The sequence below is a fragment of the Melospiza melodia genome, chromosome 1 (assembly GCF_035770615.1).
Source record: "Melospiza melodia melodia isolate bMelMel2 chromosome 1, bMelMel2.pri, whole genome shotgun sequence".
NCBI lineage: Eukaryota > Metazoa > Chordata > Aves > Passeriformes > Passerellidae > Melospiza > Melospiza melodia.
Window position 1 is genome coordinate 152816389 of NC_086194.1, and position 144179 is coordinate 152960567.

General features: G+C 40.2%; 4 protein-coding genes and 1 long non-coding RNA gene across 17 annotated transcripts; 1 reads left to right on the forward strand and 4 right to left on the reverse strand.

The window, feature by feature from the left end:
- Positions 1-24211: 24211 nt before the first annotated feature.
- On the reverse strand, positions 24212-31840 carry PDP1 (pyruvate dehydrogenase phosphatase catalytic subunit 1). 3 transcript variants are annotated; one of them, XM_063172457.1, is made up of 3 exons: positions 31687-31829; positions 31231-31265; positions 24212-28156 (listed from the first exon to the last, which is right to left on the reverse strand). In XM_063172457.1, exons 2-3 carry the CDS (start codon positions 31259-31261, stop codon positions 26505-26507), a joined length of 1683 nt encoding a protein of 560 aa, XP_063028527.1. In that variant the 5' UTR covers positions 31262-31265; positions 31687-31829; the 3' UTR covers positions 24212-26504. The 3 variants fall into 3 exon arrangements, with proteins under 3 accessions (XP_063028527.1, XP_063028535.1, XP_063028518.1); XM_063172465.1 differs by lacking the exon at positions 31231-31265 and having other exon boundaries at positions 31687-31840; XM_063172448.1 differs by lacking the exon at positions 31687-31829 and having other exon boundaries at positions 31231-31474.
- Positions 31841-35054: 3214 nt separating this feature from the next.
- On the reverse strand, positions 35055-37692 carry LOC134430571 (uncharacterized). Of its 2 annotated transcripts, XR_010030848.1 has the most exons (4): positions 37602-37692; positions 37284-37475; positions 35347-35522; positions 35055-35114 (listed from the first exon to the last, which is right to left on the reverse strand). It is a non-coding gene; the product is annotated as an uncharacterized LOC134430571 (long non-coding RNA). The 2 variants fall into 2 exon arrangements; XR_010030845.1 differs by lacking the exon at positions 35055-35114 and having other exon boundaries at positions 35126-35522.
- An 18967-nt stretch (positions 37693-56659) lies between these two features.
- TMEM67 (transmembrane protein 67) lies at positions 56660-87024 on the reverse strand. Of its 2 annotated transcripts, XM_063172478.1 has the most exons (28): positions 86835-87024; positions 84789-84877; positions 83272-83365; positions 81759-81858; positions 81237-81306; positions 81057-81131; positions 79798-79860; positions 77402-77556; positions 77173-77281; positions 75543-75629; positions 74020-74085; positions 70972-71128; positions 70483-70606; positions 69537-69642; positions 67657-67713; positions 67464-67562; positions 66873-66971; positions 66452-66538; positions 65621-65720; positions 65381-65520; positions 63811-63951; positions 63257-63337; positions 61991-62107; positions 60695-60811; positions 60508-60612; positions 60038-60140; positions 58885-59027; positions 56660-58440 (listed from the first exon to the last, which is right to left on the reverse strand). In XM_063172478.1, the coding sequence occupies exons 1-28, from the start codon at positions 87022-87024 to the stop codon at positions 58360-58362; spliced, it is 2955 nt and encodes a 984-aa protein (XP_063028548.1). In that variant the 3' UTR covers positions 56660-58359. The 2 variants fall into 2 exon arrangements, with proteins under 2 accessions (XP_063028548.1, XP_063028558.1); XM_063172488.1 differs by lacking the exon at positions 66452-66538.
- A 1619-nt stretch (positions 87025-88643) lies between these two features.
- On the forward strand, positions 88644-94951 carry RBM12B (RNA binding motif protein 12B). Of its 6 annotated transcripts, none has more exons than XM_063172520.1 (3): positions 88644-88719; positions 91584-91629; positions 92314-94951. In XM_063172520.1, exon 3 carries the CDS (start codon positions 92342-92344, stop codon positions 94439-94441), a length of 2100 nt encoding a protein of 699 aa, XP_063028590.1. In that variant the 5' UTR covers positions 88644-88719; positions 91584-91629; positions 92314-92341; the 3' UTR covers positions 94442-94951. The 6 variants fall into 6 exon arrangements, with proteins under 6 accessions (XP_063028590.1, XP_063028573.1, XP_063028611.1 ...); XM_063172503.1 differs by having other exon boundaries at positions 88649-88719; positions 89802-91629; XM_063172541.1 differs by having other exon boundaries at positions 88706-88723.
- CIBAR1 (CBY1 interacting BAR domain containing 1) lies at positions 94427-119059 on the reverse strand. Of its 4 annotated transcripts, none has more exons than XM_063172563.1 (9): positions 118820-118860; positions 116978-117212; positions 114467-114535; positions 109280-109381; positions 105584-105688; positions 104949-105062; positions 103266-103385; positions 99328-99429; positions 94427-95161 (listed from the first exon to the last, which is right to left on the reverse strand). In XM_063172563.1, exons 1-9 carry the CDS (start codon positions 118843-118845, stop codon positions 95150-95152), a joined length of 885 nt encoding a protein of 294 aa, XP_063028633.1. In that variant the 5' UTR covers positions 118846-118860; the 3' UTR covers positions 94427-95149. The 4 variants fall into 4 exon arrangements, with proteins under 4 accessions (XP_063028633.1, XP_063028642.1, XP_063028624.1 ...); XM_063172572.1 differs by lacking the exons at positions 94427-95161; positions 118820-118860 and adding exons at positions 98609-98743; positions 118981-119059; XM_063172554.1 differs by lacking the exon at positions 94427-95161 and adding an exon at positions 98609-98743.
- Positions 119060-144179: the final 25120 nt, after the last annotated feature.

Here is a 144179-nt window from a genome sequence, read left to right on the forward strand (position 1 = left end):
GCCCTTCCCAACAGCAATAAAAAAAGCTGGTTTTTACTTTGACTTCAGTTTATATTTTAAATGCTGTGATAAAATGATCTCCCAGCAGCAAGCAATGCAATGTGCCATTATGATGAACACAGCAGCCCCCAGAATGGGGTTGGCTACATTACAAACACTTGTGTATAATCTTCCCTTCAGAGAAACTACTCTGACAAACTGTAACGCTCTGGGTGTGCCCGGCTCACGTTCCCCTCTGCAAACTGCACATTCACAAATCAATCCCATGCTAAAGCAGGATAAGCAACAGCAATGAGTCCAAATTGGATGGAAACACGGTGAATTCTTTCCTTTATACCAACTGATTCTTCAAGAAGCAGAATTTGTTTCCAGAAGATCTTTCCCCCTCACTTACAAAGCTTTAAGATAGGAAATCCTGTCAGCAGGAGGCTTGACAAGCTATCTGTTTTCATATATTCACATTAATAACTCAATCCTTCTCAGACACTACTCATCTGTTGAAAACAAACTGCCCACATGCACAGGGAACTCATTGCAGGTACTGGCTCTGTCCTTTTACTCTGGCCTCTTGGGAATTCTGAATTTCTGTCCTCAGACCTGCATCAGGTGACTCAGCCTTTTGTGAGTTTCAGTTGGGAAAGGAATGGCCAGATACACTATTTTATGTCATTCCCTTTCTGTTGTCTGCTTTCCTTATCCCTTCAGCACCTTTCACTCCTTTGGGATATATAGGGCTGGAAACAGCTATCCTATAATCTCTTTTGCAGCTGGAAACCTACCTTAGACAGGGTCACCAGAGCAGTACTGGGTGGAGGGAGTGCTGAGCAGAGTACCAAAACTGAGAACACCATGTTTTCATTTTCATTATTATTGTTGTTATCCTCAAAGTGGGCTAAGAGACCGGTGATGTATAAACATGGAACAAAAAATGGTCACTACCCCCAGAAGCTTGCACTGCAAGTATAAATGTATAAAATATAAAAGCTATAAAAATTTAAATATCCAGCATAAATGGGGTCCAAACAGGGGTAAGTAGGGAAACAGTCTCTCATATGAGGAACAGTGAGTGAGGATCTAATTTATAATGGAAAAAAAAGCCAGCAGACTGCACAAGAGAGTGCTGCATGGTCATACAATAACTGCATTGTGGACAGGCAGGAGAGTGCATTTCCTGAAGGACAAAGAGATGATTTTGCAAGAAGGTTTCAGTGCTAGAAGCAAGAGAGTTGTAACCTTCATGATCCCAGCTGTGCTCTGGGGAAAAAAGACCCATTTACATTCTTTACAAATAAACAGGACTGCATCAAAGAAAATACCGGCCCTGCCTGCCACTACTTTTTTCTCCTCACCTCTAAGACCCCAGATTTTAGCTCAAAAGAGTGATTTAATTACTCCAAGCAATCCTAGAAGAAATGAAGTAAAAAATGGCTTTGTATCAAAACATGTCCTAGTAAATGATAAGAGCTGAAGACTGCTCAAGGCAAGCTGGGATTTATAAAATAGCTTCCCACAGGCACTGATCCAAGGCCTGTTAGAGTTAACAGGAGCCCTTCCTCTGACTTCAGTGGGATTAAGGGGAGGATTCCCACCCATCCCACTAAGGCTCTTAAACAACTGACAGCAAGTTTAAAGGATCCACCCTGCACAGATTATCAACTTGCACCACAGAGTGGGTGCACTCATCACCAGCTCTCTTCAAAGGCCTGCAGATAAGGGCTGATGTACTGGGTGTGTGGCATGTGTGTATGTAACACAGGGGTCACCTATTGAAATGTGAAGCTTCAGAAGAGTTGGTGTTTAGTGCATCTAACTGAATATTTCTAGCACTCTAAGAGTTAAGCATTTCTGCACATTTGCATGAAACACCCTTTGACTCCTTGACAAAGGGCTCATCCTTGCAGAAAAACCAGAAATTATAGAAGCTGCCACTTACTGCACTCTTTTCTGTATGCTGCACTGAAGACATTCACACTAATGAAAGGTGACTTCCCTCACGTCTCCTCCTCCTCCCTGCAGATATCCCTCAGCCACATGGAAATTTTTGCAGTGTCTTTGGCACTGTCTGCACTCTGGCAAGTCATGCTGGCAAAAAAAAAAAAATCCCAAAACAAAACCCAGGCAATATTAATGACAGGAGTTAGTTTACAAAACAGTACAGTGTGTCAGCAGCAACCAAGGAAGGAGAGCCACCCAGATAGTCCTGCACACAAGATTAATTGAGAAAAATAAAACTGATGTGCTGGTGAAGCAGTTTACAATGAAGAGTTTAACTTTTACCATGGTAATAGTCCAATTTGTAAATGAACTGGGAAAAGATACAACAGTCAGGGTGGCAAGGAATTATTCTGGAGACTTGCACTGATCAGTAAAGATCAAGAGCTCAAGGTAGAAGGATGCAGGACTGTGCTTTCTCTGAAACATCTTCTGATAGATGCTTAGGAAAAAGTGTAAATTCTCTTAAAGAAGATCAAGAACATTATTGCCTTAGGCTGGCAATAAAACATAAGGATTGAAGCAAAAGATCTGGCAGTTCACTCCACTGCACAGGTCAACAACAGTACCAGAGGAGATGGTGAAGGCAGTCTGTCCCTTCTAAAGAGTTTCAGCTCACACTGACACGGACTCTGTTTTGTCTGCACAGCATCAGTGTGTATGATGTGTGTGACTACTTCAGGAACTTGGGCAGACCAGGCTGGGCAATGGCTGCTGGCATTTCTCTGGGCAGACAGGCAAGGGGCACCAATGGAGATACCCCCAGAGCCAACTTGGGCTCATCACTTCCATTTCAGCAGCTGCAGGTGGGCAGTGCCAGTCTGCTGGAAGCACCAGTCTTCTAACAGGCACTTTCACAGCAGGGGAAGAGTCCTCCATGTCTTTTTTTTGTCCAAACCCCCATGTCACATCTGTGTAAGAGCTTGTAAAGAGAGACATATCAAATATTTCACTTCAGTTGCTCACTTTCTTACCTATTAGCTGGAAGATTGTCATGCCTGAATAGCAGTCAAGTGCTTATTTGTTTGTTTTAATAAGAAGCAAATACAAGTTTTATTTCTGAGGACTACATTTGTATATTGTTAATTATCTTTCCCATGAGCATGCCAGCTAAAATTTGCATGAAAAAAATCAGATGAAAGCATGTAATTAAAATGGGTCCTGAGAACGTTTCAAATGATTCACAGTGGTCTTGTCCTAATTAAAATTGAATGTGAAAACAAACATGCATGCAGTTTTCTAGGATGATTCTGTGTATTTATGAATTTTGTCAGTCTGGCCCATATGTGAAAAAATGAAGCACATGCAGTTGAAGTTAAGGATCCTAATCATGAAGAGTAAGCTGCTTGAATTGAATCAACTTTGTAGGGAATGATACAAGTATTTGATCTCACAAATCCTTACAGCACTGGTAAGTACTGTAGCTTGTTAAATCATTGGAAAGAAATTCTATCTGAGTTTCAAAATGTGTCCATTGCACATAGGATAAGCATCTGATAGGAATAGGAAAGGATCTAATGTGCAAAAACTTCAGCCCTGAGTAAGTCATAACAATACTTAAGGCCCCACTCCACCTGCTCTCAGAGCTAGCATACATATTTCCAAATTTATGCAAGGAAAAGGACGAAAGAGAAGTTTCTTTTAAATGCAATGCATTTTTTTCTGTCTATTTCAACATAAGGATGGACTAACTGGAGGGCACTAAAAAGCTGGACATAGGTGATGGGCCATCAGGTTGGCTAGAGAAAGTGAGTCATTGCCTTCCTGGTACAAACCCTTTGGCTTCACTTGGCTTAACACCATAAGATGTTCAGAACAGCTGTGGACTGGATCTAAAACCAACAAACAGTTTAAAATAGACAACTTGTGGAAAAAAAATTTAACACAAAGACCCATATCCCTGGGAAACCAGTAAGGCAACACTGAACTTGTTGAGTAGAGCACAGCATTCCCTGTTACACCCCATGGGATGGGGTCGGGCATCTCTGAGTGGGAACTTCTGACTATTTCTGACTATTTCTTTCAACATATATGACCCCATCCCATGAAGTGTACAGACATCTAACTTTTTTTAAATAAAAAACAAGGCGGAGGAAGGAAGCTGGAGCTCTGAGGATGTGAGGGGATTAATTCAGGACTGCAGGTGGGTGTTTGCACTCCTGCAGGAACCAAAGCCAGGACTCCTTCAGACTAAAGGTACCTACCTCACTTCTTTCAAGGAATGGAGCAAGATTAACTGTTTTCTTTCAAAGTGGCACCCACTTTTTGCCTCTTTGACTAGTGAGTACTCCTTAAGAAAGCAAGAGACCAGAGCTCAAAATACCAGCAATAACTGCTAAAGCAGGGGAGGGAAGAAGAGACAGGAACACAAGTCCTTCTGTAAAAACTGCATGCCATTTCAGGGTCTTTTGGGAGAGATACAGGACTGCAGAGGGACTGAGAAGACTTAGAGAAAGTGCACTGGTTTTGGATAAGGAGGACATTTGATGAAGATAAGGGAACACCATGGCTCCCTCTTGTGAGATTATGACTGTAGTTTATATTAAGAAGTCACAGATATGAGGCAGAAACAATTCTGCAGCAGTGAGAAGGTGGAAGCCCTGGCAGCACTTTTTGCTGTCATCTACTTTGCCAAAAAGATGTGTCCTCTGTGTCTTCTCAGGGAACTCTGCAGGCCTCTGGCTAATCTGACCTGACTGTGAGGGAAGCCCTGTACCTGCTGACCTGGACTGAGAACATCTCAGCAGGCAGCATAAGAGCTCAAGGGAAATACCTAGGAAAAGTAAAATTATTTCTGGACTAGAAACATCCAGCCTGTCTGAATTAATTTCTGAATACAGCCCTCAAGGACAAATCTTGTTCCAATTCTAAGGAATGACAAACCTTCCCTGCACTCCAGTGGGCTGTGGGAGGGATGGTATCTGTTGTACAACCCTGACTGAGGAATCAGCTGGGCAGTAATGGTACACTGCATTATGAGTCTCAGTGTGCTAACACAGGGAGGAGGACCAGTGGGCACAAGGCCATCATCTTAACAAACTGCCAGAGGGCACCAGCACTGTCCTGCTGCAGCCTAGCAGCCTGTCCCAGCTTCCTGGGAATCCCCTGCACCTCCTTCTGAAAGTCTCTGTGGTGCAACCCACACCCACACCACACCACACAAAGAAGGAGACTGCAGCTGACCCCTATTTGTTTTGGCACAGTGCAGACCATTCTGCAGGAGGCAATTGCTTTAAAGCTGCAAGCAGCAATCTGCCAAGTTTTGTGAAGCCTGGCACTCAGATGATAAAGGTGCATCCAAAGCCCCAGGGGCTGCTGGTGAGGGCTGGTGGAGAACCCACCTGGTGGGTTCAAGACTGGGTCTCCAACCAGTGCTTGGACGTGCCATGGTCTCTCTGCCAGTAAGATGCCTGTGTCTGCAATTTCGCATTTTGCATTTAACTCCACCCTGGTAAAAAGGCTGCAGAACACATATCCAGCACCTGTAACTCTCCAGTAAAGACAGCTGGGCTTTAGAGCTGAACCTGCCCAGTGTTAGAGAGTGCCATGTATCTCACAAACATTTCACTGCTCATGCAGTTTTCATTGGAATAAGATGAAAGAAAGAACAAACTACATATGACAGGCATTAATTGGTTTGCACAGGCTTAACTCCACAAAGGTTCCCAGGACTGATGACACTGACTGTTAGGTGCTCATTTTTACATCCTCATGGTCTAAAAAAGAGCTGACATTGTTCCCTTTTGTATTGTATCCTTTATAAGAGGCTCAGGGACTGATTTATTAATTTTGCAATTCATACTGTAATCCATGGCTTCCAGTGTTATCTGTGGAAGAAAATAACTGCATAAGTGTTCTGCAATTCAAATTGTCACCACAATCTGCGGCTTTTTGTGTCTCTACATAAACAAACCTATCACCAAGTAGAAAAGAGCCTATATATACACATATATAAGAAGTAACTCTTGGATTAGCAGTAAACTGGACTAGTTGTCACTTTTTGATCTGTTTCAGCCGAAATCAGCGCTCCAGATAAAACAAGATACTACAGAAATCCACAGTCAGATGTCCCATTTACTGTCCCCACCACTTTTCTCAGCACCCAGCTCTCCAGCCGCGAGTGCCACCGCAATGATGTAGCACAGGTTTCCTACCGCAGAACACTTTGACATCCCTATAAATAACTTCACCGGCGAGGCTGCCGCTGCTGTGATCCGCCGCTGTCACACAATCTGAGCAGCCCATCAGAGGGCTCAGAACTCCTCTCCGTGTTCCGGCCGAGGCTCGGGAGCGGAGCGGCCGCCGGGGGCCCTGGGCGATCGGATGCTGCCCCCTGCCTGGCTCCTCGCTTCCCGGCCCCGCTCCCTCCGGCCTAAGGACTCGCGCCTTCTCCACGCTCTCCTGGCCTGGAATCACAGAACCACGGAGGTTGGAAATGTCCTGTAAGGTGATCGAGTCCAGCCGTGAACTGCCAGGTGCAGCATCACACCATTTCTCTAAGCACCATGTCTGCACATGTTTTTGAATACTTGCAGGAGTGGTGATCCCATCACTTCCCCACAGCCTAACAACCCTTTCAGTGAAATTTTTTTTCCCCAATATCTAATCTAAACCTCCCCAGGTACAACTTAAGGCTGTTTGCCACTTGTTACTGGGAGAAGAGACCAACCTCGCCTGTCTAAACCTCTCTTCAGGTTTCTCCAGACTAAAAAACCCCAGTTCCCATGGCCAATGCATGATCACAACTCCATTCCAAATCAGCAGGTATGCTACAGGAGGAAGTCCAACAACAAGATAGTGGTGAAAGACAGAAAAAAAATAGTTATTCCCTGGGAAAATAATTTTTGTAGGCTCCAGAAGGTCACTTTGACTGAATAGTTGCTCAAATTGCTGAGCATCATTTAAAAGGGGAAGGGCTTAAATCTATGTCCTAAGACAGTGGTAGATTATCTCAGATCTTTTTGGGCTGATCTATAGTCACTTGATCACACTTTATTATTTTTTGGGTTTTTTGCATTTCCTTGTTTTGAATGACAACCAAGTCACTAGCATCCCATTATAACTGGAGTCTGCAGCTTGTTGGATAAATTGTACCTAAGTAGATAAGCTGCAATTAATTTCCTTCACTATTTTGCTCCTTCCAGCTGTAAAAATCAACACTGCAAATCCCACTGGTTTCCTTCCACAGTCTGCTTCCAGGGTCTGCTAAAATTCCAAAAGCAATGCAGTCTCTTTTTCCAAAAAACCCAGTTCAAAGTGAACCTTTAATGCTGTAGACAGACCTTGGGCAGTGCAGCAGCACAATCCCCCAGCCCTCTCATGCTCAAGCCATAACCACCAGTGGGAGTTGTGATGGCTGCATCCAGCTTGTCCTGGACTTGGGGGGACAGATGGCAACACAGGAGCCAAGGACTATCCATAAAGGTGACCTAGAAGCCTTGTTGCTGTGCAAATGTAAGGAATCATTGTACCTCATAAACAGTGGGCAGCCCTCTAATCATGTGTGTGACACTCGTGTGACCTGCTCCAACACTGCCACATCTTCCTTGTGCTGGACCCCAGAGCTGGATGCACACTCCAGCTGGGATCCCCCCAGCACAGAGAAGAGGGGCAGAAGGCAGAATCCCCTCCCTCACCCTGCTGCACACACCTTTGGATGCAGCCCAGGACACAGCTGGCTTTCTGAGCCACAAGCTCACATTGCCAGGTCATGTCCAGCTTTTCATTCACCAGCACCCTCAAGTTCTTCTCAGCAGGGCTGCTTGCAATCTCCTCTTCTCCAGATTATTGATGCTGAGCGTTGCTCCAACTCAGGTGCAGTACTTTGCACTTGGGCTTGTTGACCATTATGAGATTTCCATAGGCCTACTTCTTGAGCTTCTCTGAATTATATCCCATCCTTCAAGTGCCAGTTACACCACTCAGCTTGGTGTCAGTGGCAAACTTGCTGAGGGTGCACTGATCCCACTGTCTTTATCACTGATGAAGATATAAAACACACTGTTTCCAACGTGGACTCTTGAAGGACATCACTTGTCACTGATCTGTATTGGAACACTGAGCCATTGACCACCACCCTCTGGATGTGACCATACAATTAATCCCTCATCCACCTAACCAGTCTACCCATGGAATCCATCTCTCTCCAATTTAGAGAGAAGGATGTTGTGGGGGATCATGTCAAAGATCTTACACAAATCCAGACAGATGATATCCATAGCCCTTCCCTTATCCACTGATGTATTCAACCCATCATAGAAGGCCACTACTCTGGTCAAGCATGACTTAAACATGGAGAAGCTGTGCTGGTTGTCCCAAGTCACCTCCCTGTCCTCCATGTGCCTTAGCACAGCTTCTAGGAGGATCTGTTTCATGGTATTTCCAGGCACAGAAGTGACAGGTCCATAGTCTCCAGAGCCTTCCTTTCTCGTCTTTTTAAAAATGGGCGCAATATTTCCCTTTTTTCTGTCATGAAGGAATTCACCTGACTGCCATGACTTTTCAATGTCACTTATTGCCAAATAAGCATGGAGTATAATTTGCAATGGACAGGAGGAAGCCAACAAGCAGCTTTACACTGTTGATACTTGAACCCACGGTGCTGCCAGCTTTGGTCATCTTACATGCAGATTTGCATACCTGGGTACCTCTGCCAGAATGCAATTTCAGGTTCTGTGTGGGCAAAAGCCAAGGACTGCAGAAGGGAAATGGAGAGAAACATGAGTAGTTCAAAGGATTGGGGAGATTTTTGATCCATTTCTGGACCAGAGGAGGGTAATCAAGGGTCCAATAATTGGAGAGAAAATGAGGAACATCTAATCATACAGCCAAAAAGTTAAAAATGTGAAAGTACCAGAACAGACCCAGATTTCTGAGGAAATAGCTGCACCAAAGCATCATACTGTGGCTCGGAAGAGCTGATGTCATCTTGCCATGGCAGGGCAAGAATTCTCTCAAACTTATTTTTCCCATTGCACTGACAAAACAAGAAACATCTCAGAGGAACTCAGAGAACATGACTTCTCTGTATAATTATATAGACATATAAAGACATCTGAATAGTTTAAAAGCTGTAGGAAAATATTTTATTTAGAGACAGGGTTAAATTATGACACCATCAAAATGCCAGGCATTATGTCACTGCCTTCATCCATGAGTCAAGATTTTATCAGCTATCTTCAGTTGAAAATATATGATTATCTCAACTATGCTTAACCAATGAAAGCCTGCAAAAGAGTAACTTCATATTGGACCTATAATTTTTCCTTTTGATGATCAAAACACTTGTTCCAATTTGGCTTTAATGTTACTTAATTAATTTTTAAAATGAGTCTTTAAAAAAATCTAACTGAAAAGTTGAAGTAGGATATTTGAACAACTTCTAGGCATTTTAAAAGTGGTTTTAAATTTGTTGAAATTGTTATTTTTCAATACTGAGCTTGATAAATTAGCCTTTCCTAGTGAAAAATCATTATGCTGGTCAACTTCTGAGCACCTCTACCACTGTCACAGTGTGCCTCTCACTATGAGATGTTGCCAGTAGGACTTGGGGTTAACGGTTCTGCTGATGATTTTAGCCTGGTGAGATAATGAACCCAGGTAAAATCTCTGCTAAAATGAGTGGGTAGGCAGCTTTTTCCAAGATGCATTGGTGACTGGGCAGGACTCTTGCTCTACTGTGACAGGACACTCCCTGCTGCACCCCACTGCTCATGCACTGCTGACCCAGGCAGGCACAGTGACTGCCACGTGCACACCTGGACGTGCCCATTAAGTCCATCTGCAGATAAAGATGATAAAGATTTTTTTTTTCAGTGAGAATAATCATTTACTGAACTATGGTCCTGGGGTTGTGGTAGAGTGCCCATAACTGGAGGTTTTGAAGATGTGATTGAACAGTGTGGTCGTTAATCTCACCTACACTCCCTTTCCCATCAAAGGCTGGACTAGGCAATCTTCTGAGGTCCCTTCCATACTGGACTGTCCTATGACTCCATGATTTATATGCCCACATGCCCATATGAATATGGGATATGAATAATAAGTAGAAATTATTCTAGTAAATGTTGGGTCCCCTAATTTTTCGGCACTTTTCTATGAAAAGCTCTTCACTCAGGAATGAAGAGCACTGTTCTCCAAGACTCAGGAGATGAGGTGAGTCCCAGGAGAAATCTGGAAGTGAGAGTTTTACTGAGTGTGGCAGACAAGGGCTGTTCCTCTTGTCCTACCCAGCACAGCTTTCAGATTCTGTCAGGGGATGTGACAAGAGCACTGTGAAACTGATCTAAAGGCTAGAGTACTCCCAGGGTCACGGGGACTCCGCTCAGTACCCCTGTGTGGTGCTGAGAGCCTGTGGGGCAGCAGCTCTGTGAGAAAGGAGATGTGAGAAAGGATTCATTCTGACTCTTTAAAACAAGCCATTACAGATGATGTTAGGAGGATGGGCCCAATTCACTGAAATGTGAATGACTGTAAATTAATTAAATTCAGTACAATACAAGGCTTCAGAAAATGCCAACAAAACACAGTGTCAACACTCTGGAATAGGCCAATCCTGGAACAGGCCTTTTAACATGTTAATACTATTATCCTTAAACTTCTGGAAACAAATGATCATTGGAACAATAATAGGAAAATATTCCTGGTTATTAAATAACGAGGAAATCCTTGCTAACACCATCTGCAGACATCCACTTCAGTAACAATTCATAATGTTTAAGTGTCAAAATAATACCCAGGCTACACTGGTGAACTGACTTCTCTTACTCAGGGTTTGAGCCAAGTTGTGGCACACCAAGAAAGGCTAACAGTTTCAGATGTGACTCCAATATAACATCCATTCAAAATGTATAGTTAAAAACAGAAGATAAGAATTCTTGAGAGGACTCTTACCTGTATGAGTGATAATTTAAAATTATTAAGGCTATATTGGTGCCACACCAAAGGACTCTCAGGCATATTAGTGTACCAAGCAAATGGGGTTTTTTGAGGTATAAAAATGGCCTGTCTGAAACAAATTTTCTACTTCAAAGCTTGCAATTTTCATTTTGGCATGTCTTGCATCCTTCTTCTGCTTTTACTTTGTCTCAGAATATGTTATTCTTTTAATCTTTACTTTGTTTCACTGCATTTTTTGTCCCTTGGACCTGCTTTAACTACAGAGAAAGAAAACATCCTAGCTGCTATATTTATTAGGTCTCCCTACTATAAATGAAAAATTAATTTAGAATTTGTTTTGAACTTGTCATGTGGCAAGAAGGATGGAAGAACTAATCAGAACTATCAGATTTGTCAGCCCCTTGTGAAATCTGCTGCATATCTAAGCTGCTAGGAGGTGGAAAATGAGACTAAAATTAAGGCCCCGCCCATTAAAGGCACAAGCCTTGGTTCCTGTGTCTTTGCAAAATGGCCATATTTATATTCAACACTGAGTAACAAGGTTTCCAATAATTCCCTCTAAAATGATGCTTTTAAACATAACAAAGAGCTAATCTTTTAAAGATCATTCATTTAATTAATGAGAGCAAAGGCCAAATAATGGAAGGAGTGACTTGAGAAGGACATGGCTGCTCAACGCGCGCTGTGTGAGGAAAATCTCTGATCACAAAGTATTCTATTTGCTCTGTGAAATGGAAATATTTGAGAATTCCAGTTTAAACCAAGGAAAATGCCTGGAGACAAAACCTCAACTATTTTTGCACTCTTTGATGTCAGCTGAAAAGCAAAGGCCAAGCAATCTCAATCTGCAGAGCTGAGCTGAATCTGGAGAGAGGAATTCCTGACTCATGAGTCACTTGGTTTATGCCAGCCAGGGCACATCCACACTCAGGCCTGCAACAAGCATTGTGACAGATGCAGGAATTAACAAGCAGAATGATCTTCAGATGGTGCTTTCCAGCATGGAGTGACAGGGAGTAAATTCAAACATTGCAAACACTTTTCCAAAATTCAAAGCAGAATGTGAGTGCTCCGACTCCCCCCCTGACTTCAGTAGCTCAGCCCTTCCTTCCAGGAGCCAAGGACCTGGAGGGCAGCACACTGGGCATCATGCAAACATCCTGCAGCTTTGGTTTCAGCAAATGATGGGGGGTGGTTTTTGTTGCCATTGAGAGGCCAAGTTTAGGAATGTCCAGAAGGTTCACAGATACAACATAAAACAAAGTGCTTCTTACACTGCTGTACCTCTCAGGCCTTACATTTAGTCCCTATCAGTACATTAAACAAATTATTTGCTTTTCTAACATGTGAACCTGATTCCCATAAGGAAGGGAAGGACTGAGTTTTGCTAATCATATTTATCAACATAATAATTTCTAGATAGCTCAGGCCAGAAGTTCATTTAGTGCAAAACACTAGGATAATGTGATTTACCAGAGGATCTACCCAGTTATAATCATCTCAATAAATTCCCTTTCCAAAGTCAGTTTCTATCACAGGGGAATAGTATTTCTTTCTAGGCTGAGATCTGGGTTACAGAAGCTCAGACAAATTTTAGCACTAACAGTACTGTTACGTATAGGACAATGATAGAATTAATCTATCACAAATGTCAGGATCATATTCTCATAAAATATAGGACTAATCATAGGGACAAAACTTAAAGAAAGAAAACCACCTTGCCATGAAGTGGCTGCTCATCTTCTACAGGGTGAGATGGGCAGGCAGATCATAATTTCATGCATATCTACTCAAATACCAATTTCTCTCCTAAATCAATCCTGTCAGTTCAAGCATTTTTCAATTCTTAATCTTGTTAGTTCTTCTGAAACTGTTCAAGCTAATTTATTCTTCCTTTGAGGACCAATATGCATGCATATTGAATTTTAAAAAGTGTCTTTCTGCCAGTCTTTGGGGAAGATAAATTTCCATTAATTACAATACAGCAGCATTAGAGTCTTCAGGAAAGGCTTGTTTGGATTATTGACTGAACCAGGAATACAACTGCCAATAGATCCACACATCATATTTAGATATTTACTAAATCATTCTTCTCACATTCCATTATCCTCTGTCTTCTATACCATCTCCAAAGCCAACATAATAGTTTTTTGAGAAAGTTACAGGAAATCCATAGTTTGCAGTCAAAAATAACTTGTCACTAAAACAATGTACTTCCTAGGGTGCTTAAAATAGCTTTAACCTTTAAAAGTATGAAGCCATTCTAATTTCCAAATGTATTTATTAAATCCTACAAGTACTTCAGCTGTTTATGATATCATTATCTCTGTGATAATGACACAGACACAAACATAATAACAGATCAATTTCTTCTTGACAAGACTGTTGACAGGTTGATTGTAAGAAACCCTTTTTTTTATAGTTCTTACTTTTATTTCCTTACATGGCTGTTCAATAAACGCTTTCCATATTACAAAAAGCAAACAAATTGGCTTATTTCCATAATACCTGTACAGAAAAAGCTTCACCTATCTGTATAGGATTTTTTTCTGCACTCAGTAGCATGCATAGTAGATAATGATTCACTCAGATCCCTTAGATATGTTTTTTAATTATTACTTTCATAGTGTATTTCTACTGTTATAACTCTAATCAAAATGGAAAATCACAACAGCACTGTGGTCATCTTCATGTCCCAAGGACCTACACAGTTATATCCCATGAGAAATTTAAGTTACTGCTTTGGTGACTGCTCTGATTGCCCTGGTGGCACTTCAGGACTCAGCAGGGTGAAGCTACAGCCTGAGGAAAGGGACGGGAGAAGTCCCTGGACTATTTTCTGCTGCCCAGCAAGCTCACAGTGGCTGACAAACATACAGCAAAGCTGCAGTGTGTGGAGCTTCAGAGCCAGTGCTTGTGACTGCTCACGCTTCCAGGCACAGATGCACATCTGGTCACAGCTGTACTTTGAAAGACACAGACATGTCATTGCTTGTGTCTTGTCTAGAGTCAAAATCTGACCAAGAGCCAAGCAAAGGAGGACCGTGGAGGCTATTCCCTGTATTGGATCTTGTCTAATCACCTGCATATTGCTTTTGTAGAAGTTCTGTAACAAATCCCTGATGAACATGTTTGCTAGAGAATAAAGACAATGCATAGACATACAATTTTGCTTCCTCTTTTCCTTCTAGCTTAGAAGTGAAAAGACAACAGTATTAAAGTGAAGCTGAAGTTGAATGACTACTTTTTCCTCCCCTCTTTTCCAAGTGAGTGTGGATTTTGCACTTGCCATTTGCCAAATCTGAGAGCTACACAAACACCCCCCCAGGATCAGAATCATCCTTCACTGCTTTTCCTGCCCAGGTAATCTCAATGCTAAGCACAAAGAGAAGCAGTGCTTCCTAAAGACACCATTAAAAAAGCAGTTAATATAAAAGAAAGGGAGACTTTTTTCCTAATTTCTGTAAAGAATGTGTCAGTTTCCTTTTAAGAGTTTGCCTTTCACAAATAACCAATTTTAAAGTAATGAAAATTCAAAAATATTATATTGAGAAAATCTCTGTTTTTACTTCAGGTGGACCTAAAGTTATTTTGGCTTTTCATAATTAGATGGGGAACATGTTTTGTGATTGGAAATATATATAATATAGAACATCAGAGAAAAATTGCATTTAAGAGTTATCTATAAATTCTATTAAGGTAAAATTTGAATTTTTCAAACATGAGTGGACAATTTCAACTTTGACAGGATCCTTCATTTCCACATAATCTTCAGATATGATATTTTATTGTTGAAAATGCAGCACATTATTCCAGCTTTGCTAAGTGAATATTTGACTGAAAAATCACCACTAAATAAAACTGCAGGCAGATTGGGTCAGGGCCATTTTGCATTAATTCAGGATGAAGGGAAGTGTTTCCTCTCAGGGTTCTTGCCCTTGCCAAGCCTGATGCTGTTGGCAGCAGCAGCTCCAGTTAATGTAAAATTAATTTTACATTAGTTGAAGAGTAGTGGGTAAATTTGGTGGTATCAGCCATTGTGCCTGGCAGCACATAAGGTGCTGCTGTGAATAGAAGGCTGGCTGGGCTTCTCTGGAGAGCATCTCCTCTGCGCTGCCTTTGCCTGGCTCTGCAAAAACACCTCCAGAGCTGGTAACCATCCAGCGCCCCAGGGCTTGCACACGAACCCCGGTGTGAAGTGCTGGCATACCACTGAAAGGCTTTTGGGGTTAATCCTCAATGATTTGCTGTGCCCAAAGCCAGGCAGCTGCAGGACCCGCCTCCGCCCAGCCCTGTGCTATGAACATCACCCACAAGGAGGAGCCCCACTTCCAAATAATTCACTCAGAGAAAATACCAGAGTTCTGCCTTGGCTGTACCCAGGCTAAAGAGATTAGCGAAGAACCACTCATTGATAGAAGGAACAGTGGCGTTCTTTTCGCCTAAACTCCCATCAGAAACAAGATTCGCCAGATAGGGGATGTTTGCCTAATTACATTATCCCAACTTTTCCCAATTACAAGGAGAACAGATGTTTTGTGACTGGAAATGAACCCAAAGGGAAGGAACATCAAAGACCAACTGCCTACAACAAGAACCTACAAAATCAAATTTTTTTCCTTACACTCGATTAGTTATGATGCCAAGCACGTTTTCCCCAGGCAGGAAGGTGTGATTGAGTGAAACTGCTTCCCTGGGAACTACAGGATGAAGCCGAAAGAAACACAGTAAAAGTTAGTAGAAAGATTTATACAATGAAGTTACTGCATGAATATGCAACAGCAGTTTTCATTTTGAATTTACTGTGCTTATTTCAGAATAACCCACAAAGCTTAGTTTAACTGAGTACTGTCTATGTGAATAGCCCCATTACTATCTTACAGCTACATCAGTCTGGAGAAGAGTAAGAAGAGTAAGAAGAGCAAATGTGCAAACAGTTGTGCAGTTGTGACTTCCCTTGCTCGATTTTCAGGTGTACTGAGCCTTGTGAGAGCAGTTTGAAGCCAAAAGGGTGCATGTGCACTCAGCCTGCATGGGCACGGGCTTTTGAAACTCTAATCTAAAGCCCAAGGTTTGCAAATTAAGTGTCTGTGTTTCAAAACTTCATCTTGAGCAACTTGCCTACAGTTACCCAGTCATGCCTGGTAGGGTAAGGAACAAAATTCATACTGGTCAAAGATCAATAAAATGCTGCCAGATACCTCAAAAGCACAAGCAAGGATTTATCTTGATTTCACATGAGGAAGAATGTCACTCAAGATTTCTTTTAGGTGGGTTTTAGCTCAGTTTTCAGTTCACTCACTTTAAAAGTAGTGTGGTTCTTCCTGTTTGTACATTTATTTTACATACCCAGAAGTCACAGTAAGGTAAGCAGTTTCTCTCTTTTTTATCTGTCTGCTGCTATCTTGATTACTTTTCGATTTACGTTGTTGCCTACTTTGCAAAATAAAATCACCTGAGCTGTTAATAATATTTTTCCTGCATGATTCAGAAACAAGTACCTTCAACAGATTGTTTTCATAAAATTGATTAAATGCTGAACTTATGCATTCTAACAAAACCCTGCCCTGCTATGATACTGGCTGGAAGGTCAATCCAGAAATACCCAAGCAATCTGGGGGTTACTGGAGTGAGCAGTTGCTAACAAATATGATCACAGATCTAATGGAGGCAAAACATTCTGCTGGACCCCACACTTAAAACCAAGGAATACAACCAAGGAAGAACTCACCAGGGATGTGAAGGTAACAGGCAGCTTTTGCTGCAGTAGCCACGAAACGGTGGTGGATCCCACAAAAAGGAAACAAGGAAAATAGCAGGAATAACCCCTGGAGTTCAGGAGAGCAGGTTACGGCCTCTTAAGGTGTCTCCTTGGAGAAATCCTGTGTAATGCATCCATAGAGAGAAGAGGGGACCAGAACAGTCAGTTGAGTTTCAAATATTACCTCCTGCAGCTGCAGAATGATCCATCTGAACATGCAGGAAATCAATCAAAGGCAGGAGGCAGCTGCAAATATCAGCAAGGAGGCTCTGACAAAGCTCAAATAGAAAAAGGAAGTGGTAGAAGAGGTAGAAGCAAGGATGGATAAACTGCCAGGAATAAGGAATATAGAGACGCTGTCCAAGCACACAGGGGCAGGGTTAGAAAAGGCCAAACCCATCTGGAGTTGTGCCTGGTATGGAATTGTGGACACCAGCAAAGATATCTACAAGTACATCACCTGCAAAAGCAAGACAAGGGAGAATGTGGGCCTGCTGCTGAATTGGATGGGGGATCTGGTAAGAAGAAAGCTGAGGGACCTCTGTTTACTGGTACAGCCAGCCTTCAGGAACCTCATGCTCTCAAACCCGAGAGAAAGTCTGAAGCAAGAGGAAAAAGATAAAGTTAAGAAACATTTAACTAAAAACAAAGGCATATTAAATTCAAAGGGGCCTTATGGGATGTATCCATGACTTCTGATAGTGCTGGCTGATGTCATTGAGGCTACTCAATTATGAAAGAATATGGTGAACAGGAAGAGTTCCTCAACTGTAGAAAGGAGTGAAGGTCACTCCTGTCTTCAAGTAGGACAAAGGGAACTACAGGCTCATCACCCTCATCTCTGTCCTCTGGAAGGTGATGAAGCAAGCATTCCTGGAGAGCACCTCCAAATAATTGAAGGATAGGGTTATGGGGAGCAGCCAGCGTGGACTTCATAAGCACAGAGCCCTGTAATACAGTATAGGCATTGCTGGCAATGGGCCATAAGCTTTGTACTGAGTTTGCAAGGTCTCAGGATAGAGTCTTCCAACTTTATCCAAAATTCTTTTGGCCAGCCTGAACCTTTACTTAAACTGGTTAGCTGCAACAGCAATTTTGCTAACTGAGCAGGAAGTTGAACTAGATGATGCCCAGAGGTTTCTGGCAACCCCCACTATTCTGTGAAAACAGTCTAATGAAATTCACCTAGAATTTGCCTCCCGTTCAAGAAATGTACAGAGCATTTTTAAAATCCTTTGATTTAAGACAATTTCAAAACACAATTTCCTCCTTATTCTGACTCTCTCCTTTTTTGACTCTAGTGAAGGAATGCTAAGCAGAGCTGACACAACATGTTTGGGAGGAGTTTAGTGATACAGAATGTCTTAAGTTCTTAATTAAAAAAATAACTGTTTAGTTTAACTGAAATTTTAAGAAGATAACTAGCAAATAATGGATATTTAGTATTGCTCTTCAGTGCTTCTTTGACAAGTAATTTAGCAAATTATTTGTTTAAATCCTTGGTATTTAAGCATATGAAAGTTAATACACATTTTGACTCCAAGATGTCTTTTGCAGCCATTGTAACTTATGCTGCTTCTTAGTTTTTTCTTACAAATACATCTGCAAAGAACTGTTTCTTGAGTAGGTCTGTTGATTTTTTAAAATCAAGAGTAGATCACAACTGGTATTAATTTACTCAAACATTATCTCTGTCCTTATAATTAACCACCAGCTTTTTGGATTTTTACCTTTCTTTTACAAGAAAACCTGGAACTTACAATGGAAATTATTTGTTTGTTCTAGGCATGTTAGGCTTTTTGTTTTTTTTTTTTTTCAGCTGGAACAGGATATTTTACTTTATATTTTACAAAATTTCATCCAGACCAATAATGCTTTTATTGTCATGGTATATATAGGATTGCACTTACTTAAATGATTAAGCTTAAGATCTGAGTAAAGTTTTCTTTTTACTTTGGGTTTTGTTTTCCTGTAATGTTTTGCTGTCAGGTGTGGATGTATTACTGTTCCTGTTAGTCAAATGCTCCAGAATGCAATTTTTGCTTAGTTCAGTCAATAATTGATCAATTTCCTATTGCAAAGTCAAAATGTATGTTGCAGCTACATTCCTGGCAGGTCCTGCCCAAACAATCACACCATCACTACAGACATATTCACGGTTCTACTAAATTCTCACCAGTGGAATATTCTGGCAACTGAATTTTTCTCAGAGGAAGTTTCTGGAAGTGAAACACCCCTACAAGTCCTATTTTTATGCTATGATAAAAATTTTAGTTCTCTGCCTATGAAGCTGCCAGGCATCATGTGATGCTCCCAGTTTTGCAAACAATTCAGTCATCTGATGATTTACTCCCCCCTTGGTAGTAGAAGTTGACCCAGTTGTCTCTGGTGGACTGGCAGGATCTCCAAATGCCTTGAGGAAATGCTTTCCATTTAAGGAACTCACATGGACACCATTTGCATATTTGCAGCACTGTTCTGGGTGAGGGTGATTTAAGATAGACAAAATGAACTCTGTCTTCAGGATAGCAGCATTCACCTGAGGTACGGAGAACAAGAAAAACCTGTCGAACAAGGGAATGCCACAACCCTTAGCATTCATTTGGGCAGCAACTGATGGAATGCAGGAGAGCAAAACTTTCCCTTTGGCATTTTAACAACTGCGAAAATATCAGTATGTAGTTGCTTTTCACTACATTCTAAGCCAAACTTAACTTTTCATGGTCTACAAACATAGCCCCAGGATGTTTTCAAAAACATCTGAGAAAAACCACACAGATATCATTCAAATTAGAATGACTGAAAAAGCCTGACAGAAAAAGAAAATGAAGTGACAAGTTCTCCTCATCTCCGATTTTCTTTCCTTCACTTAGTTTTTTCTGACCTTTTTTCTTTCATCTTCACTCACAGCTTTCTGTCTCCTGTACTGAGGTGCCATTGCAATGTAAAATTCAGGAAAGTACTGTTTAGTAATGTGCACTGCCCTTGGATATTAAAATTCCCGGCACCCATGCATTTGACTTGTGTCTGTTCTCATATTTGCACAGAAACAGAAAACATTAAACATCAGAACAACAGCAGCTGATCTTTGTTCAGCTTTGGTTGCTTTGGTTTTTCTTTTTTTGTTTTTGTTTTTTTTTTTTTTTGATCGTCAGCTTAGACATTCAGTCATTTCTGATCTTTTCATCTGCTGTTTGCTTGTTTTCCTGAGCAGGACAATTTCACCAAGCATAACTGATGCAAGACCTTTCTCTTCATTCATAGCCATCTCTGATATTATTGTGGTTTACTTCTGCAGTTATTTTATGACACATACCTAAGTTTTCTTTCATGTGTGCAATTTCAGCTTTAAAGACACATTCTATAACAGTTTTTTTCTCCCTTGCATTTTCCTACTTTATCCTGAATTTTTTAGGATTCACACTCTTGTATTTGTGTACTTTTGAAACACTCCACATTTTGTTGCTTATCTGAATCTGTCTCCTAACTTCCTATTCCCATTTTGGTCACTGCTTCACAGCTTATGATGGGCTTTTTATGTCTCATCTCAGCTAGACAGACCTTGTGTCTCCTATTTTTTTTTGTTTTTCAAGAGTTAGCTGCTGCAGCCAGTGAGATTTTCCAAGCACTCTTCCTGCAGGTACCCTGTGAACACTTAATCCCATATCAAAGGGACTTTTATGATTCTCTGACTTCAGAACTGAGCTTTTAATATCACTACTGTGATAGGCTTCAAATGCTCCTTTAAGCTGCAGCATCGAGAAATAAGACCCATAACACTCCAATACCTCTATATTAATGCAGGTTAGCAAATACAGCAGACATCAGAATTGTCTTTTAGGAGTTTAGTCACAATATGACTGAATATCACGGTCTGAACCCTAGTCTTAGCTCAGACAATTTTAATTCCCAAAATTTTATATAATACAGTGGCTTTAAAATGCAGTACATCAGCTTAAATGCTTGTAATCTACAAACCTGGAGGGCCTATGTTATTTCTGGTCCCTAATCTTGTGTGACCTTCTCATTGCATTTTTCTGTCAGTTGGATTTTCTCAACAGCTCCTCACATGTTCTTCACTAAGTAGTAAGAGTAGAGAGGAGCCTTCCTCAGGTGTGACAAGTGTCTCATACACATTGATTCCATAGAAGATAGATTCTTTTCACCTGTTTGAACATGATTTGGCATAAAGTTATATAAACATGGCCCAAACGTCAAAAAACCCTAAATACTAAAAATACTGTCTGTTGAAAATATACATGAATTCTATGCTTAGCTGTCTTTCTGACAGTGAGCTAGACAGCCTCTCAGACTCCTTAGTGTCAGTGTTTGCTAAGCAGTGAATGGTACTTTAGTGTTCCAGATCAGCCTCAGAAGACAGACACAGGACTGCCTTGCATTGCCACACTACAGTGCTGCCAAGCCACCCGCCAGAAGACTCTTCTGCCTTCTGTACTATCAGCTTTAAGTTCAGGCTCTGTTCCTTCCTTAATTAATATTTCAGCCTTTTACAAGATGAACTATTTTGATAAAAAGATATTATCTCCTCAGTTTTGGAAATTTTACTTTTTTATATAAAGGAGGACTATGTAAAGACCTGGAGCTGGTCTTGAGATTGAGATTTGTAAAAGAATGAGTAGAAGAACATAGATTCCTCTGATCAGCTGTGCTGGAAGCTTTACAGATTCCTACTCATGCAAGCAAGAATGAGTGCTGAACACTGTTCCAAATGAGGCTTCAGAGGTTATGCCAAGGAAATTGTATGCTGCTGACTTAATTGTTAAACATTGGCAGGGCTCTGGAGCAGGGGAGATAAAGAGAGTCCTTGGTGTAACAGCAACACCTTGCAGTGCACAGCAGTGACATCCTACACACCATCTGTGTAGGGCAAAAATGACACTGGGGCTTGAGCTGCACTTCCACATACCTTAACAGTCAGAGCAAGAACAAGCCCTTAGAATAAGGCTAATTACAGGACTGTTAGGTACAAGACAATAATAAAAACTCTGAAGTAATTATGCAAAAGTGGCAGATGCAAAAACTTTAGGACTACCGTACCTATGAAGACCTGGGGAAAAATGTTTAAGATTTGCCTCCAGAAAACACCTAAATGGAGCTACCTATGGGTGGACAAGGTGACAAAGTTTCTGTTGTGCTCAGTGGAGTTGAATGTAGGCATGGCACGGGCTTAACAGCTACTGAGATCCCAGAGCATGTGCTGAACACCGCTCCACCACTTCTAAAAGGCAATTCAACACTCACAAGGCAGCACACACACAAGTACACAAGTCAGGTGTCTTAAGAAAAAGCTGGTAAGGAATGTGCCCATAAGCAACAGTACTTTTACATACACAGGAATACACCAACTTGTGCAGGGAAATTTGAGCTAGCTTCAGAGTAGCAGGGTGGCAGCATGCTGTACAAATGAATACACTTTGCTTTTTAGCAGGAGTACTAAATCCCTATTAAACACTGCTGTGCTATGGCTAGGTCTTCTGTACAGCAGCCAGGTTTTGTTAAGAGAAAGATTTACTTTTCCCCTGTAGAAGAGGCTGCAACCAGGGAAGCAACATTCGTTCCTCTCCCAGCTGCCTAAACCTGGGAACACTAACTATTATTAGCCATTTAAATCACCTTGCACAAAATGCTGGAAATTTTGCACTACCACAGTGGGCAAAGAAGTACTAGGGATGAGCAACAGGAAAGGTTACAGAATGAATGACTATAGGCTTATAGCAACTTTGACAGACTCATTTCATTAATACAGAGCTTCTGAATGAAACTACACTTAATGCATGGCTGTGTGTCAGCTCATGGGTGCTTTCCTGTTAACACCAATGACTTCCCTATTTATTGGGCATTTTCCCTGTCTTGCAGCATCATGTGACATGAACATGATAGGCTACCCTAAGTACACATTTTGGATATTAAAACAACCAGTTTGTTCATAATGCTATAAAATAGTTTGGTATTCACAAGTTTTATTAAAGAGGATTTTCTATCTAGGAAATCTAATAAAAAGTCTAATAAAGGAAGCACAATTTTTCTGTTCAGATTAAGATTTACCATGAGGACAGTGAACAGCCTGCTGCATAAAACATCCCCTAAAATCAGTAACTTACCCAGACTAGGAACCACAACTGAACAATCTTGTACTGGGTGGTCCTTATTTTTTAGCTGGAGAACTTTCAGTCTACTCCTTTTATTTGTTAAGTTCTCAAAAAACCCCAGAATCTAATTTCTTATTAATTATCACAAACAAAATAAAGTACCTGCTTATCATGTATATACTGAATGGTGCTTGTATTTTTTATGCTTAAATTTTATGTAATCCTGGAAAGCTTCATGACTGATTAGGTGGGTCATTTGCAAGAAAAGCAGTTTCAGAAGACCTGCACACTGATCAATACCTAAGATAAGTTGTTTGGCATTTTTTTACCCTCAGACCTGGCAGAACAGATAGGAACAGATCATTTATGCATCTCAAATTGCTTTTCATTTTGCCACACAATGCTCCTGCCAGCTTATACTTAATTTGTAATCCAGTTATGAAAGTCAGATTATCCTTTCTCTCTACCCAGAAATTTATTGTTAATACTCACAAGCAGGAAATAAAACAGCAGGTGTAACCAGCATTGTAACAATAGACTTATCTATTGCACTACAAATATAACCACCACCATGTCAGTGGTGTGAGCAATAAAGAAACTGGTCAAGGAAGCTTTTGAATACAGATCTACATAAGCTTCAATTAGAAACAACACCCTGACATGGGTTGTGCTTCAGTATTTGGATGGATGGGATTCAAATACAATGCACAAACCACTGAACACAAGGGAACAGAGTTAACAGAGCCTTAAGCTGGAAGTACAGATAACATATCTCCCACTCCTCTTATATAGTATTATTGTTGAACTGACACATTCATCGAGAACAGTTTTGAAGATTAAGGTAAATCTGATGTTGACTGTCAAGATTCAGCCATCCTCCATGGTTGAACCACATATCTGCACCTGTGAAATCCTTATTTGACAAAGTAATCCCAGCATCACCCTTATATGCACAATATCTGTACTTTCCACAATGCAACAATTCTGGCAGACAAGGCAAGTGTGTCCTCAGCCTGTGGCACAGGAGCTGTTTCTGTTTAGCTCACCACCAGCTCATTCTTGCCCCAATTTAATCTGCACATATTTTAGACTGTTTGTGAAATGCTGTATTGCTTTATACAGAGTACAGTACCCAGCTTTAAAATCCAAAATGCAGCTGCTTCCTCAGCAGCACTGCCCCTGAAGGTACTCATGAGGGGCTGGGAACGAGACACACAGCGATTCTGATGGAGGATCTGAGCTTTGCTGCCTGGGGGAGGCAGCAGCAGCATGCCTGAGGCAGGGTGGCACTGAGCCTCACAGCGACACTGAAGCACTCTGAACCTCAATTCTGTTTCCATTTATACTTCACTCTCCTTGGCCATCTGAGTATTCGTAACAGGGATCACACAAAAGAATAAAGTCCTAGCAGAACAGATACCACATTCTACATCAACTCAATACACATGGATTTCTGCATAATTGATCATTTTATTGGAATCTGTTAAAGGATGTTTGTTCAGATCACCTGTTCAGCAGGCAGTTATGCTGCTTCTGTTCACTGCATACATACTGAGCAAGTCTCCAAGCAATACATAAATATTGTCTGACCCCATACTTAAGTATCTTTACTACAAAAAGCAGCTTCTCCTCAACAAAAGTTGTATCCATGGGACCAATGTGCATTTCTTCTCGCTATAACTTGTACCAAATCTGTATCAACAATTGTAGGTTAAATACATCAATGCAGGTTAATAGAGCTTTAACAGTAAAAAAAGTAAGAAAGTTAAATACTGCAACAGCTGAGATACATACTGCATTTGAATGATAGAACATAGTCTATTGACCTAGTTAATGACACAGTCACCAAAACACAACATACAGAAGCAATGTCAACTGCCAGTACTTGTCTAAGCATTTTAGTTTCCCTTTTCCCTTCAAATAAAGAAGGGCTGTGTACATCTTGAATGTGAACTTAGGCATCGTTAACCTTACAGCAATACTGATGCTGATAGTTAAGGTTAGGTAGAGACATACTGAAGCTGCAGGCCACTGAGTACACACAGCATTTGTGAGTTTGAGGAGCCAATGTTTACTATAGCACAGCTTCATTGTTCAAACTAAGTGCACCCTATGGACAATAACATTAATTGGCAAGACATATTTAGTAAAAAATGCCACTTGAGAAACCTAGCATATTTCAGTTAAGTGTGGATTTAACTAGCTATGATGAGGGCTAGGGAGGTATTTTAACTGAAACACCTTGGTAAAGTGAAATAAGCTGGCATATCACTGTTTTCTAGAACCCAGGAATAAAGTTAAATGTGTTCACTCAGTCATCAAGGACTAGTATTTCAGCAGGCATTTCAGGTTTTAACCTAAGGGCAGGTTAAAATAAATCTGTACACAATGCAACATACCTCAAATAGATGCAATGATGACCAATTAGCTGTCAGTCTCTACTTTTACAATTACAAGCCCAACAATTTTGGCGCACAAGTACAGCCAATCTTCAAATTCAACCATTCCAAGCCAGAGCCATTTCAGAGACTGCTCTGCAATACTATTCTGGACTGTAGAAACATGCATACACCAGCTGCCCAGAAACACACAACGAAAAGAAGTTGCTAGAAATAGCCACTGAACATACACATGCATGCCAGTCAGCTTCCCAATTAAAATGCTATATACAAGCCATACTTCAATTTTTTAATTTGTAGTTTTTCACCCAACTTACACATATGAGTTCAAGTGAAGGGCAGTATTGTGACCTTTTGAAATACCCAAAATGAAAATGAGTGCAAGTTACAAAGCTACAAAGAGGTTAGCAATGATTTCCCGATCTTTTCAGGTGAAAAATTATTTAGTAGCTAAGCAATGCCAGGGAGAGGTGAAGACCATGAAGGACACGGCCTTTAGGAAAGCAAACACAGCCGTAACCAAGAATACTGACTTTCCACAAAGTCTGAAAGTTTCTTCATACTGAAAACTGAAGTCCTCCATGAAGTTATCTGCTACCTTGCTGCATGTTGTAATGTTATTGCCCTACAAGTTGTGCAGAAAACCACAGCCAAGTATTAAAGCACAAGAAATTTAGAAATTACCGTGCATAAGATATGATTAAACTGTAGCAGAATCTCAGGTATTGATTATGGCTTAGACCTGCCTTGAAAGTCAACACTTGGACAAATATCCTTATGTGAATGACACTGTCCATATGAAAGTGAGACAACTTTGTCACACTGAAGACTTACTTGGTTCAAGTGACCTTCTACCAGAAGAAACAATAGACAATATATTCACAGATAACCATTGCAAGAATTAGCCCTGTAAAAAAATTCAACAATACTTTTTACTTATTGTTTCCTTAAGTGTATATATTTGCAGATATTTTATAAGTAAGCTGTTTCTTGACCAGCCAGATCTTGGATAGTGAATTCTTTATCCTACTTCCTCCCTCATCCAAATTTGCCAAACTCAAGACATTGTTTTAGCAGCATTCATGAAATCAATAGTGCAAAGTTGTTATAAAAAACTATTTTCCCAGGCTAGGACATCCTCTTCAAGTTTTGTATTGGGTCAATAGCACTTCCCATGTTTTTAGACCTCTGGGGAAAGGCAGGAACAATAGATATACTGAATCTAACAAATGAAAATTGTTTGCCAAAGGCTTTTTTGAATTTTATTTTTGGATGGATTTTTTAAAATTTGCTGCTCATACTGGCCCTTGTTACAACTTTAGTAACTAGTTCACTGCATTAAATTCACAATTCCTCATTTTGATATGCGCCTATAACATGTGAATTGAACTGCACCACAATAATTGTAATGTCATCTCTATACATTCGAGCCAGCTCCTCTGGAAGACTCAGCATCTTGGACAGTCGCTCATGATCCACAGTTCCAAACTCATTGTTACCCACTGCATGACGTATCAGGTGAGTTGCTGCATTCTGATCTTCAAATACTGAAGAGATTCTTGCTCTCCTTTCTGTTAAGAGACCATGCATCTGTCCCAAAGTTACCTTATAGCCACCAACAGCTATTGGCTGTTGGTGGTGAACACCAGTGAGGTACTCCCCCACAATTCTAGCCACATCTTGCCTGTGCATTGTCTCCCACAGCCCATCCGTGGCCAAAACCAGGAATTTATCCTGTGGCCGTAACCTGTGATGTATGACTTCTGGTTCAGCTGTGAGGTATGGGGGAGTGTAATAGTTTGGAGGAATAAACTTTGTATATTCATTGTCATTCAGCTGATCTGGGCCTGATTCCACTACTCTCTTCTGCAGTTCAATACTCCATTTAAACTTCACATCACCAAAAGCTCTGAAAGGCATCAAGAGACCCAAGAGACGATCTTGTTTCACAAGACTTTTCTCTTCAGACTTTGGATGCTCCATTTTCACACGTTCCACTTCATGTTCATTCTGTGCATTGTGGTCATAGGACAAAGTAACTGCAGACCAAGATCCATCTTCCTCCTGAACGCCGAGCATCGCTCTGCTGTCACCTGTGTTAGCAACGTGCAAGTCGACACCATCCACGTGGGCTACACAGGCAGTAGAGCCAGAAAATGCTACTCGCAGTACTAGGTAGTTGAGAAAAGAATTTGGATCTCCTACTTGAGCTTCCAAAGAAATATCATTATCAAGCCTCTTAAAGGCATTAATTAAAGCTTCTCTCACATCAGTAGTCTCCCCACTGTTGAGATCAATCAGCTCCTGCCAGTAAGTTCTTAGACTGTTGAAGTAAAGCTTGGAAGCCTCTTTGCTAAAATAATCGTTGGGATGCTTGTGCCACTGTAAAATGGGCAACAGAGCTCTGCCACTCTCCACAGCATTTTCTATTTCAAGTAAAGTTTCATGAGGTAACAAAGAGACAGCAATGTAGTAAAACAGTCTTTCACTGACAGCTTGAGCACAAGCACAGCCTGCATGGCCATCAAACACACCCAGAAGCATCCCTCTTGTCTGTAAACAAGTGGCAGCACTCCTCCGGTCCTCTATCGGAGCATTAGCAGGCAACTGGTTGCTGTCGAAGCCAAGAATAGAACTTACATTTTTACCATCAAATTCTGGGACTTTGAAACTGTATTCATTTGCCTTCAGGATGCTGTTGACCTGTGGAGGGGTGAGGTAAAACCTCTGTGGCGTAGAAGCATAATCCCTTGCGTGAATAAAGTTATTAAAGTGCTCCTTTGGCCTGTAAAGTGCTGCAAATTTCTTCTGTGGTGCATATCTGAAGTGACTGTGAGCAAAATGAGATGACAAACAACACAGATGTTTATGGTGGCAGTAGCACGCAGTACTGCCTATTCTGCTAATCTCACAGTTACGAATCAATGGGAACAGATGAGCTGGTGCTGGCATGGCATCAGACAACAATGGCAGCCTGGAGCTTCGGACTGGAATTGCTGAAAGACAAGAGAACAACTATGCTTAGCAGGACAGCTAAGAGATCTTTCCTCCCCAGAATTCTGTGTTAAGATGTTTACAGCTCCTAACCAAGTTGCTTATTATATGGAGTTCATAGCTTCAAAGGACTTGACAAAGAAAGGCATTGCAAGGTGCTCATTTATAGACACTACATTGGGCTGTAACAAAAAAGCTAAACCATACTTCAGCACAGGTATTTTAGCTCTGATACCCACTCAGACAGCAGGCAGGAAGTGAAAGCATCACCCAGACAGTCAATGAACCCTCAAGCAACTTAGCAGAATAGTTAGCGTGGAGCACTCTACAAAATTGCCACAGGATTTTACAGCTATCTGCTTTCCTGGTGATTTCATAGCTGACAGAGACAGATGTGGCACACAAGGAAGGAACCTCTTCCTGTAACACTGAAGAAGAGAAAGCATCTAACAGGGAGACTTAAGAAACCACTCTGAGATGACATACAGCAAAGATTGCTTAGACAGCAGAAGCAAGAATTAGGTGATAGAACTGATATTCTTTATGCAATCAGAAGTCCGTAGAGGGTTTGGTTTCTTTCCCCCCTTAGACATGTAAAGCTTCAAACTTGTGTTACATATATAAAACAGCCACAGCAACCTATGCAGCAATTTTCTAGCTTAAGATGTTAAGTATGAGAGGTAAAAAAAGAAATACAGCTTTCCAACAGCTAATCCATCCCAGTACATTTTAAGATTATAAAACACCTTGAAAGGCTACTCAATTGAAGGCCTATATGCAAATTGTTTGCTTCCTTGACTAGAACAGAGCCTTGCACAGTACTCTAAAGCTAGTTGAGTGTTAAGATAAACCACTAGTATCTGAAAAATATTCTACTGCTACTTGCCACATCTAAAAGCTTTCCATATTTTTCACTTCCCTGCAGAGTATGCTGGCACACTCTTCCTTGTCTCCATTTACATACGAAATCACAACATTAGTGAGAGTGCCTCTCAAAAGCCTTATTCACTGTGCCTCATTATCAGGAACTCTTTTACAATGTAATACTTGAGAGACAACTCCAGAGTGGAGGTGGAGTTAAACCCTGCCTTGTGTGAAGTACACACGTTTAAGGCAAATGCAATTTTCTCTTTTATGATCAAGTTTCATCGCAGAAGCTTTTTCTCAGAAGAGGCCATTAGAAGGCTTACTGCAGTCATAAGCACTCATCTATCAGCACTGCTAGATGCCAAATTGTTTTACTCAAGAAATGGATATTGCTGTGTTATGCAAGGTGCATCAGTCAGTAAATGGACTTTTTTTTTAGCCAAGCAGGCATACCAGTATTTCAGAGGCAACTCAGCCCCAATAAAATATGCAACAAGCCCCAGTACTCAGTCTAAAGGATCATGCAATATAGGAGAAATTGCATTTTGTAGTTTCTATTAGCTTTCCACAGCTTCAGCTGTGATTCTGATCACCTGGGCAGGCTGAGAAGTGTCTGGAAACATACAACGCTTCATACCCCATTCTCCTTGCTTCAAGAAAGGGAAGTAAGCCATATTTTCCCTTCCTTGTTTGCTCTTTTTAAGTAAACCAGAGTAGAGCCCATTTCTGTGTTGCATGACATCTAAGTGCGGAAAGCAGAGTACAATTCATGTTCCTGTCACTCCACTGACTCCCCAGTACTAACGAGTGACTGCTGTACATTGATAAAAACTCTCCTGAGTCCCCCACTGACAGCTGAAGATTGAAGTTTTCTGTTGTGCAGGCACCAGGAAGAGCCTGGGCTGTAGTCCAGATGCCCAGGAGCAGTGAATTGGCTGAAGCTTCCAGATGCATACTGAATTTATGGTAGCCATTTGCTTCTCCAGTCCAGGCTCCACATGCACAAGCACGACAGCAGGAGACGGTAACTCCAAATATAGATTTTAAATTCTATTCAGTGCCTTCTAATTATATAGGAGCTATTTTGGTAACAGTTTTGTACATTTCTTCACATGACATTTAAAAGCAACAATTTTGTTTAAGGTTCTGTGGATGTGCCCAGCCCACAGCAGCACCTCAGCTTCAGCACTGGTCTCCCCTTAGACTCCACCTGGATCAAGCTGTCCTGACTGCTCAGCATTTATGTTCAGTGCTGACCCACAGTGGTGCCTCAACTGCTCAGACAGTTTTTTTGCTTCATGATGAAGCAAAAATACAAATGTATTGCTGCTGTAGCAGTTCTGCAATACCACCAGAGGATATCTTCATGACTTTTAATCATTAGCTTATCAAATGAAATCCACAAGGAAGCAGTAAGAAGTTGGCCTCACATCTTCCATGGCTCATATAATTTACAGTAGGTCTATGCCAGCTTACGAGATCAGTCTGTTTCACATACCAGCTCCAATAACTCCAAGTTGATTAAGTAAATGCCTAATTCCAAGTGTCCAAACATGAACTGAAATTAAAGTCTCTCCCACTTACCCCTACAACACAGCTGCCCATATATAACCAGACACTCCAGCTGCCCTTTGAATAATTAAGATCCAAAGATCATTATGGTTGATCAAAAGATGGCAGAGAAGAAAAAGAAGTAGAAATGGTATAGTTCAATCAAGATTTGTCAAGATATTAGAATCAATCCAGTGTCAATACCTCTCCAAGCCCAGAGCAGGGTACAAGCGCTATTTTTCAAGCTGTAAATACAATACGACCAATAATGGGTCAGATGGTAAACTTAAGGGGTTTTGTAGCATTACACTAAAAAAAAGAGGAAAATGTTCCACCTTTCTTTACTAAAGGCTCGTTATAGAAATACTGTTAGGGCTAACTGGCACTGCACAGACAGGTTCCTCCAAAACACTGTGCCAAAGACACCTACGGCTTCAGATAAAAACACTCAAGTGCCTCCTTTCCTACGCCTGACAGACCTGAACGAACCAGCTGGAGAAGACGGGAAGGTGGCGAGGAGGAATAAGAAGCATTCCACACAAGCAGCACCGTTAATCCTTCCCTCCGGCCTCAGCCCGCAGACACAGCCCAGCCTCGCAGCCCCTTGCCCGGCTCCCATCCGACCCCCGAGCCCGTCGCTCCACAAAGGGATACATACCGATCCGCCTGGGCCCAGGACATACACACATTCTCCTGTCACAACATGAAGCCGCCAACATCCACAAAGCAGAAGCCCGGGGGGCGGGGGGAGAAGCAAGGCAGAGAGTTTGTTAGAGAAGACGTAGAGCTCCGGCACGGAGGTGGGACGGCAGACAGGAGGAGACAAGCACACACAGCCGTTCTGCGGGAGCGCCGCTGCTGCCGCTCGCCCAGCGATGGGACCGAGCCAGCTCCGCAGGGACCGCCCGAACCCGCCGCCCGCGCGGGCACCGAGCCCCGCCGGCCCCGCTCTCCCTTCCGGCAGGGCGGCAGGCAGGGCCCGCTCTCGCTGCGCGCCGCCGCGGCGGACTCCGCTGCCGGCTCAGGCGCTGCGCGGCCCCGACATGGCCGCCCCTCCCCAGCCGCCCGCCCGCCTCCGGCACGACCACCTCCTCCTCCCGTCCCGGGCACAGACCTGGGCCTTTCCCGGGCGGATCAGGGAGACGGGCGGAAGGACCGTACGGCACGGGAAGGGAAGCGGGTGGAAGGACAGGACCGCACCGCCCGGACCGCACCCGCCACTGCCAAACCCCCCGACAGCCACCGCCTCACGCCCGCGCCCGCCGCGCCTTTATAAAGGGCCCTGCGGCGCGCGGCGCGCCGCCCATTGGCTGCAGAGGAGGGCAAGGCGGGCACGTGACGCGGAGGCTGAGGGAGCGCGCGAGGGGCGGAGGAGAAGGAGGGGGCGGTGCGTGCGCGCGCACCGCGCAGGAGCGGGAGGGCACGAAGGCGGTGGCGGCGGCGCGCGCGCGCTGTGTCCGGCCCCTCCCCCAGGGGTCCGTGAGGGCCCGGAGAGCCCGCGGGGCGCCTTTGGAGCGCTTTGGGCAATGGGGCCGGCGCTGCTTGCCCTGGAATGTTCCTGAAGTGCCTTTAACAGGCACGAGGCACGGTGACTCCGCCAGAGACCGCTGCAGCCTGTCCCCTAAGCCAGGGACCCCTCTGCCCTGAGCAAGTCCCCCACACTCCTTTGGTCGGGAGTCACTCACACAACTTCTGACTCTTATGGAGACCCAAAATGGGAAAATGTCTAAGTTTTGTAGAGTGTATTGCCATTTACTCTGAATTCCTTTAAAAGACTGGTGCTTTTTGAGGTTTTTTCCCCCTTGAAATGTTCGAGTTGACTTGCAGTCACAAAGCTTATTAACTTTATTAACTCTGCCAGAGACCACTGAAACTTGTACTGAAACATGGGGGGTTATGTTTGGTTTTGTGAGGGTTTTTTTTGTTTGTTTGTTTGGTTTTTTTGGGGTTTTTTTTTGGTTTGTTGGTTTTTTGGGTTTTTTTTTGTTTGTTTGTTTGTTTGTTTGTTTTTTTGCTTTTGTTGGTTCTTCATTTTATTTTGTGGTTTTTTTATTTGTTTGTTTTTTTAATTAATTTGCCCCTTGATGTTTTGTTTTCTCCAGAATCCCTGGGGGCAGAGCAGGCTGCTGTGCAATGAAGAAGACCAGGGCCCTTCCTGCCCTGACATCCCCACATTGCTGCCCTCACTGCCAGCAAGGAATGGTTTGAGGCCAATGGCCACGAAGAAGGAGCAGCCCTTCCCTAGAAGGGCTCCAAGTTCCTGCCAGTGCAGCAGCAGCAGTGGCCTCCCCTCCCTCCTTTCTCTCCCCTCTCTTAGTTACTGTCCTGTCCCTGTTCCACATCTCTAGGGCAACACTCAACTTTGCATGTTCTTCTGAGGTTCTCTGATCCAGACTTACTCTTCATGTACATTTCTGAATATGGAAAGTACATAAGTTCGACAGTATTTTGATTTCTTTGATCAAAATGCCTGTGCTGTCACACCTTACTATTTTTCAGGGTGTCTGGGATGCCCACTTTGCTCTATGTTTGTTAGCAGCAGATGTTAGCAAGCCTTGGGATGTTGCAATTAGCATTCCCTCAGCAGCTGTAGCAAAACATAGATTTTTGACTATACTTAAGTCTTTACTCAGTTGGTAGGATGTGTACAGCTGTGTACCAAAACCAGGAGAAGAAACAAATGAAAATCTGCACTTAGTGCCCAGAAAACTCAAGAGCTCTACTTGAAATGTGAGAGTATGGAAAGTACTGCCCTGTGACCCTCTGTGTGAAAATCAGCTAGAAAGATAAAATGAAGCCATCCTTAGAAATGCAAGTCTTTCATGGTAGTAGTTGAAAACACAGAGTATTAGAATTTTCATTTATTGGTGTTCTGGGTGACTTTTGAGACATTTATTTGTTTATCCAGAATTGTATGCCATTCTAGATAAACATTCTTCTCTTTGAGGCTTATTTTAGAAGTAAAAAAAAAAAAAGGTATCTGACAGACACCATTATACATTGAAAACTTCATTAAACAGCATGGAAAACAAATGATTTGCATTCCTTTTTACATTGTAGCATATGGTTAAAAATAGATTGCAAGCATGTGCTGAAATAATAAGCATTTACATAATTTTCTACTTGCAGCAAGAGTGACTGCAAGGCCCCCAAGTTTGGAAATCTTCTTGAAGACTGTGTAAAGGTGCACTATCAAGCCACCTTCTGAGCTTGTCAGAAGGAAGAAGGCTTTGGGAAGACAGACCTCTGCCTGGGTGAATTTGATTCATCTTTCTAGGAGCAGATACACAGAAATGGACTGGGATGAAGTCACCACTGATCACCTAACATTCCTCTAAGTGAGGAGTTTGTAGAGTGGCTTCATATATGACTTTCACAGAGAATGTTGTTGTTGCCTACCTAGAAAAAAAATTCCACAAAATAGTTAGCATTTAGCACTCTTGTCTTCAGGATATCTTGTGCCCATTAGTTCAATTCTCTGTAATTTGCTGTGAAATTGAAAGGTTAGTGATAAACAGCTCCCTGTTTATTGATTTAATTATCCTTTTATTCCTGACTTAAGGCCAGGAGAGGAGCTGCTTTTAGAGCTGGTCTTGGAATTTGTAGCTCCTCACAGCATCCTATTGATATATCTGAACATTAGACAAAATTTGAATTTTAAAGTACCGAGTGAGAAAAGATTGTGGTCGTAGCAGCCACATAGAAATCCCACCAATTAGAGACAAAATGCTAAAATTTGGCTGATATTTTGCTCCTTGAGCTTATTGAGTTTGCTGGTGTGCTGCCAGAAGTTGGATGTTGCAATTTAACTGGAGAGTTAGATTTTCCTTCTCTTCATCTTGCTGCTGCCAGACCTTTTTGTGCAGCTTTGAGCAACACTCTGTTTTTGCTGAATCTAAAGAATAAAAATATTCTAATGAATAAAAACATGTTGTTCCACATTTTAACATTTTACACCAGAGAGTGATGGAAAAGGAATTACTTGTAACTACTTCAAGGTATGCAAAGTCTCCCTGAGACATCAGTTCTTGTCTTATGTGCCTGTTGCCAGCAGTGGCTAATTCTGCACTGCAGAACCAACAGGCAGCTATGCATTGTCACTGCTGCCAAAGTGCTGCAGCACTTACCCTAACACACATTTCCAGAAAAACTATTAGAGATCATCAAAATCAATTTTCATTTGAAATCAAGTGTTTGCAATAACCTTCTAGTTTAAATGGGTTTTTGTGCCTGATGTATAAATATTTTATTGATTCATTTTTATTGACTCATTTTTACTGAAAGCTAGTTCAGGAGCACAGGATAATATTTCACCTGTTTTTATATCCCTTGACTCCTTAACATTCTTATGATATCTTTGCACACAATGTTACAGAAATGCCTGTTGCTCCTGTGCTCATTTAAAAGAGCAGTTGCTCATAAAACCTGTCTTAAAACTGAGTGCACAGATCAAACACTTCCACTTGGCAGGCTGCCATACTGACCTGGAGCAGGAAAAAAGGGCAGAGGAATCATAGAAGTTTTGAGAGCAGAAAGAAAAGCCTAAAAGTGGAGAAAATAATGGAGACAAAAAAGCCAGGTATGGGATAAACAGGAAGGATTGGACAGGACTAAACTGTGTTCTTTCCTTTCCTGAGAACATTACAGAAGCAATGACAGCAATCTAAGGATGCTGTTCCACAGAGCAGCGATTTATTTTTTATTTTTAGCGGTAATCAGGAGCATTATGTGGCAAAAATAAACGTGTTAGTATTGCTCAGAGCAGAGGGAGTACCTGCAAACAGCGGCGGCCTGTGCTCTTCAGTCTGTTTCAAAGGGAGAGTTGGGTTGCACATTCGCGTGTTCTGCTGCCCTCTCAGGGAGTGCTTGCTGTGGGTGGTGCATCTGTCCTGCCCCAGCACAGCTGGGCTCCTGGGTACAGTGAAGGTTTCTGAAGTTTTACAATGAGCCCTGCAAAAGGTGATTTTTAAAGAATGCTTGAGAGTATCAGCTTTAGAGTAAGCCAGCAGCACTGAGCCACATGATTCACCTCTCCTGCCCTTCCTAAAGGCAGGTCCAATGGCAAATCACAGACAATTGCTTTCAGTGGGTGTTTTGCTTTCACTGTGGGATTCACAGATATGTTAATTTATTTTGTCTCCCCTGGAGGCCCTTTGTATCTTCACTCATAATTCCTTTCTGAAATGAAGCAATGGGTCTGACTCATTCAGCAGTTCAGATCCAGCTTCCTAGACTCAGAGGGTAACTGAGGTGAGACAGGACCTGCAGAAAGCAGGGCCACCTTCAAAGCTAGGTCGGGTTGTTCAGGGACTTGGTCAGTCCTGTTTGGGACATCTTTGAGGACTGAGGTTCTCCAGTCTGCCTGGGCCCCAGTTCTAGTACTTCATCACTTACTTACATTTTGAAAATTTTTAATTTTTAGTTAATTAGAATCTTCCATGTTAAGCTTGTATCTGATGCCTCTTACCCCTCAAGACTTTGTACCGTCCTATATGTTGATTCCCATCTCATTAGCAGAGAATTAAATACATTTTTTTCATTTTGTAGTAGTTATGCACTAGTTTGCACTCTTCACCTGGGCTAGTTTTTCAGAGTCTGGTGTCCAATTTGGGGAGTACAGCATTCTGGCAGCTTGATGAAGTGAAGGGAATTCTGTAGAAAAATAGTTTTTTGGCCAGCTTCAAGAATGATACTTATAACACTATCAGTGTCTGACTATGAGGAAGTAGTTTCAGGATATCAGGAAGTTGGATCCAGCAATTACTTTGCTGCTGAAGGGTCTGATCTGTTTTCCATCTGTAGTTCATCATGTGCATTTTTCATATTTCTTTGTTACAGTCATTTTCAAAAGTAACTACATTTGCAGTTATAATGGCTGCCATGCAAAAGATTCAATAGACTTCAGGGGAAATAGTGGAGATTAAAATTGGGAGAGGAATCTGCTTGCATTTTTCCATGCAGAGAATAGCTTACACTTTTCAACAGATAAAATATTGTTTCCCTAATGCTGCTGGAACAATGATATCCTGGCTTCATTTTATCAGATATAATTCCCTGAAATAAAAGACTGCTCAGATGCTGGTAATTGAATACAGCCTTCTGTCTTTACTTGAGGTCACTGGAGTCAAGAGATGGAAGCCAATGTAGAAACAGCTGGCTTGAGCTGAGATCTTTCTATGCAAATGTGAATGTTAAAGACTAAAATTTCTCCGGCAATTAGGAAGAGCAACCAATGCCAACTACTAGAAGTACCTGTATTATTGTCTGAGCATGAGGGGTACTTTGAAGTTATGGAAGATACAATTAGAAATTTCAATTTAGAATCAAGAGTAGGCTCTGAACCAATCTCTTAGGTGTCTTGGGGCCCAGGAATAGATCAGGTCACATTTCCACTTGTAACAAGGAAATTTAGAAAGAATACCAAAGTGACCTTCTTCTCATTCCTCTTTGCTTTTCTCAGTTTAGCCTTACCTAAATGCTGGTAAAATAGGACCTTGTATCCTTTGGGATTTGTATTTGACCAAAAAAATAAGCATTTGTTTTTGGGTTTTTTTCTGTAGAAAAAAGATGAGTTAGGTTACTGGTTTCCTTAGTTGATAAATAGACTTATTATCTCAAGTGACCCCACCTACAAAAATATTTACCATTTGCTTTATACTATATGTTTCATTTATATTTTTAACAACAAACCAAACATGTATTTGTTCTAACCTCTTCCCTTCCCTGACTAGATCCAGTATTCTGTTCTTCCAGGCAGGTGTCTCAAGCAGAAGATTACCGAGTCTCATTTGCTGCCTCTGAGGCAGGGAGTGGTGGATTTCTCTGTGAGTGACCAGTCTTCACTGCATGGTGAAGCATTGCCCTCACCTCAGCTGACCTGCAGCCAGACAGTAACAGGACTCCCTGCAAAAAGAAGCAGTGTGGAATGAAGGTGACAATTATACCAGCCTTTTATAGTTAAAAGCTTTAGCCATTAGGCTGTTACATGGTAAGATAGGAACAAGCAGAAGGAGCAACACTGTGTCTTACAAGTGAATCTGGAGCTTTGTTTATGGTATTCAGGAACTGGAGGCAGCCAGCTCCCTCTGAGAGATCCCAGCAGAGCAAAGCTGTGTCCTGTGCCAGGCTTTTAATCAAAAGAGAAAGCCTGACAGTGATAATTTCCAGCAGGCCTGCTTTAGGGGTGCCTTTCTTCTCCTGGGGAATTTTTTATAAGGTCATTTAGAGATCCCCATTCTAATTTTGTCCTGCATTGGCACTGGGGTGCTTTCCTTAAATCTGGATTCCAGCCCAGGGCTGGATTTGGTTTGCAAGTCTGAATAACCTGCATATTCAGTTGCACAGGTCAATGATGTCCCCATGGCAGAGGTCGGGGAGGTGGTGCAAGATCACATGTTCCCACAGATGGGCTGTGCTTCTGAGGAACCTCCATGAAGATCTGGGGGCACTGGGAGGACCTTCAGTAAGCACAAGATGACTGCCACCCTGCTGCTTCTCAGGAGCTCAGGACCCATGTTTCCTGCAAACCTTTGGGGCTTACAAGTTAGCAGTGCAGGTGCCTTATTCCTTCCCCACAGTCATTTTACTCAGTGTTTCAAATGCCCTGGAGCAAGTCCAGATTGCAAGCTAAGTGTTTTAGAGTAGTATTTTAAGAAGAAGGATTCTTTTTTCTATTAGTGTTGACTTTAACACTGGAGCAAAACACACCAGCTACATCAGGCTGTTTCTTTGAAACTTCTTTGAACTTTGGATGCATCTCTGCAGCCTGCAGCCTTGTGTAACTGCAGAGGTTTGTTCAATTTGTCTGGATGTTATATAAGCTGTCTTTTATTTTCCTTTTGCTTGTGATCATGTTATGTAGGCTGCCTTCTTAAATTTCAGGAACCCTAAGGCAGCCTGAGTCATATGTATGAGGCTCTTTTTTGCACTGTTGTGTAAGGTAGTGAATTGCAAAGGTCATGGGAATGAGTTATTTAAAAACTGAAACATGCTGGGCTCTATCCAGCTCAGAATAGATGAGCTCAGAAAGGCATTTGCGTTTTAAATTACAGTTTGGGTTATCAAGGACTGATTCACCTAACTCACTATTTCAGTTTCCTTAGCAAACCGCTGTAGCACACAATATTTTTGTTTCTTTTAAATGTGTTGCTGATATAATCATGCGTTCCCATGAGATAATGAATAAAATATTTACTTTCAATACTAGAAAACAAATGCATTCACAAATATTGTCATCATAGGCACAATCTTCACACTCATTCATTTTTGGTGCTCACAGCAATTAATCTCCCTTACCATTTGATCCCAATGGAAGATTCATGTTCAAAGTGCACAGAGGGCTTTGATCTACCCAGTGAACAACTGGGTTGTGATGTGTCACTGAGCCCTTGTGTAAACTGGCTCAGTCACACTGATGCCATCAGGTTAAAGGTACAAGAACAAATAACCCTGGAGTCTCTAGGGCAGGTCCCTGTGTTTCTGTTCACTCTGTCTACTGTAGGTTTAAGCCATCCAACTGTACCCTCATTTATAGAAAGACCTTTCTTGCTTCCTCTGAGGCCCTCCAAGTCACCATCCATAAAAAAGCGTATCCAGCCATACTTTAATGTGAAACTCTCTGAAACTCGCCCTAAAGCACTTTTCACCTTGGATAATTTCACAGAGCAGTTCAGGACATGACTCCACCAACTGCTCAGCACACAGAGCAGGGCAAGCAGCAGTCTCTGGCAGCAGGGAAGGACATTGCCGTGGGCCAGGGGAGCAGGAGGGAATACAGACCCACGCCCTGGGAGTGATTTTTGTTATCTCCACCAGCCCGTAGAGCTATCCCAGCATCATTTTGGCCATTTGCAAAATTCATGTGTGCAATTGTAATTTACTTCCCTTTTCATGCACCAAAATATAATCAACTTGTGATCACATCAACTCTTGTTGAAAATAGTAAGAAAAAGCTATGTGATGAGAAAAAAATACATTAAACTGGTTTGGCATGAGGAAGCAGTTAAATTACTCTAATTACTGAAACCCAAACCAGTACAACCCACCTCCCCAAATATTGCACCAATATCACAAAATTAAGTAATAGCATGTCCCCATGTAGGCTTGCAATGCAGTGTACTGGTAAATGATACAGACAAAAAGTGGTTAACCCAGAAATTGTGGAGTCATACATGTGCATGTAAGAGAGGGGGGAAAAAACCCTATTTTTAAAAAAAGGCTAGAAATTCAAAGAGCACAGTTCAGGGACATGATACTGAAAGGAAGGAGAACACTGGGGCAAAGGACTTCCTGGAAAGGGCTTGAATGCAAACACAGGTGAGCTCTTGCTGTTTGCCTGCTTTTTGCTGTGTTCAGAAAAACAAGAACTTTTAAAATACAGGAATTGTACATGTGAGTCTATTGCATTATACCCAGCATCATGACTCAAGGTGATTGCTAGGAACAGCTAAAAGAAGAGCTGGAATAAGGGAGGACAGGGTCTATGAAGTGTCAGGGTTTAAAGAGGTTAGCCAAAAAAAAAAAAAAATCCAAGTTATTTTCACGTATGCAAGTAATTCTGGTTTGCATTTGCATATATCAGTGGGTAAAATATGAGTCAGAGGGTGGGGTTTTTTTCTTGCATGTTAGTAATGGACACCTTGCCCTGAGGCAAAAAGCAATGCCTTAGGTTAATCCAGGAAACACTTCTTGAATCTGCCATCATGTGAAAACTGGAAACAAGCTCACTTTCCCCAGAAAAGAGCTATAAAACCAAGCAAGAGAAATTGCAAACAGAAAGTCTGTTCACTTCTCTAGCACTGCTCTTAACCTCTTGGACTATCTTGGGTCGAGCAGCTGGAAGACAGCATGTTCTGTGGGCAGACAGCTCCTGGCAGGCAGTCAGTACAGCTGCGAACACCACACTCGGTGCCAAACATGAGTCTGTAATTTCTCTCCAATGGTCAGCTTTTTGAGGATAGCATTTAGTCATTTCCTGGGAAGACAAAGGGTGCCCATCAGAGCTAATGATACTTGCTCATGTGTTGCCATGTGGGAGGTGGCTATAAAGCACACTTGGAAAATGAGCACAACTGATTCAAAATTACAGCAACGGTGTTGATGCAGGAATTTGCTGCCAGGCAGTCCTCAGAGTCCCTGCACCCTTTGTCAGACAAGGAGGCATTTTCTTCTGACTTGCTTTTCTCAGCTGTCTGAATAGGAGAGCAAATGTGCCTCAGGAGAAATAAGAAGTGTGTTAGTTTTCATTAACTTTTAATTTGAAGTCTGCATAACTGAATGAAACCTCTGTAGTAATCTGGAAAGGGTATCTGAAAGCCCTGTTGAATCAGAGATAATTCCTCCCTTCTCTCTGAAAAGTACATATTTAAAAGGTGCTTTGTTCAGAGGCACAGTGTCCCTGCCAGTACTTGCAAAGAACTCAAACAGTGGGAGCAACTCTAGAAAGTCATTTCAGGCTACTGCAGCATTCCCAGGGCTGTAGTAAAGGTCAGTGTGTGTGTGTGTCCTTCAGCCATGTGGAGTTTTGATTAGCAAATCTGCGTCGTTGACAACTCTGGAATGTTTCCAGACAGCCAAAATCAGGGCTCCCATGTGCACAAGAAGTGCAGTCCCTGTGCCCAGCCTTGTGCTCAAAGCCATGGGACCTGCTGCACAGTGTTCAGCCTGTAACACACACTGCAGCCAGGCTCACAGCCAAACATTCCAATCATGTCAGTAAAGAAAAGTTTAAAAATGTTATTTTGCTGATAGGTCTTTCTTAAAAAATTTTTTTCAAAGAAAGCTTAAGGGGAAAGGGAGTAGCATAAGTGAGTCTCTTCCCACACTGTGCCATTTTCCATGGTTATTCCTTAAGGCCATCTTTACAGCACTCACAGCTCAGACCGTCATGTTTTCATGATTTCTTGCCTGCAGCAATTATAATTCTGCCAATGCTTGGTGTTGCTACCAAGGCCAAATCACCAGATGCAGTGTGATATTGGGAAGCCAGATGTCCCTGACCCTGTTGGGATTCAGTGATGACTCCTGCCAGAAACGTGCCCGTCCCTGTGAACTAGAAATGCCTTCTTTGTTGCATCCAAGCACCACTAAGCAAACTTGTGTGGCCATGGATTAGCTTAAGTGTTTGTCAAACACATGTATGGTGCAGTTTCTCTACATGATGCACTGGTATAGTGAAACTTAAAATAAATACAGCATCCAGAGCATTCTCTGGCTTCTCTTGGACATCAATAAATAGCAAGCAAAGAACTGTTCACTGGCTGTCTCAAACCAAACACTTCTATCAAGAAAGGTTTGTTTGAAAATTATTATTTTTCATCCTTTTGCTTTATCTTCTGTCAGTTAATTTCTGTACCAGAAGAATAGTGAAAAATGCTGCATGAAGCAGAAATGAACAACAGGTTTGTACCACATACCAGGGAGCAGCTGGTGAGTGAAGCACTCCCTGACAGCCCAAAACATCAGAGGAACTGGATGTGGAGAGGAAATGTGCTATATTGATCCATTTCTTCTGTTTTGTTTTGTTTTCTGTTAATTCCACACTAGTCCTTTATTTGAGCTTACGTATGGGGAGCACTGGGAACTGTGACAATGCAGCAAGCGGAGGCTGCTGACGCCAGCAGAGGTGGGAGGGGAAAACACACATATAAGTGAGAGAAGAATTTGGCCCAGTGTCCCCTTTTGACTTTATACAACCCAGGAAAAGTACAATACTGTTGCTGACAGTACCAGCTTTTGACAGTAATGGCACAGTAACAGGACATTGTATTAGAATTTATGTTAGTACCTAATTTTGTTGTGGGTTGTTTTGGTTTTTTTTTGGTTTTTTTTTTGCCTGTCCTCTTGAAATGTATCTCCCTTAATGCTTGGCTACTCTGAAAAGTGTTGACTACTTTGTAGTCAACATGAACAGGCAATGAAGATGTAATGTCAAATGATTCCTTCAAATACAAATTCCTTATACATTTTTTTTTGGTAAAAGTTAATGTCTTTGAAATGTTTGTAAGCCGGTGAGGTAGTGATTTATTCAAGCTTGCTAATTGCACTATTATTCTACAGCCTCAGTTAAATACTGTGAATGAAGATTGCCATAGTTACAGCTGAGTCCAGAAACTGGCACTATTGTATTGTAATTCTTACCTTGCCTCTCTTGCTCTGGTACAGTGACAGACACATTTCCATCTCTGTAATTAACTGTGGTGTGAAAGATCCTGCACATTCATTTAAAAATGCTTCAGAAATTGTGAGATGAGGGACATTTTCCATTGTCTTGTTTTCCCCAGAACCAGTGAGTGACATGGTACTTCCTGCATGCCTTTTGTGCTATCTTCAGCCTAGTCCTTGAAATTCAGTTTGGCATTGTAATTCATTGCAAAAATATACTCCGCCAAGTAAGCAGCAACACTGATGGTCTCCTTTTATATAGGATATATTCCATGTAAAGAATGTTTTTATGTCAGCATTTATTTTGACAAAAAACAGAGGTTCTGACATGACTGCAGCTGGCAGGTCTTAATACTGACTTCTGTGTGGTTTGGATAGGTCTCAGGAAGGGTGGTAAGGAGGAATTGTCAAGGATTTAATGTAATATCCTCTGAAAATCAAATGCCTTCTCCCCTAGCTGAGGAACAACAGGGTATGTCTTACTGTCAGAACAACTTGTCTCCATGAGCTGCTTTCCAACACATAGAAAATGACACATGAATAATTGGCAATGATTCAGGCATTTTGTCAGGCTCCTGAGTCACTCCAAAGCAGACTGGGAGCTGGGTCGTACCGCCCTGCAGGTGAGTACGCCACAGCTGGCACATCTGGGTCTGCCCAGCGCCCACCGGAGAAAGCGACGCCTCCCCTGCTCAGGGGCCCGAGCGGGGCAGCGGCTCCGCGCCTCAGCAGCGACACTGCATCCCCACCTGCAGCCCAGCCCCCTTCCTTGTGCCGGCTCTCATGTTCACAGACCCTCTGCCAGGGCAATACAACTTCCAAAGCTGGAAATGGATGATTGCTCTTTTTTTGTTTGTTTTTCTTTTTTTTTTTTTTTTTTTTTCCCTGCGTTGTATGCTGCTGGTTCAGTGAATTGCTTCTGTCCATAGAGGAAGGGGGTGGCGGGGCTGGGGCAGGGGGAGCCATTGACCTGGGTCGAAGCAAAGGGGAGCAAGGAAAGCAGGTCTGCTTGTCCTCTTGGCTCTTTTCCATCATCCAGCTCTGCCTTTTGAGCTTAAAGGTATGTGTTACCATAGAATTTGTTAAACAATCAGCATTTCCTCTTTAATACAGTCGTGAGAATAAATATGCTTTGTTCTCCTGAGATGGTGGGTGGGAGGGAACACTCACAGCACAAGATGGGGTAGGGCCAACTTTAGTCCGGTGCATATTTTCCTGTAATTTTTTCCCAGACAGGATTATGCATGTATGTGCCTTACAGTAGGGATCCCCTGGTCATTTGGGACAAACCACTACAAACTGACATGAACAAAGCTTTGGAATATTTGATACAATACTGGTAGAGCTTTAAGGAAAACAAGCATTCACCATGCTTTCCTATTGTTATTGAGCTCTCTGAAGTTATATACCCAGCTCATCTGCATAGTGGACATAATGAAATATGCATTTCATACCCATAGTGAAATAAATCTTCAGTTTGCTTGCTACCTGTGATTGTGATGCCATATGCTTGGCTGAGCATTGCTCCTGATGGATCACTGTGCAAGGATGCCTTACACTGGGGCTGAGCTTGGTGAGTCACTGCAGTAGAATGCACAGTGGAAAAGGCTCCTTTCCCCAGTTACTCAGAGGTAAAATATTTCTGGATTCATGCCTGGTTTGTGCTAGGAATATTAAGGATGGTTTTGTTTTTCTGATAAAGTTCCATTAAGAGAGCATATGATCATTGCTCCAGTTAGCACTGAATTCTCTCGGACTGCAGCTGAGTTTTCCTTTCCAAAACAGTTACGTAGCTGTGTCTGGAGCATGCCTTGAAACAGTATGGTTGGTTTCTGTGTTGAACACACAGGACTGCATTTACTCTTTCATCTTTGCTTTATCTTTAGTTCCCAGTGGCAAACTGGCATTGAGCCCTCATCTGAAACATGGACCACAGCAAATCTAAAATTTTTCAAGCTTTGATGCTGTAATTAGAAGATGAAAAATCATGTGGTTTTGTTTTTTTTTTTTTTTTTTTTTTTTAAGCTCTGTTAAAATTATCATAGTTCTTCAAAATTATGAGTAGAATTAAAGCTATGTTTCTAATCAAAATCAAAGCACTGGAAGAAGTGCCCACATTTTCCTGTGGTGGAAATCTGATGAGGCCCAGAGTGAAGTAGTGCTGGAGATGGAGGTCAGTCAGTAAAGGCATTTTCTGTGCACAGGTGTCTGTGCAAGGTGTTGATCGTCTCTCATGACAACTGGATGAGAGTGACTGAGTGCAGAACTTGCTCTGCCAGCAGCAAACACAGCAAAAGCAGACAACCAAAGAGAAAGTGGTGAAGGACTGAGCAGTCTTTTGTCTCTGAGTTCAGTAAACCTATGCCATCAGGATGGGAGAAAGACAGGCCAGTCCCCAAATCAAAGTGTTTGTCTGTGGGATCTCAGCACCTCAGGATGAGGGTGCAGAGCAACCAAGACCACCCTTGGGGGGCTCGGGAGTCCTGGAATGTTGCCAGAAGTGTCTGGTGGCTGGACTTTGATCCTACACAGGAGATAACATCTGTATGAGGACTGGGAGGATTTCACTGGGGTGAATGGTGAAGGGATAAGTTAGTTAGAGTATAATACACAGGGTTTAGGATTTCTGTACAGGGGGGTCTAGAGAAGTAAGATGGAGGAATTGGGGCGTGTCCTGTCCTTCTTCTTCTTCTTCTTGGCCTCCATCTTCTGTGGTGATGGTGGCACTTTGGGATTGGTCTTTACTAAAGGTGCACCGGTTAATAAGAATAGAAGGTATTGGGGAAAAATCATAAATATTGTACACGTAACTTCGGGTATAAAGATAAGTGACCGCCCCGGAGGCTGGGGAGTGTGCCCATGGCTGGCTGCTGTGCAGACCTCTGTCGGGCTGAAAGAAAATCTTTTAGATAAACAATTAATAAACACTGAGACCGAAACAAGATCAGAAGTCTCTCCTCGTCCTTTGAAGCGCGGGCTGTCCAAGGCCACTCTGGGCCTTTCCAGGTCTTTGAAACAACCGAGAAACCGAGCAAGTGGCATCCCTGAGCTATCTCCGAACATAAAACAGCCGGGAAGAGAAACCGACAACCAGCAAACATAAATCAACCATAAAACAGAGGAGAAAGAGAAAAATGGGATCCGACATTTGTCTCTCCATTTATTGAATCCTAACCTCTTCTTAACATTTATTTTTTGCATTTGTTCTGTTTCTAAGGGGGTGGCCACCTGGTTTCAGAGGGCAGCATTGTCATCTGAGCTGCCTGTGGTTCTGATGTTTTTTTGACCAAAAAAAGCACCATGCTGAGCATAGTGAGGATTTCTGCTTGTTTCTGCTGAAGACACAATACTACAACCTTGAGGCAGGTGCTTTTAATGTACAAGTTGATCTGGTAATCAAGTAATTGTAAGAAAAATAGGGTGATGCATGAGACCATGATTTATTTGACATCAGAATATTTGACTTCATTTCATAATCCCTGCTGTAGGCACAAAGCCTTGGTGGTGACAATGGGGAAACCTTTTCTCTCCCCATCATCTTTCCTCATGTTCTCTTCTCTTGTTGTTCCCTATGTCACTCGCTGCTTTTACTTCCCTCAAGCAAAAGAAACGGGATGTATTTAGTGCCTTTCCTTAAAACCTTTGGAACTATGGGATGCCTTCTCTGCTCTCAGCCTGGGTCTGACACCCTTCGCAGCTGGTGCTTCTTTATGCCCACCAGGACCATGTGAGGCTGAACCAGAGCTCTGGAGGAATGTGTGGATATCTGATATGGTTGTTAATGAGGAGTTCAAGCTGGTACTTATAACTAAGCAGAAGGTTAGGCACAGATACTAATCCAGAAACAGCAATGGAAGCACTTCCAAGTTGTGAGGGAGGTTATAAGTGTGTGCCTTGTGCGTCTGGGGTCTGGGAAGTGTGTCTGTCAGAGCTGGGCACCTGCTTGTGTACAAAATGCCCTGAATGTCACCTTTAGTGTGAGCCCTGGGGACCACTTTTCTCTGAGCCGAGGGCTGGAAAGGCATCCAAACAGCTCTGCATGGGTAAGACAGTGAGGGCTGTGGACTTGTCACCTTGCATGAAAAGCCCTTGGACTGCACAGAGTGGCCTTTGCTCCCTCCAGCAGCATTAAATGACCCACCCAATTGGACATCCTGTCTCACCCTGGTGGTGGAAGGAAACATTTATCCAGAAGAGACTATCATAGCCAGAGCAGTGCATCCCTTATTTGCCTTATCTCTGGAGCTCATACAGGCAATTTCACTCTGCCATACATAAAGGAAGCAACACCTGTTATTAAAACACCTTGGAAAGCATTAGCAAATAGCTGTTATAGACATCAAACACAGGAGAGATAAGCACTTGGATAAAACAACAAATTGTGTGCCCTCAATACCATGAAGGCAGCACTGAGGGAAATGAATTTTTCCATAAGCAATATTCAGGAAAACCTGCAGATACTGCAAGAAGTGAGAGGAAAGGATGGAGACTTAGCACAAGCATTCTCCTTTCTCAGGGGTGGGAGGACAGGTGGTGGGTCTGTTCTGCACAGACAACAAAGGAAATGTTCAATTCCAAAATGAAGTTCTGATAGTATGAAACCTGAATGGAGATCCTGGGGATTTAACTGGTTTAGAGTTTGGTGTTCCTATAAACTTCCTTCAGTCCAGGAATTTAATTCTGTGTTATCCAAGTTTTTGTCAATGTGTCCAGGCTCCTTGTTCCCTGGGCATTGGAACCTTTATGTTCTTGGTGTGATAGGATGTCCTCCAGGATGCCAGGCTCTGTCTTGTTCTGCAGGAACCTATAAGACCTATTTGTGCTAGGCCTTTCTAGGCATCTCATCCCTAGAAAATAAAAAGTCTGAAATACTAGCAGCCCTGTGGATGTGTGAGTCCTTGGCAACTATGCAGCTCAAGAAATCAGAAAAGAACGAGGCGGGTCCTGAAAATAATCTGTTTCTTTTTTTTTCAGAAGTTCGTTAGAAACTGCTCTGCTGGTTCAAAGCCTGCTGAATTTGATGAGCTGGCATTTTCTGATAAAAACCTATTTTGACAAAAATTCCTGCCAGCTGTAGGACATCCCTTATTGCCTGGTGGAGCAGCAGTGGCCAGCGGGAGCCAGGCTAGCACACTCTGAGCCCTGTGCAGGGAGTGCAGCCCTGTTCATCCTGTGCCTGGCCAGGTCCCCGAGCTGCCTTCCCGCCAGGCAGCAGCAGAGAGGAGCAGCCCTACAGGCAGCCAGGTCCCTCACAGCCTGGAGCAACCCTACAGGCAGCCGGGGTCACTCACAGCCTGGAGCAGCCCTACAGGCAGCCGGGTCACTCACAGCCTGGAGCAGCCCTACAGGCAGCCGGGTCCCTCACAGCATGGAGCAACCCTACAGGCAGCCGGGTCACTCACAGCCTGGAGCAACCCTACAGGCAGCCGGGTCACTCAGCCTGGAGCAGCCCTACAGGCAGCCAGGTCCCTCACAGCCTGGAGCAGCCCTACAGGCAGCCGGGGTCCCTCACAGCATGGAGCAGCCCTACAGGCAGCCGGGGTCCCTCACAGCCTGGAGCAGCCCTACAGGCAGCCGGGCCCTTCACAGCCTGGAGCAGCCCTACAGGCAGCCAGGTCATTCACAGTCTGGAGCAGCCCTACAGGCAGCCGGGCCCCTCACAGCCTGGAGCAGCCCTACAGGCAGCCGGGTCACTCAGCCTGGAGCAGCCCTACAGGCAGCCGGGTCCCTCACAGCCTGGAGCAGCCCTACAGGCAGCCGGGTCACTCAGCCTGGAGCAGCCCTACAGGCAGCCGGGTCACTCACAGTCTGGAGCAGCCCTACAGGCAGCCAGGTCATTCACAGTCTGGAGCAGCCCTACAGGCAGCCGGGTCACTCACAGCCTGGAGCAGCCCTACAGGCAGCCGGGTCCCTCACAGCCTGGAGCAGCCCTACAGGCAGCCGGGTCCCTCACAGCCTGGAGCAGCCCTACAGGCAGCCGGGTCACTCACAGCCCCTGCAGCCGGTGCCTGCAAGGGCCTGGCCCTCCCCTCCTTACTCTGTTGACAATGGGGCTACCAGAGCTCTGTCTCTGCAGAGCAGTTTCTAATTTGTTTATTGATGTTGACAAAAGCCCATTTTTACTTCTGTCAGCAGAGGTGATGTGTCTGTAAATGAACAGGCTGCTCTGCCTCATTATCAGCAAAATTGCCAGCTAAGCACTAACTTCTGGACCCTCTGTGGCTGATACACGGAGCAGAGCAGCAAAACAAGTGGTCTATTTACATTTCACTACGCTGGAGGTGAGAAAAAAAATGTGGTTTTAACCCCTGAATTGACTGAGTTCGTAACCAGGAAATGTATGTGAATGCAGGTGGCCCTTAGTTTCATGGAAATGTATTTCTGATCATAACTGATCTCAAATAACTGGGGCTTGGTAAGGTCTAGCTATTTTGCCTCAATTCATACTTTCTGAATAAAAGTCAGAAGATATAGATGGGGATGACAACAAGCTGATAACCCTGAAGTGATTTTCATGTTGTTCCATATAACAATATATGTAACATATACATAAAAGAACATTGACTCAGATTATTGTAGGCACAACATTACAAAATTACTATTAACTTGAGATTATTACAGGGAGATTGCTTTAATTAAGACTATCATATTTGTGCCTCTCCCTTACTGAGATCCTATTCCTATGCTGTTTTGATACATTTTATGCTTTTGTTGGGCACCTAAATAACTGGACAGGTTCAGTGGGTAGATTGTCACAAGCAGAAGTGGAAGGCTGTCCCTTTGGCTTTGGTTGTGTGGCAGCCAGCAGAAAGAGAGTCTGACACACAGCCAATGGATGAGTGGTCAGGGGAGATTGTCACAGTTTTGTTCACTTTGGAGAAGCCTCAGCATTGAAACCCTGCTGGCAGCACTGGGATTGCTGTTGGAAAGACAGTGTTTAGGCTAGACCTTGTCCTTGTGCGAGACCAGGCTGCACAGAGCGGGCTTGGGCCAGGGATATCCAAGTGCTTGGCAGATATTTGGTGGCAAAGAGGTGATACAACATTTTACAAAGTATTGGGAGTATTCTGGAGTGTTTCATCCACCATTCTCTGTGGGCATTCCCAACTCTCTGTGCTGCAGTTGCATCACATAAATTAAATTGCCACATCAAAACATTCAGCATCCAGCCCAGGTATTTTTTTAAAACAACAGCTAATTTCATCAAAAGGCATTTCTCCTATGTTCCCAGATGTTTTTACCCTCTTTGGCTCAGTCATCTCTATCCCAGGAAACAAAATAATGTTCTGTATTGGTCCTGGATGGAGAATTTCCCTGGGCCAGGTGTGGTCCTGTAGTTCCTTTCTGTCCATGAAAAAGCTTGGCTCTGTCTGGCCAGACTTCTGTCGGCAATCGAGTGTAACTGGACAGGATGGTGGTAGCAGAGCTGCCGGGGGTCAGTCCTGGCCCCCTGAAGAGACTGCAAGGCGGTGGCACTGCCTGCTGTGGGACACCAGGGCAGGGAGACACGGAGCGTGTCAGTGTGGTGGTGGTGTTTGGAACAGGCAGGAGCATAGGGTGAGGAAGTGTCCTTAGAGTGGATGAACGAGTGGACTTGTGAGCACAGAGTGGGAGTTTGGGGCGACAGCCACGCAACTCCCAGCAGCACGCCCAGGAGCAGCGCGACAACTGCTCCTCGTCCCTGGGGCGCCGGGCCAGCTGCCCACAGGCTCTGCGCTCCTCGTTGTGCAGCCGGGAGGAGTTTCCCGCAGAGCGGAGCCGGGCTGGCAGCAGAGCCGTGCTGCGCAGTGCCTTGATCCCGACGCGACGCTTCCCGGCCAAAGAGCCCTTGGGGCGCGGGGCTGCGCTGGGAGCAGCAGCTGGAGAGGGGAAGGGATGCCAGAAAACGCCCTTCCTCCTTCGGCCTCCCGGCTTGCACAAGTGTGCCTGTGAAAAATGCATGTATTTTATGATTGGCTTTTCGCAAATATTAAAATGAATATTATATGTGTTGTGTTGGAAAGTAATGCTGTATTAATTCTCTTAAGTATTGTGTTAAATGTAGTTTTAGGTTATAAAAAATGTTAAAATAGAACTATGTAGGATACTTTTATTAAAGAAAGGACTCGCAGCGAGGTAGCAGCCACCTAAATCTTTCAGAGAAAAAGAATTTACTGCCCTCTTATCAGAAGAAACGAACTTCTTCCCGAAGGCGCTGTTAGGATTTGGAGGAAGAAGCTGACGATGACCAGACTGAATCCTGTATTTGAATGGAATTTATGCATCATGTATGAAGTGTATGAATATGCAACAGGCTATTGCTTTTAAGGGCTAATCCTCTGTTAACGGGTGTCCTTTTTCGGGCTCGTGCTGCCCAGAAAAAGGTACCCGGACGTCTATAACTCTTTGTATTTATTGTCCTAATTCAATTTGTCCAAATTATTATTACTCTAATTGTATTACTATTTTTAATAACCATTTTATTACTATTAAACTTTAAAAATTTTAAAAACAAGTGATTGGTGTTTTTCACAGTGCCTTTTGTCCCACAGCTTTGCACACTCCCAAAGGTGCCCCTGCATATACATCACCCCTCTCAGCTCTCTCCGTGTTTTAGGAGTGCAGCCCCTGACCCAGGAGCCAGCCCAACGCCAGCAGGGCTCCAGCACTGGCACAGCCTTCCAAAATCACTGCTGTGAAGCTGAATCTCATTTAAACCTGCATGCTCAGGTATAGGCAAAAGGGGAATTACCAGCTACTTTAATTTGTGCTTTTCCAGAGCTCTCCTTTTTTTTCCTATGATGGGCCAGTGCAGCCTTCCAGCAGAATTAATGGCTGCCTGGGGAGTGCCAACCCCTGCCACTGCCAGAAACCTTCACTGAGTAGCCCCCTTTTCTCTCCAGGCTGTGAAAGGAATTTAAACTTTTCCAACAGGTTACCATCAAGATGATATTCTTAAATCAACACTGCTCTGGGACTGAGCTAACAAGAAGGAGGTTGTTTGAAACATTTCTATTCCAGGTTTGACTTGAGTACAATTTTTGGGCATGTGTAAACCCAGAGGAAATTGTGTTTAACAGTGTAGTTCATTGGAAGCATGAATACCTTCTCCTGCTCAGAAATTAACCCTAAAATAATTATCTTGGGAGCAAACTGTGCAAGAGCCTGTGCTATGACACAGGAAGGGGGATCAGGCCATCAGTGGAGTTTCAGCATGTGCTTGGTGGGTTTCTTTGAGAAAAACAATTCCACATAATGCAAATGGGGCAGTTTCTCCCTTCCTTTAGCTAAATCACTGCTTGGCAACAAAGGAGACGCAGACCTGCGGCATCCCCAGATTTTGGACAGGGATATGACCTTTGGAGCGTTTTATCATTGCTTACAGCCCTCCTTAAAGCAGTGACTTGGGGCCAGGAAGGTCACTGGTCTGTACTGACTCTTGGGCTAATGGTTACAAACACCTGGGGCCAGGTACCTTTAGCCTGCCAGCGTGGCCACCCTGCTGGGAACCATCAGGTTGGTTTGCAGAGGTGGTTTGCAAGACAAAAGTGCATTCTGGGGTTACTCAGACCCAATGCTGGGAACCCTACAAGACGTTGCTCTCTACTCCCCACCTTGCTGATGGCTCCAATCCTCCCACAGAGTTTAATTTGATGCAAATTTGATTAATTTGGCCTTCTGTACCATGGATCTCCTGTGCCTTTGTCATATGGAAAAGCTGGAAGATGGCAACTTCCTGGACTGTAGGCACTTTTCTCAAGAAATGCCTCTCTCATGTATTTGCTGAGACAATGGGAATCTGGCAATTCTTAGCTAAGGAATACAAAACCATACGAGGAGGTGCCATCACTGGGTGATTGTCTCTGCTGCATTGGCTCAGCCCCTCACTGCTGGGTGTGCGGGCAGCCAGGGACGGGGTGGAACCGTGTGTTCAGCATTCACCTTTACTACACGCTCCCCTTGCAGCAAAGGAGCTGCAGAGGAGGAGCACACAGAATGGGCTGCCCTGCTCCTGTGCAGTGCCAAAAAACACCTGAAAGAGCTCGTGATCCTGGGCTGGTGCTGCGCTTTGCTCCGGTGTCTCTGGGCAAAACTGAGCCTGCTGCCCCAGGCATCTCTGTCCAGGCCTGGCTCCTCCCCTTCTTCCTCCCCCCACCTGGTGCCACCAGCACCATCCTGGCCCCGCAGGACGGCAGACCCTGCCGGGGTTCCTTTCTCACCAACAGCCCTCTGAGCCACTTGCCAGGTGGATCCATTTCAGTGCCACTGCACAGATATTATCAGGGGCTGAGGCTGGTTCCCAGCTGTGAGCTGGGTTCTAGAGGCATTTATTTCCAAGCACAAGCATTGGCAAAGCTGGCTTGTGCTCCTTGCAGATGTCTATGACGTGGTCCTTGAGCCGAGAGATTGACAAGGGATGTGAAGAGCAGCCAGGCCTTTACTCTCCTGCATACACACAGGCAGAGAATGTGAAAACATCCACCTCCTCTAATTATGCACTGTGGCTTCCAGTACAGCTTTTATAACTCTGGATGGCATGGCAATCTCTGGTGGGAAGTGAAACTTTTTGAATTCTCTTTTGCCCTTACGTACTTCATCTATTTCAAGCTCTCCCAGGTAAAGCAGGAGACAGAAGTCATTCCCCAGAGCAGATGAACTCCCTTCTTTTCTCCCATCTAGATAGATTTAAATGTCTGCAACTTAATTGCATCATAAAGAATCTCATCCCTTCCCTGGCAATGGTTGCTGAGAAGGCAGCAGTTCCTGTGATGACAAGGGATGGGGAATCAGCATGAGGGTGCCAGAGGAGCTAAGAGCCCTGAGTGGCCACCAAGGGAGGTTCCATTATCTCATGGTCTCTTCTGGCTTCATGTCTGCTGAGCATGGGCAATGAATATTATTATTTCAAAGAAGTGTGTCATCAAAGCATTTCTCTGCATTATTCAGGCTGTCAGAAATAAACCACTGGAGAGCAATGCTAGCTCTAAACAGCTAGAGGGATTGAGGAAATTGTGGTTTGCTCACAGTATTTGGGATGAGGAAGAAAACTTCCTCACTGAGAGCAGGCAACCTTTCCTTACAACCTGATAACAGGGGTGTCTCTGCTGCACAGCTGCAGCTGCAAACCAGACAGCATTGCTGTAGGATCCTGTTCTTCCTGTTGACAGACCAGATGGTCCTGATCCACAGGTCTCAGACCCAGCACTTTCCCTCACCATGCTCACAAATCCCTGAGAGTCATCACAGCCATCTGCAACCTTCAGAGTAATTCATTTGTGTTGCCTTCCAAAGGGCACAGTACTGGGGTTTCTGCAAAGACAGGGTTTCACCTAAGACAAATAATATGCAGTAAGGTCAGTGTTAGCCACCAGTGAGCTGCAGCTGCCTGTGCAAGTCAGGCAGCCATATTCTCTCTCTTTTTTTTTTCATTTTTTTAAGAACTGTAACCATGTCTACACAGATGCATTTGTCAGGCTCTGCCTCCATCCATATGAAAAGGTGTACCTCCCTGTCCCTGTGGATTTAGGGTGATGTGGGGAGAACCCAGAGTCTCATCAAGTTCTGCACTGAGCTTTTGGGTGCCCCATGTCACAACACTCACCACATTGTTATTGTAAAAAAAAGAAAACATTAGGAAATAGGAAATGTAGCCCTCTCCTCTCCTCTCCTCTCCTCTCCTCTCCTCTCCTCTCCTCTCCTCTCCTCTCCTCTCCTCTCCTCTCCTCTCCTCTCCTCTCCTCTCCTCTCCTCTCCTCTCCTCTCCTCTCCTCTCCTCTCCTCTCCTCTCCTCTCCTCTCCTCTCCTCTCCTCTCCTCTCCTCTCCTCTCCTCTCCTCTCCTCTCCTCTCCTCTCCTCTCCTCTCCTCTCCTCTCCTCTCCTCTCCTCTCCTCTCCTCTCCTCTCCTCTCCTCTCCTCTCCTCTCCTCTCCTCTCCTCTCCTCTCCTCTCCTCTCCTCTCCTCTCCTCTCCTCTCCTCTCCTCTCCTCTCCTCTCCTCCTGTTGAGAAAACAGAAAGTAGTTTCTGACTGTATGCTTTTAGGAGAAATGAACACCTGAGGGCTCCCTCTCCTGGCATCATTGCTGCTCTGACCTTCCAGGACAGAGCAATAAATACCAAACTTTCAGCAGTGCTGTTATTAAACACAAAGATTTCAGCTTAACTCCCGCAGTCCCCTTGACAATGTTTCTGGGGCTTGGCTCTCTGCAGGCCCAGGTGAGCCTGAAAAGGAGAAGTCTGAAAAGAGAAGGGCTGGTGCAGGTGGGGCAGCAGCCTGGGGATGTGCCCTAAAGCCAGTGCCCAGATCCCTCCTCCAAGAGGCTGTGGAGGGGGGATGCTGCCCCAACAGCTCCATGGCGTATGGAGAGAATTCAGGAGGAACTGTAGCACGTGAAAGTGCAAAATTTTCTCCTTTCTCACACTTGTTCTGACACAGCTTCTCTGGACTGCAGAGCCAGCAGTAGCCTCTGGCCCTACTCTCATGTGCATGGAAGAAGAAATGTTGTAGGTCTGGGCCAACTCAATTAACAAGTGGAAAAAAACTTGTCTCAAATCTTTGAAATTTTTTTATTGCTCAGAGAAACAGACAGGAGAGACTGAAATGCCATGTGGGCAAACAACATTTAGAAACCTGAAAGACACTCATCACATGAACAACACATTGTAGATGCATATTAATGTTAAAAAAATAAAACCATTAAGCTGGAAGTATAACCACAAGGGATATTTCTTGAACAAATATCAAGCTTGATATTTCCTGAAAAAATATCAAGGAATAGGGGAACAAAGGTCAGCCAACCTGTTCCAAATGTTCACTGGACAGCAAGAGCGAAGAAAAGCTTCTTTGAATTCCTGGAGCTTTTGACTCCTGCAATTATTTCCTAAATCATGTGGAGCGCCTATGTTAGGAATATTAACATTTTAGACAAATGATCTGGAAAAATAAAACAGAGTACTGTGTACACTCAGGAGAAAGAGAGGGCCAAGTGACTGAACTGCTTTGACAGGATGTTTTTAGATTAATTTATCATTTATCTGTTAAGAAGAGCTGCTTTTAGCAGTAGTTCTTGTAAAATGCAAGGTCATTAAAGCTTTCATGTGCCCTACTGTGCAGCAGATAATTAAAGGCATATCTGAAACAAACTCAAAGCAGGAGTTTTGTATGGAGAAATGTACCTGGGTAGCACAAGCATTGAGAACAGGGTACAGTGTGAGAGGTCCCCTGATGAAATGTCTCCATTTCTGCAGGTACTGAACCAATGAGAACTAATTGAAACCACACACCTACAGATGGCACAACCACATCTTCATTCTCCTTTCAGACATTCCCTGATTCACCCAAGTCTAGTTAGTTTAGTTATTCTGACTGGAGTTGGTCATAAATCTGACCACTCTGGAGAAGGTATGGTACTAGAAACACTTCATGATCATGAGCACATCACAGAATTCAGAGAGAACAAGCCTGTGCTGTGACCACTGACAGTGATGTGCAGTTCTACTCACAGTTCTGCGGGCCTAAAGACCAGAATTAGGGCACTGCACCAGGGTCACCCTCACACTTTAATGGACCACAGCAACTCCCTACACCCCTTTAGTCACATCTGTTAGCATGAGTAAACATGGTCACATGACAAAGGTTTTATTTCCTCTCATACACTGACTTCGCAGGGACTTGTAAGGACTTAAGTTTAGTTAAGCTATTCAAAGATATCCACCAAATTAATACATGGACACCAGGTGAGGCTAATTTTGCCTAGTGAATGTCCTGCTGCAAACTCTTTGCCAGATGGCTCCTTAGCTTAATTTACACTTTTGGCCCTCAGTAGATCACTGACAAGAAACCTCACAACTAATGAGGTCATACAGTCGTGGTTCCCAGTGGAAATAAGATTTTTGGCTGTTTTAACAGATCCAGAACCTAATGGACACTTTAATTACTACATTCACCATAAATGCAACAGCCTTAATTTTATTTATCCTGAACACTTCACTCCATTAGAAACCACCTTTTCTGAGGCATAGTGTGCACCAAGAAACTAAGAATTGTGTCCATAAGCAGACAGAAGCAAGGAAATAGAAATGCTCATGCTAAACTGCACATTAATAAATGGATATCCCACAGCTTTTCAGTTATCTATCTCTCTGGTCACAGCCGTACTGGCAGGCACATTCTATCACTCAGTACAACTGCATGGGACTAGCAAGTGCCACAGGCTTTGCAACACCAAAAGCAAATGCAGTGGAGCAACAGCAACTGTGAGATTTAAGTCCATGTTGCTCTCAGTTTAGTATGATATGACATGGTACCAACATGAGAACATATTCCTCTTTATGAAGCCAAAAAACATTTGAAATGCAATGTTGCTTCAACTCAGATAAGCATATCTGCACTGGAAATCTGATAAATTCAACTAACTCTCGTCCTCAGTCTGTTTCAGAATAAACATGAGATGATGGTGACTGATATTTTTCTGGTATTTTTTCTCCTGTAAGTTCCTTGTTGAATCATCTAAAGACAAATAACAGCTATAAACCCAGCAAACACTATTCATGTTTAACCATTTACTGAAAAAACATTAAGTATAAAAAGATAGGGAGACTTTTCAGCAACAAAAATGGGAGGTAGACACCTCAGCTTAAGGTGATTTGAAGGCCATTCACAATCTCCCTTGGCACTTTAGTAATTATTAATTACTAATTATTAATCTAAATTTAAAAAATATGATGACATATTTGTTATATACAAAGATAATAAAATCAGAAAATTAAGAGACCATGAGCACCTGTGAAAACAATTCTAAAACAATTTAAAAAAATTGCTTCCATTTCACTCGTGCGGAAAAAGTGAACAGAAAAATTACTGTTGTTTCTATAAACACCTTGCACCACAAGACACAAGATCAAGAACAAATCCAAAATGCTGATGACTATCTCCTCTGCTCTATCATAGCCTCTTTCTCTACATCACTGTAACACAACTCTACCTCAAATACATGTTTGAGATGTCATGTGTAGGCCACACCCAAGAAAAACAATGATAAACTGCAAGAGAAGAGACAGAATTATACACTACTGTATGACACAAGACTGAAATATTAAAATTTCAAGTGGGAGTCACTGCAAATAAGTGATCTTTAAAAATTCCTCCTGAAATACTCACCTAATTCAGTACAAATCCTGTGCTGTGCAAAAGTCGATATATATTTGCTAAACATTACACTTCAAAATAACTTCAAAAAAGGAACAAAGATTTAAGGTATTTTCAGAGAATTTCAGAGTTGGCAACCTCTTCTGTCAATCAGATGCTCAAATTGTTGTCTCAAAGTCAGCGGTCCATATCTTATCAAAAGCCATAAAATAATTTTAATATTATTCTAATAATAACAACAGTAAGTTTACTTCTGTCTTATTTGCATGAAACTTTCTTTTTAAAGGCCTATGGCTTAGTGTTCACAAATTAAAAAAAACCCTTATAAATACAGAAAAATAAAGCTTAATAGCACACAATATAAAAAATATTTTTCAAGTTTCAAACCCATTACATTGTTATTGTTGAAAAGTGCACGACAATTAATCTGCAGGTCAGAGGTGCTTTGATCATGTTCATATTTTCCATGATTAAATCCTTAACAGTTTTTCATCTTCTCAATTAAATGAGAAATCTTTGATCCACCAAGGTTTTGGATGCCAAATTCTTCTGCCCAAGTGTAGTACGAATAAACCTAAATATCTAAGAACATTTGAACAACATGTATTAATGAAGAGATACTTACACTAGTATGTTTCAGTATCTAACATAAATAGTAAATTCAGATCATCTGTAGATTGTAAATAATATGAATTAGGTGCTTAATTTCCTTTAGCATTTTTAAAACATTTTCCACTACCTTTCCACCCTAAATTATAATAGAATTATGTGAAAATAATTTTAACAGACATTCCTGTTTTCTGTTGAAAATTATTTGTAACCTCTTCATTCATGATCACCATGTGAACAAAATTAATTTCTCACCAGTATGACCAAAAACCCCAAAAACTATTTCATAAGGTGTCAGTATAATCTTCTCTCACTGCACACTGCTAACTCACTGCATTTATTATCTAGTTAACTATTTAAACTGCCATACTGACTCCCATTTAAAAAATGTTACTTTGTTCTTAAATTGGAATTTACCTCTTGTTGCAAATATGTTAGAATAGCTGCTAAAACAAAACTTTGGGAAGCTAAATCCACAACCGAGAAAAACAGGATATCAAAGATGAGCAGTGTTGTTTCATTGCCATAATAGAGAACGTCAGTGAAAGAGTGTCCTTCATCTAGGAAAGAGAACATTTTATTTAAAAAAATTAGTATTTCTGTGAGTTGCAAGTTTGTGGAGTTTATCAGTCCATGTTAAGGAAGATGATAAGAAAAAGGAAGATCAGAGACAGAGCAATTTATAACATTCTATGGCAAAGCAGAGATAGTCCTGTCATTCTATTGAAAAATAATACAAACTTTTCACTTATAAAATGGCATCATACTGATGAACACAATAGGTAAAACCCGTGTGCCACACACAACTCTATTTAATCCTGAAATCTCAATCAAGTTATTTTAAAAAGTTGTTTTAAATCAAGAAGCAGATGTAGCTTCCTTGTCATTGAAAATTTTAGTAGCTGTTAGCTCTGGCTCCAACTCAACAAAATCATAAAAACATATGCAAATGCCTTATTCAAGAGGTTCAGAGCTTTGCATTATTTTTGTTTAATCATTCCACAGACAATGGGTCTTTTAAGGTGAAAGTACCTTTTTCACAGCCAAAGTACTCTAGCCCATTTACCTACCTCAAAATTTTATCAAAAAGCAACATTTCTATAAGAGAAAAGAATATGTAAACAATTACAGAAAACAAACATATTCTTTTCCCTTTTCCTACTTTTTAAAAAAAATATCCAATACAAGTTTGACTGGAAGCAGTGTATTTTCATTATAAATTGTGTATTTCAGTGCCATGGAATCCTGATTTATATCTAAACTTCTAGGAACCACAGCAGTCTAGATTATCAAACAATGTATTTCTATCAATGCTTATGTTTATGAATTTCATAAACATGTGCATATCTGTCACTTTCAGCTGCCTTAAATAAAAAACATCACAGTCAAATAACTAATTATAAACAGGATTTCTGTAACCTAAAGAACTTCTCCTAAATCCCTCCTTCACAAGTAGTCCTTCAGTGATCTCTCCTACTGTAAAGTCCATTTCAGATTGTAAATCCTGGGAAATAAATCTACACAGAAACCAGGATACTTAACATAGTACAAATACCACACATCTTTTTACCATTATAAAAAATACTTTTCTCTATTGGTTCCATGAATTCCATGCCAAGAATGCGTTCAAGCAGCAACTTATCTTTGACAATATAATCCATTTCTTTATGAACCTGTAACAAAAAGAAAAACAACAGTTCTTGTTTTATGATTTCAAACCTGCTACAATGTGAAGTACAGCTACTTAGATCTTTAGGAATGAAACAAAACCCACTGGTCTATTCCAAGACAAAAATAAGTCCATAACAAAAAAGGATTTGTCATTTTTAGGTGCAATCTGCACTGCTGGACAGCACTCCAATTGTTTTGTTTGATTTCTTTTTTTTTTTGAATGAAGCACTGTTCTGGATGCCATAAAAACTTTAGCAACAAATCTTAAAGCACATATGCTTAAAGAAGAATTATAGTCCTTTAGATTTACAATTTTTAGTTTGTACTTTAAGTATATTTTCCTTAATATAATAATGACAATATACATACGTGATCAATAAAAGAACTGAGGAATTTGTTCATGGCATTGTAGGCCCTTGTGCTTTGTTCAAAGGTATTTGCAGATGAGTCCAAAAGCCTGGCAGGACCACGTTTCTGAAATACAACAGGACCAAGACTTTACCAGAGAAATTTCATATTTTAAATAACATTTAAAGAATACCAATATCTCACTTACTCTTGTTAAGGTTTCATGAATCCAGTCATAGTTTAGCCGCATTTTTCTTGAAATGGAAATCTGAAATGTCTGGCCATCTGTGTTTGGTAACAAACCTCTCTGACTACACAGATTTTCCTATAATGTTAATGTAAATTAACATTATTAATGTCATTCATAGACCCAAAAATAGTCAAAAGCTTTTCATTTCCTCTCTTTCATGTATAGATAATAGTTAATATCTCTAAATATTTGAAATCACAGCACTCTTGTTCTACTGCAGCAAGATTTCCTTAGGACATGAAATTCTGACCCCTGCTGTCACAAAGTCAAATTTCTCTTTTCACCTGTGTTTGGTTTATTACCTTCTAATAATACATATTCTGATATTTATTCTGAAGACCTTTCTTTTAGGTCTATCATTTCTTCTATACTTGTCTCACTTTTTTTGTTTCTTTGTTTGGATTCCTGACTTTTTCCATGTCTATTTCAGGTCACATTTATTAAATCTCAGAAACCGCAAGAAAATAAAAAAATCAACATCTCCATGGGGAAAACCCCCTGTTTTTCCCAGAATCGTATTAAAATAAGCACTTAGGAAAAAAATTGTAGGAACACCTAAAAACATTATTAATAAGATTCCTCTGTATTTCAGTGTTTGCAATTTAATTTTCACATGGTTATGTTCTTTTCTGTCTACTTAGCATTGAAATAGCAATATCCTTATTTAAGGTACTTTCATAGTTGTCCCTAAAAAGAAACAAGATGTCATGAAATTTAATGCAGTCTCTGATCTTGTATTAGACATTTTATATTTGCCTGAGCTTGCAGCAAAGATATAACATATGACAAACTATAAAAAATACTTATACAAATTAATTTCTATAAAGCATGGGTTGTATCACCATAGTAGAAAAGATGGAATAAAGGAACTGATTGGCAGATTACAAGTTTCTGTATTAGTGTTTCAGATCTGTCTCTTTACAAAAGCCTTTTGGTATGCACCTTTTTGAATGTGGCTGTGACCTTATGAAAAGCTTACATAATAATAAGAGGGTTCTTAACTACATGAAAAAAAACTTTTTAAGAGAAACAGGAACTTAATATCCTTGAGATGTGAAGAAATAACAAGATGAAATAGTGAAGAAAAAGAAAGATGAGCTAGTTGAAAGAACTACTGAATCATGTATTCACATACTAACAGCTGCTATCTTTAAGTAACATGGTTCAGTGTAGTGCAAATATAATGCAAAGGTGTTGGGGTCTTTATATAAAATAAATAATTGAGCAGATATAAACTTGAATACTTTTACTTACTGCTTCTCTCTTCAGGTTCATATTCATTTCTTCCATATTGGTATCTGCATGTCCATGCACTGAGCGACCATGGATGTAATGACCAAAGCAGTTGTGTGACAAGAGAAACACTGAAATCTAAGATATGAGGGAAGAGAGGACACTTTTATCAACAATTACAACTTTATTTTTGATCTTCTGAATTCATAGCGAAAACCAGTCAAACCAGCCAGTCCTGTTACAAATACAAAATAGGCAGATACCGAAAAAATTATGGGAGATAAATATTTAGCAACTCTTTTACTGATCAGTTTTATCTATATGTAACTAGAAACACATACCAGCTTCAAGTTTAGTTTATCAACAGCAGGGATCTGCTGCTGCCTAATTCTATTGAGACAAGAAATTAAAGCTATTAGATTTTTTTTTATTCAAAGGTTATTTCTGTGCTACATAATACATATGCATGATTCCAGCTGCACTCCTAAAAGACTGCATTTAACAGAACTTCATTCAGTATGATGCAATGATTATATATCACATAAACTCCAAAATGAATTCTTTTCTACAATCCAGGTACCACATAGGTGTCTCACAGAAAAGGAATAACCATGTCTGGAAAGACTGATAAAAGAGGTAAAACAGTATTTTTAAGAAGTTCTGGAAAATGTGGTAATCCAATGAGTTCTGACTGCACTCTTCTTTGGTTAAAAGGGAATTCCTTCAGTACAAAGCTTCAAAACCCATTTGTAAAGAGAAAGTTCAGATGTGAGTGAGAGAAAATGCATGCAAAAGGTGGTGACTGTTAAGAGGGACAAAATGAAGTTCAGCAGTTGAGGAACAAGCACAAGATAGGAGAAGAAACTGGACATATATGTATTAAATAAAACCAAGACAAGTTTCAAGTCAGAAGGACTAAAACACAAACCAGTATACAGAATGACAGTAAATGGTTCCACACCTAATTTCTGTTACAACTTGTTATTTTTAGGTTCTTTATCAGCACATGTAACCAATTTAAGCTAAAAAAAAGAAAAACAACCAAAAAACCTAAAAATCAGGTGTTTAAAAGAACATATTGATACCTATACTTCTGAAATAATTTTCCAATTAAAGTTTAACTGAAATCTTGCAGAGTTCATCAATAAAATAAGCTGAAGGAGACATCACCTTTGGCTGTTAGCTAGTAATCTAAATTAAATGAAAAAAATATTATTTAATATTGTTAACACTATCTTATGTACTATTCTATTTAAAATGCCAGAGATGAGACACAGAAATACTTACATTGCTCACGCAACACAAATCAACAAATTGGCTTATCTTATCTTCAACAAATCTTTCATAAATCACAGCAAAAAATATAATCTGAAATAAATCAACCAAATTTTCTTTCATTAGTTCATCAGATTTGATGTTATTAAGCAATTAATTTCAGTACTTAACACCCACAAAAAACAGACTTCTGTAATGGCCACTATTGGACTGGACTTAATGAAAAGGGATTGACATACTACTTCCTTTAAGAAGTGAAGTTGTAGTAAGAACCTGCTTTTTATTTTGAACTTGTCAGATTCTTCAAACTTGTTTAAAATAAAACAAAGTACGTGCATAAATTCACATCTTTGAGAGGATTAAAATTCTGATCCAAAGACCGATGTCTGATATCTCAGAAGATTCATTTTAAGCCCTAAAGGTGTACTATGCTAAAACAACTAAGCATAACAGTTAAGAACATACCCTATGCTACGATAAAGCAGTTTGGACAGTCCAGAGATTTATTCTAGCTTCCAAGAATCAGCCTGAAAGTGATAATTCAGGATGTCATGTGTTTCACATACTTGAAGCATGGCAATGGCTATCCAGAGTGCAGCAGACACACCAAATCTTAAAATGCGGCTCCAAGGAGCTACATAGCTCTCACTGCTTCTTGAGAGACTGGAAGAAGCATCCATTAAAGCCAGGTTTGAAAATCCCACCACCTGAAGAGATAAGAAGGTCAATATAACAACAGGTGAGAATGAATAATACTAATTAGGATTCTGCTGTTTACATCATAACAGGAGATAAGAAAAAATAATGTAAAACTAACCTGGGAATAGTAGCCTGCTCACCATGACAGAGCTCAACTGTATGATCCAAAAGTCAATATTGGGTTCTACTGGAAAACTCCAAAAGATTCTACTGCTGTACTGCATAGGGATATAACTTCTACCAAATTTCAGCTCTTTGGTACTATATATTCCAGTGTTAAAGCAAATTTTCATGTGCTTTGCAACTCTTAAAAGACTGATTTATTATGTTTATGTTGCATAGAAATATATTTTCCTTCACCATCTGTATGGTTGAATTTTTTAAACAAAAAAAATCTAGGAAAAGGTCTAAAATAAAAAATATGAGAGGAACTTCAACTATGTGTTGAAATACTTAAGGGGTGAAAAATTAGTGAAAATCTTTCATAACAGAAGTTGCACCAAAATATACTTGTGGTGGGTTGACCATTTCCTCATGTCCTAGTGCTTGTCACTTGGGAGGAGAGACACCCACCTCACTACATCTTCCTTTCAGATAACTGCAGAGTGCAGTAAGAACAGGTACTCTCTTTTCTCCCTCTCTTGTAACTCCACCTAAGATGGTCCTGGCCTGTATTTACCAACAGCAAAAATGCTCACACAGTGAATGAAGAAAGTTTCAGGACTTTCATTATTTAATTTAAAGGAAAAATTTTAAAAGGACTATAAAATTGGATAAAAGTGTTAAAATATGTATAAGAACCTCACAAAAACAACTATATGCTACACACTTTAAGAATACTTCCCAAAATATAAAAAAATTACTAAACTACAAAAGAAACAAACCCAAACATTTTTTAAAAGTTAAAGCACAGTTTCTCACACATCCTGAAGCTGTAACTGGAGGCATACTGCCATTGGGAACAGAACTGGGACATTTTATTTCCTGCATAATAAAAGGCAGCTGCAGCAATTAGCAGGAAGGAAGTTCAGTTCAGACAAATATGAAATCAGAAATAAAGCTGTAGACTGTGTCAGGAAGGTGCTAGTAGGTAAATAAAGAATCGAGTGTGTACACAGATTTATCAGTCTCTTAAGCCCTTTAAGGTAACTCATTACCTTAAAAAAATCCCCAAACATTACCTCAGAGATCTTTGTTAGATCTCTAAGGTAATTAAAGGTTGGATTTTTTTTAAGTCTTCCTTAATTAAATATTGCAATAACCTATCCATACAGATAAATTTCAAAATTCATTACAATAATTATTTTACTAAGTTACATGATTTCAGTTGAATTTAAAGGTGATTTACTATTACTACACAGAATGCAAGAATTAAACATCAGACCCTTATGTTACACTCTGGTTGTGAATTATAAATAATAATAATAGTAATATTACCTCTAGAAAAAAAAGAACTGCAAGCACTTGAAGGAGAGGATTTATTTTTCTCACTGTCTGAATTTCATTCCACTCATTTGCTATAAAGTATGTCCTCCATATGCTCACAGGTGCAGCAGTACTTTTAGTAACACCTTCACCTAAAAAGAGTACATATAGTAAGCTCTAAAATTTAATATCTGAGAGTAATATCTGAATTTCACCAAAGCTGCTTATACAAACAAGCACAGTTTGAATTACCTTCAACTGCTTTAAGAACTTTGCCCTTAGGTCTTTCCCAGTCAATAAAGAAAATATCAATAGCAAGTTGTGAAACCAGCAAGTGTAAAAATTGCAGAGCCTAAGAGAGAAAAGAAAGGACAGAAACAGCATACACACAAAGATGGAGGAATAGTTATTGCATGGATTATTCATTAAACATAACAAGCAATAACTTGATTGTACATGAGACTGCAGCTTTATTACCAATTTTTGATAATCTTTTGTTTGTTTAAAAGCTTGGAATAATGTGAACTCCAAAATCATGGAGAAAATACAGCAAAGTAACAAATTACAAAAACCTGACTATTTCCCCATAACATACTAACCTGGACTACAAATTCCAATTCAGTATAATATCCACAACTGATACAATATTTGTGTGTGCCATGAAGACAGAGCAGTGATCTTAGAATTCTACATATTTGAATGTAATTATTTGGATCTCTCTTCTTTCTAATCAGAAACTCATAGCACTTACATTCTGCTTTAAATGGAAGTACTTGTTCTCTTGATTTGATGCTATTTTATTTGGGTTTCTTTGTACCTTTATCATTGAAAGAATGATTTTTCAGTCTTTCTTTTGTGACCTTCTTGAGACATTTATTTTCCTATAAAGACTCCACAAAATAAATTTCTATGGAAAAATGACTTAATTCTCAGAAGAACATAATTATTAGGACATAACATCCACACACTAATAACTAATAACTAATAACTGTACAAGATATTTAAAAACAAGCCTACTGAAAATAGGATACATACATAGAAGCATGCTGACATGTATTTTATGGTGAGGAAAAAATTATTTACCTTTAAACTAAACGCACATGCTATGTATGTAACAAAATCTTCTTCTTGAGATGGAAGAGGTAAAAGGACAGATACAAACTGCTGAGCCTATAATTGAAAAGTTACATTGAAACAGTACATGTGGGATATGTGACAACATAATTAAAAATGCTAAAATGTGAATAAACTTTCCAGAAAAAGATCAATGAATGTGTAAAATATTTTAAATGACTATTAAGCAGACTGCAAGTACAACAAATCCTAAGAAAAAGAAACAGATGAACACAAAATTTAAGCACACAAACCAGAATGATATATAGAACTTGCCTCAACAGTCTGACAAGAAAAAAAAAAAAAGAAAAAAAAAGAAAATTAATGTCCATGTAAAAATATATTTAATATTACTCGGTTTTCAGACATCCAAAACTGGAAGAACACTTACTTTGAAGAATACAAGCCAATAAATTCCTGTGCCCACTGTGATGATAAAGAAAACGTTGGCAAGGTCTCCAGCATAGAACAGTAAGAACTTGAAAACTGTCTGCAATTATAAAAACACACTGTAGACATCTGTAAAACTAATTAAGTAATGCATATGCTCATAATGCATTCACAGAAAATGCTATGTAGCTCACATAGGAAACTCTAGTACTGAAAAGTAGCCCTGAAAAGTAGCTTTCCACTGTGGTTATATATTTATGGTATTTTCACTAGCTGAAACTCCTACATGCTGGTTGTTGTTCAAGGAAGAATTAATCTGCAAAACGAGTCTACTCAACTGATCAGAATAGCCCTGAAAACACCTCTATTTTCAGAGCAGCTTTTCCTCAATGACAATATCAGAATCAAACAGAATGCAAAACAACTACTTCCTCAAGTGAGCCTAACTCTGGGGCACAGTTCTGTGCAGCTAGGCTAGAAATTATTTCAGTTACCTTAGGAAAATGAACTGTTACAATCATAGGGAATGACAGCTAAGGTGCCCTTAAAGAGAGGAAGAGCTGTCCCATTTCAGCTTGGCAGCTGTCCATACCTGCAAGTCAATTATAGAGCTTCCTGTCCGCCTCTTCCAGCCTGCAGTCTTGAGAAGAGACCATAACACTGCCAGTCCACCCAACACACCCAGTGCAATCTGAAAATAACAAAAAACGATTTGCAGATATTTTTAAAAGACAAAATATAGAAGTAATCATTATATCGACAAATTAAAGGGAATTACAACTTACATCAGTCTGAATCTGAGCCTCTCTCTGATTCATCTCATAGCTGACTGCGAAAGAAACCTGAATATTAAAATACAAAAAGTAAATATGCATAGTAATTCTGAAGTGCTACAATCACTATAGACAGCTTTCAGTTTTAATTGGTGGGAATTCCCATCTAGGGCTACTATACAAGTACCACATACACCGTTTTACTGCAGATGACCTGGTGTGCTCTGTTGCCAGGCTCAGTACCAGCATGCACTGTGCAACTCTTACTGCAGATTCTACCAGCAGTAATGCTGGGGATGGGTGCCTGCCATCTGCAAGTTACCAGCTATGCCTATTTGTAATTCTTCAAATGTGCATAAATTTTTCCTCCTGAAAGGAGGAAACATTCAGTGATACTTCCCCTTTTCTCACTGATTAAAGCTGATTAAAGGTAACCTTGATGTAATTAGACCAACATGCAAAATCATGATAAGCTTGCACAGCTCAGATACTAGGGTTTTTTTCAGCTTGAATGAAATATAAATTGTCATGCAGCATCAAAATTGTTCCCTCTAGCTTAAATTTAATCTAAGATCTCTTTTGACTTTGGTCTGAAAAATTTGTGCATGGAAGAGAAAATGTTTGTCTTGGTTTTATAATATTCTGGCCTGAGTCTTTATCACTGTACAGCTAAAATTAACACAAGCGTGATAATAAATACTATTTCTAATTAAGTTTAAAAGAAGTATCACCCCCACCCCCAAAACCAATCCCTCCTTCCCAACATCTTGTGTTCCCCAAACATTTGTTCCTGTCAGACCTCCTTGTATCACTGCACTTGGACTGAAGTCTAAATATCCTCAGTTACTACAAGCTCAGTGCTTACAGAAACTGCATACAAAATTCAATGTATCTTTGTAGTTGCATAAAATTTGTTAAATACAACAAGACATCCAAAATTGGCAATACTCAAATATATCCCAGAGATCTAGATGTAAGGATGAAATAATATGACAGAAAATTGAGGAACTGAAAACAATTGTTCCTACCATCTCTATTTGAATTAATTACTTTCTAGATACAGTGCTGTCTCAGCGGTTAAATAAAGACATCAGTTAGGCAGGAAAGAAAAGGTCTTGATTTTTCTATCTTTCTAATTCTCTTGCTTTCATGCAACTAATATGGAACTCAAGGAATGCTTCTAGCACCACAAATTTCTTGTAACCAGATGTCTATTTGTACTGGAAGTCTGAACAGTTGAAGGCTGACAAGCAGAAAATGCTAATATTAATTTGTTTTTTGTTCTACCATCCTAAGATCAGTATTTTTACTTTTTAAAGCAGTGCGATCTAACATACCAGCAAGAGAGAAGAATGGGACATCTGTGCTGCTGCCCATGAAGGCAAACAAAAGGGCAAGTAGGAAATGTCCCTCCTGCATCTGCTACAGCAGAATTTGGTGGTTTTCAGTACAGAAAGATGAAATACTAAAGGATGTTTTAAATATATTACCAATACTTTAACGTAAACTACAGGTGATCTGAAATGTTTGTGTCATAACAACCTCCTCTAAATGCATTGTTCTAAATAAAAATACTAATTCCTTGCATAACTTGCTTGCTCCTTAGAGTCCTTTATCTATTATTTTGTGTGTATAATTTTATTTGAACTGTAGCCTAATTTAGCATTATAAAACCAATTTCAAATTCCAAGTGTTTTAAGTTAAAAAAGACTGAAGATAAACTGAAAATAGTAAGAGTTTTACCTGATTTGTTTTAAAAGGTTTTAGTAAAAACTTATAACTTCAAAACTGATCAGAACTAGAAACTGCTTATTAAATTTTTATAACCCACTACCAAAAACCAGAATTCCAACAGAACTAAAAGTATGATTAAGGTGGCACAAAGATCTCACCATCACACTCTGGGTTTCAGGGTTTTGGACAAGCACATCTGTGTAAGCAACAGTAATGAGAGGAGGGTAGATGGTTCCTCTCTGTGTATGGGATACCAGACGGATACTGCAGAAATACAGAGCATGATTATTAATAAAAAACCAACTGGATGAGTGCTTGGGAAGCAATCAATGAAATTTGTAAAAAAAACCTAAATGAACAGAACGACCTGATCAATAAAATGTGAATTTTTAACTCAATAACATGGCACTTCACATTTTAAATGTACAACTGGAGTGTACAAAGGCATGTACAGAAATATATAAAAAAGTAATGGGAAGGATTGTTTACTTGTAAGAAAATACCTGAATCAATCTTTACCTGTCTGCATCTTACAGGAAGACATCACATAAAGGAGAAAAAAAGTTTCTTCCAAAATATATTGCAGTTGAGATGAGCAATCAGTACTGACCCTAACAGGCAGTCTCACAATTTTAGTTAAATGACTACAAGCCTATTCTGGGATTGTAAAACAGAATAGGCAACTGGTTGTAAAAATACTGCAAAAAAGAATGTGGAGTATGAAATAGGATCCTTGTATAGTCAGCAACACACATGTTGAAAAAGAATTAACAGAGGAGTTTTTTGGTCTTTCCAGACAAAACTTGCTTCTAAGAGGAGACTGAATACCTGCTAACTTGCATTATGCAAACATGGTCTGATCCTTGTACCTGGAAGGGAATCATGGTGATTTTAACTCCCACAAGTCAAGGTTGTTTTCTTTCACTCATCAGAACAACCTATGGAATTTCATTCCATTCCCAAATATGCAATTGAAAAAGTGAAACGTATTACATATTAGACATATTAGAAAATACATAACAAAACAACTTTAAGACAATAAAATGCAGACTGTACAACATTGGCTTAATTTTCTATGTACTATATATTATATGAGTTAATCACCTTATTGTTATTTTGCTAGCAATCCGAATTACCCTTGGTGGTTTTCCTAAGTCATTCTCTTTTCCACTAAGTGCATCCACCAAGAAAAATCGACGAGTCAGAAGCCAGTTGTTCATATTACTGCCTAGAAAACATGACAGTTTCACACACACAAAAAGAATGAAATGTATGAGAAACAACAAATATAACTGTATAACACACAGTAACTACTGAGAATCTAAAATTGTTTATTTTCAACTTATACAAATATATAATAAAATGAGATTATTTTATTCATGCATATTACTGATTGGAATGGTGTATGCAACCAAAGCTTGCACTAAAACAATCAGAACTTGACCACAAATACTAAATTTTTAAATAGAAACAAGTTATGGTGTGTTGTGGTATCTTTAAACACAACACAGTAACACTAGTTAACACAGATTATTTCTATTTGAAGTTTTGAGATTGTTTAAATTCATAGAGATGTTACAATCACCATCTTACCTTGATTAACAAACTTTTCATTGTATTGAAGATTCAAATTTAAAACTGGCACGGCCCAAAGATGTTGCTGTCCATTGCCACCATTATATTCAAGGAACAGGTCATAAAAAACTGGATTGGCAAAATCCAATAAAATCTTAGAAACTGAAATTTTGCACTACAAGAAAAAAAAGTGAAAATTAAAAGATCACTTTAACTATTCAGATAGCTTGCCAAGCTGTGGATTCCTTTCCTGCAAAATTATTGTGGAATCTGTCCTACTTCTTCACAAAAGAAAGAATCACAGAATCATCAAGGTCCTGCATGAGCCTCCATTTCTCCAGGCTAAATATCCTCAGCTCCCTCAGCTGCTCCTCATAGGATTTGTACTCCAGCGCCTTCACCAGCTCTCTTGCCCCTCTCTACACGCTCCAGCACCTCAATTTCCTTTTGAAGTGAGGGGCCCAAAATGGGGCACAGCACTCAAGGTGTGGCCTCACCAGTGCCAAGCACAGAGGGCAATCACTGCCCTAATCCTGCTGGCCACACAGTCCTGGTACAGGCCAGGATGCCATTGGCCTTCTTGGCCATCTGGGCTCATGTTTGACCAGCTGGCTGTTGACCAGCAATCCCAGGTCTTCTGCTAGGCAGCTTTTAATCACCCTTCCCCATGTCTGAGTGCTGCATGAGGTGGCTGTGACCCAAGTGCAGGACCTGGCACTTGGCCTTGTTACCTCACACCACTGGCCTCAGCCCATTGACCCAGCCTGTCCAGATCCCTCTACAGAGCCTGCCTGCCCTCCAGCAGGTCAACACTCCCACCCAAGCTGGTGTCAGCTGCAAACTTGCTGAGGGGTGCTCTGGATCCTCTTGTTGAGATCATTGATAAAGACGTTAAACAGGACCAGCCCCAGTCCTGAGCCCTGGGGAACACCACCATTGACCAACTGGATTTAATTCCATTCACCACTCTCTGGGCCAGACATCCAGCCACTTTTTCACCCCATGAAGAGTGCACCTGTCCAAGCCTTGAGCAGAGAGTTTCTTGAGAATGCTGTGAGAAATGGTGTCAAATGCTTTACTGAAGTACTGGCAGACAAGGTATTCCAGCTGCCTGCAAGCAATGACCCAGTACTAATGATTTTATGCAAACTTCTTCGAAATTACTACAATTAACTACAATGACTAATGTGAAGAATGAAGCTCTTACAGATTTGGAAAAAATATCCAAGCAAACCTCACAGACATAAAATTTGAAACAGCGTAAACATTAAAGTCAAGAAACATAAATGCTGAAGTCATGAAATCTGGTTCAGGGCCCACCAGTAGAAGAGAGAAATTAGACTACTTGGTACAGTCCAGCACAGGCCACTGTGGGGAGGGAGAGACTGAAACATCTCTGCTATGAAGAAGAGCTGAGACTCTTTTGCCTGGAGATAAGAAGGCTCAGGGGATCTTATCAACGTGTACAAATATTGTACAAGGGAGGGTGTGCGAGACAGAGCCAGGCTCTTCTCAGCAGTGCCCAGTGACAAGACCAGAGGCACTGGGCATAAACTGAAACAGGAGGCTCCCTCTGAGCATCAGAAGACAGGTTTTCACTGACACAGGCTGCTCAGGGAGGCTGTAGAGTCATTCCCTGGATATATGACCATGTGGATATGGTCATAGGCAACCTGCCCTACATGGCCCTGTCTGTCTTGTGGACAAGACAGCCTACTGAGGTCCCTGACTCCCTCAACCACTCTGTGATTGTGTGAAGAAGTTAGATGTGAAAGCAGGTAACATTTTGCAAATGTGAACAACCATGCATTTTAAATACTCTTATAATTTGTCAAGCCTATTTTCTCCAAAGCCACAGAGGAAAAAAAAGTAATGCATATAATGGACAAAAATGATATTAAAAAATACTCAGTAAGTTACTGATGCATCTATTCAAACCCAACAATGTTAACTGTTATTAATACAGGTAATACAGAATCAATATCAAATACTCAAGATTTTAAAAAGAAAAAAAGCTACTCAACTAGTTCAATGTTCCTAAATAGAACATGTTTTCATTCTATCTGAAATACTGAAATATGTATTAAACATTAAACAATATGAAAGATATTGTTAAATATCTTGATAAATGAAAATATTTAACAAAGATTTGTCAATGTTATTTGGTAAACACTTTAAATTTCCCAGAGTAAGCTTTGACAGCTATTACCTTCTAAGACTTTCACACCACCTAAATAGCAGCCAGAGTTTTGTATTTTCACACTTCAACACATCATGTGGGGAATGGTTTTCAATGTTCGATGAGTTAATAAACAATATTAATATATAGGTATGAGATGCTGTGCACATATATGGAGCTGTATAAAGATGTTTCTTTCTCCACTCCATTGCCAAAGGGACTACCACCTTCCCATCTAACACATTGAGTGACAAAAATTAATGATGCTTTATCACTGGCAGAACCATTTCTGCAGCTCACATAATTTAGTGTTCTATTCCCTCTTCCTTTGCTGGTGTTTAGTAAAGTGTGAAAACCCCAACAGTGTTTTTTCATAGTTAAGACAGCCAAAGAATCTCCTTCCTCTGATGAGTCATCTGTTCGATTAAAATAGATTTTCAATCTCTTCACAGAATTCACTAAAATCAGGGCATACTGTAAAGAGTAAATGGGAACAATATTCAGGCATGGCATGACTGGATTTGCCTTCTTTCCATATGAAAACAGCCCAAAGAGGGTGGTAGGAAAATTTGGAGATATGATACAAAGTCTATAGCTGTCACAATTCATGCTCTGTGTTCTTCCACTACAAAGTCAGCAACCTCAGAAATACAAACACCAGTTTAATGTACTGTGATTATGCTATGTAGTAAACAAGTTTTGTGATGTAGTTAAATAATTAAAAAAACCCCCACACTAATTTAATTCAATTTCCCAAAAAAGACCTCCATGTTGCAGCTTATGCCTAAACTCCAAAGGTTCTTCAACATGCACCGAGTAACTAATGACATAAAAGGCAGCTTAATTCAAAATTGAAAATTGAAAATAGCATTTTACATCTTACTTACATTTTGTTGATAAGTTGTTCCAAAAACATAAGCTGCATTCAATTTAGTTTGGGTATCAGGACAAAGCTGCATAAAACATAGTTATAATTAGGTTAATTCAAAGGTATCATCTTCTCATGTGAAAAATATTTACAAGTACTTATGTATTAAGAGTTCTCACAAGATTTTTGTAAAAAAAATTTAATACGAGAAGAATTTACTTTGGGGTAAACACAATTATTTATTTCACTAACACAAATGTGTTTAAAATGCTGGTTTAGCTTATTCATACTTGCATAGTATTTTTCAGTTCCATCACTAAAATCTGTGGACAGCAGCATCCAAACAGGCAAGAATAATCTTTCTGTGGACTGAATGTTCAGTGCACTGTATTGCCTCAAGTTCAATCAGAGGCTTCTACTAAATTCAAGAATCCCATAAGAAATTAAGTCCACATTCATACAGCCCTGTTTCTCTTAAGCTGGCATTCTCAGAGAATCAAAGTTGTAGCAAGTAACAGATTTTTTTTCTTTTTTTAATACAACACTTATATTTTCAGTAAAGAATGGCAGATTCAGCTGAATCCAGAAAAAATGGTCCAAAGTCTAATGTGGAGGCCAGAGCCATTTTCCCAAAATGAGAATGAAGTCTAAATTTGCATAAAACACAATTCTATTAGTGTGAAACTGAAATTCTGGAAATTGCTACAATTATGCATTGAGACCAATTTAGCACTGTGATGTCTTATCATCATGCACAATCTATTACATTAAAGGAGGCTTTGAATTGAAAAGCTATTCCTTTCCCATTGGCTCTTGATAGCTGTTAAAAGTTTTTCCCTAGAAAATAAACATGCTCCAATAAACCTAAACTTATATGTCAGAATATGTAATTTTCTATGCATAGTACCTGTAACCTCTTCTCATTTCTATGCATAGTACCTTAGTAACCTGTTCTCTTAAACACTAGTTTTCCTTAAAACTGGAGACACAGACACAAGATGGCTCATCCTGAGGCAGTAACAAAGTAAATCATGAATGTCAGCTACTCTTCTATAAACACTGAAATGTTTGAAGTGATGTGCTCCAACAGAAAAGGAACCAATAATTCCCAATTGTTCTTGCTAGTGTTTCTATTGTTGTCTGTCTGGGAAATAGTGAGAGTGCCTAGATTGCCACTGGACTGCTAAACAAATTCTATTCTGTAATATGCTGCAGCTGCTCATTGTTCTCTCTGATAGACTAATTACTATTGCACTTTCTAATTGCTGCTTACTTGCATTTTTCACAGCCTAACTACACAGCGTGGTAGTGCTGAAGTAGAATGTCTGTGTCCCTGACATCTGAGGGTGTAGCGGCCAAGGGCCACTTCTGATTTTTTAGAGATCATTGTGAGCAAGAATAAAGAGCTATTTTCCCTATTCTAGTGCTACAGTTATGAACTGTCATTAGATTAATAACCAAACTCTTGGCTTTTGTCTTAATTTGGCTAAAGGCACTCAGAACATTGTGTTATCAAGAGAAGATAACTATAATCATACATACCTGTAAGAGACCTCCTTCCAAATTTTGCCACTTAAGAAAGTTTCCCGCTGCATCAAATGAGGCTGCAATAAATTTCAGCTTTACATCCTGTTGATGAAAAAAAAGAGATAAAGACCAATGAAACTGCCCTGAAGTGGACATACACTCTTTAGAGACTGCTGTCATCAATTGTTTGATGTTTCCTAAAACTTTCAGCAATCCTTAATTTTTTTTTTCCCCCTTTTGATTTTGTTTTTAATTTTGGGTTTGGTAGTTTACTTCTTTACAAAAACATACCATTCTTCTACAGCTTCATTGGTGACATGGAAAAAATTCCAAAGGAACTTCTACACACGTAGATATGCCCTAACCTAATCAGGAATCTATGCAGATTTCTAATATATACAATCCTGGAATCTAGAGGGCTTCCAGGACCTTCAGTGTTAGGAGGAACAACAAGTATTTCAGTTATTAAAACAACTGCTACATTGCAACATTGTTTAATTTAAAACATAGCCTTGTAGAATATGGCTGAAAAAGGCATAATAATTTTATTTTTGAGTCAATATGAAAACTCTAGATAAATTTGGCAGTATAACTGACAAACAGGTTATCACTAGTACTATTTTCTGTGATTAGCTGAACTTGAATAACCTATTTCAGTTATTCTATTTTACAATTAATTTAGAAAAATAAATCACTTTATTGTTTGATTGACTATCTGATTTCTTCATAAAAATGTGCTAATTAACAAACTACTGAAGTAGTCCATCCCTCCCAGGGACATATATCTGGCTTTGTTAACCTTAAAATTATTTTCCTCACCTCTTTTTTTCCCATAATTCACTGCAATAAGAGGAAAAGGCTGGAGTAATACACTGAATCCATCTCTGATACAATCAGCTTGTAGAGATGTGTAACAGAAATATTAGAAATAAATTGAGTAGGGGGACAAATGTGTGTGTAAGCAACAGAAAGTGTTAAACACCACATAAAAGTGATGAAGAACACTGTTTTCAGCTACAGAGCTGATAAAGAGGTTGTGATAAAACCTGGCACAGACAACTTGTCAGCAAAAGACCCAGCACTCTGGCACACCAGGAGGGTGGCAGTAAAAGACACAGCACATCATATTTACTCCTCTTTTTCACAGGAGTTCACCATGAAGTCTAACAAAAGGATGTATGTATTTTAAAAAAAGTCAAAGATCAACTTTGCCTCAGATTTATGAAGATGGAAGTAAACAAGACTCTGAAGCAAAAACAGTGTCAAAACAACTATGAACTCCTAAGGTGTGTAAAAGGTTTGTCTAGTTACTAGTTTACCACTCCTAATCCAGATCCTTGGGGACACAATGAACACTTAAAAGCTGGCATCCTTTGTTCCTTGTGCCCTGGTCATACCACACAGGCAAGCACATCTAGGCCTTATGAGAACGTCGGTATGAGAGCATAAGCAAAGGAAGAGACCAGACATTATTTTAGGTAAATATCACCTTCCTCTTCCATGAGATCTCACACTGAGTTTTGTTACACTAACTGCCTAAAACTCACCTTTAGTAGAGTCACATCTATAATAAATCTAAACATTTTATGTGATATATGTCCTCTTCCTAATGGATGCTTCCCTATGCGTAGTACCCAACACCTACCTTATCTGTTCCCTTAAAAGTGAAGGTTGTAGGAAAATGATTTTTCTCAAGCACTTGGGATGCTAATCCTGGTTGGTCACCATAATACAGCCATGGAAGATTATGCCTCCTGAAAAAAATTACAATGTTTTCTCTAATGAAGCATAATATTTTTCATCAAAGAACATTTAGAATAATAAATTCCATACAAAGCTATTAAAGACCAAAAGTTATGGAAAAGGCAACTTACCAGTAGGGTATTGAATGAACGACGCCTACCCTTGCTGTACTGACAAAAATATACTGAAACAAACCACAGGCATCAGTACTTGAAGAACTCAATGAGTTCATATTCATCACACACATATTTCCAAGAGCTTGGCATGCTGTTAGATTAGAGTACAACTGCAGTGGAGAAACAAGAATACAGAAAAAAAGTATTTAATTACTCCTTCCTTTTGTGAGGCAGTCATAAAATGATAATGTTTTCAGAAGCCACTCCTAAACCTTTATGCTCACTTGTAAGTAATTTTATTTTGTCAATATCTAGTATTTTCTTCCAGGTATTCAGGTACCATATTTTTACAGATCTGCATATGGAAGCATGAAATCAGTACTCTCACTTTTTCAGCTTATTTTAGTTGCATCCGCTAGACGGGAAAAAGTGACAGAAATGTCAAATCTGCACTTAGAAAACAAAGTAAGAATGAAAATGTTTAATACCACTTAGACTGTATGGCAAAGATTACTCCTTCAAAGGCCTCAGATTGACAACTATAGATGCATGTAGTATTTTCAGTTTCACGTACCTTGCTCAGTTTTGGTAAACACACCAGTGCCAAGTGCTATGCAGAGGTGACACCTGGCATCTGTGTGCAGGGGTCATTGCACTGGTATTAACTTGCCACCTCCTTACCCCCGTTTGTGTGGGTCAGACCAGCAGCTGCTCATCACATGAAGGCAGCATCTCGGAATGGCTGAGCAGGGTGAGGCAGACAAGCAGGATAAACTGATGCCAGTGATAAAGAATGGGACCAGTGGGAGAATTCATCTCAGAGCTGTGTGTATGAGATGGTGATAGGAGCAGCAAAGATGATCTGGGAAAATTCTGAACAAAAGTCTGCTGAAATACTGAGAGAACATCTGCTAGCCAGGGAACATGGCCTGAGAGTCTGAAACATGCTTGGGAAGTTCAGCTGGGTACCTGAAATTCAGAGACCTCCTGACATACCATCAATAAGCACGAACCCAAGGAATTGTAACAGCAACCTATCATCTGGAAAGATGAAAAAGAGTCTAGACAAGGGTTAGGATTTAGAAGAGGGAAAACATTCCAAAAGAGTAGGAATAGGCAACTGCTATTGATGGCTGTACATTAAAGAGTAAGAAAACAGTCTGGAAAACACAAAAACTAGCCTGAGATATAAAACGTTGTCATCTCTTGGCTGCTCCAGGTGGTGCTGCCCTACACCACCTTATGTGTCACTGATATAAAAACTACATTTTACCCAAAATGGAGAGTGAATTTGTCCCTGCCTCTCATCTCTCTAAATCTCACACACAGAGGAGGTCTCCTACACAAACTTTTCTATGAGCTCTCCTAGGCAAGTTACCAGACTTGGCAGCTAGGGATGCCTGACTGCCTCTAGATTGTTGATCATCTTTGAAGCGAAACTTCATCTGTCATCAGTTTTGAGGCCCCACTCCTGGGAGGGGTTTCTTGAGTACTGTACTGGTACTATTTGGAATAATACACACACATATGGGTAATTCATCATAAGTGCCTTTGCTGCTTTCCTAGTGATCATTTTGCAGCAACTTGTAATATTGAAATGTATGCCTGCTGCTGCTATTGACTGCTGCTACCACTGGAGTACATTTATACGCTTGCTTTACTAATCATAACTAGTAATAACCTGCAGTAATCTCTAATAAAAAATTGTAGGAAGCAAGACTCCACGTGCTTGTGTATTACAGAATCCTGCAAATCCATATTGTGATCTTTAGAGACTTCTTGATCCTTTGGGTTGTGACAGATAGGGAACAGAGACAGATAGTAGAACCTAAGAAGTTAAAATCTGATCTTCAGGAGAGCAATATAGAAGGAAAATGAGAATGTGTGATAAGAGAGTTGGTAAAAGGGAGCAGAGACACATGCCCTTCACAAGTGTCTGTAACTTTGTTGCCAAAGCCACTCTTTTACCCATGGTTACTGTCACCCAGAGCAACATAATGGTAAATAACACTTGCATACAGAAAGCAAAGCAAAGCTAAAAAGGGTGGTTCCATGGTTATGAATAACTGAAAATCAACTAAGAGGTAAAGAGCAGGTGCCAGTAAATACTGGATATGCTCATTTATATCCAAATATGCGGATAGTAGGTCAGATACTACTGAATATTGAAGGACTTTTTCTTTAACACCATTCATCTTGTGAAAATTCCAACACTATAGACTTGCATTAACATTGACTAGCCCTCAATATTTCTAAGCATTTTCTGGATATATAATTATTTCTTTTCTATTCTCATCCAAAATAAAATTCTTCAAAGATAAGCAGGGTAAGTTCCAAATATAAAAGTGACATGCTTTTATAGAGTACCATTCTGTATAAAAAAGCAAACTGCAAACATTAGTGAAACTCACCCAACAGGCAAAGGCTGAGGACTGAAGGTTTTTCAGAAACCATGCTGATGCCAGTGTTACACCCTGTAAATAAGGAACTTTTTCATTGTCTTTGTTCACAACAACTCCTACACAATGTAACAGTCTGGAAAACTATGCCAGCTAGAAGATGCTGCATATTTTTTTCTAAGACCATTCTGCCATTTGTAAATATCTCAGTCTAACAATATTAGTTCAAAACACAACCATAATGCAATAATTTATTTCACTTCCCTAAATTAGACAAAGTATACAGGAAAAGAGCTGAACTATTTAAGCTTTGAATATGGATTCCGTGATGCAGAAGTTTTCTTTGCCACACAAGGGAAGTACTAACAATTTCAGGGGTAAGATGTTGACTTGATGGAAAATCTAACTCAGGACCAAATTTGCCAAATTAATTAGTTCCTCCTTTTTATAATCTTTTTTATAACTACTCACATTTGAACTACACATAGCTTTCATACATACTGGAAGCAACTGAAAAGACATATTTTCAATAAAATATCACTGAGAAGATGGCATTTTCAGGCAGCAAATGAATGTTTGGTATCTGAAAAACTGAAGACTGCTTTTCACTTTCTTTCAAGTGGTAGCTTTTAACATGAACTCATTTAGGTTTCTTAGCCACATAGCATTTCCTGAATTCAGAACTACTTGGGAAATGGTCTTAATTTTGATCAGATTTCACATTTAATGAAAGTTCATTAACTAAAACAATGAAAACCCCTTCAATCTTGTCAATAGAACATATTTTCATTCATTACCAATTCAAGGAGTTCAGCAATTTCACAGACAATCTCAAACTTTATAGGTGCCCATTTTCTTCTATAAGCTCTAAGATCAAGCAGTAAACTCAAGCCTTGTATTTTTTCAAATGTTTTACACAAAGACATATTTTATATAGTACAAAAATCCAGAGGCACTCAAGGACTCTTCAGCATCTTTTTGTGATACAAGAGTATGCTTTAAATGCACACAATTAATACAAAAGGTCACATGCTACTAGTTTTGATATTTAAGTCATGTAAATTACTTCCCCTTTTCAGTCTCCAAAACAGCATGGATTTTTAAAAGCTTACTCCATTATAACAATGCTTGCTTGGTGTCCATACCTGTACTCTATCTTGATGCAAATGATCTTGCCATCACTGGGATCAGACAAAAAATGGGAATTTGAAATATTTACTGAAAGTAAGTAATGAGAAAGCTTAAAAGTGTTTTAGAATAAATACACTTACTAGCTGTGCAAAACGAACAGCTGCAACTCCCTTTGGGGGTAAACCTTCACGAGCCAAGAAACACAACCCACCAGTCTGAAAGAAATATAAGAATAAAAAATATTAATAACCTATTGATACACTTTTTGAAATAACTTTTCTTTTTCTGAACTTCAATACAATAACCATTCTTCTACTTACTAGAATGTTTGGGCTGTTGCAGTCACAAGACTTGCTTACTTGAATGAATGTCTGTTCACATCTTACACACCTATGGATCACAAACATGAAGAATGCACTTAAAATGTAATTAAGTAAAATATTTAGTCCTCAGAGAAAGCTGATTACATAGCATGCCCAGGAACAGCATCAGCAACTTCACTAGTTTGAACTAAAATTCAGAAGTGATTACTGATTTGTTTCTACTATCAGTGAAGTAGAAAACAAATCAAATAATAGTTTATCAGAATAAGAGTTCTCTTCTGATTCCAATCCAAAGCCTGCTTTTGGCTTTGAAGAAGCCAAAGAAGAACCAAGCTGCTGGCCAGCCATGTAAGGACTCCAGTGACCACCAAACATGGTGGGTTTGATACAGGGTTGAGGATTTCCAATTCCCTGCCTTCAAAACTGTCATCCCAAAGGCAGTCTGTTCCTCAGGAGTATTCCATTTAAACTAGCATGACACATTTAAATTTATCATCACAAAAGGCAAAGAGCCCCCACCTGCTTCCTGATGCGTCTGAGGCAGAGAAGGACTGCTCACTTCCATTACAAAGTATGCACAATGCTTCACCAAGCAAAACACCATCCACGCTTCTTTCCACTGAGCAGAAAAGAAAAGAGAGTCTGATAAAACTGCCTGATGCAGTGTGACACAGTTCTAGATAAATGTGAAAAAATTCAGCATCTGTGCAGATCTAAAATCAACTCAAAGAGTTTATTTTGAAAAAACCAAGAGCACAACACACAAATAACATCCACTATAAATGCACAATCATGCATGTCTGTGTGCAGTGCTTATAGGTGTGCACATGCAGTTTATTTTTAAATGAGAAATGCAACATTTCATGTCTAGTTTGGCTGTTCCACTGTTATTTATTCTGAATAAGATTCAGACAAAGGCCTCACTGCAAAGCAAAAATTCAAAACAAGTTTGCAAATTACTGGGAAAAAAAATTACATTTCATCTGAAATGATTCATGGAAATGTCACAATTTCCAAGTTTCAAAACTGCATCTTCCACCAACTATATCATCTGACAAGAGATTTCAAATCTAATTATTAAAAAAAATCCAAAGAGCACAAAAAAGTACAGTACTAATGTTCTTCCTGCATGTCAAATTACAGAATCAGCTTTGCTCTCAATATTTTACCATAAAGGTCTGGAATTATTTTGTAACTCTCATAAAGTTTCAGGCAGAAGACTGGTATTCAGTGTTTTCCAGATTCCTAGGAAAATTTAAAATTATTGATCTGGAAAACACTGATTCTCCAATATATTCTGTCAGAAATATAACCAAAGTGGACATTTGTAATTCTTATTCAGAGAATTACAGGCATTCCTTTGAAAATAAGGAAAACTAGAGGTCCCAAGAGCTTTTATGTTTTACACCACTGATGAAAACTGTACTTTGCTCTTATGTTTCTACCATGCAAAATAAGCAAAAATCCATTTAACACTAAATTTAACATTATTTTTCTGTCTGAAAATCATCGGCAACTACCAGAGAGCATCAAGTAAGAAGCACAGGTATAGGGAAGCACATCTCAGAAAGTCACAGGTACAATTATCTCAGGGAGGCATGAAATCCACTGACACTAATGCACAGCCATTTGCTTGATTTGCTCAGCCTGTTCTCTCCCACCTACTCATACAGATATAATTCTTTTACTGCTCTTTATACTTCAAAACACTGTAATGTTTTTATAGTCTGTATTGACATTGTTTTTATCCCAACTTTAACGACTCCATCCATTGCCAAAGAGCTTGAAGGAAGTGATACATCAGTATTCATTTATGGAATGTTTGCATAATAGTTTTTATTGCAATGAGGAATGGTACAGATTTATCTGTTGTTTTTCATGACAAATAAGATCAAGAGCAATGCTGAATTTTTACATCACATAAGAAAACACAAGTAAAATTTTCTTTCTTACTGAACAGAAGAGCATATCTTAGTAAACTCAAATATCTAAAACAAGTGCTATCATCTCATAGCTGGAATACATTTTTTACCTAGTATTTCATTATTGGGGCATTTACAGTTTCCTTTTGAAGTCAGGCCTCTGGGGCAAGTAATGCAATTCCATCCATCTTGAGTAACTCCGCTCTAAAATAAAAACACTAGAATTTTCAAAAATATAGAGATCATCCAGTATCTGTGAAGAATGCCTTATCCAGCCTTTAGTTACTAGAAAATGCATTCAGATAAAACATCAATAACATTAATGAAGCTTTTAAAGATAAAAAAGGCTAAACAATCTGGCAAAAGTAATTTCTAGCAAACACACACGAAAAAGTTAAGCTCTTCTGAACCTGTTAGCTTACATCCTTCAGGGAAAATGAAAAGTAGAATGTTTAAAAAGAGATACATTGAATAAACATAATAATGCATACATAGACATTTTGCACAAAAATTGCATGTTGCAATTGCATATAAATATATAGAAGTAATGGAAATTGAAGAGTTCTAAATGAAGTAGCTTATATTATTGTTTGGAACTTTGTACCTACCCAGACAGTTCACATCCACACTTATTTTATATCATGAAGTAACTGCATTACAGATAAAGCCACTGAGGAAAATGAAGACAACTCTCATCCCCAAGTGCTACTGATGCTACTCCCTTCTCCACTATGACCATTTTATCTTTGCAAAAGCCTTGGCAGTAGATCAAAGGCAAATGCCACCATTGCAGGAAAGAGGAAAAAATAGCAAAAGATCACAACACAAAAGGATACAAAGTCTTTGTCTAACACAGCAAGAAGATAAAAGAAAAAGGAAATTACCTACATAGCCCATTAGCCACTGAACACCTAACTCAGGCAAGTAAGCTGCTCTCCTGAGAGTTCTTCTACAGCTATTGAAGAGAAACAAGTATTCAGGAAGGCTTCACCCTCAAAAGTTGATTTGATGGAAAAATACATTTCTTTGCTTACTATAGTGGGAAAAAAATCTGTTCCAGCCTGGTGTCTCTGGATCAATGCTGAGATTATGACACAAAATTGTAACTTAATTTGTCAAGGAAGGTCAGAAGAACTGATCAAATTATAACTATAAAATTCAAGTAACATAGTAGGAGCAGCTCATTTTGAAGTAAGAAAATGAAATATTGTGGATTATGAAGATACAGCCTAAATATCACAATAATGGTATTAACATAAATAATCAGTTATCTATGAGCTGAAAAGCATCTTCAACATTGTTCAGAGTTGTGCTCTCTGAACAAGGACAAAGCAGAGAAGAAAAGTAGTGGAAGAAACTTAAAGACTTAAAAAATTCTTATTTTGTCTGTGGGGTCAAATTTGTAATGAAAAGGGCAAAATAATAGAAATAGATAACTCTAAATAGGAAAAAAATACTACATATAAACACGGTCTTAGAAATTCTCAATCAAAGACTATGATGCAAAAAATACTTTGAATTAATGAAAAATAACTTGAAGTCAGGACAAAATTTAAAATTAAAAAACCCATAGTGGTTCTGACTACTATTCTATCATGATGGCAAACATGAAACATTCAATACTCACCATATTTTCTGGGCATTTTTCACAAGTAACAGAGAACCCACCATTACTAGAAACCATCCTGTATCCTGGCTCACATTCACAGGAACTACCTGAAGAAAACAGCACAAATGCACTTTTAATCTACATAGAACTGACTGGTTGTAACAGAATATGAAGAACAACTACTATTGCTCTCAAGAGATCAAGATGGATTATTTGATAGACACATAAAACACTTGAATGAGATGTGAATGAAAATCATCTTGCTTTTTAAAAAATACCAATTTTTTGAAAAATGCCCATTACAGTTTGCACATAGATATTTTAGGAGAATGTTACAAGGCTGACTGATCTACCAGGGTGGAACAGTGATACAGAGCTTGTATTTTGTGGGTTTTTTAATGAAACAAAATTTTACCAGTTGGTCTGTAAGAGATATAATCTCCCCATCTAAATCTTGCCACAGCCTTTCCTCACTACAACATCAGTATTATATGTATATATTATATGTTTGTATACAGCTTTTATTTTTTCAATTTGAAGTCATTCCTAAAACCAAAATGTGTTCCTATGAAAAGGTTTTTCAAAATATAACTGTTGTATGAAAAGCTGTTTTCAACTCAAGGCTTTTAAAATTGTGCAAGGGGATCAAGGTTCATATTGAATGGTTTTCAGTGAATGAACACAACATACTTAACATTTTGTATTAAATTAAACACTCTTTTCACGGCACAGTATAATGCCCACCTGCTAGTGCTAAACAACTTTTTTTTAGAAATATTTTCTGTCTCAGTGTCATGAATTTCCCTCTGTACTTTTAAACACATACCAGAAACCAAAACTGATTATATGTACTAATTAACTGTTTTTATCATTTAAGCTTATTGAACTGTGCAGGCAAAAATAATGCCAAATTCTGTGGAAAGTTTTATAACTTTAAATCACATTCTAATGAGTCCAGCTGTACAGAAACATTTGTCAAAGTGATCAAACATTTCTACTTAATTCTAAAGAAGAAAAAGCCCAATTGGATTAGATCAATGAAAAGTTTGAGTTGTGACACTCACAGTGACAATACCTAGATTTTTAGGGATGTCACCTGAAAGCAGAATCCAGGCTGATGAGCTAGCCAAGGAGGGTATGGGCAATCACAAGTGGAATTCAGCCAAGATGCAAACAGCACTGAGCAGCACCTATCTACACTGCTTCAGCAAGATCTGCAGGAAAAAAATAAACCCTTGACCTCCCCTTGGAATTCTCCTCTGCTTGAAGTCCTTTATTTAGAGGAAGATTCAGCCTAAAAAGGAGCTATGGATCTAGACACCCACATTATCAGGGGACCTAAAAACAAATAGTATATTTTTTTTCCTGTGAGTGAACTATGGGGTCAGTCTTTAGGACACCGTGGTGGTGGTGGAGGTGAGCGGCTTTCACGGAGCAGCTGGGAGCACAGCCAGCTCTCCACACATCACTGCTTTCCACAAAGTACCAGCCCTGCAGAGAGAGCTTCTTGGGTCTCAGGCTCAAATTTGTACACACACCAGGGAACTCCCACTCTTGTTGCACTGTGTATTTTATGAAAGATGGACCCTTTAATGCCTCCTTATGCCCTCAGGAAAGGAGTTAGCTGTCTGTGTTTTCCATTCAGTACTGTCACGCTGTGCTGTATGTGCTCCAAGTTCCCGTGTGCACTAGCACAGGCACAGCGTGAGGATCTGACTCTTGATATCTCAGACATTCAAGGCTGACAAGGAGTTTAAAGTTACAGAAGTGATCGAGAACATAAATTCGGGGTCCTGTAGAATTTTACAGATAAAAATGCAAATACAGTATAATGATTGAGAAAAAAAAATATTATTAGAAAAAGGTCGAAAGTCATTTTTCTGAGCTGCATCTCAGATACATCACAGCTGTGCTGGGGCCTCTCGGGTCTCTGCGGGCTCCCGGCCCTTTCGCGGCTTTCTCAGACGGGTTTTACCGCCACCGCCGGAGCCCGACCGCGCACCGCCCGCTGCTGGGGCGGATTCAGCGCGGAGCCGCCCGCGCCCCGCCTCCCCCACCGCTCACCGCCGGCGCTCTGCCGCTGGTGGGCCCCGCAGGGCGCGCAGGCCAGGCGGGAGCTGTCGAAGTAGCGATCGGCGCCGCAGTCGGCGGGGCGCTGCAGCGGGACGGAGAAGCCGCGGGCGGGGGGCAGCGCCGCCGACACCGCCATGAGCAGCGCGGCAGCGGCGGCGGCCCCGCGGCCCCGCGTCGCCATGGCACCGCGCGCCCCGCCAGCGCACGCCCATTGGCCAGAGCCGCGCGGTACGGCGAGCGCCGGGGGCCCGCCGCCGCAACACGCGAAGCGTCCGCGGGGCGGGGCGAGGCGGGTGCGCTAGCCCGAGTTTGTGTGCTTGGTGTACTGAGAGTTCTGTTCGTCTTGAGCGAGACCAGGAGCGAGAAACGAGAGGACACCGTGGCCCTTTTGCACTTGCCCGGTACCTCGTCTCTAGAACTGATGCACAGTGTATCATCCCAATGGAACAGGTGTTTGTAATTTCTCCACAGAGAGGGAAGGGGTAACAAGGTGAAAACACAAAATGAGCAATGGATGCTCAGCCAGTGTTACTCCCCTTTACCTTTTACACCTTTGTCACACTCTTGTTCACATCCCACAGAAGCACAGAATGAGTCTGGTTGGAAAGGAGCACAGTGGGTCATCTGGTCCAACCTCCCTGCTCAAGCAGGGCCATCCCAGAGCACATGGCACAGGATTGTGACCAGAGAGCTCTCGAATATCTCCAGTGAGGGAGACTCCACAACCTCTTTGGGCAGCCTGTTCCAGTGCACCCGCACATTAAAGTTCTTCATGCTCCGGTGGAACTTTCTGCGCCTGTTTCTGCCTGTTGCCTTTTGCCTCATTCCTTTACCAAAACTTTGCAAGATACCATGTCCTGGATTTTAGTTATTTCTTATTGTCCCTCTCCTGTGTGCTAATTGCCTAATTATTATGATTTTCGACATTACATGCTTTATTTCTCACTGGGTTTATTTTGTTGGGTCAACAACTGTTAAAAGGTTGAGTTTATGTTTTCAAGTAGAATTACCTGTCTCCAGGCTCAGGTTCATGTAAATTTGACTGCATACAGACGTAACTGTTTTACTGGTGTGCTTGATTTCTGGAAACCCCCATCTTGTACCCCGCACAGTATAAACACTATCTTTTTTCTAAACAAGACTCTATCCGTGTTGAGAGAGCGCCTAAAGTTGGCAACATTACGAGGTGAATCTATCATAAATAGTACAGGGTTTTTTTCCCTACGTAAAATGGAACAGACATGTACAGGATATGCATAAAAAGATGAGAGAACGCAAAGTCAGGGAAGGCAGGTAGGATAAAGATTAGGATAAATATACCTCGGTTGCACAACCAAGGGACTCTGCCCTTCCCTTTACTTAATCTTGAACCCTTTCTCCTTCTCCTCCATTCGTGCATCCCTGCTCTCCCCTCCTCTCAGAGCCCAGGCCGGAGCCAGCAGCCCCGAGCCGCGTTCCAAACCGTGCCGAGCTGTCGGACCCGCGGCCCTGAGCGGCGCCTGAGCTCGACACAGCGCGGCAGCGGCGCCCGGTCACCATGTGACGGATCTCGACATACAGATCGGTCACGGTGCAGGTCTCTCACTACGCATAGCTACAATCAAACTGGTCTATTAATACACAGATCCCTCAGATCTACTGAGGCAGGGAGCGCGCTCCCGCCTCCAGGGCAGAGAGCGCGTGCGCACTGCCTGCGGAGCGGCTCGCGCCCGCGCACTGCAGCGGAGGGGGCGGGGTCGCCCCGCCCGGAGGGTGCGCGCGCAGGTCGGCGCTCGCGCAGCGCAGCTTCCCCTCAGCGTTTGGGGGGGCAGTGGAGGCGGCGCCATCTTGGCGGAGCCGTGCCGGGAGCTGCGGCGCTCGCTGAGCGGCGTGTCCGGTGGGTGCGTGGATGGATGGCGTGAGGGACAGAGCACGCCTCCCCTGGGTGCGGCGTGTGGCCGAGGGCGGCGCGAAGTTTGCCGGTTCTCGGTTACCCGACCCTCGCGGAACCGCTGCGCGGCCGCTCCCTGTGCCCCGGCCCCGCGTACCCCGGCTTTCTCGTGTCTCTGGGCTTCCCACCCCACTTCCCTGCTCCCGGTGCTTCCCTCAGCCCTGTCCCGGTGTCGGGAAGCAGACGGGCTTCTTCGTGGGGGCGCAGCAGCGGCGGCTCTGGCGGGCCGCAGCGCGTGTGGCGCGGGGCGCCCTCCCCTCGCCCCGTGCCCGGCCCTGCCGCCCGCCGCGGGTCTCCAGCAGCGCCGGGGCCGGCGGGCCGAGCTGCTGGGAAGCGGTTCCGTGCTACATTGGACCGTGTAGCGGGGCCAGCTGCAGAGCTCACTCATGTTTTCCTTCCGCACTATGCAAACTGCTATTCGCAGCAGCCTGCTTCCTCTATTGAGGCTTATTTTGAAGAATAGGATAAGAACCCTTCCCTTGTTCCGCTGGTTATTCTATACTGGTCCAGTTTCGTAGACGGGGTGTTTCTGTGGGTGTTCTTTCTAGCTTGCAGTGTGTGTGTAATCTTTCAGTGTTATGATAAAAACCCTAGTTTAGTGCAGACTTAGTTTCCTACTGCGTTTATAAGTTATGGATTATTTTAATGGCTTTAATGTTTGGAATTTCCTGAGACTGTGGAAGAATAGGTATTGTACTGCTTTTTAACCAATTTTGCTCATATATAAAATTTCATAAAACTGTTCACTTCTGTGCTTTTAAGCTGTGGCATGAAGTTGTTTATTTATTCTCCAGATCCTTGCTTTCTGAAGTCCTTGTTCAGTTAATGAATTGCTCTTACTTTTCATGACAAGTCAAATATTTTTGGTTATGCACTTTAAATTTGGATGGCTTGTCTGTGCTTTCTATCCATGTGTGATGGTTTACTGTACAGTCAGTAAGAGCTATGATTTGAACTTGCACTTGTTTGTGGACTTGTTAGAGATCCCATTATGATCTCAACCACTGGTCTGGTTTTCACCACTGAAGGTTGTGTATTGTATCCCTGGTGCATCGTGGAGAACTTGCTGTTTATCGCCGAAGAATTATGGAGGAGAGCTGTTGTGAATGATGTTTAAAAATTGGGATAAGAAAGCGGAGTTGTGAATCCAGAAGTACTACAGATTAAATACATCACGAAGTAGCAGGGCAGCGGATTTGCTTTCTCAAGACATGAAGGTGCTGTATGAAAATTCTGCCCTTGAATTCTCCATGCTTTTTTGGCACTGTCATTGCATCTGTTGAGAAGACACGTTGTAAAGTGTTCTGGGTCTGGCTGGGATGGAGTTAACGTTCTTCACAGCAGCCCATACAGTTGTTTGGATTTGTGGCTAAAGGAATGTTGACAACACATCGGTGTTTTGGCTGTGGCTGAACAGTGCTTGCACAGTATCAAGGCTTTATCGATGTTCCCTACTCTGTTCCTGCAGTGAGTGTGCTCAGAGTAGGTGCGAAGCTGGGAGGGAACATGGCTGGGACAGCTGACCCAAACTCACCAAAGGGATATCTGTGACATGTAACATCATGCTGGGCAACAAAAACGGAGGTAGAGGAAGAAATATTTAAATGGTTTTGGTTTCTATCTTGGCTCCCAAGGCAGTTGTTATTTGGAGGAAGGCTGGACATCAGTCAGCCTGTGGGAGGTGGTGAGTGATTTCCTTTGTTTTGTGTTTTTCTTTCCACCAAGGAAACTGTCTTTATCTTGACCCACAAGTTTTCTCGACTTTGTTCTCTCCCATCCCACTGATGGGAGGAGGAGTGAACAATCAGCTGTGTGGGTGCCTGGCTGCTGGCTGGGGTCAACTCACCACAAAAGCACAGAGAACAGATGGTCTTCAGTGAAGTTTGTAAATGGGCAGTTGTTTTCGGTTTGTTGTGCTTACGGAGTACTGGTGCAGAAGTGACATGGAGTCTGTTAGTGACAGAATTGGGGCTTTGCTCTTGTTTTGCTACGTTCAGGTGGAGTGGCAGTAATGGTTGTTGGGTACTCGTTATCAGGATGTGGTGCTTTACAGAGCAGGGTTTGTAGAAGGAGTGTTTGCAAATGCTCAGAGCATTGGGCTGTTGTGTTTGTTTTAAAGGTATGCAGTCATTTGCTACAGAGGCTTGTGTTTGTTCTGAGAATATTGTCCTATTTATTGTGTGATGGTGGAAGATGTTGAAAATCAGGGTATGTTAAGTCAGTGTATTCAAGGTTCTCTTGTTCTTGTTTGAAAGGCAGTAGAGTAAGGATTTAGGGAAAATACTGAAGTTGGCTTGGTAAATTCAGGTACATTCTGAAGTTTCTCCTTGTTGGGTATTTTTGCTCTTTCATTTGATGGGCTTCACTGTGTATGTTAAGTGCAGTGCTGGACTGGTGAGTAGCATACTCTTGTGAAGTTTGAATCCAGGTGGATTTCAGAAGAATGGACATGTCATGTAATCCTGAGATGGACATAAGCACCTTCCAAGAACTCAGTTGAGAACTGTTCCCTCGATACACTGTCTGTTTCATTGCAACAGTTCAGTGTGGCACAATTGATGACCAAGTAATCTCATCGTATTTTCATCGTTTCCAGAAGTCAAATTATGAATTTCTTTTGCTTCTAAAATGGAAACAGAAAGACGTGGTGCATGGCATCTTGGAACATGGAAGGAGTTCTTCACATGGGTACATAACATGCTTGGCTTTAGTATTAGCCACTGCTATGGATGGGCTGCAGCAGTGTAGCACAGTGTGTAAAGCAAAGTACAGGTATCAGCCATTAATTATGTTTCGTTTTCTTTCCACAGTTAAGTTGATTTTACAGAATTTATCAGGTCTCCAAAGCAGAAACAGGTAAGCTGTCAAAAGCTTAACACTTCTCACTGAGTATTGTGACAAGATCATACACAGCCTTTTTTCCTCACAGACTTGTGGCTGGCAACTAGGATATGCTTGTGGCCACTGCAGTTAATACTCTGACTACGCCAAAGAGACAACATTTTTGAATGCTGAGAAAACATACATTATTGAACAGAACTGATCACTGGGTAGAGCAACTTGTCAAAGCAGTAAAGTCATCATTGTTTGTTTGTGAGTTACTTCATTTTCCAGTGACATAGTTATTCTTTTTCCTTTCTCCTTTTATCAATTAGTGTCCTGATCAAAAGTAAACCGGATTTTTTTTGTTCCTTAGGAGTGGGCAGAGATCTCTGGCACATAGTAACTATGCCGTGAAAGACTTGAGGTGTTCTTTAGGTATTGTGGATGGCGAGGAGTGGCTTAGGTGGATTTTGTTGCCCTTAGGGTAGGGAATATTGATAGATTTGTGCACAAGTGCCGGTGGAGTAGCTAATTCTTCTGACTAATCAACATTCAGTGAATTGTTTTAATCTTGTTCCAGTGAACTTGTGGGTTTTTTCATACCTTCTCTCTTGATGAGACAAGGGCATTCATTAAAAAGGCTCTAGCTTAAGTGATAAGATACTGTAATAGCTGAGTACTAAAGACGTGCTATCATGTGTGCCTTTTTGTCTGCAGGTGATTTTTGCTGTGGGTTGAGCTCAGCATGGCTGTAGTCATCCGTTTACAGGGGCTTCCTGTTGTTGCGGGTCCTCCAGATATTCGTCGTTTCTTCTTGGGATTGAATATTCCCGATGGAGGTGTGCATATTATTGGAGGAGAGATTGGGGAGGCTTTTATTATATTTGCCACAGATGAAGATGCACGGCGTGCCATGAGCTGTTCGGGAGGGTTTATCAAGGACTCGCGCATAGAGCTCTTTCTCAGCAGCAAGGCAGAGATGCAGAGTACCATAGAAATGAGCCGGAAACGATTTGACCGTGGGGGACGAGAAACTATGTCTGGCTCTAGAAGAACAGGTACTAATGGTTCTAGTGCATCAAGTATTGGAGATATACCAGATTTAGTTACAGCTTCTCCAAAAGGAATAAGAAAGCCTAGTTACGGGCCACCAAATCGCCTGGAGGCTGGGTTCCATACCAACGGCACAAGATACGGTGATATGGGTATGCCTAAGTCAAACTATCAGTTGAGAAAGGATTGCCACCCGTTTAACCCGGATGATCGTTACCTGTTTCTGCGTGGTATACCTTACTCTGCCACAGAGATGGAAGTACGTGCTTTCCTTTCGGGGATTCGCGTGGATGGAGTGATTCTGATAAAGCACCGTAATGGTTTAAACAATGGTGATTGCTTGGTAAGATGTGCTACACCCGGTGATGCCTTAGAGGGACTTAAACGTCACAGACAATACATGGGTCAGAGGTTTATAGAAATCAGTCCCACTACAGAGGAACGGTGGATGGAATGCGGCGGGCGGATAGACGTGCCAGATGAAATGGATGACTTTTTGTGTGAAGACCATTCTCCGAGAAGTTCGGGCTACATGCATTCAAGGAAGCATTCTCGTTCAAGATCACCAAGGAGACAAAGAACACATTCTCGTTCCTCTCCCAGCCAGGAATATTACATACACTTAAGAAATCTGTCTTTTAATGTGGAAAAGAGAGATTTGAGAGATTTTTTTCCTGAATTGGATATACACAGCAAACAGATTAAGATTCTAACAGATAAGCATCAGAAAAGGACTAGAGATGCCTTTGTGGTGTTCAGGAGTGAGAGAGAATATCAGGCTGCCTTGGAATGTCATAGAAAAGTTCTTCTCAATCGTCCTGTGTACATTTTTCCAATTTCAAGAAAGTCAATGTTGAAAATAATTGACTCTTGTGAGAGGAAAAGATCACCGGACAGAGATCATCTTGGACAGGCCATATCAGAAAAAAGTTACCGGGAAGGTCATTCCAGCCCTAAGAATTGCGTTTATGTAAGGAATTTTCCGTTTGATGTGTCAAAAATTGAAGTGCAGAAGTTCTTTTCAAGATTTGATATTGACGAAGATGATATTTACTTGCTCTATGATGAAAAAGGAGTTGGACTGGGAGAAGCACTAGTGAAGTTTAAATCTGAAGAACAAGCTATGAAAGCAGAAAATTTAAACCGCCAAACATTTTTGGGAACAGAAGTGTTAATAAGACTTATATCTCAAGATCAGATGCAGAAATTTGGTGTCGCTGCATCATTATCTGCACCAAATGAAATGCATGGTCATTCACATCCGTATGACAGAGGTGACCTCTCCCGTCCAGTTGGTTCACCATCTGGGCCACCACAAGGGCCACCCATGCATTCTTTTGGTCCCCCTGGGAACTTCAGGCATCATTCTGAATTCAGACATCCCCCTGAGGACTTCATGTGCCCTCCTAAGGATTTTAGGGGTCCACCACCCCTCATGGATTTTGGTGGTGACGGTGAACCTTTTGGCAGAATGGAGTTTGGGAATAATAAAATGGGAAATTTTCCGGAAGGAAGATTTATGCCAGATCCAAATTTCAGTGGTGGTTCTGAACGTGTTGTTCCTATTCTGTTGAAAAATTTACCTTTTAAGGCTACTCCTAATGAGATTCTGGATTTTTTCTATGGCTATAGAGTGATACCGGAGTCAGTTTCTGTGCAGTACAATGAACAAGGATTACCTTCTGGTGATGCCATTGTTGCTATGACAAACTATGAGGAAGCTATGGCTGCTATTAATGAACTGAATGATAGGCCCATTGGTCCACGGAAAGTTAAGTTGAGTTTGCTGTAAAGGAGGAAAAGATGCTCTAATAACACATTCTAGGTTTGACAGTATTGACAGTTATTTTAAATTTTAATTACTGGAAGATGCAAAACAGTTTCCATCAACGGTTGTAAATAATACCCGGTTCAGTTGTTTAGCTCTTGGTTGGAAATACCTGTAGGACATTGAATGTCTTACATGAAGGTATAAAAGGATGGAGTTGTAATGCTTTGGGTTTTTTTTTTTTTAGATTAATTCCAATCTTATGTCTTTGCATCAAATAAAAACGTAAGTGCTGGTTGACTGACCACACAAACGGTTCAAATAGAATATTTTCAGTGCTACCTGCATTAGTAAATGACACTTCTTACTAAGGTTAGCTTAATAAAATTTTAATTTTTTTTGGTTTATTTTTGTGTAAACCTTTCAGGTTTTATTCGGTTTCATATGTTTGCAGGCATTCCTGTTTAAGAGCTTGCTGTTCTCATTAGCTGGCTTTGCAATTTTTTTAAAATAAAAAAGAAATTGCCATTTAAATGTGTGTCTTATATTTAAAACTTGTATAGTTAATGATCTCTGTTATTATGCTCAGCAGATCTGGGTCTTGGTGAGAATGGAGAATGATGCTGGCTGCTTCGTCTGGAAAGAGTGAACTGGTATTTGTCAACATAGCAAAGGATGGATAGTTGACAGAGCTTGCAGAGGCTGTATCCATCAGTTAGGCTTTTTTCTCACTCACTTCAGTACCTTGAGGCAGAAAATGAGTGTTGGAATTAGATCAGGAATTCTGACTGGAGTGGTTTTATCTTCACATGCTGCGTAACATGAATACTAGCTGGCTAATGATGTCTGGATGCATTCCAGGTCAATCTGTGATTAGTTTCAACTAGCATCTCTCACTGGCAACCAAGCTGACAAGCCTTATTTTCTTATGTAATAAAATAAATGCTTATGTCAGCATTTAGAACATGTTTCCATTGGTTTGCTACCAGCATGTTTAAATTTTAGGAAGAAATAAAAGCTTGGGAAAGCTGTGTCTTCAAAATTAAGGCTTAGTGGGAAACTTTGATTGCGTATGCAAGGACTTTCGTTGACATTACAGCTGTGCAAGATAGCATCTGTAGTACTAAAGGATTGAGTCTCAGTCCCCTCAAATTGAGACAACAAAGTTGCAACTTGGCAGTGAAAACTTCTAACCTTTGCTTGTTCAATAACCAGAATTCCTAAATTCCTGACATAGGGAGGTCTCTATTCCAGTTCACTCCTCAGAGCAAGTTTTGGCTCATCTGGGCTACTCATGGCCTTGTCTCTTGCATCTTTAATAGCTTTAAGGACAGAGCTGTCCAGGCAGCCTTCCTAGTGAATGATCCCCCCTCACTGGTGGTCAAACCTTTATTACTTTTTGTGAAGTCATCCTAGTGATTGCAGAACTTCCATGACAACTGTTTAGTACAAGAAAACAAAAAGAACGGGATTTTTTGTTCTGTAATATTTAAAAGGTTAGCATAGCTTTATTTCTTCTGCACATTATTTATTCTGTGTTTTAAGTGCCAAGAAACAAACCTCTTTGAATGATAATGCAAGGTCTGTATATGTAGATTCCTCTGAGCAAAGAAACATAATGGCCAAGTTTTCAACTTTGAACACATACTGATTTTTGCTTTCTGCTAGGAATTAGCTTCGGAATCATATAGTTTTGAATCCTCTGAACTTAAAAGGAATTAAAACCCAACAATTTTGTGCTTTATGTAATAGCTACTTTAGAAGAGATCAAGGAGCCAGAAGATGTTGCAGGAAAAATAAAGACATGAGAATTCTCAAAATAAACTTCCCTGACCATCATGTTGAAAACTTCATTGTGACTATTTTTGTAAACTAGCATCTTTACAACTAAGCTGTGTTGAAAATGTGAATACAACTAACTTCTCCAGTTAATCAGTTTTAGATGATTTGTTGATTTTAAAGTGCTTCTAGTTCCTACACAACAGGAGATTTTGAACTTGGACGTTGGAAAGGTAAGAGTTTAGGAGGTTGCTTTGCCAGTGAAGTGTGAGATTATCTTTTAGAAAAAAACTGTCTTTTCAGAAGAGGTTAAGAGTAATTGCTAATAAGATACCATTAGCTTTTCAGATGGTAAACCTTTCCCCCCAGTGAACATATAAAAAGTGTCATAAAGCTTGTAATGGCAGAGGTCATAATTAAGGCATTACAAAATGGTCTTTTGTTTGCTCTGTGGCTGATTTGTATTTAATTTAAAGCCAGATTAGAGTTTATGACTACTTCAGGTTAATCTGAAATGTCTGACTGACAGACCAAAAAAAATTACTTTCTCACAGTCTGTAAAGAGCTGCATCTCGAAGTACATACAGATGCACTGAAGGAGAGGAAACAGTCCATCAGCTAAATAACAAGGTTAGTAGGACAGCTGGTGCTTGGTTTGTAGCTGTTGCCTAGTTGGTGTTTTGGGTATGTGAGTGTCCATCTGCCTCGGTTCCCCCTGCCTCTCCAGACTGGGCATTATATTCTGATTCTGCCTGAATAGATGGTTCAGGTGCATGGTGTGATGACAGCATTTCCTGGTAACAGGGTTCTGTGACATCACATGTTCAGTGGTTTGGAGGCACTGTATTTCCAGTACAAAGGACAAATCAGAGACTGCCTATAATTACATGGCTTGAAATCCTGTGCTTCCTTTTGAAGTACCATTGATACAGTAAGGAGTAATAAATGAAATGCTACATTTGGTGATGCTTATATAAAACATGGAAAGTTTCTTTACTTATGTCTTCTCTGAAGTTGCTTTTGCTAACATTATCCAAAAATTCTGATGTAAAAGAGAACAGTTTCTGTTGTCAAAAACTAGAAATAGCGATCACCTACGAAAGCAGCTTGAGGCATTTAGGGAAGGTCGAACAGGACAGTCTTATGAGCACCCTTAAATCCCTAAGGAATGTGCCAGTGTGTTCAACAGAGAGGCAAAACAGTCTAGGCAAGAATGGTTGTAAGTTTGCATCATCTAGGGCCAGTAATAAAAAATACAAATGAGTGAATGGAGTAACTGCAAGTCAGTCTTGCAGCATGCACTCGGTACCACGACAAAGTTCTTTGCAGAAGGATCTTTAGGTAATATTTAATTCTTTACTAACATCCTAAATTGTTATTCTGGCTTCTACTTCTGGTGAAGTATTTTAGTCAGGGACTTTTCATCTGTAGTTTTGAGGTCACAATTTCTGTGCAACATGCAAAGTTAAGACACCACACACGCAGGACAAAGTTGCTCAACTGTATTTTTCTGGAAGTTTTTCTGTGGTTCCTGGAGTTGACTTTTTTGTGATGTAGGAAGAATGAATTTTATGCTGGTCAACTGCATAATCTTTTAGAGTGCAATTTATCTAAACAAAACTGCCTTTTTTTCAGAATTGCTTTCTCAAGGCATAGTACACAAATACTTGCTATACGAAAACCTGAAACTGTTATGAAGATAGCTATCTGTTTTGGAGATGGACTACTTCATTGTGTGTGAAATGGTAAAGTGGTGATCACCAGAATTCTGATGTCATACTGCTATTTATTGAAGTGTCTTAGTTGCTGAAATAGATGGGAATTAATCACATAGATACTTTAAAAAATTTTGCTCATTGGTATTTACTCCTTGCCAGCAGTAATTCAATGTCAGTGGTATGTAATGCTGGTGTAAAATTATTTTTTCGGTTTAAAATAACCCTATATTGTGAACTTTTCATTTATTTTCATCTCATTAATTTTTGGCAAAACCTGTTTTTTCACATGTCAAAACAGGTATGCATTGCATACATATGCATCAGTGGACAAAAAGTAGCAGTATTATAAATGCACTTCCTGGCTTTTTTCTGTAACTGAAAGGAAGATGTTGTTATAATTTAAAATTGTTTTCCCAGTCTCAAATTTAAATTCTTCTGCATTTTTTCTTTAGCAGATACTAAAGCTGGAGGTGAACAGTGTGGTAAACTTTCTGGCAGACAACAAGGCACTATTCAAAAATGAACACATTTTTTCCTCTATCCCCAAACAGAATAAGGAATTACACTCAAAATGTGTAATTTCCTGTATGTTTGATGGAACCAGTAACTGAATCGTGTAGCTAAACACGTGAAATTTGAACTATGTATAGCATGTCAACTAATATAACAAACATCAACTACATAAAATATCCACTAGTTTTATCATGAAGGCACTTTTATTTAAAAAGCAAAGCAGCATTGAACATAAGATACTGGGCCAGGTCCTTATTTGTGACTGTTCATTCTGTATGTGTAAAGGAATCAAAAGTCATCTGTACCTGATGAAAGCCTGAGAAAAATGAAAATAAGAAAAAAAGTACACCTCACCATGCCTTCTGCCATCCAGGGTGGATAGCAAAATGAAATCTTAACAGGCGGTTGCTGCAAACAGTTTTGTAATTACCACGGTTACTTTAGCATGTATAAACCCAATTATAACTGTTACAGCTAGAGTACTTAAAAAATTCAAGAGGTGTATAGCTAGAGAGGTAATATATTGGCAAAGTAAGGACAAAACAATGTTCATAACTGCTTGAAAGCTTAGTGCAGCTTTTGGACACTGTTCATCACGTAAGTTTAAGCAAATGTGATTACAATATAACATCTATGCAAATATAATACAGGCATCTATTTAAATATTTAATTTTCTAGCTACTGAAATTGCCCACTTTCAGTGGATTTTTTTCCATTCTTTGAAACCAGTCATTTGCTGTCTGGCACTCTAGAATCAGCACTGATTCTTGCTCCTGCTGGAATTCTAAATATATAGCCCCAGTGAAATTTTAGATCCAACATACAAAGAAAGCCTTTAGGTGAAGGGGTTTTTTCCCCCCTTAATAAAAAACCCCTCTTAGAACAGCTTTGTTATCTCACTTCCTTAGTAGCATCAAATTCATCCTCCTCATCGTCCTCTTCATCATCTTCATCTTCCTCCTCGTCCTCTTCTTCATCTTTTCTTAGCATTCTGTGGGAAATCTGATAAAAATCCAACAAAAGGATATAAACTGTTTGTTTTCTGCAAACAAAAAATAATTCTTCATTGGCATTTTCAGCCTAAATGTTTGCATGGTTTTCATTTGGGGGAAGGGGGTAAGTTGTTTATTTATTAACTGTTCATAACATGCACAGCACTGGAAAGATACATGACACAGAATAAAAATACTATAATGGTTTTTAAAAGCTAAAAATATCCATGTAGTCCTTCAGAACTATTATAGGATAGGGAAAATGGTATTTTTTACCTAATTAATGCTAAAAATCAAATCAACAAGATGCAAATCAGTTTTTCCATGGGTTGGCTGCTGAAGCAGCAGGCTGAAGGGCAGTATTAGGGTCTAATCTTACCTTGAAGACATCAGACCTTGTCAGTTAAAAGCTCAAAAGGATGCTGCTCTAAGCTTTTTACCTTTTTTCCCAAGAATTAATTATACAAACTTAAGAGTCTTGATTCATAGATGAACTTCTTTCCCTGCCCATCAGTGCTTGCCTCTGGAGTGACTCCTCCTTTTGGTTTATCAAACATTAAAAACAAATGCCAGCTGCCATGCTTTCATCTCATTTGACAGATTCTGCAGTCTGTACTTTTTTTTTAATGAGGGCTCAATCTAATTCCTATTGAAGATGGATTCTTCACAGACAATGCAAAATTTAGAATTTAAAGAAGGATACATGTTTTTTTTGCTTTCCCCATAAGAAAGAGAACATTGAAGACAGTTATCCAAGTCATCTGGAATGCTTTTGAAAAATTCCAGGTTCTGTAGTTCTCTAAGGGCATCTGCAGCTCTAATTTTGGTTATATTTTCTGTGTCTTCTCACATGCAGTGATATAATAAAAACTTCTGCACTCAAGACAGAGCTTGCCTTTTCTTTTAAGCAGCCCCCTACTTTAAAGGTCCTTAAATGCTCATTATTAAATTGACTTCTGACGTGTTACAATTCATTCAGCCATGTATGTAATGTAAGTTTTTTGTGTGTGCATAAAGCAAACTGCAGTCATTGAACTTCTGAAAGAAGAAAAATACTTAAGTCTTGTTCATGCTCACCAAGTATGTAATTTAGCTCGAAGCAAATAGTTGCTTACAAATTCCTGAACACAACAGAAAATGGAGTTAATCATTGGGTGAAGCTGGGTTAACTTGAGCTGAAATGTCTAAAGCAACAGTCTCTCATTCCATGAAAGAAGAAAAAGACAATGGCAGTGATTTGTAATTGGATTTTAAGGAATGCTGCAGATTGAGCGTGTTAAGGTGAAATGAATTTCACTGGGACAGACTAATTTTCTAAGTTTTTTTCCTAGTTCAGAGCATCTGAAATTCTTCAGCAGAACTTGCATCATATTTCTGAGTAAAAGCTCCCCCCTTTCCTGAAACAGGAACTGTTTTCGCTTTATGGCTTTTTTCTGCTCACTACTCAAATACCTCTGACCATGCAGCAATAAACTAAATAGTATATTAAATATTATCACTGGTGGTGGTAAGATGGCAATCCCTGAGAACCAAACTGTATCAGGGAAGGAAGTTGAGAAAAGAAATTATGCAGTATAAATCCAAGTTACTGTGCCAAAGAACTAAAACATACCAATATTGAAATTTAGTTTTTCAGAACTTAATGCAAAACAAGAATATGATAATTTTTTGACCATAAATAATTTTATGTAAAAGTTAATTCTATGAGTTGCATGCAGGTGATGACAGTCCTTGCTTAAGCAGTTCAGCTCCATCTTTCACTGCAGAAACATGGCAATTCTGTCCATGTCTTAGTGCTGGAACATTTGGATGAAGACATTTTCAATAATGGTTAAAATTATACTTTGCTGTCCTACAGAGTGTCAGTGCAAAAGTTTGTTACATTTAATGGATGTAGATAAAACTTGTGTAGTTAAATTTGATTTAAAATATCTGGAAAAGGTCCTTCTGTTTTGCTACAGTTCTAAAATATAAGCTATATCAACCTGAATTGGTAGACCAAAATGTTGAGGGTGAATTGTCAAGCGTTGTAAAATGAAGGACATAGCTCTTTGTGAGAAAATGAATCAAGCTCAAGGATTACTTTACATTTTTAACATACAGATAATACAGAAAGTTAGTCCACAGAGGCAGAAATAAATTCAAGGATGGTATGTGTTAAATCCTCTGAAAAGACCTGAACTGTGTTACTGGCACACTTTATTCCATCTGGTATGCAGTGACTTCTTACACTGTCCCCCACCTACAGGTTAGTGTTTGTGTGTGTCTGTCCTCCCCTGCCCCACGGATTTGGGCTGTGTGATTCTATGAACTGCTTCCCACATCAGTTACACTGCTTTACACTGGAAATTGCAAAGTACTACATTACAGACAGTGAAGGATTACTGTGCAGCAGGAAACTAGGTGTGTCAAAAATTTCATAGTGAAAGACTCACAGAAAAGATAAAACAAGTCACCTGCAGGTTTTTCTGAATACAGGTTTTTTTTTCTTAAGACTTGTTTGGTGGTTCAAAGATTAGCCCTCAGTGTAATTCAGCACCATGCTATTTACAGAATCAGAAAGGTCTGCCCTTTCTTCACTGACCTATGGTGACTGCATTAGTTGGGTGTTCCACCCCTTTTTTCTGCCATATGATCCTCCTTTGCAGACACACTGCACAGACCAGTAAGATGACCTTATTTTGAATTGCATTGCAGTTTCCCTCTAGGTCTAGATGACTTCCTGTTGTTTTCAGGTAAGTTAGAGGTTATGAGAAGACTAACACCCAAAGTTATAATTAAGAGCAGTCTAGGAAATGAGAAAGGTTAACCTGCAAGTTAGAATGGAATTCCACTCCACCTCTGGGAGAAATCACAGTGTACATACTCTCAGTTTTCTCGTTTTGTGTTTTTTCTCATATTTTCTGAAGTAGCTTGAATTTGAAATTTGCTTGAGTGATAAAGAGGACTGGCAAGTTACTCAGTCAAGGTAGTACTTCATGCACTGAATCACTAGGTTGTATCTCTTCAGATGACAAAATTCATACTTTCAATAGAGCAGCTCAACTGTAATAATTGATCTGTTCTGTCTTGAGAGCAGAGAAGGGGTAAAGTGTGCACTAAGTCAAGAAAAGTTTTCCTTACTACAGTATCAATGCATGAGTCTATTCAAAGAAGAAAGGTTTTAAATGCATTTTAAACGTGGCTTTGTCTGTAACTGAAACACTGGTAAGAATCATTGCAGTTACAGAATTACAATTGCAATGAATTAAAAATAATTCATTTTGCAATGTCTGCAAGTTTACTGCTGTAAACAAGTGGCATAAATATTTGCAAGGTAGCTGGTCCAAAAAAGAGTGACACTGTCTTCAACATTTTCTCTCATTTTTACCATCCTTTTCCTCACCTGCTGTGAATTTTCAGAGTATAAAAGGAGAGGACTGTAGGTCATGAGTTTGCTCTGTTGCTAGAAGGTATCACTAGTCTGGATTAGGATGTGGTAGAGAGGCCACACTCTAGAATCTGAATACTAAAAGTATGCAAATATTTATTATTTATTAATTATCTTTCAAATAATCTAGATCTCTTCTCTGCAAGATGCCACAGTTTGTTGATGGAAGACCAAGTATTGCTGGAAATGGCATTTGTCAAAATTAAGCAACACAGCTTTAAAAGCTGAGGGGTTTTCCCCTTCAATGATAAAGCTGCATTATTAAGAGCCTATTATGATATTTATGCCACTGACAGTTTCTTTACATTTCTGATGGTCCTGAACTGAGTGAAGACAGTGGATCCAAGTGCATTAACTAAAAGATTATCTTAAGTAGATCTTTAATATACTGATTTAGTATGCAATGTTTTTCTTACCTGTGCTGTTCTCAGTGAAGATTTTGAGGAGCCAGTTCTTTGCAAGGGGGACTTGGAATTTGCACGAACTATGTCTAAGCGAGACTGATAGTCTGGTGGATAGAGTGAGCTCCGAAAAACCTGATCACATGGAGAAAGCAGTCACTTAGATGCTTGCAAGTCAAGAATTACTGAGACTGAAGCTTGCAGAAATGCAGCATTGGAGAATGAAACTTGATCTAGAGATGTGCATCAACTGTAGTTTAGATTGATCAGTTTTAGGTGAAAAGATGTCTTTGCTTAACTTGAGACACATCAACATACTGATGTGGTCAAGGTAAACATTGTTCAGAACTTTGGGGGCATTTACACAGGGAAAACTGCAATGGTTTCCCACCAACATATGTAGCTGAGTTTCAGGCTAAGCTAGAAGTGTGAACCCCAGCAATTCCTTCAGGCTCTCCATTTCTTGTGAAGATGAACTCAATGCCTTCACAAGCAAATCCCTACTATCAGACACAACTGCATAAAAAAATGTTATTGAATTGTACAGAAGATGCACAACTTAAGAAAAATTTGGGAAACCTCCTAGAATGCAGAGGAGACCACAACATCTATTACATTTTCAAGTTATTTCAATAACCAATACAGATATTTGTGCAAGACTTAAAGTTAAGAAGACGGTATATTATGGTCAGTATTTTTATGAAAAGTAAATAATAGTCCAATTAAGAGAAAATTTAAAATGAGATTAAAAATTTGGTTGTGAAAGACAAAGTACTGACTTTAGGGAGATTTCTGAATTGGTGCCATGTGACATTATAATTGTGAAACTAAAATAGAACAAAATTGCCATGGCATAGTTTAAAGGAAGTAAAATTACCAAGCAGTCTCAAATATGACTGTCACTGAAGACTCATGGTTTTTTAAGTCTTGTGCTAACTTGGTTCTGAGCTATGTCATAGACAGAATAAAATTATGACTGGTAGGATTTACAAAAAAAGACTGAAAATGATCCAAATATTTTGACAAACCAAACATACATACATACACAACACACACTTCCATGGTATTAAGTTTAAAGACCCAACATCCAGAAGAACTGCAAGAATGAATAAAGGACTGAAAAGCCTATCTTGGGAAAGAGAGACTATAATTCACAAAGAAAGGAAAGGGTGACTTGAAGCTGGTTACTGCCACAAGGCAAAAAACCCACTCTAGTAAGTAACAAATGTCTCTTAATTCTAGAACAGCCTAGTAAAAATGATTAAAAGATGAAAACAAACAAAATTCAAGTTAGAGGGAGATCTTTAATATAGTAGTTAGTCTTTACATCATCTTATCACAGCAGTAGAAGATTTTTTTCTATGTGCATCTTTAGAGCAAGACTCACTGCAGAAGTGTTCTTTAAAAACTGTTTTATGTTTACCTGAGCTTTAAGTGGCAAGTAATTTTGTGAGTGTCTTTTCTTTGTTTTGTGGGCAAGATTTGATTGCCACTGCAGTTGCTTTCTGTGTTCTCTGAGATTACAAACCCGCATGCTCTTGCTGAAGAAGTGCAAAAAAAAAAGCCTGATATACATGAGTTTCTTCTGGGAACCTGAAATATTTGTTGCATTTTTCTGTGTGGGACATGTGTAGCCCAATTGTGAAAACTGTTTTTATATAGGAAGTAAACAGAAAAGCAAATCTCAATCACTCTTACCTCCAAATCTTCATTTTCATCAATATTTTGGATATTTTGATAGGCAGCAGTGTATATCTCTAAAGCTTTCCCATGGAACAACATTTCAATAGTTATAAATTCAGAAAATATGTTCTGAAAGCAAATGAAAAGAAAGGTTTTCTTAATGCAGTATATTTGCAATTCAAAAAATTACTGTATTCTGTGTTTGGTATTTATAGGATATAAATAACTGTATGATACTTAGTACTTTTAAATAGATTGAATTAATCTAAATGAACTTTAGACAATAAACATAAATTCTGGCTGGGCTATCACTTATGCAATTATTATTTAATAATAAATTCTGAATAAATACTTCAAAAGTAAAGAGGAAATGTATTAGGAATAACACATCTTACTGAAAAGCCACTTGATAATCTCCAATATGCATTCCCAAGATATTGTCAGTCAGAAGTCTTGCTGTTTTGAAGACTGTCTTTTATAGCGGGTTGAGGATAAGTTATCGTAGAGTCTATATCTATAATTTACAAATCTGTGAAATATTCATGAATACCACAAGATTTGCATTTCAGTTAATACCAGAATGTTGCTAATCTTGCCCCCAACTAACTATAGTGATTTTATTATGCACGATGAAATGTGAGCACACATACTTTGATGTCCCTTATCTTCTGTTTCTCAAAATTATCAATGGTTTCCTCTAAGTGCCGAGTTGTTCGAGTAGCATCCATTGTTGCTCTCTGCAGTTCATTTTCAGCCTGGTAAAGTAACACAAAGGTGAAATTAGTCTTGCATTTGAAATTAGTCTTACAGCAAAGAAATTAGTCTTAATTTCAAAAGTCTTTGAAATTAGTCTTACAGCAAAGCTATTTGCTGTAATTGCCATTATTTAAGTCTAAGTTTGCAAAACAATACATATCTGTGTTACAGTACTTAAATCTGCAGCTTAATGAACATATAAACATGCCTTCTACACTGTTGTGACTTTGATGTGAAACATGAAAAATGACCAGCTGCAGCCAGTCAGGAAAGTCCCTCTGCCTTGATTAATTTCCTGTAATAATCATGGGATAGTTTTATTGAGCCAGTCCTGACATCCCACTGACAGTACAGTTACTGCGTTTAGGTACTTAACCCAGAGTGGTGGGAGAGCAGGAAAGATCACCCCTTGTCTTCTACTGCAGATCAACCTGGTGGGTCCAGAAAGATTCTTTTCCAGTATAGTGTGCTGAACCTCATCTTAGTACATTTTTACAAATTATTTAAATAGACAATTATAGCAGCAGCTGGAACTAATGTACTTATCCTGTAAATACCTCAATCTTGCAGGCTAGAGTTGTTGTAGTTTTTAGATTCAAATGCATTTCAGGTATTTTATGCTTTTAATATTTTTGTATTATTAAAATATCTGATAAAAAACATCTTCAACGAGGCACTGGGAAGGGGACACATCAACCATTTTTTAACACATAAGTACACAGTTTTTCTTATTTTACTTACTACAAAAAACATTTTAAATAGCAATTTTAATTAGATATAATTATAAACTTTATAGAAAGTTCACTACTATTTAATGAAAGATACTGAAACTATTCTGATTAAGTCAAGTCTGAGAACTGTGTAATATTACCAATTAACAATGTAAGAGCTTGCACTTGAAATCTACAAGATTTGGCTCTAAACTTCTGTTATTTTCCATACAGTACTGTTCAAACATCATACACTAGTGATACTTACAGGCGCAATCAGTATGTATCATCACAAATCTGTTTTGTCATGAGATTTGAAAGTACTATATGGATCAAGTACTGTATCCTGTGATCAGGTTGTAAGGTTCTTCCCATTTCTACAAAACTGCAACTTGAGACAATTTTTTTTTTAATGGAAAAAGACACCACAGGTCCAGTTCCTGTGATCTAGCTTTTAGTGTTACAACTTAAGGAATAAGGCATGCTCTATTCACTTATTTGATTGTAATCTGCTAACCTTATTTTAGAGGATTAGCAATTTGAAACAACCTCCTTTCAAAAACAGCCTAATATCATAGATACAATTCTGCCATTACGGGGCAAACAATTGATCATGATCTTTAGTAGTACATAAGGTCACATGTTATCTCTCTTTCTTGATTTTGCCCAAACCACAGGAGGGAAGAAAAGACATTTTGTGTATTTTCAATTACTTCAATCAGTCAGTCTGTAAGTGATGGCAGCTATTATGCATATGCAGTCTTTACACATACAAATACAGTCTATTATTTCTATGGTAATCAAATACACCTCCTCAATAAATCTTAGATTGAACATAATTTGTGCACATATGCTTTGGCAGAGGAATTCTGGTTGTTTTAGAGTGAAGTGTCCCAAGACGCAGAGCCTGCATAGTTTGGACAACAGTTTGGTATTTTCTGAACACTCACCTGTGACTGGAAATATTAGTAAAGGAAAAAATGGCAATGTAACAATCAATATTCAGGGACATGTTCATTTTCACTTCTGCTTTTCATATACTGTGAACTATTTATCTTAGTTATTTCAAAACATCTGTATATTTAGTACTATTATTATATTGTCTGAAGCCTCTGGCTGCAAGATGTAAAATCTGTTAGAGCTTTGCTAGAATTCAAGTATCCAGGCCAAAACATTTCAGGACAGCTGTCTGTTTTGGAGTGAGAACTTCATTATTTATTTTTAAAAGAATAAAATAAAAAGCAGGCAATCTATAGTTTAGCAGACTTCTTCAGGAAAAAAAAATCTATTTTGATTTACAGAAGTGTATTTTTAAAAATCTGGTAATGATTTCCTTTCAAAGCTGTGCTAACACACCATTTGTAAGATGGGAATATAGATTCTTTGCTATCTGTGGCCAAAGTTGTTCACTGCTGCAACATCACAGTTGCTCAAGATTAAGAGAACCCCTGCAGGAGCCCAGCTGCTGTATTCTAATGTGGTAAAGCCTCTCTCAGACCTGAAAGCTGAACTGCACACATCCTTAAAAGCAAATGAACACATTCCTGCTCCTAATACCTTTTTATGTGTTTTAAGTGTCAATCTGACCTTTTTGAGTGTCAATCACTTTAATATGCTAATAGGCAGCATTTGGTGCTTTTGCCATGTGTAGAATCAGACTGTACTGAGATTTTATAACTCTTCAGGCAAAGCCTTAAGTGTAGAAAACAGGTGCTACAAGAAGCCAAGTCACAGAATAGTATTTGGGAGAAGCTTAGAAAAGAAACAAGAAGAGATGAACTAGGTGCCAGTGACATATCCATGAAATGAAATGAAATGGGAATTAGCTTGAGAGAGAAAAATGGGACCAGTCTCCCTTTGGGAAAAAAACAGCTTAATGTTATAATTTACTCCCTTAATTCCAACAAAAGAGAACTTTGCAACACAACTCAATTCTAACCCTGTGGCTGACAAATGTCTGTCTTTATTACATGAGGAATTCTAATTAGTCATGACTTAACTGATTTGATTAATATGAAATGAAAATTCTCTGGCAAAGACAAAAATAAAATGTAGTTCTCCTGTGTTCAGTCTGACCAACATAGTAATTTTCACTCTTTCTAAAGTCTCATGCCTCAGTCACTACAAGATTCTGAAATACAGTTGATAAAATCCAACAATGAATAGAACTCCTTAACTCTCAGGTCCAACACTAAAATGTAATAAAAAGTAAACAGCACATCATGAACCTAGATCATGTATTATAATACGTAAGTATAAAGGGACTGAAGTAGGATTGCCTTGATCCCATTTATTTTGGCATTCCCTAGATTCTGATTGCTTCAAAATTTTAAACTTCAGTGAGATTTTAATGGAAATTCTACTTCAGTTTGATAGAGGTTTAATTTTTCTCATTGTGATATAGAATAGTATACTGAGGAGGGTGACTGGTCTTTGGAAAGGAAGAGTAGTCTAGATGAGTATTCTACTAGCAGAATAACAACTTATCCTTTCATGCAGCTGGAGGAAACTCATATCTCATCTAGATACCAGGAAGTATAATAACCAAAATGGCAGGGAGAAAAACAGTAAATCCACAGAAATAAAAAAATACATTGTCGGATTACACTTACTTTCAAAAGCTTCCAAATTCCTGGATGTAATCTATGCCTACCTCTCTTGCATAAACATATCAAATAATTTATAGTTTCTTTTCAATTCAAAAGTGAGTAACTACTGCTCTGTAGCACCTGTAACTCCTCATTAAGTTTAAGAAAAGATTCAACATTTGGAACAGTTTCTCTAAGGAGCATTATTGTTATTACTACTTCCCAAACATAACAGTTTAATTCCCAAGAAATTCTGAACATATTTCTCATAGTGACTGGAAAGGCAGGATACAATAACGTGTAGATCTGATGGATTCCGCTGACGTGTCTTTTCCAGTTGAGATAATTGCTTGGCTTCTCGGCTCTTTGCTGTTAAAGTTGCTCTAAGATCATCCTGGAAATAAAATGTTTTAGACATGTTTGAAATACATCTAAGATAATACAAAATATACTCTCCTTCATACATGCATTGCCTAGAAAACATGGACAAAACTTCTGCTTCAGATAAAACCAGATTTTAGTGACCTGTTAATTGATCCTATCAAAGAGAAGTCTAGTGGGGATTGAGAGAGTTTAGCAACTCCCTATAGAACGTGTTATGATTGAAAATGTGGGGAAGGAAAGAAAGATATTTACAGCTTTACATGAAAAGTACAGCAGATGGTCACAAGCTGAGATCCCCAAAGCGTTAAGAAGGCAGACTTATTCCTGACTTAGCAATAGAATAAATGTGGTACTTAGAAATAAAAAGAAGCATCAAATAAAGTGGCATCATTAAAAAAAACCGAAACAACAAAGCAGGTAGCAGTCAGTACCAAGGAGAAGTTATGAAGAAAATATAACTGCTGTCATTGCTGACAGTGGAGCTGCTGAAGGGGCTGGAGCAGAAGTCTGATGAGGAGTGGCTGAGGGAGCTGGGAGTGTTCAGCTTGGAGGAGGCTCAGGGGAACCTGAGCTCTCTACAGCTCCCTGAAAGGAGGCTGTAGCCAGGCGCGGGTCAGTCTCTTCTCCCAGGCAACCAGTGATAGGATGAGGACATAGAAGCTGCACCATTTATTTTTAAATGAAATATTAGGAAATTTTTTTCCACAGGAGGGGTGGTCAGGCATTTGAATAGGCTGCCCATGGAAATGATGGAATCACCATTTTGGAAGTGTTCAAAAAAGGTGTCCCTGGCACTCAGGGACATAGTTTACTGGTGAACATGGGGGTGCTGGGCTAATGGTTGGACTCAATGATTACAGAGGTCCTTTTCAACCTAAACAATTCTGTGCTACAAGACACCATAGGAATTCTATGACTGAAAGGGTTAAACTGCATATTTATATATATGCATTTACTAAAGTGTTTAAAATCATTTGAAACAAAATACATCCAAGTAATGGTGGAGCTGGAGAAGATAAAACTTAACCAATCCAGAAAAGGCAGAAACTGTTGACAACTAGTTTTGCTCCATTTCCAAAGGAGAAGTAGTATGTACTTCTAGGAAGACCTGTGACAATTTAATAATGTTCAACTACCAGTTTTCTCAAACTTTCATGCGATAAAACTGTTTTGCAAACTGTTTGACATTCATGGAATGTAAGATGCTCAGTCAAGTATTTATCACTTCACTGATGCTGGTATGGAAAAGGTCATTAATTTTGATGGTTCCAGTTTAAAGGAGCAGTAGTTTAGAATAAGCAGAAATATAGTCTAAAGTCTAACAAAATCTGAGGTAGGATTGGGCATTCATTTCAAATTACCTTTTACTCTAAAATACCATTTCCACTTTTATTTACTACTCCAGAATGGAGTTAGAGCTGTAAGAAATTATCATATTGGGAAGTTGTCTGTGCTCCTTCCTTGGATTTCACAATTTTAATGCTTGTATGTCACCATGACAGAAGGATATGCAACTAAGAATATGTCTTTCAGTAAGTTTTGTGATCCTGTGACCAGATCACTACTCAGTGACAAGCACAAGATTGCCAAGTTTCACAGTGCTGTGTGTTCCTTCAATAACGAGGCTGTACATGAGGACAGGGTCAAAACATGCAGTTTCTTACTTGTTTCTATCCTTACTGTCTGTATGTCCTTGTACGTAACTGTCATTTTGCTTCATCTCCAGGGACACAGAGCTGGCTTCTGATAATAAAAACTACTTCATCTTCAGCCCATGAATGCTGGTTTTACTGCTGTTCTTTCAGAAGGGAATTTACACAACCTCTAAGGTCAAAGACTACTGAAAAGGCCTATTGCTTTTATGAGAGCCATGTGGCTACAAGAAAAGCAATAATAGAAAATTTTAAATTGTTTTTTCCAGTTTTACATTTTAAAGGTAGAGAAAGAGAAAAGAATGTATCTATTTTTGGAAAAACAAAGTTTTCCACCTAATGGTCACAGCTGCATGTTTAATGCTATTTAATGGCTGGGCCCCATTAATAGCAGTGACTTTCTAGGCACATTTAACACAGTCAATCAGATTTAGCACTGTGGCTTGAAAGGGTGCTGACTTTCACACAAAGTATACTTGAGGATGCCAAGATCTGGAGTTACCATTATTAAATTCAGTGTTTTCTTTCTAGCATGTAATGACTTTGGAAATACCTACAGAGACTGAACTGTTTCCTCCTCTACCCCTGCTTTCTGTAGCAACAGCTACCATGAAACATACTTCTCTTCTAGCTGAACTGTGACAAAGAATTAGTGCTACTATGTCCACAATGGTGAAGTTGTGTACAAGTTTTGGATGTACAAAAGTAGGGCACAGTCACATAAAAATATTAAAAAGCCGGAGAAAATGTAATTTATGGTGAAAGAATCAAGTTGTATATTACCTAACAGAAAAAAAAAAGAGAAAAATTTGTTTTACTAGCATCTAAATACCTTCATCCAGAAAAAAACCCAGAACATTACAGAGCTCTTTCATCTCAGTGGAGCATGTAACAAGAACCAAAGATTAGGAGAAGTCTTTCATTTAAAACAAAGCACCACAAACATCAACTAACCACTAACTACCACCAACAGTCCTACATTCACAGTGTCTTTAGACCAAGCTTTTGACATGTTTTTGGAAAATATGTTTTAGTTACACTCAAGGAAAAGTGGAATGGAATAGGCAATGAGATAAAAGGTACAAAGAATATAAAATTATTCATAGTCTCTCTAGGTTTTAACTATGAATTCAAGTCACACACAGGAACTCTGGTCACCCATCTATTTTTAAATCACACAGAAGTACAGCTATAGTTCATCCACCAGACAATGAGCTGGCAGAGCCTCATCACTGTACTGTTACCTGCTTTAATCACTGAAGTTATTAAAGCAAATCAATCCTTTCTTCTGCATATGGATCACCTTGGTTTTATGATGTCCTGTTTTACAGGAAGAAAAGGAACCAGGAACAGAGTTGCCAAAAAGCAGAAAAGTGAAGATTGATAAATAGAACAATGAAACAGAAAGAAATCCTCATAGCCTACATTTAAGCTGTGTTACAGGACAAGAAGATTGTTTTAGCTTCCACTGAAGCTATTCAGCATTGTAAACCAGAACAAGTGAATGAAACAATTTTACTGCATTAGCAGATTAAGGACAACACTACTCTGATTGACCTGGGCCTCTTTAAAGCATTTAGTAGCACATGACATTGATGTCTTACACCACAGACAAAGCAACAGTTATTTTTAGATAAAGCACAGAAAAACTGCTGTGTACTTCCTGGAACAGATCCAGTAAGTAAGCAGCAGTGAGAACATTCCCTTTATAGAAAGTAGTTATAATGACATGCTCTGCCTGATTTTCCTAAGTCAGCTAATGTAGTTACAGCTAAAGCAGTCCTAGAACTAGCAGCTTGTGCTAGATTTACATGAGTGACAAAATTTCCTTTGTCACTAAATAAGTCCCAGTGATTACAGATGATAACTGAAGACCAGGTAGGTAAAGTTTTAACCAAGGTTAACATGCAAAGGGAAAAAATAACCATTTAATGGCCTACATCTTTAGTGAACTCTATCTTAGTTCAAAGGTAAACTGGTAAAATGAATGATCTCATCTACGGTTTAAAAATGCTTTTGCACTCCCCACTGTAGCTAAAATCAACATTATGCAAAGCTTTCTGACATTCTGAAAGGCAAAGACCACAGGAAATTCAATTCACTGCTGCAAGCAATGACTTGGTCTCAGTTGCTTCTGTCCTCAGCATTACTGGCTGTCAGTGGCAGTGCACCTCAAGGCAGTCTCTTCAATGCTTTGGCAGCCCCAGGCATTGCTGTAATGTTTTGTGTTTCCTCAGCAACCCTACTGCCACAAACACATGAAACTTGTCTTCCACTCCCAGCACATATACCCTACAAAGTACCCAGTTCTAGATCTCACAAACTGGTGACCATTAAGAAACCAGGTATTAGGCACTACAGTCTACAGCTCAGGTTTTAGGCACTACAGTATTAGCTCCCAGCTAAGGATAACTGTGGGTAGTCCCACTCAAGTGTAGAATGCATTTCCTTGACAATTGTTTCTCTAACCACCAAGTGAGGTAACTGTGCAGTAAGTCCCAAACACTACTTGGTTCTTCACCATATGGAAAAAACAAAACCCCCAAAAAACCATAGGAAAACTGCTTGCTTCAGATGCACTGCCACCATCTACTCAAATTAATCATGATGAACACATTGCAAGATTTTTGTTTTGGTAATTTTGTCAAATACCATCAGAAAATAATAATAATTTAAGCTTTTGATTTACATAGATTATGATACAGACACCTACATCAATTACAGATTTGAGTTTGCAGGATTAAGGTATTCTCTGTATAAAATACAAGTATTACAAAAATCTACTTTTAGTATCTGCTTATTAAATTCCTTGCTCAAGCTTATCTTTCCTGGAGGAAAGAAACTTACAGGTATTTTAAGGGACTATTTCAAACCCCTATAAACATTGTTTCAAAAATACAGTGAATGAAGAGACCTCAGATTTTTGTGTATCTTCAGGTCATCATGAGGATTTAACGGAGAGGGTTCCAGGCACTACCTACTTATCAGGTTCAAATGTGTTTTCTAAGTTACGAACTTTAATGCAGAACATAATTCTGAGTTAGAAAAGCTGTTAAAGGCAGCATATTGATGACTAAGAGCCAAAGCAGTAATAGTAATAATAACAGCAATAATAATATAATCATCATCAAAATCACACAATAATAAGTGACAATATTTATAAACAAAAAGTCCTGAATTTACACTCTCCAGGGAATTTCATACTAATGCCTTTTCTGAGCATTTGTTTGTGCTCAAAGAGCCTGAATATCCTTGTCTTCACATCAAAGCTCTTTCCTCTAATGTATATACAGCTTCAGTTGAGATGTCTAATTATACAATTAAGTTACACCGATTAATGAAATATGAAAAATCAGAACCATTTTCCCCATAAACAAAAAGTTTTCAACTGAGTGGCCAGGACACTGAAATGTACCTTGTGAGAAAATACATATTTCACCTACCCTTTTAAGTTTCACTATGGTCCCATAACATTTCAGAGGTTCAACAACCTTGGCTTCCAGCCTGTCAACCTACAAAAAGAAATCACAAGTTGCTAAAATAATCCATATCCATGGTGTGCAGAAATGGGAAACAATTACTTTAACAGTGACTCATCTTATTATGAATTAAATCCATATATGCTGGAAAAATATTAGGATAAGGGTTTTTAAAAATTTGGTAAAAACTACAGTCAAGTATATTAACCAAAAAGAAATTTATTTCCTGAAGAGCTCAAGCTGATTTCTTGTGGAGTTCCTTTTTTCTTAATTAGATCAGGATAAATGAAACATGGAAAATTATGAATACATCAAACTGAGTACTAAATACATCCAGCACTGCATTTTGGAGTTCTGTAGCTTTCTATCTAAAGATCAGTGTATTTGCTCTACACTAGTAAGGTTACAGACTAAGCAATCTTTGCTATCTTTGCTATCAAAGACACTGTGCAAAATGGAACACTTAAAAATAATGGAAACAGCATCACTGGTACTGAGTGTACTAAAAATACCAATAACAGGGTAGGTAAAATGCATAAATGCTCTCACAGATGAGTGGTTCTGAATTTTTGTTTCAGAAAAACAGCTACATATGGTCAGACAGGCAATAGGATAAGACCCGCTTGTGGAATCTGACCAAACTGTCTGAGTGGCCCCAGTGTAATCTGCCAATGACTTACGGACCATGAGTGAGTCCTGTGGCCCACTGCTGCTACATCCAGATTAGGACAAGGTGACACCTCTACTGGGAAGGGACAGCTCCCCCTCTACTGGTAGTGACCAGTCAGCCAAAATCTAGGCCAGCTGAGCAAACATTTCTCCTTGATACCATCTACCACTGCACTGTCAAACAATTTCACTTGAAGTGCCAATAGAATAGAAAGGAATAGGCCAGTAAGGCTCTAAACAACACACTTATTAGAGACAAACCAAATAACCTGCCCATCTTACTTACTTACCCTACCATGTCCTGTGGTACCTCACACCTCAGTATTTAAATATCTAGCACTGCACCTAAAGACCAGAAATCATTAATAACCCTTGCAAGCTAATTTTCTCTTGCCCACTTTGCCAGCATACAGGAAAACTGTTAAGTGACTTGATGCCCAGAAGAAATAAAGAAATATTTTGTTTTCAGGAGCAAAGGAGAACTTGATTTGAAGACTAAAAGCTTCTCTTTTCCTTTGCTGCTTCTGCCTTTCACAGGGCAATGTTGGTTTATAGACAGGCATGGCATGAGGATGAAACCAAATGCCAGTTTTTAAAAAAAACATTTAAAATCAACAAAAGCAAAACTCAAGTTGTTACATATGTACCTCAAAATTACAGGTTCACAGTTTACTGATGAAAACAGAGAGATCATGCAGTCTGAGTTTACATTCACCTTTGGCCACAATATAAATGTAATAGCAGAGGATAATTTGCTGTTACATCAATTGAAGCATAAAGACCTACATGTGGCTCAGCTGGAGCCAGACATATAAGAGCTTATGGAAAAATAAAAATTGCACACACTCTAAGGTTTCTTATTACTTCTTAAAAATCCCTTCCTCAATAGACTGTTAAAGATACACAATATTCCTATTTCAAACTCTCTGCTTCCCATATTAACTACTTCTCAAAGGTTTTTTTTTCCACTTTGTTATTATGAAGAGGTGACTTGCAATGCTCTCCAAAATAAAAAAGTCCTATCTGAAGACAAAGAATGTCAACTACTTCAGTCTCTTTTTTGAATTATAGTGGACCTCAGTTGTTCAAAACTATAAATGGGAATTTTCTATGTTCTACTTCAAGAATAGATACATACTCCAAAAACTAGTTTGAGTACATGTGCATGAATTTTTTTAAGTCTCAGTATTTGGAATTCTGCATCGTAAGTTACAGTTTGACTGGCACCAACCACACATAAATGTGTAAGTAGCATAAACACCTTTCTTTGCACCCTCATTCATCTAGCAGAAATGTGACTATTTAGTCACATATGGTCCAAATCAAGTTTGTACTTTTAATGTTGAACTACAAACTTATGAAATCTACAGTGGTTCCTGACAGTACGTCTTCAATACTATTTCTGGTAATGCTCAGCAAAAGGAAAATGACTGATTTTGCCTCAGCTGTTGCTAGACAATTCAAGTAACACAACTAAAAAAGAACACTTTATTAACCATAAATCATTATCTAAAGTCTAACACCAATAAAAAAAAAAAACTTGCTCTTTCCCAAATACATCAAGTGTTCATATGGATAGTTTTCCTGACTTCAACAGTACTAATTTTAGGCAGTTTTCCCTGAAGTGATTAGGAGTGTAAATGATGAGTGCTTTGGCAGCCTACCCTGCTCAGACATTAATATATTTAGATGTGTTTTCTCCTGTTTCTCTTCTGATTGCAGAGTATATGATTTCCCTTTTAATCACAGATAAGTAACTGAAAAGTTCAGATGGCAAACACAACATGTACAGCTTTAATTCTGTACCTCTGCCTGGCGATAATCTTGAAGTCTGGAGAATTCATCTGCAAAGTTTTTCAGTCCAACTTTTAAGTTCGGTGTCTCTGTAGCTGCATATGCATAGATTTCATTTACTAGAAGATCTGCTTTGTCTCGTAGTCTGGCAGTTTTACGTACATATCCAGCAAATATTTGGCACAATTCACCAAAATGTTTTTCCACATTTGAAACAGCATCTTGCATTTGTCTAGTCTGATTGTCCCTGGATACCAAAGAAAAATAAGAAAGGCAGAAATGTTTACAACACATACAGAAGAAAAACTATATAATAATACTTCTAATAATTTGGATATCTCATTTCAGGGCAGAAATTTATTCTGAAAAGAGAATGTTGTAACTGATGTAATTTGTGCTTATTTATGAACGAATAACAAACAAAAAAGCAGATTTACACTTAAAGATCCAACAGATGAAAATCCAAATCACAAAAATCTGCTTGGAAGTTTTCCTCCTGAATTTAAGGAAAAGCTCACTATTACTAATGTTATTAGTTACTAACACAGTGGTAACACCTGCTGTCTCAAATAAGACTTCTGCAAGACCATCTCCCTTCCTGCTATGGCCTGCAATCTAAACAAGCAAGGCAATGGCTGGAGAAATTAGGCAGTAGAGGACAAACTGGTAAAGGTATTAAATGTTCTTTAAATTGCAAACAATTACCAAACTGCACTACAGAGGATTAAAACCACTGAGAATTAAAGAAGAAAGGTGAATGGACACAAGAGGTGAAAACTGTACTACCACTGAAAGGACATTCATCTCAGTAATAAATTGTTTTAAACGACCTAAATCTAATTAATTTATTTGATCCAATGCCTGTACACTTTATTATTAATGATTTAGACAAGTTGTTCCAGTAACTCGCAGATTTCACTTTGTATTTTGCTTTCATATTCCTGTATTATTTGATGGTCACGGGAACTCATGCCCATTGTTGATCTGAGTGAATGGCTGTAAGACAATTCAGCTAACAGTACCTGCCAGAAGTCTTAAGAAGTCTCTATGGTCCAACACAAGGTTATTGATGTGAAGTGATCGAATTCTCTGCAAGAGAATTCACTCTTACCACTATCTCATCAAGGGATGGAAACAAAAACTTCCTTCATATCTGTAAGGTATCCCAATACTGCTGACCAATATTTGACTTTGTATCAGGATATATGATGATCAGAAAAAATTGAAGAAATGTGGTACTCTGAGACTAAACAACAATGCAATTAATTCAAATGAGGAACACCTTTACTTCAGGAAAAGTATGCCAAGTTCTGCCAAAACCCAACTGCATTGCTTTATGGCAAGCTGTCTGAAAGACTGTTCAAAAGAGATTCTGTTAAGGTTAGAAAACCCAAGGAAGTTATTCAGTCTTCCAGGACATGCTGGAGCACAGAACTGCTTGAATAAGGACAGTTCCACCTGGTGAGTAGGCAAGTAAATATTTCATTAAGTACTAATAAAGCTGTTTTTCAAAATTATATTCCCTGACAAGATCTTCAGTAAAAGGTATATATTTCCTATTTTCTTGAAAGATCTTCATGTCAAAAAGTGTTTCCCTCCAGGAGGAAGACGTAATCATTTACTTTACAATTCAGACCTCACAGTACATCCATGCAACTAGTATTTAATTTTGGGATGCGAAACACTACGGTTTCTTACGTGGGAGTGTAAAAGTTTTTATTCCACCCTCATTATCGCGACCGCTTAGAACTGTCCACAGAATTATTCGCGAGAGGTCCAAATAAATATCGGCAGCACATCCTTACTCCATCTCTGCACAGCACGCTAGGCCTGGAAAAGTTTTGCGGCCTTTACCCGGAGGAAGGCAGCAGCGGCCCCATCTCGCAGGGAGGCAGATGCGCTAACAAGGACCGGGCCAGCATCGCTCCCCGACCCGCGCCTCCCCGGGCACGCTGCTGGGAGCGCGGCCTCTCGCCGGCAGCGGCCCGGGCTCCGCGGCCCCCGCGCCCCCGTACCTGGCGTCCAGCCCGCGGCCCAGCAGCATCATGGTGGCGACGGGGCCGGCGGGAAGCAGGGAAGGGGGCGGCGCTCCGCGTGCGCTCCGTTGCCATGGCCACCCGGCCTGGCCCCGCCCCCCGGCCTGCGGGACGGGCCCGGCCCGGGAGGCGCCGCGGGGGAGCGCAGTCCCCGAAAAGCAGAATCGGTGCGGTTGGAAAGGAGCGCGGGGATCGTCGAGTCCAACCTCTGACCGAACGCCACCGTGTCAGCCGGAACATGGCACTTCCTTAAAACACCTCCAGGGACGGTGACCCCACCGCCTCCCGGGAGGCAGCCCGTTCCAGGGTATAATCACCCTTTATGTGAAGAAATTCCTCCTTATGTCCAACATAAACCTCCTCTGGCGCAGCTTAAGACTATGTCTTCTTGTCCTATCCCTTGGTACCCGGTAGAAGAGGCTGAGCCTTGCCTGCCCACAGCCTCCTGTCGGGGAGCTGTCCAGAGCGATAAGGTCCCCGTGAGCTCCTGTTCTCCGGGCCAAACGCCCCCGGCTCCCTCAGCCACCCCTCACAGGACTTGTGCTCCTGCCCCTCCACCAGCTCCGCTGCCCTTCTCTGGACACACTCCAGCCCCTCAAAGTCCTTCTTGTAGTGAGGGGCCCAGAACTGGACACAGCACTCGAGGTGTGGCCTCACCGTTGCCCAGTACGGAGGAATAATCCCTGCCATGGTCCTGCTGGCCACACTATTGCTGACACAGGCCAGGATGTCATTGGCCTTCTTGGCCACCTGAGCACACACTGGCTCATGCTCAGCCACTGGCAAGCAGCCCCCAGGTCTATTGCCACGGGGCAGCTTTTCAGCCCCTCTTCCCCCAGCCTGTAGCACTGCAGGGCATTGTTGTGACCCAATGCAGGACCTGGCATTTTGCCTTGTTGAACCTCACACAGTCTTGGCCCATTGATCAGCCTGTCCAGGTCCCTCTGCAGATCCTTTCAACACTCCTGCCCAGCTTGCTGTCACCCACAAATTTATTAAGGGTGCATTTGATTCCCTCATCCCAGTCATCATTACAGATACTGACTAGGACTGGGACCAACACTGATCCCTGGGGGCGACAAGCAGTGACTGGTGCTCCCCACACATGAGCCTGCCCAAGGGCAGGGGCAGGGTCTGTTCAAGGACAAGCACAGTGTCAAGGCCTGGGCTGGTACAGGAGCAGAAAGCCAGAAAGGTCAAGCCTCTCCCATTACTCAAAAAAAAAAAAAAAAAAAAATTAAAAAAGGCCAACTTCTCTTCACCTAAGGGAGAACTGTTGAGGTTGGGCAGCCATGGGAAAAATCGCATGGAGCACCAGAAAAGATCCTGAAAACAAAGAAGAACAAAACAAAACCAAATGAAACTGAAAACATAAAAAAAAAAAAAAAAAAAAAAAAACAACAAAACCCTAACCCCCCTCTTTGTAGTGGTAATGTATTGGGAATGTGGCTTCAGGATTGTGTGGCCATGATCCTGTCAGAGTCCCTGCACATGCTGTTCATGGGACTAATGCAGCAAAGACTCTTAAAGGAGGAGAGAGGGAATTGTGCTGTGTCCAACACAAACCCACCTGATGTTATAGTGGTCCATGAGAGCTAAGGACTCGGACAACTGGCTGCTCCTATGGCATTTAGCAGGTTACAGGTTTGGTGTACCCATTGGGACTATGTTACTACACAAAATTGTACATGTGTACAGACACACACACACACACACACACACACACACACACACACAAAGAGGCCTTTCACTCAAGGGTACCCAGAAGATCTAAGGATCAAAGGATCACTCAGGGATATCCAGTCTGAAAATAGTCACTGCTGAGGGAGAGAGTGGTGAGGGGCACTCTGACCAGGGAAGTCTCTTTGGGTGGAGGTCATGGTACAGAAATGTCTCTGCCCTGTTGGCTGGGGACCCTGTTCATGGACCAAGGGGTTCTGCCTCTTCCTATTCCCACCTTGGGTCGTGAAAGGTTGGTTGTCCCCATGTGTCAGCCAGGGGATGTCACACATGTATGAAAAAAACTTTATAGGCTTGCATGAGCATGTAAATAGAAATTGATTTACTTAAAACTTGTTTTTTAACTTTTCATCTTGGTTTTCTCTTGAAAGTAGATAATTCAGATCACTTCAATAAAAACTTCAATTCCATGGAGCAAAAATATTCTTCAAATAATGAGGTACTAATTAGTGGTTTGGATCACCTTAAGCTAAAACAAAATGTTCCAATTTTTCTTAAGGCAAGTTTGTGAAGCCAGTGGTAAAACTCACTCCAAAGGTTTGCAGCCTTTAAGGACTTGGTAGGCTAATATATCTAAATGGAAGATGTCTTTCAGAGGATGCAAGGATGAGAGGACAGCTGTTACCTGGAAGTCTTAATTTCTCAACTGCAGGCCTGAGAGGAGAGGCTTTAATGTTTATTGTTGAATCTACCCCCTATTGATCTAATAGTAATAATAATCTAATAAATCAGCAAAATGACCTAGCAAATGATGATGTCACTATTATTACTGTGCAATCCTGCAGTTCCCCACACTGTAGCAAGATCCAAGTTTATCAGTCTTGGATCTTGTTCATTACACACAACTACTACTGAATTACAACTCTATCACCCCTCTCTTGACTGCGCCACACTGCTTGTTATCAAGGTGCAGTACAATCCATCTCTGGATGGATTCCCAAATTCTCCTTCAGTTATGTAGTTTTTACTGTCTGTGTGCTGTTTATGTGGCACACTTTCTGAGACATACCATTCCATTTTATTCCTTCCTTCACCTAACTCAATTTACATCTAAGCACTTTTTCCTATATGCAGACAATTGACATACCAGAGCAAGGCTTATCCTCTTAATTTATTTTTTCCTCACTATTTTTGTCCTCAGAAAGCATCCTGCTCTCGAGTGCCTAATTACAAGTCATTGCCCTTGTCTTTGGACAATCTCCTGGTCTCCTGAGGTAGTCTTGTCTCTTCACAAGGACCTATACTCCAGCAGAACCTTCCACTCACAAATTTGAAGAGCTCTGAAAGTTGAAAGCATCTATTCTACTACTGAGGGCATGTTTGGACTTCATCACCCAGGAGTGGTCAAGCAAAGCAAGTTCCAGAATACCCAGAAATTCATAATAAACATCAGAATGGTGCTATATGAGGTACTGTGCAAACAGTAAAAAGAAGTACAAGTCTATTTGCTTCTAATTATGAAGCAAATAGACTTGGTCAATGAGAAACAGAAACTGCCACTTAATGAGAGGCTAAAATATTGAAAATAAGGAATAGTTACTTGTGATTGAAGTTCAAGAAGTACTTGTCATTGGAGTAAGACATGAAAGAGGAATCACAACTCATCTTCAGTTATTACAAACAAATTCTGCTTCAGTCCTGAAGTATGGTACTTGGCATAGATATTAAAAAACCTAATTTATATATGCTGATTTCACACATGGTTTGACTTAATAGTTCTTAATATGATGCTGTAGATAGTCCTGGAATATATGGCCCACTAGCTCCAGCTGCACATAGAAAGTTGAAAATAATGTCATGAGGGCCTGTTGAAATTTTGAGTCATCAGAGTGTACAGGAGCACAAGCTGCATAAATCACGGAGTGGAAAAATATTTTTGTACGATGATTTAGAAATAATTACAGGGAATTATGTTGAAAGTATTGCCAAATTTCCTTCTCATTACCTCTCAGTAAGTTTCCAGAATAACATACTAAAGATGATGACATCTTACAAATGACAAATTCTGCAGATAAGAAAGCTCTGAAATATCCAGTTGACAGTGTTTTCCAACATTTCTCCAGAGGATAAGCAACAGACTCCTCCTGACTTAAATCAGCTTGAGTAAATTCTCTGTACTGGTTTATTGAACAACAGTATGTAACTCCAGCAGTGTTCAGCAGCAGTGAAGAATTGCCTGTCATTACTGTGTAGAAAAAACAGGATATGTATAAGTCTGTGGAAACTTCAGAAACATTAATTGGGATAGAATTTCTTCCATCATATTTAGGGAATGCCTTAACCATTAGTAAGGTAAAGCCATATTTCTGGTTTGGAATTTAATCAATGAATGTGTACTAGATATATGTAAAATACCAACAGAATGCTCAGTCAACTTTTGGTTTTGCTAACTGATGTTAATTTATATGGTGTAGTAATTACAGAGGGATCCATAGAGGTCCGGAGGTTCATCTGTGCACTGTGGTTGATTAAGTCTATATGTATTGATGAGCTGCCTGTATATTCATATTACTACTTCTTTTCTCACAGTGTGTTCATAACTTTAGAATATTTTTTTGCGATCTTTAAACTCTTTATATAGCATTCCATTTTCCTGTTCACCTATGCTATCAATTCGCATTATATGTATGGAAAGGCAATCACTGTAGACCTTGAATGTCAAACAACATTATTTTGGCAGAGAAGTTTAGCTCCTGGTAGATTTGATTATATAGATTTAATAATTTCAAGTGTTTTCTCCTTCTGTAACCGTTTTCCTCTTTGTGCTATTTCACTTCTTTGGGCCTGCAGCTCCTTTACTTGATGCAGAAACTAGACCACCTCTTATTCCTAGCTCTGTGTGTTCTCAGGAACAAGAGGCAGCTTCTGGGAAACATCCTTCTCTGATGCACAAGCTTCCAATACAAAGTTTCAGACATCTTAATTAAAAATCAGTTAGTTTGTTAGAGGAAAAGTTGTCACCATAATTAGAAAAGCAGTAAAACATTGTTTCCTCAGGCTAATACCCGCAGGCCGGTGTAACCTTCTGTCATTCATTTTGTCAGTGTTGGTGAAAGCATAGAAACCTCTTGATGATTTATGCATTTGCCTGTTGTTTTCTTACTTCTGCAAAAGAGCTTTAGCTGCTGTCAGAGGCAGGATGCTGGGCTAGCAGGGTCTTTGTTCAGCACAGGCACTCTTGTTTTGAAGGTGTTATTTTTTATAAACAAAGAAGAGTCCTTTTGTTAGCTTGAGTTCCTTGTTTACTTCTGTGTAAGTATTTCTGCTCCTGTGCTTCTCTTTATGCAAACTAAGTTCAAAGGTGAAATGCAAAATATGTCTGGAACATGCTGCTGTACAAGTTTTTGTTTGTGTCTCCCTTTCAGGGATTTGTCAGGCAGTAAGGTTTTGTTCAGTGCTACTGCCACTTTTTTCTACCATGTAAACTTTCAGACTTGCTTCTCCCAAACTCTTATTCATGTAGTAGGATCCTGAGTCCTTGGCTTGCTTCCCCAGCCTGACTAATCCGCGTTGTTTCTGGTATATCATTAAGACCTACTGCTCAAATATGGACAGATGAAGATGTTCTTTGTTGACATGGGTTTATGATGTTTAATACTCTATTTCAGCTAATTATATTTGTTGTGATGCAGACCATGGTCTCAGTAATGTTTGGTGAGTGCTGATTCATATTCCAGGGAAGGAATTGGAAAACATCTGTTTCTTGGATTCAGTGTCTCCGTGATTCTGAGTGCTCTAATTCATTAATATCAGTAAATGGTGCTCTGATTTTTGTTAGTTGCACTGCAGAAATCCAAGATTAGGCTGTCAGATACTTCACCTGAAGTCTGCTCATGGCTCCTGAGCTGTGTGGGCGCATTGTGAACATTGTCGAGAACAAAGAGCCTGTGCCAATCTACTTCTGTTATTGGAAAGACAAGGCAGAGGGGACTTTTGGAAAGAAACTATTACTACACATCTCCACGGAAATCTTTAGTAAAAAGCAAAGCAGTTATTTGAACTTAGTGCATAGATGGTGAGGAAAAGCAGTTTTGGATAGCAGGTCTGTTAGTCTTTCTGCAGTAGTGTCTCTCCTTTCCTCAGTGGCAGGAGCACTGTCACAGCCTGCTCAGCTTTCCAGGGCTCTGATTGATGAAGGCGGGCAGTGGAGCCAGGCTGCTTTGCCATTCCCCTCAGGCTAGTGCCAGAAGCAATCTAATGTGCCTTTTGTTTTCAGATAACTGTGTTAATAAACTCATTAATTAAATAGACACTGTTATTATTAACATAGTACATAATTTTAATAAGTAAATAGTTTTTTTTTCCAGATGAACTTTATTATTGAAATGAGTATGAGTCAACAAGAACAAGCAAGTTGGAGTTATTTGCTTTCAATTTGGTATTTATTAAACTATTAAACTAGTGGCAAGTCACTTGGCTGCCTGAAAAGTAAAGCAGAGAGTACAGAGTTCTTTGATTGTCCCATTCAGCAGTCTGGTAATTTCTCCTAGGTCCTTCACAACTGAAGTGAGTGAGATTGGAAGAGTGATGATATGGAGGGAGCTCATGTATTTGAACCAGGAATCTCCAACATGTACCAGGTGCAATGCCTTTGATGGAAGGTTCTTCATGTCTTCCATGCAGACTTATGCTGGTACTCGTGGCAGGGTTCCTGAAGGATGTCTGTCATGCTCTTCAAGAATGAGATCATAGACAGAGCATGTTTCTAAATTGCTTCTCACATAAGAAACTTCTTGCCAGAAATCCCAACAAGTGGCAGGGGTTGTCTTACACCCTTGCTGTAATTCCTGACTCAGTAGGGGTAGAGGCTGCCCACATCTGTGCTGTGTGCCTGGACGGATCCTGTGGGCCTTTTGCTGAGCCACTGTGGCTGAAATAATGCAAAGGCATGAAATGGCCCTCATGAGTGCTCTTATGGCATGGAACTGAGGCTATATATATCCTGAGATATGGTTTATGAGATATTTGCAAACTTTCCTGCAATAATGTTGAAGGATGGTAGAGAACGCAGGGGGTTAATTGCAGAGCAAATGGGCATGGCAAACCCAGAGCAGTTTCAGCCAACTGGCTTTTGTGATCATTCCCTGGAGGAAATTATTCCCAGCACTATGCTTATACTTTGTCTGAGAGAGAACAATTTGCAACTGACAAAAACAGAGTAGTGATAAGATAATTAAGCAATACTAGGATTTGTCTCACGGTGCTATGACATTTAAGAGTACCAAAGAACCATACACCCAAAGAATCAGTTGCACACAGGGTCTCTTCCAGCCACACCTGGGATCTCTCTGCAGGTCTGAACTGCAGATCTAGTCTTTTGATCAACCTTGAATTTGCTGCCAGAAGATTATAGGTATTTTATAAGATTTCAAAAGGAAGTTGGTATTGGTTTCATTTCAGTCCATGACAGTGCTGTCATTTGTAGTAGGAATCAATTTTTTTCTTAGAGAATTCTTTTCCTCTTTTTGGAGTAGCAATACTCCATTCCTGGCAAATGCCTGTACCAGGAATATTTTCTGCAACAGAAGTGTTAGCCTAGAGTGAGGCCATGCTGAAGATACTGGTATGTGATAACAGCTACCACTTGGTGGCATCCAAATCATACTTTATTTAGCTGGAAACTCCACAGCCAGCAATCTGAGAAAATTTTGGGAGTACCTGGCTTGACATTCACTCCTTAAAGGTGTTTAAAATGGTTAACCTTACACTAGTCTGGATTGGTCAGGGCCTGGCATGCATGACCCAGTTTCTGTTTTTATTTTCATGTGGGAGTATACACATTTATTAACTTTGCAGTTGACTCAAATAATCAAAGTGATTAAACTCTATGTTGCTGCCCTTCTTTGGAAGACTGTTCAACTATTTTTTATTCACAGGAAATATGCTTAAGCTCTTGGATCCTTGGTCTTGATCTTGCTGCTTACCTTACCTGAGTTTAAAATAATGTTTGATTTTAGACAAGTCATTTAGCAGCAAAAATCGCATAGATCTGGTTAAGGGAAGAGTGTACTTAGAAAGCCTTCTTGAATCTTTGATTTACACTTCAAAGGAAAAATATTCAGACTCATTCTAGAAAGTGTGAAACATTGGCATTACTAAAGAATGTTTATTAGCAGATATAAGCAACTACAGATTCACTTTACCTAAATTTTGACATTTAAATGAGACATCGGAAATGTATTTCACCTGCCCAAATCTTAATTTGAAGCTCTTTGTCTCTGAAAGGGCATATAGCACAACAGTCACATTCAGTTTGAATCTTACGAGTCCCTAACTTCAGATTTAACGTTGCAAGCCTGTCCTGCTTGTATTTGTTGTCTGAGAAGAGAAGCAAACACAGGGTAAATAGTTGGACTTGAAAGGTTGGAAAAATCTTTTCCAATCTAAACAGTTTGGTGATTCTAAGACAATTTTTAAAAAATGGCTGCTAATTATAAATTGATTTTTGGTTGGTTAGTGCATATATCCTTAAGTGGGCAATTTTTCTGATAGTCAGGTGTAAGGAGAATCAAGAAGTTTTCAGCTATTGAAGACTTGGTCTGCAAGTCCTTTGTCACTTCAGGGAATACAGTATAGCAATGAGCAAGGTGTGAGATGTAACTTAATGGTATTTGGCTGTTTGTGAACTGGTACTAGAACAATATTTCTATTTTTACAGTTTTCACACATAAAATCCACTTATGATGGAAATGAAGTAATAAATAAATGAATAAATAAAAATCTAAGAAAACTGCATATTTGTTACTTGTAATCTAATTGCATCACACAGTTATAATTGAATGGTATATTGACATTTGAGTGCTATTCATTAATTGCTTTCATGCTTAGGTTCTTTAACCTCTTGGAGCTGAAGTTAGAAGGTTTGGGGGTTCTCTCTCTTTTTTTTTTTTTTATTTAAAATTAATTTCATTCCTAATTGTCATTCATTGGGGAATTTGTGGAAATCAGACCCTTCCCAGTTGTTTTTAGCCTTTTTCCCCCCCCACTAATAAAACCAAAATAAAATTGAAATAAAATTTCTAAACACTTGATAAATAATAATTATTAATAGATGAGATTGCTACTACTTTTGGAGGCAGTAAAAGATTTAGCTATCAATTGAAACTCGCTGAATTATTTTGTAGTTCTTCCATCCTAACCTGATGAAGCTCCCATTTCTCTCAGTGTCCTGTGTTAGTGTGGTGAGGGTTGGGCTTTAAATAAAGCACTAATGATTCTATTCTGTTAATTTCCAGTTTTATTAAGCAGAATAAAGCAATAATCTGAATTAATTTCTTCTTGAAAGTTTGATAATCCAGGAGGAATACATGACACTGTTCCATGTTTCAAACAGAATAACCAGTGATGTTATCAAATGACTGAATTTAGAGATAACTTCAAAATCTCAGTACCTTCTAGTTCCTCACTTTGCTCCTTTGCTCTTCATTGTTGTTAGGTGCATTTTTAAAATTACAGCAAGAAGGCCTGTATGGAAGTGAACTAAAGTGTATGTGTCAGTCTACTTCTAGAGGGCAGCAAATGACTGTGTTTTAGCCACAAGAGAAACAAGAAGTCCCATACAGCTCTGCCAGCAAAATCAAAGGCACAATCCAACATCTTGTTGTCAATAGGAAAACTTCCCACTGTCTTTGATGGGAGTAGGGTCAGGCCCCTGGAGCTGTCCTTGCTTTCTTCCCACCCCCACTTTTTCAATGGATAAATAGTGTGCTTAAAATGCATAGGACCCCTGTTATCAATTGTAAGTTTTTTAAACTATGAACTATGGATGCAAACATGGTTTTTATTAACATTCTGAGGCTACAGATCATGGGGTATAAAAAGTACATGACACAAATGTAATAGTACTTGTATAAATATGAGCTCATTGGGGTTTTTTATCTGTTTTGTTTTGTGGTATTTAAAGGAATGTGAATGAATTCTTTGCTCTGTCCACACATGGTAGAGAACAGTGGGGGAGTGCCCCTTCTTTTGGAAAGGACTCACCACTGGTAAATTCACCAGTGTTGCTTAATACAATCAAAAGAAAGAAAGAAATATTGTAAGTAAAAGATTTATTTTAAATGCATTTCACTTTTCTTGACATAGGTCTACATAGTATAGGTTTCTCTATAGCCCTCCTTATCACTGCCCTGGTATGTTCACAAAAGCTTATACCAGTGTAATGTAATCTGAATGGTGATGAATTGACTAAACATCTCGTAACTACTATATTTTTCTCAGTTGGTGATCTATCTCCACAGAAGCTGTTCTAACTTTTTTGCCCCCAGGATCTCTTCCTCTTCCTTTTTTTTCCCCAGAAAAAATACACAGTTCCTTTTCAACGTTTCATTAGTTGAATTTGTGCAGAGCTAGAAGAATGGGAACAGGTCAGATAGCAACTTCTTTAGAGAGCCTGTTTTGACGCTTTATCTCTTTGGCTCTTTGCTTAGAATGAGCTGAAGTTTTGTGCTCCCCATACCTAGGGGACAACCTGGCTCCAGATATAATGATGAAATTGTTGAGCTTCTCTAAGGTGTGGTTTGTTCCTCATGGCTACCTGTGATTGTAGAAGACTGAAGGCAGACACAGTTCAGCACATTCTGCTAATGCAAACTCTGTGTTGTTGGCTGGGAATATGGGTTGTATATCCTCTAGCTTAAAGGGCATTTTTACCAAGTATCAGATTTCAGAAACAGCAGTGGAACAGAATCAGGCTCTGGCTGTCATCATGTCAGTGCTATGCAGGTGAAGAAAGGGATTGTTCCAGTAGAGATGGAGAAGCTCTCTTTCAGCTATGGAACATCCCAGAACATTAGATCGGATGACTTTGGCTGAGGGAGAGCCGCTGTGGATTGTGTTTGCTCCACTCCTGCCACTGGTGGCCTTTCTGGGGACAGTTAGTTCCCTTGAGGGTGCTCAGAGTCCAGAGTTGTGGCAGGAGGATGAGTGTGGTAAAACACTTCTTTTCTGGAGTCCAGTGAAGCCTGCAGCTATTATTTTTGTCTCAGAGATAGCCCTTACTTCTTTCACTAGTGAATGATTCTGGTGGCAATCCTGGTGCAAATCAGGTCTCTTTTCAGTTGCATTCTAAAACATTGCACTGGAACTGCCTTTTCCAGGTCTGCATTAGTTTTTGCTCTGTTTCTGTGCTGGTCCTGGGTATCTGTGTCTGAAACCATTTACAGTTCTGATTCAATTTTCTAATAGAAAAATCTAAAGAGTGACTCACACCAGAGTTTCGATTTTTCTTTTCAATGGTTATGAATAAAACATAGCATAAAGGAAAAAAAGCTTTTGTTGTCTACTTCTGAGGATACAAAGGAAACATAGAATATTCTGTGTGACTTAGTGCCTGAAAAAATCACAGCAAGGCTTCTAGAAGAGTCAAGAGGTGAAATACTTTAGCTAGATATGATATCTTTGAGATGCCTCAAACAGGGCACTGTAGAATTTTGCACCCATAAAAAGAGAGGTTTTTTTCTCCAAAGTTTGGGTTTAGTTTTTTGGCAGTTTGCATATCTAGAAATGATGATGTTAGCAGTCACATACTTGTTTCTCAGAACAGAATAGTTATTCATTACTCATTTCTGAAATATTTGCACAGATACTGGCCCACAGCATACTGTAGTCAAGGCTACTAAGTGTGTTACTTCTTGCTTGCTGACTTCTCCAGCATATGGTACTTTATTTTGCTGGCCACAGAAATGCTCTGTAGCCTTGCAGTAGCTTTGAGTGTGGTTCATGGCTTTCAACTTTAATTATGCTTAATAACATAATACATATACAGCAAATAACATTTCCCATATTTAAAGTGTGGTTCTACTCTGAAATGTGGTGATTTAAAGATAATTCAACAAATAAGTTCCTTGTGCTAGTCAAATCAGAACTTACTACCAAACTCAATAAATTTCCATATCTGCCTTTCCCTTATGTAGTGGGTTGAGGCTGGCCAGACTCCAGGCACCCACCAAAGCCTCTCTATCCCTCCTCTCCACAGATGGACAGGGGAGAGAAAATATAGTGAAGGATTCATGAGCTGAGATAAGGACTGGAAGAGATCACTCACCAAATAGCAACATAAGCAAAACAGGCTTGAATTAGACATATTAATTGAATTTATTACTAAAAAAAATCAGAGAAGCATAATGGGAAGTAAAATAAGACCTTAAAAACACCTTACCCTCTTCTCCTCCCTCTTTACCAGCTCTGTCTCCTCCCCACAGCAGTGCATGGAGACAGAGAATGAGGCTTATGGTCAGTTCATCGTGGTTTCTCCTGCTGGTCAGGTAAAGGAACCCCACCTCTGCTCATGGGGTCCCTCCCATGGGAGACAGTTCTCCATGAACTTCTCTGATGTGGCTCTATCTCAGGAACAACAGGTCTCTGCAAGCTGCTGCAATGTGAGTCCATCCCATGGGGAGTAGTCCCCCTCAAACTGCTGCAGTGTGGGTCCCTGTCCCACGGGGTGCAGTCCTTCAAGGAGAGCCTGCTCCAGTGTAGGAGTGTAGTGTTCTCTCTCCACACACCCACAGGGTCACAGCTTCCTCCAGGCATCCACCCTCTCTGGCACGGGTGTTCTCCACGGATTGTAGGTGGATGTCTGCACCCCCATGGACCTCCATGGGCTGCAGGGCACAGCTTCACCATGGTATTCTCCATGGTCTGCAGGGGAATCCCAGCTCCAGTGCCTGGAGCATCTCCTCCCCCTCCTTCACTGACCTTGGTGTCTGCAGAGTTGTTCCTCTCACATTCTCACCCTGCTCTTCTCTGGCGTCAGTTACAACTGTGCAATAATTTGGGGTTTTTTTCTTCTTAATCATGTTATTGCAGAGGTGTTACCCCCATTTCTAATTGGCCCAGCCTTGGCCAGTGGCACGTGCGCCTTTGGAGCTACCAGGGGTGGCTCTGATGGACAAAGAGGACGCTGCCCCTGTAGGTCCCTGGCTACCAAAGCTTGGCCATGCAAACCCAATACACTGTGGCAGGGCAGAACCAGCAGAGTTGATGCCCATGCTGGTACTCCACTGTTCAACCTCTGTGCAGAAATGTATCTGGTGCATTCAAGGGTGAGTCCACTGCCCTGTGGCAGCTCTGTGAACTCTTCCCTTATTATAAAGAGACCCTTTAGGATCTCTGCCGCCACCCAGCTGAGTTTTTTATAGAGTTATTATTGGTTAAGCTATCAGAAAAATCTTGAATAGACCTCAGTAAATGACTCGATCTTTTGTTCACATTTCAGCGAGGACATCAATGCAAATCAATAAAAATAATTTAAAAATCTGTGGATTGCTGTCACTTTTTTCTTTCTCATGCTGTAAAGAGATGATTATGCTGAGGTAGGAATTTTGTTTTGTTTTGCTTTCTTTCATTTAGAATAGGGGATTTTGTTGTCAGCCCTTTTAAACTAGCCATGCCTTCATTTTGATACAGAAGAAGACAAGTAAGCCAGCTTGACAGGCACAAGTTCAAGCACAAAGCGATCAGGAAGTTCAGGACTGAGATAATAAAAGGAAAGTTGAGACAGCTTAGAGCTGCTCAATACCTTCTTAGTATATATATTACCCTATATCAGGGCATAAATATGCTGTGGGCACAAGAGACAGCAGGGCTGTGTGCTGCCCTTGTTGCTGGAGGTGCAGCAAGGGTTGGGGAGGTTGGTGCTGGCTCTGAGAGCCATGCAGGCACAGTGTGTGCTGGCTGAGGGCTGATGCATGTGAGCTGCTGTCTCTGCACAGCAGTGAGCTGTGCGCAGGGCAGCTCACCTGGAGCTCCAGCAACAGGCTCCCTTCTTTGCACATGAGATGACTTAATTTTCCTACAGAGAAATGGTTATGAACAGTTCCCAGTTATTTGCACAAAACAGACAAAAAGCAGGAATTTGGTTCTTTTAATAAGCATGACCACCTTTACAAGCCAATAAAAAACTCCAAACCAGCTCAGACTGATAGCAGTGAAATAAGCCTTTGTTGCTGCTTTGAATTTCCTAAAAAAATCCATCCAATATCTCACTGTGGAGGCAGTCTGTACAGTAACATGAACTGCAATAAACTCATGCCAGTACATGCTGGAGTTTCACAGACACACACACATATACACACACACAAGTAAGCCCTTTAACTGAATCAGAAAGTAATTGAAAATGGAGATTATTTTCTTCTTAATTACATTGAAAATAACTTTATTTTAAATGGTCTATCAGTTTTCATTTCAAATTCTCCTAGAGATGGTGATATTGGATGAAGTATTCATGCTATGTTTTTTCTACATCTTCCTCAGTATAACAGTCTCTGGTTTGTTATATGAGTAAGGTAAAAGTTGTTTTGAAAAGTAGCACTAAACAGGGCAACTGTTGCTTAGACTTTGTTTCAGAGATCAAGGCAGGCCAAAGAAAACAAAATCTTTTGGCAAAACCTAAATTCAAAGCTAAGAAGAAAATGCCATACCCTAAAAATAAATTCATAAAAGATTTTCCTTGTATCTCTAGCCAAGGTTGCAATAAAGTTCGCACAGAAAAAAGATAAATCATTGTCCTTTAAAAAATTTTGTTAACCCTGGCCTCTCTGAAGTTTTAAACTTAGATCAGGCGCTGGCACTCAAGAATCCCCCTGGAAAGCTGTGCTAATGGCTTTGTGAAAGGGATGTTCTCTGCAGAGGTTCCGCTAGTGCTTGCCACAACACTTGGAAATGCAGTGCCAAGGGCTGTTTTGACTGGGCCTGGCCACCCCTGGTCATGTTCTTCCCGTGGAGTTTGTCATCCTGGCTGCACAGCTGCCAGCTAGGGAGCACTTTGGCAAGTCACCTTCTTGCTGTGACACCGAATGTTCAACCCTTGACACGTTCCAGGTGGAGAGGAAAAATGGGATGCTTGGTTCAGTGAAGACAATAATGGAATATGCCTCTTCAGACTTGCTGTAGCTTATGCAGAAATTTTGCAGTTAATCATAGTGGATTGCCAGATTCAAGGCAAAAGCAGGTCTGAAAAGTTTCAGCTTTCAGGCTGCAAATAAAACACACAGAAATTTTTTCTAACATCTATAAAAATAAAATTCCCTAATAGTGAACAAAAAAAGCACAGTAGAATTTATGCTCACCTCCAAAGCTTGAGTAATGACAATGACAAATTAGTGTTGGTTTCTAAGGTTCTCTTTGATAAAATGACAGAAGATATTATGTGAGCATAACAATATATTATATCCTTTTTTCATTTGAAATGGGCATGTGTTTATTTTGGACTCAAATAATGGAAATATTAAAATGTTTCCCATAATTGTTTTTAGCTATGCAGTTTAAAGCAGAATCATCCACCATATGCATGATTATTTTCAAGACATTAATAATACCCCATTACAAGTGTCTCCAGCTCTAAGAGACTCCAGCTTTGAACTTTGATAATGCATCATCGTGATATTCTATCATTTGTAACAGATAATGCTGAAGGAGAGTGTATGCAACTTAATGAAAAATGGAAAAGTTATTTGTTTTCAACTAATTGTATAGCTCCTCTACTACATAATACATGAATAAGTGTAATAGCTACGTTATTATTTTTTCTTGAGATTGTGTGTAGACACTGCATCCTGTCTGTCAGAGTTTAAAAATTACAAGGGAGATTTAATGTTGTCAGCCTTGAAGATGAGAAAATAATGAAGCATGTCCCCACAAGGTGGTTAATTCTATATTATTCATTTGAAAGAACCTTAAAATGTTCTTTATCTCATATAAATTACTGTTAGGTATGAATTGCACAACTGCAGATTTATATTCTACCAGGAAAATGAAATATAGAAAACAGAAAATATAGAAAACAGAAAACACTAGAAATATAGAAATATTTCCAGTGACAGTTTACAATGTGCTACAAGATTTCTATGGATACACTTTTAACATGAAAACAGTTTGGGTTTATGTGTACTGAAGCTTAAAACATAATTTGTTAATTGAATGGTGAATTACCAGAAAAAGCTTGTGACAAATTTTGGCCATAGGCATTTGTACATAAAGCATGCTTCATGGAAAAAGAGGAGAAAAATGGAAAGTGATGGTGAAAAAAATGCTGGTAATTTAGGAAATTAGAAGCATGGTTGGACAACTAGCATGTCTGAGGGATTCAGTTGAGTGTTTGGTCTTGTTTTGGAAGTTAGAAAGTCCCTTCTTATCTCTAGTATGGCAGCAGGAGGATACATTCCTGGTGCAAATATTCTTGGGAGAGTTTGCAGAAATTTGCTGAAGACTGATTGTGCTAAAGGTGAACTTCAATTAAATTTATTTTTGTTTTATATGCAAAGAGGTCTAAGAAATTATTAGAAAACCAAAACAGAGTGAATGGTATTACAAATGTTAAATATAATTTAAATAATGACATTTTATCATTTTTGTTAATTTAACCTTTTATTTCATAGTAATAGGAATGCATACTTAACAAGAAAGTGAATGATATGCTAAAAATAACTGTATTTTTATAATATTTTCTTTAAAGTGAAGTATTATTCCTTATATTTTAAAACAGCTGATACTGGTTTAATCGGTTGGGTGGGGTTTTTTAAGCATCTCTGTTCACAAGTTCTTGTTTTTCCTTCTAAAAATTCAATATCTTATTTCAGGGTAACAGCCAATAAAAGTAGAGAGGACACTTACCTGAATAATTAAATTATACTAAATTGCACTTGTTGCTCTGGTTCTACACTTCTGCTGGAGAAAATGCAAACAGAACTAAACAGGATTTTCTCTGCTGTCAATCTTGTGCTCTCTGAGTAGGAGCTTGATATTTTTACTCTGGTTTGAAGTTAAACTAACTGCCTGTTTCATCACCTCATTTGGTTTGTTGGGGCGCATTTTTTAAAATTTTATTTTGAAATTGCAGCTGTATGACCACTTACAGATATCTGTCTTTGTGGATGGAAAGTAACTTCAATGAGAAGGTTCAGTGAAGTGCTTGTGAGTTGGGCTGTAATGGAGCAAAGGGCTTGGATAGGAAAGGTTAAAGTCTGAGCTGGATGTAGAGGTCTGGAGGCATTGAAGAGTTCCAGTCAGCAGCTTGGTCCTTGGTGAGCCGTGTACTGTGCAAGGCTGGGAAACTTCCACCAGTTCCTTTCAGTCAAGGAGTCACCTGAAACTTTTTGTCCTCTGCTCCATACGCAATCAGTCGCCACCTTCCTGAGAAGGTTCATTAAGTGCTTAGGCTGCAGCCCCAGCTGGCCAGGGATGGGGCAGGAGAGCTGTGTCCAGCTGTGTCCAGCTGTGCCCCAATGTGTCCAGCAGGTGTGGGGGTTCTCTTGGTTCTTTCAAGGCCCCGGGCTCGGCCAGGTTTTGCACCTCCTGAGCATTGGCTTTGTGGGCAGAGGACCTTCCAGAGGAGAGGCACAGCTGTGAATGTCCTTCTCACTGGTTACAAGTCGCCTCTGCTGGCACAAACTGAGGTTGAGACCTCATGGGCAGCTGCTGGCTTTGCATGACCTGAGTGAGGTACAGGGCAGGCGTGCTGGGTAGGAAAAGAAGGCTGATGGTTGAAATTACAGTGGAAAGCATGCAGGGAAATACATCCAGCTCCTGGGAACTCTTTTGAAGGCAACAGGGTGAAGGACAATTTCGAAATTGAAAGCTGACATTTTGCTTTTGGTTGAGTTTCTGGTGTATCACTGATGTTGGTCATAGTTTTGCAGCAGTGAGAAGGTGTGACCAGAGACCCCACACCTGAGCTTGTCCCCCTGGAGACTGGGCATTCTACTGAGGCTCAAGGTCCTCTGAGATGAGGTGTCTGTAGCAGGCTTTTAAGTTTGCAGGAAACCCCCACGGCTTTTATGAGATGCAGGTAGAGCAGCAAGCCTGGTTGCTACTAGTGACAGAATCAGGTCTTTATGTGGTTAATAGTATGCTCTGTGCAGCTTTAGTAATCAGTTGAGAGAAATTTTGGCTTCTTTTGAAAAATCAAAGTGATCATTAACTTACACTGAGCTGACACCAGAAATGAGTCAGAAAGGATCTTGATCTGAAAGCTTCCCTGTAGGGCACATACATGCATCCTCAAGCTTTTCTCTTCTTTCCCTGGGAGGGCTTGCCCTCACCCAGTTCATAACTCTTTGACTTTCTGCCTGATGTTGGTAACTTTTGAAAAGTTGCCAAGGGGCAGAATTATCTGATTCACAGGAACATTTGCATGTTCTCCAAAAACCCATTTTATTTCTCAATAAGAAAGAGTTTTGTGAAATCTCATAGGAAAATGATCATCATTTCCTGCTCAGACCATGGGGAAAGAGGCAATTGAAGCACTTAGCCTGTCTATAATCATGATTTGTCATACTGTCTGGAACATTTTGTTGAAGTGGATGAATGGAGCAATACTGAATAAACAAAAATTTGAGGATAGGGCTATCGAATCTGGATTGATCTATTTATGTTCACACTTCATAGACTTTAACTGGTATGCTAGGCTAATATTTGCTTCCCCACATTTATGTAGGATTGCTGTATGTAGTAATAACCCAGGCTGGGTGCCGAAAAAATTATGAGACCATTTTTGCAGTGGAAATTATTTTGCTGCAATGATTGTTAACAAGAAGAAGAGCAAAATGGATCAAATCAATTGCTGGTTTCTTCCATAAATGCCAGAGTGTTACTTCTTCTAACACCATCAAGAGCTGTAAGGAACAAAAGTTACATTTGAGGACCCTCCTTGGTTTCCAGAAAAAGCTCTGGGGCATGAGGGGAGGGATAATTCATGCTTTGTCCTCCTTTCCATATTTGACCTGTGAAATCTTGGAGTGAAAAGTGAACTTTGCAGGCAATATGAAAATAAATCACAGGAAGGCAGGACTTCACCTTTTATTTTAGTTTGTGAGCTGCCAGAACCAGATCTTCAATTCTTCCTGTGTAAAAGGCCGCTCAGCTTCCTGAGAAGGGAAAGTCTACAGTTCACTGTCTCATTTCCTTGGAAGGAAGAGCCTGAGTCGTATCCCCACATGAGAGGTTCTCTCTTCATGGCCTCCTGGCTGTCAGCATCTGTGAGCAGATGTCAGAGGCTCTCCCCAGGGTGGGCAGGCTTAGTGCTCCTGTCCTTTCACAAGAGGATACTTCCTGACACCGTTTCTGCATGTGTGTGCACATGCCTTCTCTCTACACCCTCTCAAGAGCTATTAAAAAGCAGTTAAACAAAGTTCTCCAGCTGAGACCAAACGGATCTGTTGCTGAATAGAATTCCATAGCATTGCTTTCACAGACAGAAAGAGAGGAACAAGTTCAGGGCAGATACAGACAACAGGAGCTTTGCAGATTGAATAGCTCTATAGCCCTAAAGCTAAAAATATCCATCTTGTTTTGAATCTTTTGTATCTTTGTGTAATCTCTTATGGGAGTGATCTTCTACTCACTATCTAGTTTCTGGGATTTTAGAGGTTTATTATTTGCTGAGACCTCTTTTTGAGACCAGTTCCTCCAGCAGAAACCTGTTTGGCTGCTTAAGAGTGTAAAGTTTTGGTTATGATAAAGGGACAAGGCTGTCCCCAGCTGGAAAAGGTGGTTGCTCTTGGGAACCATTCAAGTAAGTCTGCATGATCTAGGAGAGACTGAGCAATTTTTAATAACTGACTGAACATTAAATCCTCCTGTAGCAACCCATTGCCCTCATTCTTCTGGTTCTGATCTTCAATTTCTGATGTAAATTTATTCATGGCCATTTGTGTTGGTGTTTTGCTTTGATTTACATAGCTCTTTCCAGCCCTGATTTTGCTCCTTTTATATTCCTAGAGAGAAATTATATCGCATCTGAGACTTTCTTTTGCTGGGTTAATAACCTGAGCTCTTTGACTCTTCCTCCTCCCCCCAGTCCCACCACCCCCTGCAATAGTTATTTTAGATAATTCCAGCATTTCCCACTCCCCCCCCACCTTTTTTTTTTTTTTGTGGAAATTGGTCACCAGGCTGATGAACAGCATTCCAAATTAGAATTTACTGTTGACAGTACTGCCAATGGCAGTAATGACAATCCTCTTTTTGCATTACCCAGTTAATCCTAAATTGCATGATTTGTCATGCCAAAATCACCTCCAGTGTTGACACCTTTGCTAAAAAAACCTTTTTTTTTTAAATCTCTGAGTATTAGTAAACCAACTGGTAACAAAATTTGTTGATCTTAACCCCAAAGTGCAGTAATTCAGATTTAATACTATACCTGCTATTCTTATTCCTGCCTATCAGGCCTGCAGGATGCTCAAGACTATTATGGGCACATCATAATAAAATAGAAGACATGCTCATTGTTATGAGAAACCTGTAAACTTATTTAAAATGTGACACTATGTGATGGCATCAAAATTGAAAGAGAGTAGTCTTATATTAGATATTAGGAAGAAATTCTTTACTGTGAGGGTGGCCAGGCACTGGAACAGGTTGCCCAGAAAAGTTGTGGATGCCCCATCCCTGGAGGTGTCCAAGGCCAGGCTGGATGGGGCTCTGAGTAACCTGGTCTAGTGGAAGGTGTCCCTGCCTGTGGCAGAAGGGTTGGAACTAGGAGATCTTTAAGGTCCTTTCCAATCCAAACCATCCTATGAATTTATGACTCAGGCTGAGGTAAATAAATGAGCTCACAGTGTAGCTCAGGAAGACTAATGCATGGCATGATGGTATTAATAATTTTAATTTCATCATTAAACCAAATAGAATTTTTTGTTGATGTGAAGCAGCAAACATAGCTGACAGAATGCCGGAAATCATCAGAAAGGGTATCCAGAATAAAACAGGGGATTCTGAATGCCGTTTTGGTCTCTGCATATCAAGGACAGTGTGGAGAAGGTACAAAGACAGGTAAGATGGTTAAGAGGGTGGAGCAATTTCCTTATGAGGAGAAATTGTAAAGGCTGATACACTTCAAACAGGAAGAAAAGAAGGTTGGGGTTGCAGTTGATTAAACTTTTGGAAATTGTGGAGATATTGGATAAGCTGAACACAGAATGGCTTTTTAACAAATTTCTTGAGTTATAGAGGGAGCTTGGTGAAGCCACTAGGGGACTGGAATAAAACATGAAACAATACTCTTTTTACTTCAAAGACAGGGAATTTCTGGATTTAGCGGCTATAGAAGTCTTTACACAGTGTACAGAGTGTCAGCAGTTTGTCGACATCAGGTCCAATTAGATCAAATTACTTAGAGCTATACACACTCAAATTGTGAACAACTCCAACTACAGAGGATCCATAACTTCTCAGGGCTCCATGGCCCACTGCTTGACCACCCTTGCAGTGAAAGAGATTTTTCTAATCTTTAATGGAAATTTTGCATGTTTCAGCTTGTGTCTGTTGCCTCTGCTTGCATCGCTGTGCACCTCTGAGAAGAGAGTGACTCCAACTTCTCAGCACTCTTCCATCAGGTAGCTGAAGACAGCAGTATGATTCTCCACTGAGCCTTCTTCCTGCAGGTAGAACAAATTCAGATTTCTCATCCTGTCTTTGTACCAGCTCCCAACCACACTAGTGGATCTTCACTGGTCTTGCTGCGGTGCGTCCATGTTTTTCCATTGTTTATTTCAAGGAAATGTGTTAATTTGCCAATAGCATTTTGAACTGATAGCTTCCTTTTAAAAACTTTTATAAAACTCATCTCAAGGAGTTTTTAAATCTGGAGAGACACTAATATCATATTAATCTCCAGTGCTGAAGTATATGACATCTGGTCACTGATATTGCTGATCCTACAATTTGGGTTTTCAACTTGAGAGTGCTATAAACCTCCAAATATTCAAAGTGACATTTACAAAAATATTCTTCTTCCACCTTCTAGAAATAATATCATAAACATTGTCAAAATTCATTAAGTTAAAAGAGCAGGAAGGTCTAATCTCTGCATAAGGGACAGGATGAAAGCCCCATACTCCTGAATTTCAATGAGAATTCCTCAGTTGACTTAAGCTAGCTGTTCCAGTAATGGTAAAGTTCCAGGTATTATCTTCATCTTCTGTAGAGACTTTTCTCATTTTACTTCTGAGGTAGAAATCCATTTTTTAGCTTGAGCAATGAAGTGAGGGATACTTCTGGCATAAAGGCTGCAATAATGATAGTGGAGTCATTCCACTGAAGAAAAAACCATTTAATTGTCCTATGAAATCTAAGAGCCAAATGTAGTTCCTAAGGTGCATATCTGTATTGTACATACCTAAAAGAATGTAGCAACTTACAGGTCTCCCTCCCTGCAAACCAGCAATAGAAGTCAGATATCTGCTATGTATTGATTTACTCCACTGCTCCTGGACTGAATTGGGTAATAGCTTGCCATTAGCTTGCAGTTCATCATCTTGTGGCATCTAATCAATAGATCAAGTAGTAGCTGCAGTTAATCTTATTTCTACATATCAATGTACAGATCAGCACAGACTTTTGACAGACTTTTGTTTGTTTCTCTTCATCCTCTTCAAGACTGATCCAGGAATTCCCATTCTGGATGGCAGGATGGATCAAAAAACCTACTGCATTCCCTCCTTCCCCTTCTGTAATTTCCCCATAACCAGATTTGAGCAATTCACATCACTGTCTAAACTCAGATTTAATCCTAATCTAAATTTAGACAATCTTCTCTTTCTTCCGTCCTTTCCATCTTTACACATTTCAGGCATATCATCAGCTGTTTCTGTATGTGACTGGCACTTGGTTTCCTCTGCCCAGCTCTTTCCTGGAGCCCACTTTGCACTCCTCTCTTTTACAGTTTCCCACAAATGCTTACTTTGATAACAGCAGGCTTTCTCTTATAATAATTTTTGTTCTGTACTGCTTTTTGATGTTCCTGACTTTCTGGTTGACATACCTGTACAAGACTTAATCCACAGAATCACAGAACCATAGAATGGTTTGGGTTAGAAGGGACCTTAAAGATCATTTAGTTGCAACCCCCCTAACATGGGCAGGGACGCCTTCCTCTAGACCAGGCTGCTCAGAGCTCCCAAACCTGGCCTTCAACACTTTCAGGGATAGGACATCCACAGCTTCTCTGGTCAGCCTCACCACACTCACAGTAATGAATTTTCATGGAACAGATCCTCCTAGAAGCTATGCTGAGGCACATGGAGAACAGGGAGGTGACTTGAGACATCCAGCAAAGCTTCACCAAGGGCAAGTCCTGCCTGAGCAAACTACTGGCCTTCTATGATGTGGGATGGCTACATCAGTGCACAAGGGGAGGGTTACAGATGTCATTTATCTGGACTTCTGTAAAATCATTGACACAGTCCTGTACAATATCCTTCTCTCTAAATTGCACGGGAATGGCTTTGGTGGGTGGACTGTTTGGTGAATGAGGAAGTGGTCAAAGAGTCATGTACAAAGGGTAGTGATTAACAGCTCAAAGTCCAGTGGATATCAGTGACAAGTGGTGACCCTCAGGAGACCATATTAGGAAAAGTGTTATTTAATATCATTAATAATGACATAGACAAAGGGATTGAGTGTAGCTTCAGCAAATTTGCAGATGACACCAAGCTGAGAACTGCAGTTGACACATCTGAAGGAGGGGATGCTGTCCAGAGGGACTTGGACAAGCTCTAGAAGTGGGCCTATGGGAATCTCATGAAAGTTTAACAAGACTAGGAGCAAGGTTCTGGGGAAGAACAGATGGAGAGCAGCCCTGCTGAAAAGGATTTGGGGTTGCTGGTGGGTGAGAGGCTGGATGAACCTGGCAATGTGCTCTTGCAGCCTAGAAAGGCAAATGTGTCCTGGGCTGCAGCAGAAGAGGTGGGTGTGTGAGGCCACAGAGGGAGGGGATGCTGCCCCTCTTCCTTCTGCTCTGAGACCTCACCTGGAGTGCTGCATCCACCTCTGGGTCCCAGCACAGGAAAGACATTGATCTGTTGGAGCAAGTCTAGAGAAGGCCACCAAGATGATTGGAGGGATGGAGCACCTCTCCTATGAGGAAAGGTTGAGAGAATTTGGATATTTCAGCCTGGATAAGTGACAGCTTCAAGCTGACCTAATCCCAGCCTTCTAGTACTTGAAGGTAGCATACAAGAAAGACAGAGAGGGACTTCTAACAAGAGCATGTAGTGTAGGACAAGGGGGAATATCTCATATGGTCCAATAATTTTGTTTATTTTTCTAATGTTGTGTGTAAATGAATTGGTGTGTGTGGTACAGCAGCATCCCTGCGGTCACAGTCCCCTGAAGGTTCAGGTCGTGGGTAGCTCTGACTCATGTGTTCTGGCTTTCACTCCAGGGAAAACAGGCTCCTTCAGGGTGAAGGAGCTGGTGTGTGTGCCTGCCTTTTGCCCAAGTCCAAATTTCTGGAGTGCATATTACAGCTCAAGGAGATTGGAAGTGCTCCAAGGTGCCCCAGCTCGGATACAGCCTAAAAGACAAGAACACTCAGAGATTTTGTTATTTTATTTTCATTACTTATCTATATTTGGACCCTATTCGTACAAAAATAGAATGAAAATACAAGCCTGGATTTGTGTTACCTGCTTTACAAGTCACTGCTTTTAGTAAAAATACATTCAGATGTATTACACAAAGCAAAGAAATAATGTTCCTAGAAATAACTGTAAGGTCTTTTTTTGAGGATATCAATAAAAATAGAAACAAAAATTAAAATGAAGACATATCTGATCTAAATTTGACATTTCTGAGCATTGCCTTCAGATGCACATTTGACAGGTCTGCATGGATCCATCAGAAAACAAAGCTCCTTCACTCCAGATGAATAGAGATGAAAAAGTATTATAAGAGAGCAGGTGAGTCACATGAAATGGCACTTAGACCCACAAATGAGTAGTGTGGGCAAATTAACTGAGGATGTATAGCACAAGTTATGAAATGACAGCAACAAAAAAGGATGAGATGAGAGGGATGCAGTGAAAAGAAGGAACTGAACAGCAATGGTTGTGCTTGCTTTGGATGGGCTGCTAGCTGGTGGGAAAAATAATGGATACAGCTGGACAAATTATTGAGTTTTGGATGAATTTTGCAGCTGGGGTGGTGACATAAACTACTTGTCTCACAGCTATTTTCCTTCATTTATAACCTGGTCACCCATCCATCTCCAAACATCACTCTCTTTAGTGTACACTTCTGAAATTGTGCCCCTCAAAACTGGGGAAGTCATTGGAACAATAAAGAAAAATAAAGAGTTCTTTCAAGAACTAATAGTTTTGTTATCATGTGTGAGTCAGCTTGTGTGGGAGTTGAAGAGCTTTGTAGCACATTTGTTAACTCTGTGCAGCTAGTGAAGTTTAGTGTTTAAGTGAATGCCTGTGAAAGTTGTCTCATCCAACTAAATCCATTTATTTTAAGTCTTTGCAACAAATCTGTTTTTACAATCTCTTTGGTATTGGGTTAAATTCCTCAGTGTAAAATGAATTGCATATCAGATTTTGCATATTATGAAAGCTGTACCCACAGTTTCCAGGCTTGAGAATATTAATTGGTGGAATTTAAAGATGAATACAGATGGCAAGCCTATTAATAAATGATGGGTAGGGAAGTACACA

Excerpts from the sequence above, each read along its gene's own strand:
- TMEM67 (XM_063172478.1), bottom strand. The coding sequence starts at position 87,024 with ATGGCGACGCGGGGCCGCGGGGCCGCCGCCGCTGCCGCGCTGCTCATG. Across the intron at positions 77,557-79,797 it reads CCTCAGCCTTTGCCTGTTGG|TTGTACTCTAATCTAACAGC; the intron begins GTGAGTTTCACT and ends TCTCCACTGCAG. Across the intron at positions 67,563-67,656 it reads AGGCTCAGATTCAGACTGAT|ATTGCACTGGGTGTGTTGGG; the intron begins GTAAGTTGTAAT and ends TGTTATTTTCAG.
- CIBAR1 (XM_063172572.1), bottom strand. The coding sequence starts at position 119,012 with ATGATGCTGCTGGGCCGCGGGCTGGACGCCAG. Across the intron at positions 117,213-118,980 it reads GGCCGCGGGCTGGACGCCAG|GGACAATCAGACTAGACAAA; the intron begins GTACGGGGGCGC and ends TTTGGTATCCAG. Across the intron at positions 109,382-114,466 it reads CCATAGTGAAACTTAAAAGG|GATGATCTTAGAGCAACTTT; the intron begins GTAGGTGAAATA and ends TTTTATTTCCAG.
- PDP1 (XM_063172448.1), bottom strand. The coding sequence starts at position 31,291 with ATGTTGGCGGCTTCATGTTGTGACAGGAGAATGTGTGTATGTCCTGGG. Across the intron at positions 28,157-31,230 it reads TCCTGGGCCCAGGCGGATCG|CAATTCCAGTCCGAAGCTCC; the intron begins GTATGTATCCCT and ends CTTGTCTTTCAG.
- RBM12B (XM_063172520.1), top strand. The coding sequence starts at position 92,342 with ATGGCTGTAGTCATCCGTTTACAGGGGCTTCCTGTTGTTGCGGGTCCT.